This window comes from Adiantum capillus-veneris, chromosome 26 (assembly GCF_014529385.1).
Source record: "Adiantum capillus-veneris isolate H3 chromosome 26, ASM1452938v2, whole genome shotgun sequence".
NCBI lineage: Eukaryota > Viridiplantae > Streptophyta > Polypodiopsida > Polypodiales > Pteridaceae > Adiantum > Adiantum capillus-veneris.
Genome location: NC_140956.1, coordinates 3,791,586 through 3,935,000, shown reverse-complemented (window position 1 = coordinate 3,935,000; position 143,415 = coordinate 3,791,586). Strand labels below are relative to the sequence as shown.

Below are 143,415 nucleotides of genomic sequence, written 5' to 3'. Positions count from 1 at the left end.
TGCAAAGCTACTTTGCATTAAAAAATTTCATGACTAAGGTAACCATTTGGCAATGCATTCAGTCAGTTTTGGTTTAGTTTATACAAGAATTCTCACCATGTGGTCTTTCAATTTTGCAGAGTGCTTTAAAAAACTACACATATGATTATTTGCAAAGATACTGGGTAAGTTTAATACAACACCTGCTTACTATGTCGAGCCCCAGAGAACCTGAAGATAGCGGCTTGGACGACCACACAATTGATATGACAATACATGACATGCCACCACGACAAACCCCTGCATCCGATACAGTGGAATCAAAACGGGCCGAGGGGGTCATATCAGCTGAAGATGAAAGAGCCGAGGATGAGGAAAGGTCAAATGAGCATATGGAAGGTGCTAGTGTACAACCAGAGGGGCTTATGGAGGAGACAATGAAAGAGCCAAGTCAACCAGTGGAGGAGCCAAAAGAGCCTATGGATGAAACCCAAGATGAGGAAAGCAGGCCAATGGATGAGCAAAAGGATATGGATGAGGAAAGTAGGCCTAGGGATGAGCAAACTGATATGGATGAGGCAAGGATGGATGATGCAAGCCGGTCAACCAAGGCAGAGGAAAAGACCTTGGAGGAAACCTTGAATGAGGCAGAAAGAGCCATGGGGGAGACCCTTGATGAAGATGTGAATGATGACCATGAAGATGTGAATGATGAAGCTAAAGCAGAGGAGAGCAACAACGACAACAACACTACAGAGACCCAGTATGGACCCTTGCTACCTATAGATACGGTTGTTCCGGTAATGTCTATTCAAGTATGGCAAAATATGTTCATCTTCTAACTAGTTATATGTACTTGTCAACTTTTACAGAGGTTGATTATCTTGGACCTCAATGGATTGATGCTGATGCGCGTGCCTCTCGGTGACACAGAACCCTTTGAGGATTTGCAAACATTTCGGATGGGAACTTGGCGAGTCGTGGTTCGTCCAGGAACCAAGGAATTTATTCAGTTTCTTCTTCCGCGCTTCAGAGTTGCCATATGGTCTTCAATGCAAAGGCAAAACTTGTTGCCACTAGTTACAATAGTTTGCGGTCATGTATGCGGCGCTCACACGTTAGATTTTGCCTTTTTGTATGATCAAAGAAAATGTGTTACCGTCGAGGGCCACTACCACCCTAAAAAATCACATTTACCTCTTTTGTACAAACCATTTAGCCAAATCGATGTACCCTTTGATGCAACTAATACACTACTGATTGATGATACTCCTGAAAAGGGAGAACTAAATCCACCGGGAACAACTATCTCACCACCTTCTTTCGAGGGGCATTCCTTTGATTTTTACCTTGAAGACATTCTGATTCCATACTTACAGAAATTGTATCTCAGTCCATTGTTCACGGACGAGTTTGTACTTTCTAATGAATTAAGATGACTCTTCTATCATGTCTTTGTCTTGTCTAACATTGAGAGAGAGAGAGAGAGAGAGAGAGAGAGAGAGAGATTTGACATGCTAAAGGATGTATTTCAAGCACACTTATATTCACAGGGCACAATTGACAAATGAGCTCAAAAAACTTCATGTATTGAAAGTCATTCGTATACACTTGGGTTCACAAGAATCTCTGTTACATTGACCCTATTTCAAGCCGACCATCCAACTCTTTGCACAAAATATCTTTTTCCCTTCGCCGCATCACCTTACGGCCAGCTAAGAAAAAGGAAAAATTTGATAGGTCCCTGTCCATTGACTCTTCAATTATGTCATGCCGCAACTGCAGAAGATTGCATAGATCCCTTATTGTAACCACCAACATTAGGCCATGCTCTTTATCAATCACTTCCACATCCACAGCAGGATTATCTTCCAAACCTGCAGAAACCTGGTCCATAGGAATGTACTTACCATTGAGCATTTGTGATCGTATATACCAAAAGGAGAGTAACAGTGATTGGCTTGCAATCATGTACTTGACAACTAGAGTATCAAGCGCGACCTCGCACCGTATGCCAATCTCTTCCTTTACATACCATCCTCTGCCAAGAAGTTTGTCACAGGATGACTGCTGAAATGACTTGCACATGAACATAGTTTTCATAACACGGATATTGTAGCTATGAAACAACTGTATGAAGCATTAGAAAATTTCGGAGGTCATTTGGAGGGCCTTGTAAGAAATTGTATTTCTCTCTCTAGAAACGTTTTTTAAAATGCACTTGCACCTTGTGAGTACGTCCAAAAGGACAACCAGACACTTTAAAAAGTAGATTTATATTCCCAATCGTCCTTGAAAACGGTCACTTTTTAATTTAATGTGAGCGTCGTTTTCAAGAGGTAGGTGCGGCGCATTCAAGGCAGCTTACGTCATCACTGAAAGTTGAAAAGTCACAAACTGTCAAATAGTGATAGATTTTGAGGCTTTTGACACCACCAATGCGTCCGAAACGCCAAAATACCCTAAAACCGAATGTCTACTTGTCTCATTCCGACATCCAAAGAGGCAAAAAATGTCAAAAAACTCCAAAAAATGGGCTTTTTACTTAAGGCGCGCGAGGAGGCATTCTAAAATGCTAGAATGCCCCTCTGCACGACGTTAGTACAAAGCTCCTTTTAGTGATTTTTGGACAATTATCTTTCAAGAAAGCCTACCCATGTTTCTCTATTGCACTTTTGCACCATGCTCTCTCTCTCTCTCTCTCTCTCTCTCTCTCTCTCTCTCTCCTTTCTATAGCTTAGCATATTTAAAGAGAGAGAGAGAGAGTGAGAGACTCCCATTACTAACGGCGCGCGTGGAGCATGTTTTGACCTCAAAAAACACCTCCTCGTGCCGTTAGTATAAGGTAACAGAAAGACTCTCTCTCTCTCTCTTTCCCCCGACTTACTTCCTCTCTCTATAACACTCACACATACACACATAAACACATACATTGGTGGATGCACAGTACTAAAGGCGCGCATAGAGACATGCACACCGGTTGTGCCTCTCTACGCGCGCCTATAGTATAGAGAGAGAGAGAGAGAGAGAGAGAGAGAGAGAGAGAGAGAGAGGGGGGGGGGGGGCTCTTTGTGTTTGTGTGTTTGTGTGTGTGTGTGTGTGTGTGTATGTTATATTTGTGTGTGTGTGTTTGTGAGTGTGTGTGTCTCTGTGTGTGTGTGTGTATGTTATATTTGTGTCTCTGTGTGTTTGTGTGTATGTTATATTTGTGTGTGTGTGTGTGTGTGTGTGTGTGTGTGATCAAAATGCACTTTGTAGAATTGTAACAATGGGTGTGCGTGCTCACTCTTATAGACCCGAAATTATGATCTCTAAGGCTAAGATGATGAAGAAAAAACCTATGTGATAGATGGAGGCCTTTTTAGAGTTTTTTTGACATTTTTCTCTCAAAAAGCTCTCTAAAAGAGGAAAAAGGGGGCTTTTTACTAACGGCGCGCGATGAGGCATTCCAAAATTTTGGAATGCCTCCTCGCGCACCGTTAGTAAAATGTTCTTTTAGGGGTTTTTGACATTCTTTGCCTCTTTGGATGTCGGAGCTAGGCAATTGGACATTCATTTTTAGGATATTTGGGCATTCCGGACGCATTGACAGTATCAAAAGTTTCAAAATCTTCCACCACTTGATAGTTTTGTAACTTTTTGAATTCTAGTGATGACGTAAGCCGTATCAAATGCACCGCATCTACCTTCTGAAAAAGGTGCTCGCATTAAATGAAAGAGAGTGATCGTCTTCAAGGACCACTAGATTATTAAATGAGGAGAGGGACACCTTTTATATTTTTGTTAATATTAATCTATTTTTCTACGTAACGTAGGCTCTTCTCTCATTGGAGGAGCTTATTTTCCTCTCTCTTCCAAAAGGCCCTCCAAAAGACCTCAAAATCTCCTAATGAGTGCAGCAGGACCAAAGTTTGCAATTCTAACCAGTTTGGTGGGAATAGAGCTACGTAGAGACCTCTGTATATCCTTGTAGAGCTTACTTCGCATTGCCTCCACCATTGGTTCCTCGGGAACTGGCCAGTCCACAGTGTTCCAATCGGTTGGTAGAGACAGTTTCAGCAACATGCCATTCTTATTCCCTGAGCTGAGTTGGTAGAAGTGGTCATAAAAAAATATTCCTTCATCAGCCAGGCTTTTGTTGCTCCTCCCTGAATACTGTAGAGAACCAATGTGGGCATGAACAACAAGGAACAGGCCTATTATGCACTCCACAGGCTTCCATTGCTTATAAGAAGAGGGATAAACATCTGCAATATATATAAGAAGGGTTAAACTAAGAGTATCAATAAGTAAAAATGACAAATCTAATGTAGTTGAGCTGTGAAGAATGGAGACATTGCTCATAAGAAGAGGGATAAATGTTGCAAAATATATAAGAAAAGTTATAATGAGAGTATCAATAAGTGAAATGAAAAATCAAACGAAGTTCAGATGTCAAGAGTAGTTACGATTGCAACGTGGTTGATGTATATCTGATACATTTCCACCGTTTGCTATCACGTCTGGATGGGTAAACACATGCTGAACAAGAACTTCCTTTCCAGATCTTTTGCCGATTTCAACTTTGAAATCCAACACTCTGGCCTTCCATGCTGAGCGGTAAACATTGATACCACTAGACCTCTTGGGTCTTCTTGGTTGCATGAGGACCCATGAACCTTTGTTTATCCTTTGTCCAACCCATTGGTTCTCTGCACTTATTGAAGTTGATATTGTAATTGAGGATATGCTACTACTTGGCCTTCTAGGCAAAGTGCAGCTGTTGGTTGTTGGTGTGAGAGACAGTAAACACCTAGAGCTTCTTGGGCGAGAAAACGTGGAAGCCATAGCTCTCAGAGAAAAGCTTTAGTGGAGGGAGATTCACTTTGAAAGCATTCTAATGGAGGGAAAGTGTTTTAGAATTCCAATATCTTGTGCGGGCTTAATGGTCACCCTCCAGTACATTAATGACCATAAGAGAATATCAGCAGTGGGACCACTGGCAAGCACCTAACAGCTCGGTAAAAGCAAGGAAATTACGATGCCACAATCCAAGTTTTTAGGCTATTTTCCTATTTTTTGAGTCTTTCCCCGTACTTTTCTACGTAACGTAGCCCTCATGCTCATTGGACGCGCTCTATTTTTCTCTCTCTTCATATGGCCCTCCAAATGACCTCCGAAATTTTTTAATGATAAGCGAGAGTGATCTGAGAGAGAGCGAGAGATAGAGAGAGTGACTTCAGTTTTTGCATGTAACGTATCCGAGAGGTGTTTTGAGTGCAGAAGACATAGAGAGGAGATTTAGCGTGCGCATGTGTGTGTGTCTGTGTGTGTGTCAGAGAGAGAGAGAGAGAGAGAGAGAGAGAGAGAGAGAGAGAGAGAGAGAGAGAGAGAGAGAGATGTGGCAGAATGGAGCATGGTTGACTGTAGCAGCAGGCACACGAGCCGGAGCACTGGAAGCTGTGTAGTAGGGTCGTCATAGCGTCGATGAAGTTGGAATGCAGTTATTATCACGCCTTAGGTTGGGGGGCTACAAAAAAAAAAAGAATGGCGGATTCTGGAGTTAGCGCGCTTTATGGGGCGCCGTTTACCATTGGAGGGCCCTCCAAGGAAAAACAGGACGCTTGCCAATGGTGCCTCCACATTGGAGCTATGGGGGAGTGCTCTTAGCACTTTTCTTTTGTACTTCTGTTGGAAAAGTGTCTCCACACACAAAAAAAGACCTCAACACTCAAGAACACCAAGATTGGCCTCCTTAAGCACACACATCCTAATCATTTTCGACGTATGTTTAGTGTGTGATGTATGTCCCCATGCATGCACTAAACATACATGTTCACTAATTGCAAGCTAAGAACCCATGTGAATATGTATTTTCATGTACTAGTATGGCCCGCGGCCTCTCTCTCTCTCTCTCTCTCTCTCTCTCTCTCTCTCTCTCTCTACGCTATCCGCCTACGTCGTCGGGGTTGTAGGAAACATAACCGGATCAAGATGCTTGTGATGTGGTCGAGGGAGGGGCCAGAATTCCTCCCTGCCTCCACACACACACACACACACACACACACACACACATATATCACAAGAAGATCTAGAGATTTTCTCATGTAGGAAAACATAGTCTTTTTCAGTGTTTTTCATACAATGCATAACATCATGAGCTTCTGCTCGAGAGGCACCGCATATCTAGCTAGGTACGATTGGGGGCAGGGGACCGCTGGCCCCCCCATCGGGCCAGCGGTTCCCTGCCCCCAATCGTACCTAGCTAGGTATACGGTGCCTCCCTCATAGAAGCTCATGATGTTGAGATAAGTCACAATCTGGGAATTATTGTGAGAATTTATCCAAAACTTCTTGTGTGTGTATATATATATATATATATATATATATATATATATATATAGAGAGAGAGAGAGAGAGAGAGAGAGAGAGAGAGAGAGAACTCTACCTTTGCACAACTCAATCAAAGATGTCGTGAGGGTAAGATGCCAGTTGCAAGCCTCTGTCGTGGGAGGGAAAGAGACTCACACTACAAGAGGTTGTGTGCTCTTGTGACACTGTTAGCGACGGAAATACACTGGGTTTTTATAACCCACGGCATCGCTAAAACCGTCGCTAATAGCGTCGCTACGAGAGCGTCGCTATAGGCGTCGCTATATAGCGACGGTCATAGCGACGGTTATAGCGACGTTTACAAAGAAGTCTATAGCGACGCTCATAGCGACGCTACAGAGCCATAAATAGCGACGGTTATAGCGACGCCCGAGAGAAATTTTTTTTGGTGACAGGGCATTGAATGCCATGCCACCCATCAACCATATTGTACTTGATTCACTTTTTAAAAAAAGTGCAAGGGTAGATAATAGACCCAAAATAGTCACCCACAAGACGCATTGTTTGCAAAATTGACAAGCGTAAAATTGACAATTGTACACATCATAGGCAAAATGAATTGATTGGCAAATGTAATAATGACAATTGTACAACATCATAGACATAAAGAATTGATTGGCAAAATGAACTACGGTGACAAATGTAATAATATACATGGTTCAAAAAGACGTATAAAATCCGTCTCATGATACATAAGCTATGAGAAACCCTAAACTAATGCTATCTAGCTACGGCTAAACTGACGTCGTCTAGTCAGACGTCTCATCGCGTCCAAGCGGCATATCTGTCGGATTCTGCAAAAAAAAGACAATAAGACAGCTTTCAGTAAGTATAAACATATAACGACATTTATAAAACAATACAAAAAATAGAAAAGAGTAAACCCTAATACTAACCATGCCGCTGCGAGAACTGAGAATGTCCATCAGGGCGTTTAAGCCCTTCCTGCCTGCGTACTCGCGCTCGTACGGTGTGGGATCACGTCCTGTCATCGACCACTGTCAAAACATACAAAGATTTCATTATGTTAGAATTAAAAAACTCATAAACCCTAAACTATCGAACATAAAGAGCAATGCGAAAACACTTACAAAATCGGCCTCAAATGATGCCCATCCACCGCTCCCCAAGTGGTGCGAGCTCCCTGTCTCTACTCGCGCTCTGGCTGCATCCTTTTGTTGCTTCCACTTGTCGAGATTCTCGCGCACTGCTTTCTTCGCATTCTTCCAATCTTCTGGCCAATCTGGCCTGTTCCACCCATGCTTGATTGCTTTTTGCACTTCGGAACGCTTGTGTTTGCAGTATTCGCGCATTCGAATCTTCATCAGGTCTTCATTGAAGCGTTGATCCCGTGTTGGAACGGGAAACTCATCATGAAGTATGCTGATGACTCTGGCTTTTAAATCACTTGGTACTTCACTCCATTTGTTTAGTATGTAGTGTCTAAACAGCTGAGAGCAAAGACCACGCATGCGCGAGATCACCTTCTTGCCGTCATCATCCATGATGATGCCGCCGCTGAAGTCGACGGAGTAAGGCAAGCCCTCTGGCCGGTGACGCGTGAACCTGGGTGTCCCGGCAGGGGTCTCTAGCGGCGTGTCGATGGGGGTACGGACGTCAGGTGTCTCCACCGGCGTCTGGGCCCCGAAGCGAGGAGTGTCGAGTGGGGTGGCTCCTGGCGGAGTAGGTAGAGGTGTGTAGCTGCTAGGAACATTCAGCCGCGCAAAACCTGGCGTAGATGGCGATGCTGTGGCTGGTGTGGGGGCGGGCAAAGAAGGGGAGGGTAAAGAGCCTCGTCGAACACGAGGCGGTGTGGAGGCATCGGCGGCGGAATCCCCACAACAACCGCCACTGCCACCACTAGAGCGCCGGTGTTTAGACGAGTGTGAAGATCGTCTCGTCGACGCCGAAGCTTCGGAGCGCGCCGAATGCTCCGAAAGAGAGGGAGATGCGGATTGAGTAGGAACGCACGATGATGCGCCAGAGCGATGACGCTCCACGTACCACTGTCTCTGCTGCGGTGACAAAGAAGAAAGAAACTCCTCATCATCCATACCTGCATTAAACACACGAATATTTAAACTTAATATTGAATGAATAGAGTAGACAATGACGCAAAGACCATTAAATACAATGACGTAATGACGCATATAAATACAATGACGCAATGAATTGAGTGATAGAAGAGGCAAGTCAAAAACTCAGAATTTTCAATCAAAAGATGTGAGCGCGAGTAGAGAAGAGCGTTATACACCATGGAAGGTACTTAGAGAGCCAGAGTTTTTACAACACGGAGCAAAATTGTTCAAATACAATATTTGTGGCTTTAAGAGATCTCTCTCTCATCCTCGCATAACTCAGCATAAATTCCTATATCTATATAGAGCTCTCCGTTTAAACACATATCCTCTGTTTCATTTTGTAGCTCCTCTGCATGCACCCCATATAGAGTAGTAGCATCTTGATGCTCGTCTGGCACCACCGCAGCGGCTTCTGATTGAGCATCTTCTCTGATCTCCTCCACTATGAACGTACCTGACACATTTTATGCCAATCGTGTGACTTCAAACCGGTAAGCTTTCCTTCTTTAGTAAAACACGTTCGGAGCGAGTGCATTACGCCAGTGGGGGTCCGCAAAGATCGAATGGTCTCTTTTACTTTGCGTTCTTGGGCTCTTGTGAAAATCCATGGTGCTTTAGGGAGTTTTATCGATCCATCATACGCTGTTTGCGGCCAATATTGCTCCATACGATCCACATTTCTAAGGTCAACTCTGGCTCCCAAAGTATCTTTCTTGCTAGTCAGATGGTCCCATAGTAGATTACCCACATTCTTGAATATGTGCATTGGATCGAGCAAGTGATTGATCATGAGTCGGGGCCAGTATGGTAACTCGTACCATAGAGATAGTCTCTTCATCCCTGGAGGCAATCCATCATCGCACATCTCCTTCTGCTCTAACCATGCTTGTGCAGACATCCTTGGTGGCTCTCTTCTCAAAAAGCCGTCGCGTAACACATGATTCTCTGGAAGATACGCTTGATGACCTTCGTAGATTTGCTTCTTCAGTGAGGGCGCCCTATGTGCATTCAGTCTAGGTCTACATGTGACACATGCTCTGTATCCGCTTGTTTGAAGCCCTGCATGTATCCACATGATAATAGATCAACTATGGGAAAAAACAAGATTTACAGTGTCTGAGTGAGGAGTGTCAATAGATCACCTGAGCATTCTGTTAGCCCGGGATAGTCATGCATGGTCCACATTAGAATGCCTCTGATCAAAGCATTCCGTCGTCTTGTGTGTCGGCTCATATCCACCACCTCTATGCCAATCCACAATTGTTGTAGCTCTTCCAATAGTGGACGAAGATACACATCCATATTCTCCACTTTATATCGCCTTGGCACAATCAAGCTTAGCCATAGGTGCCCCTTCTTCGTACTCAACCACGGGGGAATGTTGTAGTTGACGATGACAACGGGCCATACACTGTAAGATGTTGATCTTTGACCAAATGGATTTACGCCATCCATAGCCAGGACTAAGCGCAAATTTCGAGCTTCCCTGGCAAAATCCGACCATGTTCCATCTATATGTTTCCAGGCTGCGCAATCTGTAGGAATTTGTAGCACACCATCCGAAGATTTATTCTCCTCATGCCATGATGCTAGGGCGGCCATGGACTTACATTCGAAGAAATGCTTGATGCGAGGAAGCAGAGGAAAATGTCGCAAAACCTTTTGTGGAATTTTTGTCCCGTGGAGATCTACTCGATATCTTTCGGAATCACATTTCGGACACTTCTCCATGTCTATGTATTCCCCTCTGAAAAGAATGCAGTCATTAGGACAAGCGTGGATAGAATTGTAATCTATCCCCAAGTTTCGCAAAATCTTTCTTGCTTCATCTCGGGAATCTGGCATCACATTGTCAGCTGGTAGTATGTTCTCTTTAAGCAATCTACACAACATAAAAATACGATACAGTCGTGTAAAAATCTATCAGATCATTATACATTTAGAGTTTTATTAAAGTAAACTAATTGTAATAGATCACCTGAAAAGTGCTGTGACGCTAGTGTCACTCCATCCAAACTTTGTCTGCATGTTGAAAAGAACCAGGAGTGCTTTCAATCTAGACATACGTGCTCCATTATACAATGGCGTATCGGCTTCACTTTTCATATCATCATAGATAAGCCTTTTTGAATCCATGATCGTTTCGATCATTGCATCAATCTCGGGCTCAAACATTGCCTCACAGTAGATCTTTTCACTGTTCGTCTAACTCTAAACCCTAAACCGTAAGTAATTCTTGCGTGGACTCGATCTAACGTAAATAAGCGTAAATCTAAATAAACGTAAATCTAACTAAAAATAAACCTAAATCTAATTTAACGTAAGTCTACATCTAACCTAATCTTTAACGTCTTTTGGGATAGTTTCCTACGACGTTAAAACTCTCTTCTTCTTGTGTGTGTGTGTGTGTGTGTGTGGGTAAACCTAAATAAACCTAAGTCTAATCTAATATAACATAAATCTAAATCTAACGTAAATTATGTTATATTAAAAACAAAGAACTAAACTAACAGGGACTATAAGAACCTTAAAACTGATTTAACACATAATTTTTCACATAACTCGGCAAGAGTTGGCATTCTCATCACTAAAGATGTGAGAGTTAACTTCCGGTGGTGACGCTGCCTCATCTCCATCCACATCTGACGACAGCAATTGGCCCTTTGAACCGTTCTTGCTCTTGTTACTAACTTTGAAGTTGCTGTTGAATGACTAGAGGTTGTTTAGATGGTCATTGTCGGGGATGTAGTGACTCTTGCCGCCCTGAAGATCCACCTTCTTCCCTATCTTCTGAAGACATTTCACCAGTACTTTTGGATCGACGGAGCCCACCATGAGTGAAGGCAGCAATACCCTATATTCCATTGAGGGCTTTCTTCACCCGCTTCATGCAGGCATCGCAGTCTATGGAGACCTAAATCTAATCTAATATAACGTAAATCTAAATCTAGCGTAAATAAACGTAAATCTAACTAAAAATAAACCTAAATCTAATCTAATTTAACTTAAATAAACTTAAATCTAATTTAACGTAAGTCTACATCTAACCTAATCTTTAACGTCTTTTAAGATAGTTTCCTACGACGTTATAACTCTCTTCTTCTTGTGTGTGTGCGCGTGTGTGGATGTGTGTGCCAATAAAAAGAGATAAATGGTATAACCTTTCTATCACCCATGCCAAGTATGATAGATTGGTTATGCCATTTCCCTCTTGAATAATAGGTCTTGAGTTCAACTCCTCGTCGGCTAGATCTTTAGGTCTTTTAATTTTAATTAGTTTCCTGCGACGTTAAATTAGTTTCTGTCTCTTTCTCTCTCAATGTGTGTGCGTTTTTTTGTTTATGCATATTTTCTCTCTCTTTTCCTCCCTCAATGTGTGCGGTTTTTGTTTATGCATGTTCTCTCTCTCTTTTCCTCTCTCAATGTGTGCGTTTTTTGTTTATGCATGTTCTATCTCTCTTTTCCTCTCTCAATGTATGTGCATTCTTTGTTTATGTATGTGTGTGTGCGTTTTTGTTTATGTTTGTACTCTTTCTCTCTCTCTCTCTCTCTCTCTCTCTCTCTCTCTCTCTCTCTCAAAAACACTATGTGTGTGTGTGTGTGTACTTTGGCACTTCAAGCCCTAGTTGCTACTCCTCTTTACCCCTTTAGAAAAAGCACTCAAGCTACTGTACCCGCGGCTCGAATACCATTAATTGCAAGGAATAGAAGAGAGGGTCTTTCGACACCAAAACAGCACCGGCTCCTGTCAAGCTTCTAATAGCTCAATAGTGGTTAAGCCGTAGGCAAGCCCCGTAGGACTCCACTATTAAGACCATAGCTCTCGACGGTGATGCCCCGTTAACTGCACAAAGGCAGGCGCACTGCAAGGCTGAAAAATCCCTATTCTACTTACTCACAGGCAATTAATAATACCAACCATTTGTAGCTAGCTTGAGGACCTCCCTTCTTGAGCAAGAAAAGAGAAACCTTGAGCTCTGATACCAATGTAACATTTAATGGCCTAAAATCTTATTTGTAGCGGAAATTAGCATGAACATAGTGGGCATTTCATTAGAATAGATTCCTAATGAGAATTACAAGAGTGCTTGGGTGGAGAGAGCAACAAAAAGCATAACACCTAGCTAGATAGCATCGACAATACTTTCAAAAGAGAGAGCAATTAAGCTATTGACAACAGTTGAGGACCGGATTTGCATGGAGCCGGTCCCCCCTCCAAAAGGCTTTGTATTATGGTTTCTCCCATCAAGAGAGACATTGTACAATACAATTCTTTGTGTTCCTTCAAGACTAGCTAGTGCAATGAAGATGGAAGCTTCATACACCAAGCAAAACACTTAATCAAACACAACTTGAATTATCCCCGTTCTCAGACCCAAGACCTCACACACCTTCGAAGATGGTGAGAGCTAGCAGGGTATGAGAGTAGATTGAGAGGAAAAAGAAGTATCTTACGAGAAAGAAGTACATCTCCTCACATAATCACTCATATTAGCATAGCTTAGCTTAGTAATTAGCTTGGTAGAGAAGATGAGCATGCATTGAAGCTTGGATCTTGGTTGGATTTGCATCCACATGCCAAGAGAGTGTTGATGTAGGCTTCTATCTCACAAGCTTGGAGTAGGTGATGAGCTCTCCATTAAAGCTTGGGAGGAGATAGAGTATTTTCCCTTCACACATTGTCAAGTGTGAGAGTGTGTGTGTCAATGCCAAGCAAAAATCAGCCCCCCCCCCCTCTCTTGGGCGAGCCCTAGCTGCTAAATTAGTCTGGCTTTTGCCTCATTGGACCTCCCCAGGTCAAGCCAATAGGGATTAAGCAGCATAAGTGATAGCCTTCTGACATGTGTCCCCCTTTCCCCTTTTGTGAGAGCTTTAGGTAATTAAATAATTAAACTAAACTCTCATTGGACCCCTTTGCCTCCTGGCCAATAGGAATCAGGCAAGCCATGGGGCTCCTGAATGCTCATTGGACCCCTTGGGAGACTGCCCAATAGTCTTCTAGGACACTTAATTCTCATTGGTTTCTTTTATTAAATGTTTTAAATTAATTAAACTAGATTTACTCTAGCCTAATTCTCATTGGTCCACTTCAAGGGTCTTCCAATAGGAATTGGGCACACCTTGTGGGCATCTGGCCTAGGGAGCTGACATGTGTCCCTCATTCCCTTTGTGTAAAGGGAGCCTGTGTGTGTGTGTGTGGCTTTCTCTCTCATCCCCTAGCTTTGGGGCTCGCCCCCTCCCATGTAGGGACGTGTAAGGACTTTTAGGGCACACACAAAGCATCCAATTTTCCCTAGGGTTGACCTTTGGACTCAACCTTTGAATTTTGGAACCTTAGCATTTTGGAAGTCTTAATGGGCTGAACCTTAGGGTCTTTTTGGCCCATTGTTTCACATGGCTCTTTTGCAGATGGCCCCCCCTTTGGATCCCTATTTTCCCTCCTTTGGATCCCTACTGTGGCCGGTCTGCTAGCTTAACCAATATTCTAGCTTTTTCTCCCTTGGCACTTCCCCACATTAAATGATCAGTTTAATATGAGAAAATCATTTAGGAGAATTAGATATTGATTATTATGACAGCTCCTCTGCATGCACCCCATATAGAGTAGTAGCATCTTGATGCTCGTCTGGCACCACCGCAGCGGCTTCTGATTGAGCATCTTCTCTGATCTCCTCCACTATGAACGTACCTGACACATTTTATGCCAATCGTGTGACTTCAAACCGGTAAGCTTTCCTTCTTTAGTAAAACACGTTCGGAGCGAGTGCATTACGCCAGTGGGGGTCCGCAAAGATCGAATGGTCTCTTTTACTTTGCGTTCTTGGGCTCTTGTGAAAATCCATGGTGCTTTAGGGAGTTTTATCGATCCATCATACGCTATTTGCGGCCAATATTGCTCCATACGATCCACATTTCTAAGGTCAACTCTGGCTCCCAAAGTATCTTTCTTGCTAGTCAGATGGTCCCATAGTAGATTACCCACATTCTTGAATATGTGCATTGGATCGAGCAAGTGATTGATCATGAGTCGGGGCCAGTATGGTAACTCGTACCATAGAGATAGTCTCTTCATCCCTGGAGGCAATCCATCATCGCACATCTCCTTCTGCTCTAACCATGCTTGTGCAGACATCCTTGGTGGCTCTCTTCTCAAAAAGCCGTCGCGTAACACATGATTCTCTGGAAGATACGCTTGATGACCTTCGTAGATTTGCTTCTTCAGTGAGGGCGCCCTATGTGCATTCAGTCTAGGTCTACATGTGACACATGCTCTGTATCCGCTTGTTTGAAGCCCTGCATGTATCCACATGATAATAGATCAACTATGGGAAAAAACAAGATTTACAGTGTCTGAGTGAGGAGTGTCAATAGATCACCTGAGCATTCTGTTAGCCCGGGATAGTCATGCATGGTCCACATTAGAATGCCTCTGATCAAAGCATTCCGTCGTCTTGTGTGTCGGCTCATATCCACCACCTCTATGCCAATCCACAATTGTTGTAGCTCTTCCAATAGTGGACAAAGATACACATCCATATTCTCCACTTTATATCGCCTTGGCACAATCAAGCTTAGCCATAGGTGCCCCTTCTTCGTAGTCAACCACGGGGGAATGTTGTAGTTGACGATGACAACGGGCCATACACTGTAAGATGTTGATCTTTGACCAAATGGATTTACGCCATCCATAGCCAGGACTAAGCGCAAATTTCGAGCTTCCCTGGCAAAATCCGACCATGTTCCATCTATATGTTTCCATGCTGCGCAATCTGTAGGAATTTGTAGCACACCATCCGAAGATTTATTCTCCTCATGCCATGATGCTAGGGCGGCCATGGACTTACATTCGAAGAAATGCTTGATGCGAGGAAGCAGAGGAAAATGTCGCAAAACCTTTTGTGGAATTTTTGTCCCGTGGAGATCTACTCGATATCTTTCGGAATCACATTTCGGACACTTCTCCATGTCTATGTATTCCCCTCTGAAAAGAATGCAGTCATTAGGACAAGCGTGGATAGAATTGTAATCTATCCCCAAGTTTCGCAAAATCTTTCTTGCTTCATCTCGGGAATCTGGCATCACATTGTCAGCTGGTAGTATGTTCTCTTTAAGCAATCTACACAACATAAAAATACGATACAGTCGTGTAAAAATCTATCAGATCATTATACATTTAGAGTTTTATTAAAGTAAACTAATTGTAATAGATCACCTGAAAAGTGCTGTGACGCTAGTGTCACTCCATCCAAACTTTGTCTGCATGTTGAGAAGAACCAGGAGTGCTTTCAATCTAGACATACGTGCTCCATTATACAATGGCGTATCGGCTTCACTTTTCATATCATCATAGATAAGCCTTTCTGAATCCATGATCGTTTCGATCATTGCATCAATCTCGGGCTCAAACATTGCCTCACAGTAGATCTTTTCACTGTTCGTTTAACTCTAAACCCTAAACCGTAAGTAATTCTTGCGTGGACTCGATCTAACGTAAATAAGCGTAAATCTAAATAAACGTAAATCTAACTAAAAATAAACCTAAATCTAATTTAACGTAAGTCTACATCTAACCTAATCTTTAACGTCTTTTGGGATAGTTTCCTACGACGTTAAAACTCTCTTCTTCTTGTGTGTGTGTGTGTGTGTGTGTGTGTGTGTGTGTGGGTAAACCTAAATAAACCTAAGTCTAATCTAATATAACATAAATGTAAATCTAACGTAAATTATGTTATATTAAAAACAAAGAACTAAACTAACAGGGATTATAAGAACCTTAAAACTGATTTAACACATAATTTTTCACATAACTCGGCAAGAGTTGGCATTCTCATCACTAAAGATGTGAGAGTTAACTTCCGGTGGTGACGCTGCCTCATCTCCATCCACATCTGACGACAGCAATTGGCCCTTTAAACCGTTCTTGCTCTTGTTACTAACTTTGAAGTTGCTGTTGAATGACTAGAGGTTGTTTAGATGGTCATTGTCGGGGATGTAGTGACTCTTGCCGCCCTGAAGATCCACCTTCTTCCCTATCTTCTGAAGACATTTCACCAGTACTTTTGGATCGACGGAGCCCACCATGAGTGAAGGCAGCAATACCCTATATTCCATTGAGGGCTTTCTTCACCCGCTTCATGCAGGCATCGCAGTCTATGGAGACCTAAATCTAATCTAATATAACGTAAATCTAAATCTAGCGTAAATAAACGTAAATCTAACTAAAAATAAACCTAAATCTAATCTAATTTAACTTAAATAAACCTAAATCTAATTTAACGTAAGTCTACATCTAACCTAATCTTTAACGTCTTTTAAGATAGTTTCCTACGACGTTATAACTCTCTTCTTCTTGTGTGTGTGCGCGTGTGTGGATGTGTGTGCCAATAAAAAGAGATAAATGGTATAACCTTTCTATCACCCATGCCAAATATGATAGATTGGTTATGCCATTTCCCTCTTGAATAATAGGTCTTGAGTTCAACTCCTCGTCGGCTAGATCTTTAGGTCTTTTAATTTTAATTAGTTTCCTTCGACGTTAAATTAGTTTCTGTCTCTTTCTCTCTCAATGTGTGTGCGTTTTTTTGTTTATGCATGTTTTCTCTCTCTTTTCCTCCTTCAATGTGTGCGTTTTTTGTTTATGCATGTTCTCTCTCTCTTTTCCTCTCTCAATGTGTGCGTTTTTTGTTTATGCATGTTCTATCTCTCTTTTCCTCTCTCAATGTGTGTGCATTCTTTGTTTATGTATGTGTGTGTGCGTTTTTGTTTATGTTTGTACTCTTTCTCTCTCTCTCTCTCTCTCTCTCTCTCTCTCTCTCTCTCAAAAACACTATGTGTGTGTGTGTGTGTGTGTGTGAGAGAGAGAGAGAGAGGGAGGGAGAGAGAAAGAGGGGAAGGGAACATGAGAGTGAGGAGAGGGAAGGAGCATACCTGGCTCTCCTTCCTCTCCTCGTGTGTGTGTGTGTGTGTGTGTGGAGAAGAAAGAGAGAGAGAGAGAGAGAGAGAGAGAGAGAGAGAGAGAGAAGGAGAGGGAGAGCGTTACCTGCTCCTTGCTTGAGGGTGTCGAAAAACTCAGATCTGAGATCTGAGTTTTTGGGCGCTCTTTGTTATTTTTTTTAGCCTAGCCGGCGTCGCTATGAGCATCGCAAATTTACTTTGCGACGCTCATAGCAACGCTCATAACGATGTCGAGAATTTTTTTTTTTTGAACGTCGGTTTGTGAACGTCGCTAATATGAATAGCTTCTTGTAGTGTCATTTGGATGTTGATCGGAACACATTAGAGATCTTGCGTGTGAATAAGTGTGTGGAAGGGGTGGAGCTCAGTAAGACCGTGGACATTCAATACGGCCCCATCAATATGGCCCCGAATGTCGGACTCAGGACTTCATAGATGCAACATATGGACCCCGGACATTAAAAAAAACTGTGTGCCTTCAATGTAAGGTTCAGAATGGCGAGCTTCATGCCATGGTGGCTGTGACCGCTGAGTGCAAGAGGTGTGAGGTGTTGTTTTAGTGCAGGTGGCCCAATGAGTGCTAAGTGGCAGAGGTTGGAGGTGCCGTTTTAGTGCAAATGGGCGAAAATAGCCAGCAAGGTGGTACTACCCCATGGCTGCATGTACTTAGGAGGCTACTGTGGTAGCTTGTGCAGCCCAAGTTGAGTCCGCGGCCATGGAGCAATTGTGTACTTCCATTGGGCTACAAAACCAGTACTTGGCTGCCATATGTACCAAGCAAGGTGACCTGCAGCACGCAAGTTGGCAGCTTGCAGCAAGGTAGCGACTCAAACGGACAGATGTAGCCATAGCCGCATTGAGAATGACATAGCACCCTGAAAGAATGCGTGCAACCAATATTGAAGCCATAAACTAAGGCCCCTGTTACACTGGGCCGCATGCCCTTCCTGAGCTGGACCTCCATGACCAGCTGCCTGCTCGTGCGTGAAAGCATGTAAGATTTCAGTGGCTGCTGCAAATGGCGTCACACTGGAGCATGCGGGGAAAAGTGAAAAAGCTGCTCGTTGTCCAATCAAACTGCAGGTTTTCCGCTTGGGCTGAGCTTGGGCGGGCATGTAAAGGTGGCCGCTGAGCTGGAGAGCCAGCTCGGCTATGGAAATATGGTCAGCGACCCAGTGTGACAGTGTGACAGGGAGTTCCCTCGGCGCGACATATGATTGGTGGATTCCAGGAAAAAGCGCATCCGCCTGCCCCAATGTGACACCAGCCTAACGACAACATTCTCGAGCCCAATCACCTAGCAACAACATTTGCTTCCTCTCTCGGATCCCCACACACACTCACTTTCTCTCGTAGGCACACAAACACAGACACGGGGATGATGAGATTTGCAGCTTCCTATGAGCATATTAGTGCAGGTGTTGGAGATTTTCCTCTCCATTAACCTTCGCCCTTGCAACAGCAACAACAGTAGCCAGCATGCCTCTTCATCTCCTCATCAGTCAGCCTCACCACCATCAACAGCAGCAACAACGCGAACAACATCAACAACCTTCCCATCACCTTCACCATCTTCATCCCTTTCACCAGAACCAACATGAACAACAGTTACAAGAAAACACAAACTCTTTCACCCTTTCTATGATCCACAATCCTGTTCCATTACAACAAATGAGTCCGCGAGCTCTGCAATCCTCCTCAGCCTGGTCCCAAGTCCCCTCAGTGCCTCCTGCAAGCAGGCCCTCCCTTTCCTTTGTAGAGGGCTACCTCCTCCTCAAAACACGTCTCTGCTCGACAGCTTCATCAACTGCCAGCGCTTCTTCTAGACTCTTCACTACGCAACGGCATGCTCTCTGTCGGGCAGTGTCGGCCCTTGCCAACGGCTGTGCTTTTCCTTCGCTTGTTCAGTCATGTCGGTTGAAGAGGCCTTGAATTCTGATCCGCGTTCATTTATGGGCTCTTCTCCTATGCCGCGACCCGCGAGAAAAGCAATGGCAAGTGGCCTGCAGTTACTTGCTGCATTGAAACGGAGGTTAAGGCTGGGTTCACATTGGGGGACGGAAGAAACACAAACAACATTATACTAACAATTTCAAGAGATAGAGATACATAACCTTTTGCTCATCCAAGATGGTAATAAACTATCCATTCCACCATACAACAATTCACTCACAAAATTACCCCATTGCAACATACAACAATATGCTCCATGAAGAAGAATCACCTCGTGCTGATGATTTAATAATAATGTGTTATTCCACCAGATAGTTCAAGATTCTTTGCACTATAAAATATAATGACTAATTAATTTGTTAACTGCCACCACAAAATTTGAATTTTAAAAGGTAATATGAGTACTAAAATGTTAGTTCAAGAACTAAATGCCAAAAAATATCACTTATAGTATTGAAAGCTAGATCTTGAGTGAGGATTGAGCCTTACCTCTAATGTAGAGGGGATATTGCTAATGAATATGTTGGAACAAGATGTTGCCTCTCATTCTGGCCGGAGCACCAAACTCTCCGTTTCCTGCAATGTCATAGACACAACAAAACTTCAACAATAATGTCCAATATCACACATAAGTCCACAAGAACTACCATAGGAACTAGCTACGCCTCTGTTTGATCTCTTTAGTTCCAAGCTCTAATCATAATAGCCATATTAGCTAGGATTCTAGGCTTGCAGCTCATGACCTATTGTAAACAAAAGTTAGCACATGACAAAAACACAAAGACACACACACACACACACACACACACACACCTACACACACACACACACCCACACACACGTGCGTGCGTGTGCGCACACACACACACACACACACACACACACACAGGGAGAAAGTACCTGCGACTCGTGAGAGAGGCAGGAGTCGGATTTGCCACAGATGGGTACCTATAGCATGCGCATGAGATTATCACCAGCGAAAGGGACACAAGGTTCGGGGCTCCTTCACAGCCCCACAGTGGTTGAGGTCGCCACCCAGCTGCGTTGACAGATTTTTTGCTTATTGTAGCATGCAAGTATGTTGGTGCCTTCAAGCCTTGGACCTGTCAGTGGTCACCTTAGCCTTGGATACTCAAGAAAATGACAATTGCATTGAGATAGATGGGCTTGATTGTGAGGTATTATACTTGTGGCAGGCTGGAAGCTATGCGTAGTCTTTTTGAGCGGAAGAGTAAGTGGCAGCAAGGGCTCGAGTCACGAGCATCAACCCGAGGAGATTCGCCAGAGGAGTAGGATTTGAACCCGCTTGCAAAGATGGGCTACAGCCTGCATGTCCTGCGCATTAGATAATGGCCAGCAAGGGGCTCGAGAGGCCAGCGTCGTCAATCATTGATCATCACCCTGAGCAAGATGAAGAAGACCTTAGACGACTCATTGCTCACTGCTCACACCTCATCAGAAATGACTCAACAAGTCCTTTCCGAATCCTCAGTCACGAGTCACGAGTCACGCTTGGCCAAAAGGGCAATACTGCTTCATGGATGCATGCAAAATTATGAGACGTTTCAAGCATTAATGCTCAGGGACCAATATTAAGCTGAGAGTTATTCATATACAATGTACAAACTCAGAGCCTGGCAGGAGTCGGGACTCAGGATTCTTGAGTCTCGAACTCTCAACTTTTAAGGAAACTTCACTTCCCCAAAAGAGAACTTTAAACTGCATGCAAAATTATGACGTTTATGCTCCATGTACTAATTTTATGGCGTTCTCAAATACTCATATAATTTGTAACACAACACATTATATATATATATATGAATGACACCCTATTCCTTATACCTGAGAGTCATATGACACCTTGCCCCTAGTATGAAAACTTCATGCTGAAGCCTTTAAGGACCATTCTAGGCTTCATTTAATGCCCAAGATGCCAATGACGCCCAAAATGGCCTCCAAATTCAAGGCCCGTCGGAGTGCGTACATTGTATATGAATAATTCTTAGCTTAATATTTGTCCTTGAGCATTAATGCATGCAACACCTCATAATTTTGCATGCATGCATGATGCAGTATTGCCCTTTTGGCCAAGCATTCAGAGTCGTGACTCGTGTGACTGAGGAGTCGGAGAGGAGTTGTTGAGTCGTTCCTGATCAGGTGTGAGCAATGAGTCATCTAGGGTCTTCTTCATCTTGCTCAGGGTGATGATCGATGATTGACGACGCTGGCCTCTCGAACCCCTTGCTGTCCATTATCTAATGCGCAGAACGTGCAGGCTACAACCCATCTTTGCAGGCGGGTTCGAATCCTACCCCTCTTGCGAATCTCCTCGGGTTGATGCTCGTGACTCGAGCCCTTGCTGCCACTTACTCTTTCGCTCAAAAAGATTGCGCATAGCTTCCAGCCTGCCACATGTATAATACCTCACAATCTAGCCCATCTATCTCAATGCAATCGTCATTTTCTTGAGTATCCAAGGCTAAGGTGACCACTGACAGGTCCAAGACTTGAAGGCACCAAGCATACTTGCCATGCTACTGTTGGGGTATAAAGCCCAATGTGGTCGCCCAGGTAAGTGGGCGGGCCGCCAGGTATGTACACATATTCTTTTGTAAAAACCTAATAAGAACTCACTATGCTCTACACATTACAGTAGAGCGAGTTCACCATATCGTTGTGCTCTTCTTCTCGCACTCTCTTTCGCGTCGCACTTCCGCTCGTACTCCTTCAACTGGTATCAGAGCTCAGATCGAGGCTCGGGGCAGCATTTGCAGGTAGCCAGAGTCACCTGCTCATATTGGAGTGAGATTCGACAGGCGAAGACACGGCCCCAATTCCTGTGAGCGAGCCCAAAGGGCTCGGTGTTCTCAGAATTTCATTCTGAGGTCATCTCGGCCACCGTTCGGCTTCAACAAAGTTTTGCGCATGCCATTTTCAACTACGTGGTCTCGGCGGGTGCAGATCCGACTCTGCAAATTTGGGGTTTCGGCCTACGACTACACGTGCTGAGGATATCGGCACTCCCAGAGTGCTGATTTGTGGCTGTCTACACATCGAAGGATGGCTCACAGTTCTTGGAGGCGTGTCACATACGACACAGGCGCATCTACACACAGATTGTAGGCGACATCCACTAGTTCATCAGGTAGCTTGTGTTTGCTGCTTGATATTCCAGATTTCATCCTGACATTGCAGGTACTTCCACATGGGATGTATTGTCAGAGATGATGTATGTCTGTTGAGGGTTTGCTGGCTGTGAGTCACGCAGCAAACAACCGCCACAGCGGTTACAGCATATAGTGGGAAATTTGTGGATGTATGACTTTGTGGGAAGTCTATGTACTGTCAGATTTACTGCATCCTTTGTTGAGGGTCGAGTGAGGTTTTATTGAGCTGGGGGATTCTCGAATGTTGAAATCCTTTCGGTGATACAGGTCTTGGAGCGATCCCTCGAGCACCCTTAGATAGGCAGCTAGGATGTATTGACTGTGAGTTAGACAGTTGGGATTGCATCTTTGCTTTACTGTCGTTGAGGCATTGTCGCAGTCTATGCTTACAGGACAGTGACATGACAGTGAGAGATAGTACAGGTGCAGGACAGGTTTACCCACAGCTTACAGTGTTAGAGAGACAATGGTTTTTTGAGTTGTTTTTTGGTCTGTTTTTGAGTACACCACAACCATTTTACAAAGAAGACTCTGCCAAAATTTCTGCAGAATCTGAAGCTGGCTTGGTTCATTTGACAGGTTGATATTGGTTCAGAGGTCAGTTTACAGGGGAAACTCTGCCGAATTTTTCCCAGGAAAGTAAACTACTGTGAAGCGTAGCTATGGCTGGATCACAGGACACTGCTCTTTACAATATCAAGAAGCTGGATGGAACCAATTTCCCATTGTGGAAGAAGCAGATTTGGCACGTGTTAGTACAAAAGAAGCATATAAAACCTATAAAGCTCAAGGGGATAAAACCAGAAGATATGGACGAACATGAATGGAGCGAAGTGGATGAATTGGCACTTTCTACCATTATGCTGACTTTGGCAGAAAGTGTTTACTTCAATGTAGCAGACGAGATGTCGGCTTATGAAGCATGGACAAAGCTGAGTGATCTTTATGAGAAGCAGAGTGCAGCTTCACCGGTATACTGGCTTAAGAAGCTTGTTGACTTGAAGATGAAAGAAGGGACACCTATGTCCAATCATCTGAATGAATTCAACACCATCTACAGTCAGTTGTTGTCAGCTCAAGGTGTCAAGTTTGATGAACTTGTTAGAGCTATGTTCCTATTGATCACATTGCCGGAAAGTTGGGACACTTTTCGCACAGCTTTGAGTAATTCTGCACCTCCAGATGGTTTGACCATAGAAGGTGTAGAAGGCAATCTTCTTACTGAAGAAACCAACAAAAAGACAATGGACAAAGGCAAAGGAACAGCCTTAGTTGTCAAGGGAAGGACCAAAGAAAAGTAAAAAGGTGGAAAGAGGAATCAGTCTCGTAGCAAGTCCCGCAGTGCTAAAGGCAAGAGTGACATAGAATGTTACCATTGTTGCAAGAAGGGTCGCATGAAAAGAGACTGCAGAGAATGGAAAGCAGACAAAGGCAAAGAGAAAGCTGAAGACCATGGTGAGAAGAACAAGTCTGCAGTGAAGATTCAAGAAATAAATGTGACAAACATTGTTGCAGAGGATGACAGTCTAGTGTCAGGAGACATCTACTTCTTGAAGAATACAATGGACTCAACGCTTCTTACAGCATCTGATGGAAATGCACTGAGTGACTGGATTATAGACTCAGGGGCATCACTTCATGTGTCTCCAAACAAGGAGTGGTTTACCTCTTATGTGACCACTAAAGATCATGTTCGGCTAGGAAATGGGCAGACATGTGAGATCTTAGGTGTTGGAGATGTTCAATTGAAGTTTTAGAATGGCTCTTCTTTCACGCTGAAAAATGTGAGACATGCTCCCGCAATTACAAAGAGCTTGATCAGCACAGGTTTACTTGATGATGCTGGCTACGTCACCACTTTTGGACAGAACATGTGGAAGATATCCAAGGGTTCTATGACAGTAGCACATGGAGTAAAGTCTGGAGGACTTTACATGATTTATGTATCAAATGTCTCTAAAAATGTAATCAATGTAACCGAGCAGCCGAACGTTTCTTTGTGGCATAGCCGGTTAGGACATATGTCCAAGCAGGGAATGGAAATCTTGTCTCGTTCTGGTTATTTGCCTGGATTTTCATTTAATGATTTTGAATTCTGTGAACATTGTCTGTATGGTAAGCAAATACAGCAACCACATAAGCATAGAAGCAGTAGAAGAGATACACAGTTGGCACTTGTTCATAGTGATTTGTGTGGACCTATGCCTAACCTATCTCTAGGGGGAGCTTCTTACTTTATGACATTTATAGATGATTACTCGAGGAAAGTATGGGTTTACTTTCTCAAGCACAAGGATGAAGCGTTTAGTGTTTTCAAAACGTTTGTGACACTTGTGGAGAATCAGAGTGGCAAGAATCTTAAATGCTTACGCACTGACAATGGTGGAGAGTATGTTTCAAAGGCCTTTCAGGACTTTTGTGAGTCAAAAGGTATAAAACATGAACTTACTGCTCCTTACAATCCTCCTCAAAATGGTGTTGCTGAGAGGATGAATAGGACCATACAAGAGAAGGTCAGAAGTATGTTGTCTAATGCACAGCTGCCAAATAGGTTTTGGGCTGAAGCTGTATCAACAGCTGTTCATCTTATAAATAGATCTCCTAGCAAGGTTTTGCAGAAGGATTCAGTGCCAGAGATGGTATGGTCATGCAAAATGCCCTCATACAAGCATCTCAGAGTCTTTGGCTATGAGGCATATACTCATGTTCCAAAGGAATTTAGGAACAAACTTGAGCCAAAGAGTAGAAAGTGCATCTTTCTAGGCTATGGTAATTATGGTGAGATGGGGTACAGACTTTGGGATCTCGAATCCAGAAAGGTTATCCGCAGCAATGATGTTCACTTTAATGAAGCCAAATATCATTCCAAACCAGAGAGGGTTGAAGAGATTAGAAGGTTTGTCTTCCAAGAAGATGGACTTGCACGTGCAAGACAAAATGTCAGGGCTCAAGAGGAGCAAGGACAGGATAGAGTGGAACCATAGGTTAGGGCTGAGCCTGAGCCACCTATTGTGCGTAGATCTGGACGTATCATGCGACCTCCTGATAGGTTTGTTCCATCTATGAACTATGTCATGTTGACTGATTGCAATGAGCCTTCATGTTACAAGGAAGTAGTGCAAATGAAGGACTCCGGGAATTGGCAATTGGCCATGCAGTCAGAGATGACAGCTCTGCACAAAAACCAGACATGGAAGCTAGTTAAATTACCACAGGGAAAAAAGGCTCTACCTTGTAAATGGGTTTACAGGTATAAGATCACCGCTCATGATAGTCAGCCAAAGTACAAAGCAAGGCTTGTTGCCAAGGGCTTTAAGCAAGAACAAGGCATTGACTTTGATGAAGTCTTCTCTCCGGTGGTCAAGATGACTACATTGAGATGCTTTCTTGCATTGGTTGCTATATTAGATTTGGTGTTGCACCAAATGGATGTCAAGACAACGTTCTTGCATGGTGATTTAGATGTGGAAATTTACATGCAGCAGCCAGAAGGGTTTGTTGAGAAAGGCAAGGAAGATTTGGTATGCCAGTTGTTAAAGAGTCTTTATGGCTTAAAACAATCACCGAGGGCATGGTACCATAAGCTCCACAAGTTTATGCTTTCTCAAGGCTACAAATGTAGTGAGTTCGATCACTGTTTATATACAAAGAAGGCTAAGGATGGAAGTTGGCTGATCCTTATTTTGTATGTGGATGACATGTTGATTGCTGGCAAGAACTTGGAAGAAATTTCAGCTTTGAAGTCAAAGATGGCAAAATTGTTTGACATGAAATACATGGGTGAGGCAAGTCATATACTTGGTATGCGCATTGAGAGAGACAGATCAAAGAAGTTGATTTGGTGATCTCAAACAGAGTATATTGACAAGGTTTTGCAATGTTTCAATATGGAGAAGGGAAAGGCATTGAGTGTTCCATTGCCACCATATGTGAAACTTAGCAAACAAGATTGTCCTGTGTCTGAGGAAGAACAGGCTGAAATGGATAAGATTCCATATGCGTTTGCAGTGGGTAGTTTGATGTATGCAATGATTGCTACTCGCCCAGACATTGCATTTGCAGTGGGAGTAGTAAGTCGATACATGTCAAACCCAGGCAAGAAACATTGGGAGGCAGTGAAAGGAATATTGAGATACCTGAAAGCTACAAAGAGTATGCGTATATGCTATGGGAGTCAGGAGCTAAGTGTAAAGGGTTTTACAGACTCAGATTATGCAGGTGACTTAGACAACCAAACTTCTACGTCAGGGTGTGTCTTTACATTGGCCGATGGAGCAGTATCATGGCATTCCAGATTACAAGATTGTGTTACTCAGTCTACTACAGAGGCTGAATATGTTGCAGCATCAGAGGCATGCAAAGAATCAATTTGGATTAATTGACTAGTAACAGATTTGGGAATCAAAGAAGAGATGCCTGTGTTATATTGTGATAGTCAAAGTGCTATACAATTGGCTCGCAATCCAGTTTATCACTCAAAGACAAAGCATGTGGATGTGAAGTATCATTTCATCAGGGAAATGCTCGAGGATAAGCAACTTCAGCTTGTCAAAGTTCACACCACAGAAAATCCTGCTGATCTACTTACAAAAGGACTTCCCTCAGAGAGCTTTGCGCATTTTCGCAAGCAGTTAGGTGTAGGGTAGTACATCACTTCTCTACATCTCTTGTATATTAGCTTGTATAGTAGCTTCTCTCACACTTAAAGTACCACATTGGACTTTAAGTGGGAGGTTGTTGGGGTATAAAGCCCAATGTGGTCGTCCAGGTAAGTGGGCGGGCCGCCAGGTATGTACACATATTCTTTTGTAAATACCTAATAAGAACTCACTATGCTCTACACATTACAGTAGAGCGAGTTCACCATATCGTCGTGCTCTTCTTCTCACACTCTCTCTCGCATCGCACTTCCGCTCGTACTCCTTCAACTACAATAGACAAAAAATATGTTAACACAGCTGGGTGGCGACTTTGACCATTGTGGGGTTGTGAAGGAGCCTCAAACCTTGTGTCCCTTTTGCTGGTGATAATCTCATGCGCATGCTGCAGGTGCCCATCTCTGGCGAATCCGACTCCTACCTCTCTCACGAGTTGCAAGTACTTTCTCCTTGTGTGCGTGTCTTTGTGCTTTTTCCATATTCTAATTTTTTTTTTACAGTAGCTCATGAGCTGTAAGCCTAGAATCCTAGCTTATATGGCTATTATGATTAGATCTTGGAAGTGAAGAGATCAAGCAGAGGCCTAGCTAGTTCCTATGGTAGTTCTTGTGGACTTGTGTGTGATATTGGACACAATCGCTAAAGTTTTGTTGTGTTTGTGACGTTGCAAGAAATGAAGAGTTTGGTGCTCCGGCCAAAATGAGAGGCAACAACTCACTCCAACATATTCATTAGCAATATCCCCTCTACATTAGAGGTGAGTCTCACTCCTCACTCAAGATTTGGCTTTCAATACTATAAGTAATATTTTTTGGCACTTAGTTCTTGAACTAAAATTTTAGTACTCAAATTATCTTTTAAAATTCAAATTTTGTGGTGGCAGTTAACAAATTTATTAGTCTTTATAATTTATATTGCAAAGAATCTTGAACTCAGGTGGAATAACACATTATTATTAAACCATGAACAGGTGATTCTTCTTCATGGAGCATATTGTTGTATGTTGCAATGGCACAATTTTGTGAGCAAATTGTTGTACGGTGGAATGAATAGTTTATTATCATCTTGGATGAGCAAAAGGTTATTATCTCAATCTCTTGAAATTGTTAGTATAATGTTGTTGATATTTTTGCCCAATCTATAATGACTCTTTGGGAGTTGTTCCATCATGGGTTTTCTGAGGTTGTGGGATGCACGAGGATTAGGAACTGAACCTTTGAATGCGTCATCAACAGGGGGATGAATGCCAGCAAGGGGAAGTTTGGTGCTTGCAAAAAAAGTAGCACTTATGTGCTTGATAATTTTGTCCTTTGCAAAGCATATGGGACCATGTGTATATTCCATAATAGCATAACTTAATACACGGAGCATTAATCTGTCTCATAATTTTACATGCATTTCTCTCTCGGCCAAGCATTGAGACTTGAGAGTCATGACTCGCTACTCTTTGTCATCTTGCTCAAGTTGATCAACGACGATGTTCGAGCCCCTTGCTGGCGATTATCTCATGCACACGCACTGCAAGCTGCAACCCACCATCTTTGGCGAATCTGACTTGTACGTCTCTGGAAAATCTTCTCAGGTTGATACTTGCGTCTCGAGCCCTCGCTACCTCTTACTCTTATGCTTAGAAAGAAAGTCCATAGAATAGCTACCACCATGGCCTTGGATACTAGACTGGCATTGTGGGATTGCTTGAAACCATGAAGTACGTGTTGTGGCTCTACATATCGTCACTTGGATTTGTCCGGTTTGGGATTCTTTGAGGGCTGGTCATTGGGTCAATGCTCGCAGCTGGGTGGCAACCTCGGACAGTGTGGGGCTGGGAAGGATTCCCAAACCTTGTGTCTCTTGATTTTGAAAGTTGTTGATCTCATGTGCATGTTGTAGCCCATCTCTGGAAAATACAACTCCTACCTCTCTCGTAGGTTAGCTTCTTCAGGTAGCTCTATTTGTTTGCCACAGTTTTAAATTTAAAGCTTCTTTTTGTAAGCACTCTCTCTCTCTCTCTCTCTCTCTCTCTCTCTCTCTCTCTCTCTCTCTCTCTCTCTCTCTCTCTCTCTCTCTCTCTCTCTCTCTCTCTCTCTCTCTCTCTCTCTCCATGTCTTCATGCTTTTGTCAAGTTCTAACTTCTTTGTGTAGCTCATGAGCTACAATCCTAGCTTATATGGATATTATGATTAGAGCCTAGAATTGAAGTGATCAAGCAGAGGCCTAGTTCCTATGGTAGCTCTTTTGGTGTGTGCAATATTGGACACAATCGTTGAGCTTTTGTTGTGTCTTTGTCATTACAAGAAATGAAGAGTTTGGTGCTCCGGCTAGAATGACAGGCAATAGTTTACTCCAACATATGCACTCAGGATTTGGCTTTCAACTCTTTTCACTCAGGCTTTGGCTTTCAACTCTATAAATGATAATTCTTGGCACTTAGTTCTTAACATTTTAGCACTCAATTTACCTTTTAAAATTCATTTTTGTGGTTCAAAAAATTTAGTCATTAAAATTTACACCGAAAAGCATAGGAAATGACACATTATTACTAAATAATCTAGTAATTGTTATTCATGGATAACTTTTTTGTTGTGAGCATATTGTTGTATGTTGCAATGGGACAGCTTATTAGCCATCTATTGTGACAGAATTGTTGTATGATGGAATGGATAATTTATTGACCAGCTTGGATGAGCAAAAGGTTTTGTCAAGTTCTAACTTCTTTGTGTTGCTCTTGATTGTAAGGTTGGGCATCACCATAGATCGTAAGGTTTGGAGAGAGAGAGAGAGAGAGAGAGAGAGAGAGAGAGAGAGAGAGAGAGAGAGAGAGAGAGAGAGAGAGAGAGAGAGCGAGCATGAGATGGGTCTTTGCATGCATTTTATATGTGTATCAAAGTAGAGGAGAGGCTTGAGAGTATCTCATAAGGATTTGATATATGGAAACTTATGTGCTTGAAAATTTTGGCTTGCAAAGCATACAAGTTCCATCGAAGATGAGTCAAAATAATTTGCTTCAATTCTTTGAAAGGGGACAAAAGACTCAACATCAGCTGACAAAGCTCATGCATCAGATAAACAGGGCTACAAAGCAATCTATGAATGAGTTTTTGAAAGATATCTTTGGCTCAAATAGTGAGATGGAAGACACTATGGAGATAGAGGATACCCTCGAAGTTGGCATGGAGAGTTTGAATGCCCAAGCTATAGAAGAGACTGAAGGTGTAAGTCAATCAGCTGATGGAGACAAAATGGCGTTTCTACAACTACATACGTGATTACACCAATGAAGGCTAAAAAGGTAACCATAAGGAAGTTTTGTCAAGAATGGGTAAATACACATCCCTTTGTTTTCCAGGTCATTCATAATGAGAAGGAGTGTATGAAATGTGCTTGGTGTACAAAGTATAAAGTGAAGGGACCTTGGGGCAAAGGAAATGGTTGTAAAACAATCATGAAGAGTGCCATCAAAAAACATCATAAGTCCAAGGAGCATGTTTGGGCTGCAGCAAAGCACTATAGTGAAGGTGGAAAATGGATGAAGGCTCTTGCAAAGGAAATCATAAGCAAAAATAGGCACATGGTCATTACCGTCATGAAGCTTGCATACTTCAATGCAAAAGAGGACTTGGCTATCCGTAAGTATGAGGGTTTGTGTGGTTTAGCATATTCTTTGAATGTAGAAGAAATGCCCATTCAACATGACTACTCCTCATACACTAATATGATGACTGCTAAGGATTTCATCTTTTGCATATCAGAGTATTTGGATGATTTGCAAAAGAAAAAATTGTTGCAGAGTCCCTATTATGCATTGATGGTAGATGAGACTACAGATAGGTCTTTAGAGAAGCATCTAATCATATATTTCTCCTTTCTAGCACCAAAAGGTACAAGCTGCTTCTTAGCTAAAATTGCATTTGCAAAGCTGCTCACAGTACCTGATGGGTGTGCTCAGACAAAGTTTGATGTAATCATGAAAATGATTAAAGATGTTGGACTTAACAAGCAGCAATTGGTTGGAATAGCAACAGATGGAGACAACTCAATGCTTGGTTGCCACGATGGATTGGTTGCAAAAATGAAGAGAGAGATGCCACATTTCATGAGTGATCATTGTATCGCTTATAGAGAGGCTCTTGTTGTACTTGATGCAGTTAAATGCTTTCCTTGTTTACCCTATATTGATAAAATTGCTAACAAAGTCTATTCATGGATTTCTGCATCTAGTGTAAGGCACACAGGTTTCCAAAGTTTGTTGAAAGAGATGCACTTGCAAGTCTTGGAAGTTCTAAGTATTCATGAAGTTTGATGGCTAGCATGAGGTAATGTGATGGAGAGGTTGACACAACTCATGTCTGCAATTCTCAACTTTTGGAAAGACAATGCAAAGAGCTGGTATGAGAAACTTTGCGTTTACAAAGTCCTCTTTTGTATGTACATGCTGGTAGATGTGTTGAGGGAACTTAATACATCGAATACTCATTTCCAGAAGGAAAATGTGAATGTTCCTTCAATAAGTGATGAAATAGAGGTAACCATTGCTTCTTTGAAACGAAAATTTATTGAGCAAGAGTTTGGAAAAGGCACTCACTTCTTGAAGGATTTTATGGATGCCACAAAGGACCGTGTTTTTGTGTATGTTACTGATGATCGCAAGGAGATTTCCCATTAGCTATTGTATGCTAAAATTCCATGCAATTATGCAAATGGGTTGTCATTGGATAAGGAAGGGGGTGAAGTTCAAAGCTACATAAATCTTACAAAGAGGTTTGTCTTGAAAGTGATAGAATCTGTAAATGATCGATTTCCAGATGTTAATTTCTTCAATGCTTCTAGACTTTTTAGCCTGCATTACTATCCTCGCAGAACAAAAATTGCGGAGGAGATAAAAGCAAGAGAGAAAAAGTTCTCAGAATGGCTTGAGAAATTGCTTGAGAAGTTTGGAAGTTTTGGTCACATTGACAATTGCAAGGCGGAGTTGCTATCGCTCACAGATACTTTGTATTATGGCTGGGAGGGGATATATATGTGAGATGCATGGCGTGTTTTTTGTTCTAATAAGAATTGGATGTAGATGTATGTGCACCTAACAAAGTTGTGGCAGGTTATGCTAGTTCTTCCTATGTCATCTATCATGTGAAAGAGGTTTCTCAAAGCAAAATCTCAGCAAGTTGCATGCTCGGGAGTTCTTGAATGTGGAAACGCTTGACGCATTAATGCATGTTTTATTGCTTGGACCTAGCATTGAGAATGTAGAATGGAACAAGGTTTATGATATTTGGAATCTTGCAAAACCAAGGAGGACATCGTCCGACTTATGAGTTTGTGAGGAGATGCATCTTTCAATATTTTGATGGAATTTGGCACTCGAATAGATTCCATTACTTAAATGGAGTCCATGTAATTTTGAAGGGACTTTGTTGATACGATCTGTTAGATTTTTGAACAATGCGCTAAGAGTTGCATTGAAAAATCCAAATGCCCATTCAATTTTTTTGTTGTTGATACAACATGCAGTGGTTGGTTGTAGTCTCTCTGGTCAATAACACGTTTTTACTCGTATATTTATTGAAGATGCAAAATGATGTAGTTTTGCCTATTTGTTAGCTGAGCTTGTACATCACGTTGTTTTGTTGGTTTTGCAAAAAGCACGTTCTTACTCTGTATATCTATTGAAGATGCAAAATGAGACTGTTTTAACTATATGATGGCTGAGCTTTTACATCAGACCTGTTTTGTTGATTTTGAATTTTGCATGAATCAGTTTAGATTGGCACATAAGCCAATCCTTGAAAGTTTTCCACAATTAGTGTACAAAATCTTCTATAGGCAGAAATACTTGAGCTTTTACATCACTCTGTTTTGTTGGTTTTGCATTTTGTAGGAATCTGGTTTTGCGTTTTGTAGGAATCTGGTGAGACTAGCATGCAAGCCACTCCTTGAAAGTTTTTCACAAGTGTTAAAAATCTTCTGTAGGTAGAAATAGCTGAGCTTTTACATCACCTTCTTTTGTTGCTTTTGCATTTTGCAGGAATCTGGTGAGATTGGCACAAGTGAACAAAATCTTTTATAGGCAGAAGTAGCTACTGATTGCTAATAAAAAAGAATTTAGCTACCTCATCATGTCCTAAGGAAAGGGCAGGAGTTACGTGCTCATGACAATTCTGTGACCACGTGCTCTCTGTTGGTGTATCCAATTTCTACAAAGGACTTGTATGTATGTAGACTCTAAAGCTCAAAATGTTTGTCCAAACAATCGTCTAGATGTTGTAATCATTTCAATACGCAGCCAATGGTCTGTTTTGAAGGTGGCATCCAAGAAAGACAAGCTTATCTCAAATGTAACCCTTCATTTAGGAGGTATTTTTATTGCTTTCCCTGTTTCGCTCTTTGTCCTTGGGGCTAAGACATCAATGCTCTCTTGCTGGGTTTTAAAGGGAATCCCCTCATATCAATATCTGAATCTTGTTCGTCTTTTGCTTTGCTGCTTTTTTTGTGATTTGTCCATTGATGCTGAGAAAGAACCTCTTGGTTGTTGTTGTCCAGATCTAAGGGCAATGCGGTGCCAACGTTTGTCGAAAGTTGAGGGTGAGGATATGCTGCTCTTGCAAGTTTTCATGTGCCTTGGGAAAAGACATTCACACTCTCTTGCTATTTGTGGAGGGGATCCTCTCAGATTAGGGCCTATACTTGCTCTTTTTTTTTGCTGGTTCTTTTGAAATTTCCTATGATTGATGTCGGGGATGCCCATTTGATTGTTGATTTTGCAGTGTAAGGGACATATGGTGTGTAGCACCGAATGCTCTCTCGAGTCTCAGTGCTTACTGGTTATTGAGGGATGCCAAGAATGGGGACTACCATGCAGTAGCCGCAGCATGTGTGGTGGCCGGTATGCTCTTGGGGAGAGACCAAGTGTCGAGCTCCAGTGCAAAGCGAAGCAGACACTAAGAATTGAAAAGTTTGAGGGTCGCTTTAGAGAGTACAATGTCATCTTGGGCACGTTCTCCCTCTCCATTGCATTGTAGCAGGGGATTTGTGCTTGGATGTGCTTGCATGATGTATTCGGCATATTTCAAGCTGCTAAATGTATAGTTATTCAAACTCTGGATTTTTGCAGGTGTCGTGATTCTAGTTGTGAAGTATCATGAAATGAAAGTCTCTTTTGGGGTTCTTTCTTTTGTACCTAATTGTGTAGTAGTGAATGATATTTGGTTGTTGACTGTTTGGAAAGCCCGTAGTCTACAGATTCTGTATTTGCAATAAGGAGTGGCTTTTGGTCTTTTGGAGAGGGATTTCCTCATCCAAGTTATGGCATCTCAACAGTTTTTGGTCAGGGTTGGCTGAGCCATGGAGCTTCCTTGCTGGATGATATCAAGGCTAAGACTTGGCCTTCTAAGTTGTTTCAAGTCGACCTTTAGTCGTCGGGGCTTGAATTTGAGAGTTAACTTCCTGCAACATTCCACGATGATAAAAGGGACACTTCATATTTTTGTGTCAAGCCTAGCAAGTTTCTCATGTGTTTTTGCTTATGCAAATCATTGAAGGGTATGCCTTGTGGTTTTATCACTTGTTGTATTTGTAGCATGTGAATTAAGGAACACGCTTTTCTTCATTTTATAAGCGATTGCCATATGCTTTATGCAATGGAAGCCAAATCTGAAATGAATTTTTGTTTGTTACAGATTATCAACAAAAGGTGGAGTAAGATGTCGTTAGAGAAACCAGAGATCTTTGCTTCCAGAGATGAAACATTTGAAGGAAAATTGTTGGCTTAAAGCAACATAGATGTAGGAGTAAATTGGAGCACTTACCAAGTCTTACAAGTTACAAGTTCCCTTAGTTCGCTTGCGTGGTACATTTTATTAGTGATTTTTTCCATATGTATTCATCCCATCTATGGTCTATGCAAGTAGTTTTTGTGTTGCATTCTTGTTGACATTGATTTTCTATGTGATTTCATGACAATATCTCAAGCTTGGGTATGCATGAGACTGCGGTCTGCAACACTTGAAGGGTTTCACTTACATGTTACAAACTACTCTTGTTATCTCCACGTTAGATACTTCAAAATACTATGAATTTTGATGTGAGCTTCTTCTCGTTTCAAATGTGGCGACGAAATTATGCACGTATAATGGTTTCACTTGTTATATTGTAATTTGTAGCAACATAGTAACGTACTTTACATGATGAAGCTTAGCTCTACGATGTTAAGCGCCATTTGAACTACACAACTTAAGAACCTATTGACGCTCATATTCTACATGTTGAGAGTCGTTTGAAGCTCAAAAAATATAAACAAAGAGTCACGATATTTAATCAAAATCTAAGGAAGGGAGTCAAATTTAAAGCCTAGAGCGCCGGGGATATAAAACATTGAATATGATTATACTTTGATGAACATGTGAGAGACCAACATTGATAGAACAATAAATGCAGCTACATGAGATGTCCATGTAAAGGAAAAAAAATGGTCCATGCCACAAAGGATGTGAATTTTTAAGTTGTCTAAAGTCAATGAGGGATATTAAAACTAACAATGGATATTGGAACATATAGTGGCTCCACTTCAAATTTATTAAGGCGAGCTCTTCCGTGCCCTTTCCAAATTAAAGGTCACTTTGCAAACTAAATGCTGCCTCCCCCCCGGCTCCATACCGTGCCCATTCGTGGCCCTTTCTCCTAGCTTGCACCATGTCAACGAAACCCTACGACAACTTGGTTAGCGGTGACCTCCTCTCTCTCTCTCTCTCTCTCTCTCTCTCTCTCTCTCTCTCTCTCTCTCTCTCTCTCTCTCTCTCTCTCTCACACACACACACACACACACACACACACACACACACACACACACACACACACACACACACACACACACACACACACACACACACACACACACACACACACACACGCACGCACACTAGGTTGTTGTATCGGACCAGGCTAGCTATTTCTAATTACACTATCTTTACCTATTGGTACTACTACACTAACTATGTATGTTGGTAACACTTTACCCAACACTCTTCTGACAGTTTGAGTAAGCCTTTGCTGCTCGATTACAAGCAGCATACTCTTAGCATAAGGACCTCCTCCTTGAGTATGAAATCAATCAATTGATACTTAATTCCTCGTTGCTGACCTACTAGGCTATCTTGATTAGCATGGCTGAATGAATTTCACACAAAAAACTAACTAGGTGGTGCAACCCCTTGTGGATCTAACCGTACCTACACTGCTTTCTTGGTTTGCTTGGGTAGTCTAAACCATTATTTTTGGAACATGGTCTCACTGGTTACCTTATGGGTATCACCCCCTAACTTAGCTCTTACCAAGTTCACTTAGTTTCCCTTTTTTTGGCCTCTTACCTTGGCGTGTGGGGAGGCTTCATATTTGATCGATTCACCTAATAAAGCACTTTGTCGCGGCGTTCATAGCGCCTCACGATCTCGCTCTATAAACTGCGCTTGATGATAGGGTTGCTTGGCATGGATTCTTTGCCTGCCTCACTTGGAATGGTGTGTAGCTGTTAAACCTCCTACTCGCATATTGAGACAAATCGATGCTTGGCTGCTGCGGCACCTCCACAATTGAGTACTTTTGGAGATCTTCCCTGCCTCCTCTACCATATAAGGTGAGGGGCTCTTCCCTTCACTTAGACTTGGTCTTGGTGTAGACTTTCTTGGTGTAGAGAAGAATATGCAAGAAAGGTTGATGCTTGGCTCTGCAAAAACACATTTTTGTTGCTACCGTGTTGATTGTTAGATGGCTTCTACTTCAAAGGTTTTCTATTCACCATCTTTAGTGTGTATTGTGCATTTTTACCACATTGGATTTTTACCACTAATCTAGGTTTGACAAGACCTTGATATTTTGATATAAGAGGATAAGGGGTAACTCACTCAAATGGTAAATTTTCAAGTTCTGGTTATAATACATACATGTCACAAATGATACCATAATTATTTTCTGGCTTATTACTTCTACTGAGGTGGGTTAGATGCTAAACACTGGTTTACATTTTGGAATGTCATGAGTTGATTCATATTCCTTCAAAGAATTACTTGGGGTTTTCTTGAGAAATGACTTTGGCTTACAAGGTTTGTTGTACAAAACCACATGAAGTGATTTACTACTGAAAGATGAGTTTGGAAATTACAGGTTCTAAATTTGGTGAAATACATACAAATAAAACCATGATGGATATCTGGCTTAATCTCTATATTGCGGTGGAGTTGATTGTTAAGCTTTGTTTTACCTACAACCTGTTGTTGATTACTCGTTGTCTTTTTTGAGTCTTGGGTATCTGGTTTTTTACTACAACCAGATCTTGGGGGTACTGCCATAAATTATACGTACATACTTATTCTAAATTTGATGCTCTACTGAAAATTGGCATAAAATCTGGCCCTATTTTGTGTAGAGAGGCTTTTTTAAGGGTTTACTAATCAAAGCTTGTACGTGGTTAAACTGACGCTTGGACACAATATAGGAAGCTTTTTGAAATGCTGCTGACTTGAAAATAAACTGGTTTTTTTGGGGCTTTAGTCCTGCTCACTTTACGTAAGAAATTACTCTATACAATCTCTGAAGTAGTGGCTTATCCTGGAAACTTATGAAACATTGATGTTTTTGCATTAACTCGATAATTATGGTGAGTATGGTATTGAAAACCTGTGGCATTGCTGGTTATGTTGCCGAAATCTGAGTTTGGAAGATTGCAGGTGTGTATCTGGTTACGATACATACTTTTGGTTGATAAATACCATGACTATCTATTGGTATTTGGATTAATCTCTCTACTGAGATGGAGGTGCTTGGCTGCTTTGATTCACCTACAGCCTGCTTAGTGATTACTAGCTGGCTTTTTGGGTCTTGGATTTCTGGCTTAGTCCTGATCCTTCTTCTACTACAGCTACCACAATTATGACCTAGTCTCTGGGTTAGATCTTACTCTCATGAACTAGCTAAATTTGGGTATGGTTGGAGTTGGCTGGATCTAGCTTTGGTCCGGACTAGTACATCCTTGGATCTGGCTTATACTGCTCTAGGTTGTTTTTAGCAAGATCTTTTTCTCTTTACTGACCTTGCTGGACTTTCTCATGCTGACCTTGATATGCAGCTTGCTGCTATTTACTAGGAGTATGGTTTGGTTTTTTTCTGGTTTGGCTTTATACATAATCTGGTTTTTATTCTTCAAAGAGAATTGGGTTAAATTCTTATCTGGCCTTATTACTGATCTGGTGAATACTGATCTTACCTTTTTTTGCTCTACTATTTGTGTATGGTACGGTATGGGGGAGGCTACTTGCATTAACAAAACACTGACCTCCAGCTTGATACTTAGATTGTTGGCTTAAATCTGGTCCTTTTTTTCACTACTTTTCTGGCCAACTATGGCTTAAATGTGGATAATTATACTTCGGGCCTTCTCACTAAAGCTTGAGTAAAAATCTATCTAAAATCTTTTGTTGTTATACCTTATTGATGGATCATTGTGGCACTAATTAAAGGATGACTTGAAAGCTTTTTTTTTTTGGAAATGAGCTCCATTTCTTATGACTCTGGCTGATACTTCCTGGGAATATTAATCGAGCTGATATTTTGATACCAAAGAAAATCTCTTTATGGTACTTAAATGGGTGCTGATAGGTAAGTAGGCCTATTGCAAAATTAAAAGATAACTCGTTTAACTAAGGTTCTTGCTGGCTGACCTAAACCTGGGTTCTTTTTTCATACAATGTTTAAACAAAAGAATTACATAGGATAATATGGAGTAGTCGACTTCCTCTTGCAGTAAAAGGTTATTATAAAAAAGAACTTTTATAACATATGAAGCAATTATGGTAGGATTACTTTGTATAGGACAATAGCTAGTCTAATAATTTTTAAGTTTGACATGGATAACAACTGATAGGTTGTTTGAAGCCTGCCATGCGTAGCCAATTCTAACGTATCTATTGTCTTGACTATATGGATGCAGGTGAGAATTCTATCTTGGCTTAAAAAGGTTTAGCTTGCTGCAGTTCAACTTTGAAAACACTTGATGATCAAACTGGGATAGTTTTGATACCTTTGTACAAACTCATTTGGAATGACACTTCGTTCTTATTATGCTGTACAATTATGAATCAAATACTGAGTTGTTCTGTACCTATCTTTGCCTAGACATCTTTAGCCAACCGTCTTTTTAAACTTCTTGCTCATCGGTGTGTATTTATTATAATTAAAACAGCTATGCATACCCCTAAACACGAGTCCCTCCCAGGCGACTGGGTGGACCAGGACGCTGGCTTTGGATACTTCTTGTCTTAGGCTTTGAGTGACCCACTGTCTGTAATTCCTTGATTGGTTGATAGGTGTTAGGTGGTCTCTCCTTGAGTATAGACTGGATTCCTACTCACAACTATTGTAGTCTTTTGGCTCAGTCGGTTTTAAGTAGTAGGTTAATCCAATTCTACTCACCCATGCGTAAGAAAATTGTATTTTGATGATTACAAGAACATGCTACCTATTACACATATGAAGACTTTTCTAGGATCTGGAGGAAAAATCTTGGCATTTATCATCTAAAGACTACTAAAAAACAACCATACTTTTTTCAAAACTAGCTGACAAAGCCTTAAAACTCCTACAAAAGTAATGTCTTCCTTGAAGACGCTATCTGATATTGTATTATTGCAAACATTTCTTCCCTCTTCAAGGACACTCCAACTTGGCACTTCTCGGCTAAAGACTTTGTTAAACTAATCTCTTTGATGAGGTAGTAGGCCCATACACAATGGGCCTACTGCCAAAACCCATTGTGTATGGCGCCTGGGATAGGGCGGGTACACACACACACACACACACACACTAGGTTGTTGCATCGGACCAGGCTAGCTATTTCTAGTTACACTATCTTTACCTATTGGTACTACTACCCTAACTATGTATGTTGATAACACTTTACCCAACACTCTTCTAGCGGTTTGACTAAGCCTTTGTTGCTCGATTACAAGCAGCGTACTCTTAGCATAAGGATCTCCTCCTTGAGTATGAAATCAATTAATTGATACTTAACTCCTCGTTGTTGACCTACTAGGCTATCTTGATTAGCATGGCTAAATGAATTTCACAAAACTGCTTTCTTGGTTTGCTTGGGTTAGTATAAACCATTATTTTTGGAACATGGGCTCAGTGGTTACCTTATGGGTATCACCCCCAAACTTAGCTCTTACCAAGTTCACTTAGTTTCCCTTTTTTGGCCTCTTACCTTGGCGAGTGTGGAGGCTTTAGATTTGATCGATTCACCTAATAAAGCACTCTGTCGTGGCGCTCATAGCGCGTCACAATCTCGCAGTGTTAACTGCGCTTGATGATAGGGTTTCTTGGCACGGATTCTTTGCCTGCCTCACTTGGAATGATGCGTAGCTGTTAAACCCCCTACATGCAGATTGAGAAAAATCGATGCTTGGCTGCTATGACACCTCCACAGTTGAGTACTTTTGGAGATCTTCCCTGCCTCCTCTACCATATAAGGTGATGGTCTTTTCCCTTCACTTAGACTTGGTCTTGGTGTAGACTTTCTTGGTGTCGATAAGAATATGCAAGAAAGGTTGATGCTTGGCTCTGCAGTAACACATTTCCGCTGCTACTATAGTGATTGTTAGATGGCTTCTACTTCAAAGGTTTTCTATTCACCATCTTTAGTGTGTACTGTGCATTTTTACCACATTGGATTTTTACCACTACTCTAGGTTTGACAGGACCTTTTACTGTTAATTTATAAAAGATGGTTGATTTTGAACGGTTGATATTTTGATATAAGAGGATAAGGGGTAACTCACTCAAATGGTACATTTGCAAGTTTTGGTTATAATTCATACATGTCACAAATGATACCATAATTATTTTCTGGCTTATCACTTCTACTGAGGTGGGTTAGATGCTGAACACTGGTTTATATTTTGGAATGTCATGAGTTGATTCATACTCCTTCAGAGAATTACTTGAGGTTTTCTTGAGAAATGACTTTGGCTTACAAGGTTTGTTCACATGAAGTGATTTTACTGCTAAAAGCTGAGTTTGGAAATTACAGGTTCTAAATTTGGTAATAATACATACAAATAAAACCATCATGGATATCTGGCTTAATCTCTATATGAGGTGGAGTTGATTGTTAAGCTTTGTTTTAGCTACAACCTGTTGTCGATTACTCGTTGTCTTTTTTGAGTCTTGGGTATCTGGTGTCTTACTACAGCCAGATCTTGGGGGTACTACCATCAATTATATGTACATACTTATTCTAAATTTGACGCTCTACGGCATAAAATTTGGCCCTATTTTGTGTTAAGAGGCTTTTTTAAGGAATGTTGTTTACTAATCTAAGCTTGTACAGCGGTTAAACTGACGCTTGGACACAATATAGGAAGCTTTTTGAAATGTTGCTGACTTAAAAATGAAATGATTTTTTTGGGGCTTCGGTCCTGCTCACTTTACTTAAGAAATTACTCTATGCAATCTCTGAAGTAGTGGCTTATCCTGGAAACTTATGAAACATTGATGTTTTTGCATTAACTCAATACTTATGGGTGGTGAGTATGGTGTTCAAAACCTGTGGCATTGCTGGTTATGTTGCCGAAATCTGAGTTGGAAGATTGCAGGTGTCTATCTGGTTATGATACATACTTTTGGCTTATAAATATCATGACTATCCATTGGTATTTGGCTTAATCTCTCTACTGAGATGGGGGTGCTTGGCTGCGTTGATTTACCTACAGCCTGCTTACTGATTACTAGCTGGCTTTTTGGGTCTTGGATTTCTGGCTTAGTCCTGATCCTTCTTGTACTATAGCTACCAAAATTATGACCTAGTCTTTGGGCTAGATCTTACTCTCATGAACTAGTTGTATTTGGGTATGGTTGGAGTTGACTGGTTCTGGCTTTGGTTCCAACTAGTACATCCTTGGCTCTGGCTTATACTGCTTTGGGATGTTTTTAGCAAGATCTTTTTCTCTTTATTGACCTTGCTAGACTTTGTCATGCTAGCCTTGACATGCAAAAAATCTGACATGCAGCTTGCTGCTATTTACTACGAGTATGGTTTGGCTTTATACATAATCTGGTTTTTATTCTTAAAATAGAATTGGCTTAAATTTTGATCTGGCCTTATTACTGATCTGGTGAATACTGATCTGGCCTTTTTTTGCTCTACTACCTGTGTATGGTATGGTATGGGGGAGGCTACTTGCATTAACAAAACACTGACCTTCAGCTTGATACTTAGATTATTGGCTTAAATCTGGTCCTTTTTTTCAATACATCTGGTTGGAATTTTTCTAGCCAACTATGGCTTAAATGTGGATAATTATACTTCGGGCCTGCTCACTAAAGCTTGAGTAAAAATTTATCTAAAAACTTTTGTTGCTATACCTTATTGATGGATCATTGTGGCACTGATTAAAGGATGACTTGAAAGCTTTTTTTTTGTGGAAATGAGCTCCATTTTTTATGACTCTGGATGATACTTCCTGGGCAGATTAATCCAGTTGATATTTTGATACCAAAGAAAATCTCTTTATGGTACTTAAATGGGTGTTGATAGGTAAGCAAGCCTATTGCAAAATTAAAAGATTACTCGTTTAACTAAGGTTCTTGCTTGCTGACCTAAACCTGGGCTTTTTTTCCATACAATGTTTAAACTAAAGAATTACATAGGATGATATGGAGTAGTTGACTTCCTCTCGCAGTAAAAGGTTATTATAAAGAAGAACTTTTATAACATATGAAGCAATTCTAGTAGGATTACTTTGTATAGGACAATAGCTACTCTAATAATTTTTAAGTTTGACATGGATAACAACTGATAGGTTCTTTGAAGCCTGCCATACGTAGCCAAGTCTAACATATCTGTTGTCTTGACTACATGGATGCAGGTGAGAATTCTATCTTGGCTTAAAAAGGTTTAGCTTGCTGCAGTTCGACTTTGAAAACACTTCATGATCCAATTAGGATAGTTCTGATATGTTTGTACAAACTCATTTGGAATGATACTTCATTCTTATTATGCTGTATAGTTATGAATCAAAGACTGAGTCGTTTATGTACTTATCTTTGCCTAGACATCTTTAGCCAGTCGTCTTTTTGAACTTCTTGTTCATTGGTGTGTATTTATTATAATTAAAACAGTTACACACACACACACACAGGCCGCTCTCTCATCTGCCCCCCCCCCCCCCCCAAAAAAAAAGGGTTGTGTCTGTGCCATTCAAATCCTTTCACCACCCTGTTGGTCTTTTGCCTTAAGGTAGGCCATCACGAGAGAGAGAGAGAGAGAGAGAGAGAGAGAGAGAGAGAGAGAGAGAGAGAGAGAGAGAGAGAGAGAGAGAGAGTCTATCCCGTGCGCATCCATCAACAACCCCTGTTGGCCTCAGACCTCACGGAAGGTCTTGACGATGCAAAAGCGTGCGCGCGCGCACACACACACACACACACACACACACACACACACACACACACACACAGAGAGAGAGAGAGAGAGAGAGAGAGAGGAGAAGAAGAAGAAGAGTATTTTAACGTCATAGGAGTGAGTAGAAATTTATGTACAAGTTCCCAATTGCACTCCGATATGAGACACTAGAAAGAGTTACTTAAGAATAAACTAGGCAAAATTTGGATTCGATTGTGTTAATTTGCGTCTTGGTCTTTAGGTACCAATGCTCTAAACATTTTCTTTACTGGATGAGGCCCAAAACAATGAACAATCAATGCCCAAAACAAAGCTTAAGCATTAAGAAGTAGATAAATGTTTAGATTGAGTAGGAATTAGAGTGGGTTCTCCCTTAACATGCGCAGGCATGTGTGCATGAGGACACACATAGGTGCTTCAGTAATCTTGTAAAGAACCATCCATTCCACTCCGAACATTGTTTAGAATGCATCCTAATTAAAGAAAAAAGCATAAGTATGAGAAAGAATATGACTAAGCTTATGAGTATCAATGAATTATGTAAAAACACAAATGTTTGCATGCATGTTTGCAAAGAGTAAAGAATGTGATAAGGGCCTTTGTTTTTTTTGCTTTTCATCGTGCTATTGGTGCAAGGATTTCAAGTGTAGGTGGAATATTGTCTTCATTAGCACTTGAGCTAACCAAAGTGGCCTATTTTTGTAGCCATAGGCTAAAGTTCATAAAAAACAGCTCTTTGATTGGTGGATTGGTAGTTTTACTCATGTCAAACTAGGGATCCATAGATAGAGACTCGTTTAAGTGTCAAAATTAGGTTCTAATTCCAAATTTGGACTGAGAGTGCTAGGGTCTTTCCTCATCTTTCGCATCGGATAGCAAATGCCATCACAAGACTTGTCAAGGTATCCATTCCTACATAGATTAATAGATTCACCTATGGATCAACAATTTGATCTTACAAATTGATGATCCCTAGAACTTTCAATTGATAGATTTGGTCATTTGAAGGGCAAACCAAACTCAAAACAAGTTAGAAAAGCATTGGGACATACCATAAGGCCCTTTAAAGATTCAACCGGAGGGCCCTTCGATACTATGTAGTCACCACTTCTAGTGGGGTTTATAAGGTGCCCGCTATGGGCCCTCCAATCCATGAAGGTCCCCCCAATTTTGAGGGCCTATGGGGGAGCCATCTAAGGCATCGACAATTACAAGCTAGGTTGGAATCTGCCTTTGACCAAGTTATAGCACATCAAAGTTTGACTCTAAAGATAGCTGCAAATGGGAAGTCAACAATTTCAATGCCTTCTCTACTTAAAATGTGTCCCTGAAGGAAGAACATGGACCTTTTGCAAATCTCCTTGACAATTCTCAAAGTTGCACTATGTTCTCACAACTCAGAACTTGGATTCTCCTGACACTCCGGATACTATGTCCAAATGCTTAATATTATAGGGCCAACTTCTTCCACCGCAAACAATGGCCACCACGAGAGATAAGGGAGACCACTTCTTGAGCTTGGAGGGTACCATATATTTTAAGAGAGTCTTCCACAATTATATAGACACTTGGGGAGTAATCACCACGAGGACAAAATTGAAGCACTGAGCAAACTTAGCTTTAAGGGTAGGCCTCTCAAACTTTTCAAGCATGAAGGCCTACAAGGAGCACAAACCCCTATATCACCAACAACTATTGTGTCTACCAAGAACGGCAAGAGACTCTAACCTTTCCTTATCAGAAGGTGATGCCTATGGAGCAACCCAACTTTCAAACCTCAGGGGATAATGATAAGTATGAATCTACCTCTCATTACAACACTAAGTTAATTGTGAAAATGATCCACATTCAGACGGATAAGCCGTTTTGTACGAGAGTTAATGTTGCACTATTGTTTATGAGGCTAGTATGCATAGAGTATCCCTAGGGTATCTATTAAGGGTTATCTGGTATGAGGTGAGTAAAGGACATAAACTAGCTCAATAGACATTGACTCTATGCACCCATTCACTAGACTGCACACATCTAGTACTTGCACAAAGATGACAATCATTGAACAATCACATCATATTTTCGTGAGTATAGAATTGTCCTATCAGATTCACATCCTTTTCCATAATTCTATCAGACATGCCAATGACCATCCCAAATGAGGCAGTACATTCACTAAGCATGCATTTCACAAACACATAGCTCACATTGAGCACTCTGGAACAAATAGTCAATCTAATCATCTCATCTAGTCGAGAACTATTGATGCACCTAGATCATTGTTTAGCCATCTCATCCTTCCAGAACTCTTTGATGCATTAACAATAGTATCCAGCCATCTCATCCAAATAGAAATCTTGATGCTCTAGAATCACAATCCCGACTCACTTAGCCATCACATCTAGATCTCACTAACCTCTAGCACATGTGTAGATGCACTAAATTCATCAGATCAATCATCAAACAAAATATTATAGACATTTCATCTTTCCAACATATACTCTAACAACACACACACACACACACACAAATCGTCATGAAAGAACACATTAAACAAGTTCAATCTAGGAAATTTCCAATTCAATGTGCATCTATTCATAAAGTCATTCCCCACACTATTGTCAGCCTATCAATACCCCTAAAATCTCATGGAGAAATTAGTAACTTTATTCAATCTAGGCAATCTGTGACAAAGGAGTGGAGTATCTTGCCTCTTGTGCAATACACACCGCACCATATTCAACCCGTTGATTCAACATGAACTTAAGAATAGATATTGCCAAAAATCCCGAAGCCTCAAGGTATAGCTCTAGTATTGAGGAGAATCTGTGAAGTCCTCCTCCTCCATCCACTTTGCATCAAGAGCCAGATATTTCCTGCCCTTGACCAAATTATTGGTGAACCTAGCTTACCTTTATGTTCTTTTTCTTGTGTCTTGGGACCTGTGTCACATAGGACCGCCGGACCTCTTTTGGTAAGCCGCATTAGCAAAGTCGCTCCATCTACTCCAAAAAAGGGATCCTTCAAAAAGAAGCAATTGCCAGAAAGATGTTCCAAAATGGTTGGCAATACATCACCCAAGTATTGTCTTTTGTCATCCATAGATGGTTCCAAATTGTGATGACGTACTCTTCATACTCCTCCATCAACCATGTCTAAGTGAAAAGTCTTTTGAGCTTTACCCATGTATTTGGTACATTCTTGTGCAAAAGTAGGGTCGACCACCATGTCTTTGCATTACCTTTAAGAAAAAGTGCTACCTTTAGTACCTTGGAGGCTTCTAAGAAATGACCCCCAAAAAAGCGATTATGAATACTAGATCTCGATGGGAAAGCCAAAAAAAGTGTCAAACTTTTCAACTTGAGCCCCATCGTGAAACTCTTTACTCTTCTTTTGCATCTTGTTGTTTGAACTATTGGAAGAAGACGAGGTCTCCTCCTTTGAACTGATAGATTGCTTTATGTGCTATGCTTTCTAGAATTTTTCTTAGATCTGCTTTTCTTGGCCTTTCTTCGCTTCTTTCGCTTTTTCTCATACTCACTGAAATTAAAGGAAGAGGAACTGTCTGAAGATGAAGAAGAAATGGAGTCATCCTCAAATTGAACACGCTTCTTGGATCCACTTGCCACCTTGAAAGTTGATTTCCAGCCTAGATAACCAGGATAATAGTATTGATCAAGAGTGCCTTTGAAAGCACCAACAAAAACAAATCTAGCTTTAGTAGAGATATTCATCTGAAGAGGAAGATGTAGCTTATCTCAAGGAAGAGGTAGAACACAAAGCCAAGGAAAGTGAACCACCACTAGTTCTAGATAAAGTCCTCCTAGGCGAGGAGACGTAGGAAAACTAAGAAACATAGAAGGAGATAAGAATCATCAAGACACGATACAACTAGAGATTCTGTGAAGGTGTCTTTGTATGGGAAAGAGCATGAGATAGCGACTCAATAGGATTAAGATGAAAAGACCAAGGAGACAAGAACAACCTCCATGCTTGAAAGTACATAATGACCAATTCTTTGATGGGAATGGCTATCGGGAGTCTCCGACTGGAACTAGCTTTAGTAGAGATATTCACCTGAAGAGGAAGATGTAGCTTATCTCAAGGAAGAGGTAGAACACAAAGCCAAAAAAAAGTGAACCACCACTAGTTCTAGATAAAGTCCTCCTAGGTGAGGAGACATAGGAAAACTAAGAAACATAGAAGGAGATAAGAATCATCAAGACACGATACAACTAGAGATTCTGTGAAGGAGTCTTTGTATGGGAAATAGCATGCGATAGAGACTCAATAGGATTAAGACAAAAAGATCAAGGAGACAAGAACAATTTCCATGCTTGAAAGTACGTAATGACTAATTTTTTGATTGGAGATGGCTATTGGGAGTCTCCAACTGGAACTAGCTAAAGACAATCAACAATTATAAATAAGAGTTACTAATCCTTTACAAGGTCAAAAAAGTCCTAAAAATATCCAAATATCATAAGAAAATGGACACAACCCCAATAGAGACCATGTCAAGGGTACTTAAACAAGTCCTAGTGTCTGACTCTGAAATCAAGCTATAGCAACTTATGAAATGGTCACTGCTCCACCATCAAATCAGCAAGAGAGGTTGATGAACGCCAACTAATAGAATGATGTGCGATAGAAATTGCATGAAGGAGAGGAGTTTGTTCCGCCACCTCTGTTGATTGTTGCTCCATCGCAAGAGAGCTAGATAGCGAGGATGAGTGTTTCGGGAATGTATACACGACAAACAGCCAAAGCAACACACCATGACAAAAATCAACTTTATTTGCTAGTTTCCTTCCCTTGATTTTTTGTTTTATTTTTGGGACCCTCTTTTTGGCTGGACATTGTATGGCCAGTGTGAAACAATTTATGGCCAAGAGTTTCACTCGCACCAATGAAGGTCTAGCAGTCACTAGTAGGTTGGGCTGATTTGACACTGAAATCTGAGTAGTAAAAGGGTGGCTAAGCTAAGTTAAAGTCATTTGGCCCAACGACAGGACTTTATAAGTTGGTGGGTACTAGGAATTAAACCAAAAGGAGCAAACTAGACACATGGTAGTAGGAGAGCAACCAGACCAACACACTTCAAAAACCTTACACATGAAATGCATTATGAATATTTCAAGTGTTAGGCAATTTCATCCTATATGCAACATCGTTGATCTTGTCAAGTACTTGAAAAGGCTCATAGTAACGCATGTTGATCTTGGGAAACAACTTTTCCTTTCCCTTCATCTTTTTGAACCTTGCCTTTTTAAACCACAAAATAACCCAACCATCAAGTGAAAACAAGAGTTCAGGACGGTGACGGTCAGCAGCCCTTTTCTGCTTTGCCTGTCTTCTCTAAGGCAAGTTTAATTTTCTTATGCATTTCATCCATATTTTCTACATATAGATCTGCTTCAAAAATCTTATCCCAATCTATATGTTGTTTAACTTTACTTATACTTTATGGCACAAAGGAATAAACATGGACCTAGAGTTCACTACTTCAAAGCAATTCACAACTTGGTAGCTAGAGCGCTCTTGAGAAGAAATAAAGACTAACGTCCCTTTCGATATTTCTTTATTCACTTGCTAATAAACAACCCAAATAGTTTCACCTAACCCTCACCAAGCTGTCTAAACATGTCAAGGGATGTAATTGCAAAATTTTGACCCAATTTTGGCAACATATCGGCGCCAAAATCCCTAAAGGTCCAATCACACATCTAGGATGGTTTCCCTTGCATTTTAAAAGCTTTTCGATGAGCTACAGGTCAATTTCAGCATTATGTAATTCCCTCTTTTGGTCACTGTCAAGTGCCCAAAGCCCTATATAAGCACCCCCAGGTTTTCTTGAGGCTCCCCTGGTGTTACTTTGCAGTTTAGGTGCGAAACCCTAAACCTGCAAATAAACACAACAGGTTGTAATTTTTTGTTTTGGATCATTTTGAGCGGAGCAAAGATGTCTACGCGTGTCTCTAGAGCTCCCACACGCAATGGGACAGTTTCCTTTCAAATCGGACGAGTTTTTATGCCAAAAACCTCTCAATTTTTGCAATCCTTTGTAATGGAACTGTGCATACCTGTAGAGGATTAGCAATTACCTAATATGGTTTTCTTCTAAGACCTTTTTATGCACGATGTACCAAAAGATATTCCAGACGAAGATCAACCTGACGTTGAGGAACTTCACGATATTTTGGCACATAAGGAAAGAAAAGTTAAGGGAAAAGTTGCAAGATGTTATTTGGTGAAGTTAAAAAACTATCCACGGATGCAAAGTGTATGGAAGAGAGTGAACTGTTAGAGTCACCAAATATATTGCATCTTATACTTTAAAGCCTTTGGTTTACAATGCACGTGTTCAAAAGAGGCGTGATACTTGAGCTAGCACATCATATGCAAATACAGATTTAGTGCAATAGAAGTGTACAATACTTGGCAGGTGTTAAAAGGTATAATGCTCACTTCTATGATAGACATAAATGAAAAAAGTATTAAGGTTTCATTAAGTCATTTGTATCTATGTTTGATGACATTTCTTGCAGATACATGTGATGATAAAAAGGTGCTAATTACATCTATGGCATGTATATCTAGAATGCAATCAAGGATGTTTGCAATTTCAAGAGGGGGTATGTCACGAGACTGTGACAAACACTAACTTTATTTGTTGGTTTCCTTCCCTTGATTTTTTATTCAAATTTTGGGACCCTCTTTTTGAAGTCAGAAATGACCAAACATTGTATGGACACTATGAAACAACCGATGGTCGAGAGTTTCATCGCAACAGTGAGGGTCTGGAATCCACAAGTTGGTTGGGCCGATCATCACTAAAATCTCAGTAGTTAAAAGGTGGCTAGGCTTAGTTAAAGTCATTTAGGCCCCGCGAGACAGGAGTTTATAAGTTGGTGGGTGCTAGGAATTAAACCAAAAGGAGCAAACTGGACACATGGTAGTAGGAGAGCAACCTCTTGTAGGCCAATACACACTCCAAAAACCTCATTCCAAGAGGGGGGTGTCCAAATTTGAGTGGGGGCTTATTTTGGAATTCATTGTGAATTACAGTGTGTGTGCGTGTGTGAGTAGTGGGTGCACGTGATTACAACTTTAATGGAAAGCTTGCCTTCTCCCTTGTCTCATGTAGCGTGATGATTTTCTCTCGTGCATCTCTCTCTTCCCTTTTCACATACGATAACGCCCCACTAGTTTGGGCTTCTCAGATGACCATGTACATTTCTAGGGGTTTTATGAATGTTTGCCAAGGAAAGAGCATTATGAACACAAACCAGATTAGCTAATTGCTAATCCCCCATAGGTACGCACAATTACATCGGGAAGGATTGCAAAACAAAAAGTTCTCTCGTATGAAAACTGGTTTGATTCAATGGGGAACTCTGCCATTGCGTGCAAGAGCTCCAAAGACATGCATAGACATGTTCGCTGGGCTCAAAACAATCCAAAAAAAAAAAAATTACTACCTGCTGTGTTTATTTGCAGGTTTAGGCTTTCGCACCTAAAGTACAAGGTACCACCAAGGGAGCCTCAAGAGAGCCGTAGGGTGCTTATATAGGGCTTTGGGCACCTGACAATGACCAAAACATGGCATTACAACATGCTGAAATTGACCTACGGCTCATCGCAAAGCTTTCAAAATGCAAGGGAAAGTGTCCTAGATATGTACTTTTGACCTACAGGGGTTTTAAGGCCTTTATGCTGTCGAAATTGGGTCAAAAACCTGCAATTACATCCCTTGACAAGTTTGGACAACTTGGTGAGAGTTTGATGAAAGTGTTCGGGTCTTGGGTATTTAGAGGGTGGATCTGTGTTTCAGAGCACGGCTTGTTATGCATCTAGAAATCATCAGTACATGCCAGGAACAATCTTTGGGGGTATGCAAGGCATGATACCAAAGCCCTTGTATATTAATATTGGCTTATAGCCAGGGTTTCGGTGTAATCAAGGCCAGTTTGTGGTGCCACACACTAATTTTAATATGGTTGGTTTTTCAAATGAGCAGACAAATATGGCACTAGGAAGCCAAGATCCTAATGGCCAAGGGGCACATATAATTCCTACCACTATACCCATGTTGCACATATTTCCTTATGATAATTTGGCAGTGCTGGGGACAACCCAAAACCATACAAAGAATGTGGTGCAGCTGTGAAGTTTGATAATTTTAGCGGATTTGAGGACAAGACGAAGGTTCTCACTTTCCTCCAACAATTTGATAAGCTAAGGACTCAACCAAGACGTCTAGAGGGCATGCTAAGAAAAAGAAGAAGAAGCCTTTTGTGTGCAAGTCTTTCAAAGAGAAGAAATCTTTAATGGCTGAGAATAATTTCTTTATTTGCAAGTAGTCTCATCACTTGGTGCAGATTGTCCATAGAAGAAGAGGCTAGCTAACTCAGAGAATAAAGAGGATAAGAAAGGAAAGAAGCACAACCCACGACCGGTTTAGTGCTAGATATGGGGGCGATAGGCCAAATTCTGATGCCAGTGAATTATGCAAAGCGTGGTGTAAAGTTAGGGTTCAAAAAACAGTTTCTTTTCTTTGATCTAGGTGCAAAGCAAACTTTATCTCACCTCAGAGTTGGCTATCAAGTTGGGCATCAAAGCTGAAGAGATGGGACACACAACAAAGGCAAGTTTGGCAAGTCATAACCATTCAATGTGAGTTACTCCCATCATTGGAAAGCTACGTCTGCATATTCAGTCGTATGTAGACACATAAGAATTTTACATCATGCCACTCGAAGGGTACGATGCATTGTTGGGAATCCCATGGAAGTTTCGTGTACATGGGAGTGTTGGATGTCTTCAACAAAAAGGTTACCCTAGAACATAGGGGAAAATTTCACATCTTGGATGTAAAGCTTAAAGGAGAGTCTGTCCCTATTGTATCAAATATCATTACTATATTTAAAAATCATTTTTTGCGTACTTGTTTTTTGTACGTGATGTTTTACATAGTTGCCAGTCAAATTTATCTGTGTTAGATAAAAAAATATGAGCATTTTTGCAAGAGTTTAGTGATTGTTTCTTCGATTCATTATCATCTCAATTGCCACCGGAGAGGCCTGAGGATCATCCGATAAATTTGGTGCCAGGTTGTAGCCCACCAAATAGACCTCTCTATAGGGTTATTGCGGCCCAACATAAAGATACTATCAGTTAAGTAGAGGAGCTGTTAGAAAAAGGGTTGATTTAACCTAGTTCTTCACCCTTTTTCTCCTCAGTGCTTCTACTGCTAAAGAAGGATGGCTCTTGGCACCTATAAAGATTACTCTACGTTGAATAAAAATACCATCAAGAAGAGGTTGCCTACTCCAAGGATTGATGATATTCTTGACCATTTAGAGAGTGCAATAATTTTCAGTAAGATAGATCTTAAGAGTGGATACCATCAAATTCGTATCAGACAAGAGGATGTGCACAAGAATGCATTTAGGACGACATTTGGTTTATATGAGTTCTTAATGATGCCATTTGGTCTTACAAATGTTCCTGCTACGTTCAATAGGATGATGGAATGGATTCTCCGTCCACATCAAAAGTTTGTTGCCACATTCCTTGATGACATGATATTCTATTCGAAGAATAAAGAGGAGCATAGGCGTCACTTGACCATTGTGTTCGAAGAGCTACGCAATCACATGTTGCTCATCAACACTAAGAAAAGTGAATTCTTCTTGAAGAGATCCACTTTCTAGGCCACATAGTGTCAAAGGATGGTGTCCGAATGGATCCTGCCAAGGTTGAAGCAATCAAGACATGGCCAAATTTGAAGACTGTGCACGATGTCCGTAGCTTCTTGGGATTGTGTTCCTATTACAAAAGATTACAAATATTTTTCAAGATTGCTTCACTCCTACATGCTTTACAAAAGAAAGAGTCCACTTTCAAATGGAGACAAAGAGAGATTTCAGCTTTAAATATCTTGAAGGAAAAGATGACATCGGATCTAGTAATTGTTTTTCCAAATTTCAGGAAGTTATTTGTGGTCCAGTGTGATGCGTGTGGCAATAGTATGGAAGCAGTGTTAATGCAAGATGCTCAGATAGTAGCCTATGAAAGCAAAATCTTGCAAGGGCAAGAAAAGACTATGCAAATTTATGAAAAAAAGTTAATGGTTGCGCTTTCAAGTTGAAAACAATACCTGCTAAGTGCTAATTTTCTTGTCCAAACAGATCACTAGACCTTGGAATTGAGCTTGATGACATGAAGGGAAAATATGCTACAGAAGATGAAGATCTTGTACGGATCTTTGAACAATTCTTCGAGGAACAATGCCATGAGCACTATCTCTTCATTATGGTTTTATGATGATGGATGAAAGACTATGTGTCACTAGGCCATTGCGACATAAAGTTATGATAGAAAGTCATCTCCCACCCAATGTAGGCATCGTAGTATAGATGCGACAATGGAAGCGATCAAGACATTCTTTTATTGGCCTACTTCGAGGAGAGATGTGGATGTCTTGTGCAAGCATGCGGAATTTGCCAAATGGTCAAGTTTGACATGCACAAAGCACCAGGGTTGTTACAACTACTGCCCATTCCAGATAAGCCATGGGAAAGTATTGCTATGGATTTTATCTTTGATCTTCCAAGAACGTCGACAAGGAATGATGGTAAATGGACCATTATTTGCATGGTCAACAAACATGCCCACTTTATTCTTGTCAGGAAGAAGATAAAACCTGATTAGATGGCACCATTGTGCATATACAATGTATAAGTACCATGGTATGGCAAAAACTATTGTCAATGATCGTGATTCTCGTATGACGAGCCTGTTTTAGAGAGGCTTGTTTGAAAAAATGGACACTATGCTCATGTCTTTGTCCTCATTTCATTCACAAACTGATGGACAATCAAGAGAGGCCAATTCTATTGTCCTAGGCTGCTTAAATGTTAGGTGTTAGACAATAAAGACAAGTGAGAACAATATTTACCCATGCTTAAGTATACATATAACAATACGATGCATTTGTCAACGAGAAAGGTGGCACCCTTTGAAATTGTTGAAGGTGGCAAAAAGGTTCTAATGTCCTAGATATGCTTAAATGCTAGGTGTTAAGACAATAAAGGCAAGTGAGAACAATATTTACTCATGCTAAGTATGCATATAACTATATGGTGCATTCGTCGATGAAAAAGGTAGGTACCCTTTGAAATTGTTGAAGAGGCTAATTCTACTATCCTAGATCTGCTTAAATGCTAGGTATCAGACAATAAAGGCAAGTGAGAACAATATTTACCCATGCTTAAGTATGCATACGACAATATGGTGAATTGTCAACGAAAAATATGTCACCCTTTGAAATTGTTAAAGGTGGCAAAAAGGTTCCTCCCATTTTGCAAACAAAGAATAAGATTTTTGAAGCATATTGATATGTAGAAAATATTGATAAGATGTATAAGAAGATTCGGCCAAAGCTGAAAAGCACCGTTGATCTTCACCATCGTGAACTCTTGTTTTCACTTGGTGATGGGGTTCTTTTGCAATTTGAAAAGCCAAGGTTAAAAAGAAGGGCAACACAAAATTGTTTCCCAAGCTTAGCAAGTGTTACTATGGGCCTTTTTAAAGTAATTGACAAGATCAGTGATGTTTCATATAGGCTGAAATTGCCACTTGAAAGATTCACAACACTTTTCAAGTGAATCTTCTAAGACCTTTTATGGGTGTTATACCAGAAGATATGCCAGATGAAGATCAACGTGATGTTGAGAAACTTGATGAGATTTTGGACATGACCATATTTTGGCACATAAGGTAAAATCAAGGGGAAAGTTACAAGACGTTATACGGTGAAGCTCAAAATCTATCCACCTATGGATGCAAAGTGGATGGAAGAGACTAAACTATTAGTCACCAAATGGATTGCAACTTTACATTGGAGTCTTTGGTTTACAACGCACGTATGTCCCAACTCAACATGTTCAAAAGAGGGGTGATACTGGAGCTAGTACATCATATGTAAATATAGATTTAGTGCAATAAAAGTGTACAATACTTGACAAGTGTCAAAAAGGTATAATGCTCACTTCTATGATAGAGAGACAAGACAAAAGTGTGAAGGTTCCTTAAGTCATTTATTTATGTCTCATGACCTTTCTTGCCAATACATGTGATGATAAAAGGGAGCTAATCACACTAAGCATATGTAGCATGCAATTGCGGACATTTGCAATTTCAAGACGGAGCTATGTCACGAGACTAGACAAACACTAACTTTCTTTGTTGGTCTCATTCACTTGATTTTTTTACTTAATTTTTGAGACCCTTTTTTGGAAGTCGCAAATAGGCACACATTGTATGGCCATTGTGAAATGATTCAATGAGAGTTGTACCCACAACAATGAAGACATGGCAACCACGAGTTGGTTGGGCCTATCGGCATTAGAATTTGAGTAGCAAAAGGGTGGCTAGGCTCAATTATAGTCATTTAGTCCCTGTGAGACACGACTTAATAAGTTGATGGGTACAAGGAATTAAACCAAAAGAAACAAACTAGACACGTGAGGAGAACAACCTGTAGGCCAACACACACTCCAAGAACTTCATCCCAAGAAGAGGCCACCCAGATTTGAGTGAGGGTTGATTTTGGAACATTCTAAACTACAGTGTGTGTGTGTGTGTGTGTGTGTGTGTGTGCGCGTGCAAGTGATTACTTTGGTGAAAAGCTTTCTTTCTCCCTTGTTTCATGTAGCGCAATGATTTGCTCTCATGCATCTCTCTCCCCCCCTTTGCACACATGATAATACCCCACTAGTTCAGCTTCTCACATGACCATATACAGTTCTGGGGTTTTTATGCACGCAAGAGCCTTATCAACAAGAATTGGATTACCTAATTGTTAATCCTCCATAAGTACACAGTTCCATCACGAAGGATTGCAAAAAAATAAGAGTTTTGTTGCGTGAAAACTCGTTTGATTCAAAGGGGAACTGTCCCATTGCATGCGGGAGCTCTAAAGACACGTGGACATGTTCGCTACGCTCAAAACGATACCCCAAAAAAAAAAAAAAAAACAACCTACTGTGTTCATTTGCAGGTTTCGGGCTAAATTGCAAGGTAACACAAGGGAAGCCTCAGGATAGCCTTGGGGTGGTGCTTATACAAGGCTTTGGGCACCTGATAGAGACCAAAATAGGGAATTACAGCATGCTAAAATTTGTAACCAAAACAAGGAAAGCGTCCTAGACGTGTATGTTCGACCGGGCCAAAAACTTGACTTAGAATATAGAAATACCGAAAGGGGCGCCAGTCTTTGGGGTCTGCAGGGTGTCGTTGTCTACTTGGGAATGCTCTAGCTACCAAGTTGTGAAGTGTTCTGAAGTGGTGAATTCCAATCACAAGTTTATTTGTGAAGTTGCTTAGTGCCATAAAGTGCCTTCCAACGAGGCTGTTGGCCGGTGTCTATGTATGAATTATAGTCTTGGAAATGTATAAATGACAAAGACAGCCAAAGTAAACAAGTACAATACACATGTTGCCCAACTATATCAGTAAAGATGAGGCCCAATATGAGATCCTGCCAATATCATCCATCAAACAAGGACTCTTAACAAGTTCTTCTCTCATCCCCGATGCCATGCGCGATAATCATTTGAATGTGGCACCTATTCTCTGAGTAGACATCAAGCACAATGTCCTGCCCCAAAAGACCAAGAAGCCTAAAGAGCAAAAAAGCTTGGTCAATTGAATGTGGTTTGTGAATAAGTAATCACCAAAAGAGTGCCAATGATAATGTCCCTCTGAACATTATTTATGACGTGACATCAAACATGCAAAAGATGAAATTATCCTAGAGATCCTAGAAAACACTCTGAGAAACGCTGGAAATGAAGCCAGAATCTTACCTCGAATTCTTACAATAAAATTACTAATCATGACAGTAAAATAACAACACTCACAACTTTAAGCAACAGAACTGCAAATTGGCAACCTTTGGTCTTGCATTCCTGATGCATGCATACCATAAAGAAATTCTTGATTCTTTTTTAGTACTTTCTGCCCTTCCCACCAAATGCAGTTACTTTTGAGCCTAAAATGCCAACTTTTTTCCACCCGTACATCCACTCATGCATGCAGGGTAAAGGCTTGACGCTTTGTGTGCGGCAAGCGCGCACACACACATGAAGTTCCACATTGGAGGATGATCCAACCCATCACATCTAAAAGCTGGCTAGATAAAAGGCATAATAGAAACGAGCAAGCTTTGCCTGCTCACTTGCATCGAACAATAGATTTCCATTACACTGCATCATGCTGCTTGATGTTTAGATGTTTTGGATGTACAGTGCGATTAGTCTATGCACATGCCCAAAATTGGCAAAGAATTACAAATTTGGAAATAACACCAGGACACAATGCATGCCCTCTTTTTGTAGCTTTTTAAACTAGATTCCTGTTAGTCAGTCAGCTTGAAGTGTCCATAAGCTTATAGCGTTTCTCCTGTACTCCTGTAACTCCCATTTGAATCTCTATGATGGTGTGAAGTGGCACCTGCATATGAGCCATCACACAGAAAATGAAAAGCAAGCCCATAGAAGGCCAATATTTTGCTACAACAACAATATAAAAAAAGGTACTGGACTTCCTCAAGTGCAACATCTCATGGAAGCCGTTTAGAAATTATGTTTAATACCCGCAGTGGATTATAATTACGGATGTATATGATCGGTCCTATAAGTCAGTTTGGTCTCCAAAGGACGTCAATAGAATCTTCTTCTTCTTCTTCTTCTTCTTCTGTTCTCTCTCTTCTCTCTCTCTCTCTCTCTCTCTCTCTCTCTCTCTCTCTCTCTGTGCGTCTGTCTGACACTTCAGATGAGATGCTTAGAGAGCTGGATGTGGGTAAGTTGGGGCTTGACAGATGTTCACATGACAGAGAGCAGACGGAGTATGGGAAATACCTCACGGAGATGACGACTACACATGGGTTAGCCATACTTAATGTCAACGATTTCCTGGAGCAACCGGTTTCACACGCTTTCCACACAGACATGGGGCCAGTATAGTAAACTGCGTTACGGCACAGCCGAGCTTTATTCCTTGTATTCAAGATTTCATAGTGGGAGCCAGACAGTGGGCATAGCAGTAGATCATGCACTTTTGACATTGTCTGTTTCACTTTAGTATAGTACAGCCCAGATATCAGGAGGCAGGTCACATACCCGTTATACATTTACACCAGAGACTGACTCGGTTTATACAGAGGAGATCTATAGCCGTCTATGCACAGCTGGTCCTGGCCTATAATTGGAGGAGTGCACCACTTTACTGACTGAAACACTACATGGTGCAACATCAAAGGCATACCCACACACTCAGCCGGGTCGGAGGCGATACTCTGGGAGCATGCCCGAGAATAGTTGGTATGATGAGGAGTGCAGAGAGATGAGAGCCCAGCTTCAGAGGGATCTTCTTTTAGGAGTCATCACTTACAGACAATCTCGGATTGCTTCCCGGGGCCTTGTGCGACGGAAAAAACGACCTTACTTGGCCCAGATGGAGCGAGACTTGTATCAATTGCTCGAGTAGAGACTCAAGAGAGCATGGCGATTCTTTCATGAGCACTCCCCTCCCCTAGTGATTATCCTGATGTGTGGGGCCAGTATGCCTCATCGTTATATACGGTTCTTGGATAGGATCCGCTTCCAGATCCTATAGAGTCATGCCCACCTACCAACACCTTCTTTACCATTGAGATGGTATAGAGAGCCATTGTCACAAATGGGAGCGCATAACAATATAAAATAAATTCGGATAAATAGAATTTATCACTTATTACTGAAGCCAAAGGATATAGAGAGAAATAGATAAAGAGAGAGATAGAGAGTGAGAAGATCGACACAATACTGGGACCAGAAGATGGGCTGGTCCCCCCCCCCCCCCCGTAATAGTATCTTTATTACTGAGGGGAAGTCTATACAAGCACTTGAACCGAACGTACTACCACATTTGTTCTAGAATAAGACTTGATGGTTCCTGAAAGCCTCGGCTTCCGATTCCTAGGGCAAAACCCTATTCCAAGGAACTTCCGTTCCTTATTCCAAATCCTGGAGAACCAAGGTTCTTGCCTCTGGATCTCACCTTCCAGACTCACGGCATGACATCCCTGCAACTCTCTTTTCCAACTTTATTATCAAAGTCCTCTTCCCGCAGAACAACTCTGCTTTCTCGGACACGAAATCCTTCCTTCGGAATCCCAACTTCCGGATTACAACTTGAGAGACTACCTCTCTCCGATCCGTGGATCTACTTCCCAAACTCGAGTACGAAATCCTTGGGCTGATCTGGCTCTGGTTCCTCATAGCACTTTTCTCCTGCATAGCTCATGCCTTCCTCTGCTCCTACTCCCTCACGAAGAGGAAGTACACCAGCAATCAAATACTCAGAGATCGTAACATGAAAATCGTTACCTTCAAAGTCTCGACGCTCGAAACGCAACTCGGTTCTCGAAAAGCAATTCCCCGGAAGAGAGCTCTGCATAGAAAATCCTCTCTTCCAATCCTACACACAAAAGAGGTGTGTTCTTGGGTTCCTTCTCGTAAATCAGCCCCGTCTACGACGTTTATGGGCTGAAAACAGAGAAAAACAGCAGCTTGTCGCGATGGAAACACGCTCCGTAGGCACTTCTTCGCGAGGGAACTCGCGCACTGGGTCTTGGTGACATCGGGTACACTTGGGGCAGCAATGGGCATCACCGGCAACGTCTTCTTTACAGCTGAAATCTGCAGCTGCATCTCCTCCTTGTGAAAACTGATCCCCCTCTCTGAGTGAGGGCATGTGATGCTTTTATAGCTCCTGGCCACGGGCGCGAAAACCTGCTCGCGTAGATATCGCGGCCGTTTTTTTTTTCACGCTGTTTTTCTAGAAAAAGAGAGAGAGAAAACGCTGGCTGATCTGTTGCCTTATTTATCAGATGGCTGGGGTATTTTAAAATAGTTTGAATCTGCCCAAAAACTCAATAAAACCTTATAAGTTAAAAACAATGCTTTCATAACACTTCCCAGGCGTCCCTGGATGCAATCACGTACACAGTTGCAATACAGACATAGACTTCCTCGCGGGAAAGCATCTGCTTTCCCGAAAAGCAATCCCGCTTTCTCAAAAAGCATCTGTTTTTCCTCAAAGTTTCCTCTGAACCCATCTTCATTCAAGTGCTTGCTTTTTCCTTGTGCACAATTCTAACACAGTTCAGAATTTCCTCCTGACTATGGATATTCCCTTTCCAATGCACCTGTCACCCATCTTGTGATGCACCAAGAATACCCATCACCTAGTCTTTTCTTACCAAACTTACCGTACAATCTCCTTCACGATGCTCTATGTCACCCATCCTATGACGCATCAGAGATGTCCGTTCCCGGATGGTCAGATACTTCTTTCCGATGCTCCCTGTCACCCATCCGATGTGACGCATCAGAAGTACCCACTCCTAGTGGCCTTACAGATATTCCCGTTCTCAATGCTCCCGTCATTACTTTGAATGACGCAGTAGGAATACTCTGTACTCGGATGTCTCCAGGGAGAACCCTCTCACTTAAAGTTTCAATAATTCATTTAGAATTATTTTTCCTGGTGCTCCAAGCGAGAAAACCCGCTCACTTATAAATCCAATAATTCATTTAGAATTATTTTCCTATCAAATAAAGCCAATTTAGCAACAGCCATTGATAGGATGACGACCAATAGGACATATGATCATGATGGTCTAGTAACAGAGCACTTTATACATGCTAGAGATATGCTAGTAGAGGTTCTTGCAGTGTTGTTCAATCGTGCCATGTGTGAGGGGTTACCCGAGACTTGGAGGTTGTCTACTATTGTGCCTATCTTCAGAGCAGGTGATCCTAAAGAGCCTAGGAATTACTGCACTATTGGTTGGGCACACATTGGTACAGTTGTATGCATCCATTCTTGAGTGGTAGTTGAATAATTGGGCAGAGAGTGAGGGTGTACAAGCAAAGGGCCAGGCTGTTTTGAGGAGGGGTTTCTCCCCTCTTGATCATATTTTGACACTCGTATGGAGCTTTTATGGAGGAGAGCCATCATTGTGGGAAGCTCACACGGGAGAAGGATTTATTGTAGCTTTCTGGATTTTCGCAAAGCATTTGACATGGTACCGAGAGCTCGATTGATACGTAGACTGCAGGAGATGGGGGTGTGCCCATAGTGTTGATTTGGGGGATTATGGCTCTATACAGATCAGTGATGGAACATGTACACACTCCGGAGGGGATATTTGATTTAGTTTACTCCACCATTGGGGTGAAACAGGGTTGCCCATTGTCTCCTACTCTATTTGGTATGTATGTTGATGAGGTGTCTGATTACATTGACAAAGAGGGTGATAGAGGTACCCAGTTGTCAGGGATGTGGATCCCATTGTTGTTATATGCTGAGGATATTGTGTTGATCTCTGACTCACTAGAGGGTATGCAACGACAGCTGGATGCATTACACAGTTTTGCAGAGGATAGTGGATTGTCTGTGACCTTGGTAAAACCAAGGTTATGGTGTTTACACCACACCACAGTGGATCAGGAGACAGCACCGACTTTCACATATGGTTAGAGTATATAGATGCATACACGCCAAGGTTTTCTTTGGGAGAGCAGCAGAGACTAGACTGACTGGAGCTTATGCGGCCTTGAGAGGCTTGGAGAGGATGTGTTTGCAGGTTCAAATCCAGGAACCTCGGACAAAGTTATGGCTCTTTGATACTTTAGTAGCCTCAGCTATGTTGTATGGGGTGCAGATATGGGGACCTTCTGTAGGCCAAGATGGTTGGAGACGTATGGAGAAGCCCTTGGTATCTATGATCTCTTGACTGATCAGAGCCAAGGCCTCCGTACCCCATGCTATCATTCGAGTAGAGCTAGTTGCCCCTCCTATGGAGATTGAGGCGCTTACCAGATTAGTCTCCTTTGTGCACAGCTTGTGGGATACTACTAGAGACAGATATGCTAGACTAGCCCTTGAGTCTTCCAGACAGTTAGCTCTCTAGGGGGACACTTCATGCTGGTATGCATAGATGACATCATGGTTACAGACGCATGGCTTCACCATGGACAGGCTGCCCCCTTTGCAGTACTCTCTTTAGGCACCCTCGATGTCTCTTACACGGGTGGAGATTACTACACTCATTCGTCGAGACATAATCTAGCTGGATACCAGGAGGACATGGATAGAGCCGCCACAGGAGTTGGGCACGAAGATGGCTTTCTATAGAGAGCATCTTCTCCACCTCACAGGACATGGGTTTGTGATTCGACCCAGCTACATGGACACACATGTCTCATGGTTTGCGGTGTGCCATTGGTCAGATACGTACATCCTCACATCAGCTAGAGATTGAGACTGGTAGATTCAGAGGGATACCAGCAGACAGCAGGATATGCCGCTTATGCCAGCTAGAGCCAGAGACAGAGCTACATCACATATGTCATTGCACAATGTACTATGAGATACGGGGCCGTTTCCATTGCTTATTCAGAGAGGGGTCATGAATTATGAGGATCAGAGATGTCTTGGGCTATATCTACTTGAGTTACACAGATATAGACACACTTTATTGGGGAGACATAGAGAGAGAGACAGTCCCAAAGACAGATTACAGATTTCTTTTCACTAGATGTGGGGCAGCCAGAGGAGCAGCCATCACTGCAGAGCTCGACCCACACTCATTTGACCACTACCGACACTCTCATCGACCGAGCACTAGAACTACAGAGATCTAGACGTCCACGATTGAGGAGAGGGGCTACACAGCATCGACGGAGACTACAGCAGAGGATTCGAGCCATACTCTCTCGATATCAAGAGTGCAGATGAGGATGGATTCTAGTAGTAGTATCTTTGTTCTAGTTCTTTTGTACCCAGACATGGTATTAGATTCACCATTTTGTAACAGATTGGTCTCATAGGTCATTTGGCCTTTTGAAGACGTTAATATAACATTTCATCTCTCTCTCTCTCTCTCTCTCTCTCTCTCTCTCTCTCTCTCTCTCTCTCTCTCTCTCTCTCTCTCTCTCTCTCGCCCGCCCCCTTCAGCCCATCGCTCCCTTCAGCCCTCCCTCCTCAGCCCAACGCTCCCCCTCCCCCCCTGCGCCCATCGCCCAACTCCCCCCCCCCCCCCCCCCCCTAGCACAACATTCAAACGTCACTCTTTTGCGTAGAGATTCCATACGTTCGAGTCAGCAGTTGTCGATTAGAAGCAGAACCTTAGGACAGAAAATCCATAGTTACCCGGAACGCGGAACGGGAACGGCAACGGGATCCCAACGTAACGGGGGAACGGCTAGGGGTCCGGAACGGGAACGTCGCCGAACGGGAGGTATAAAAAACACCGAAATAGTGCAATTTTTAGCTCCTTGTGTTTAAATACAAGGAGTATTAGAGTGCTTTGACTCTAATACTCACAAAAAAATCGTTTTGAAGACCATTCAACCTTGCTATGACTAGATGATGAGAGAGAGAGAGAGAGAGAGAGAGAGTGAGATGGAGAGGGAGAGATTTGAGAGAGTGGGAGGGAGAGGAAGAGAGCTTGAAGGCTTGAAGCCTTGAGCCTTGAGAGAGTGAGTCTTGAGAGGGAGAGGGAGAGAGCTTGAGCCTTGAGGATTAGCTTGTGAAGAGAAAGGGGGAGGGGGGTGCATTTTATGAGTCCTTGAGGCCTTGCACACTTTCAAAAGAAGCCCAAACATTTACTTCAATTTTTTCAATTTTTGCCAAATTTGTTTGTAGCCGTTGGCCGTTTCAGGGGCATTCCGGAACGGTCCGGGGGCGTTTCGGAACGTTCCGGAACTGCCGTTCCGGTTTGCATTGGCCACCCGGAACGTCAGACATTCCGGGACGTTCCGGAACGTTCGGGAAGGGAACTGCCCCCCGGAACGCCGGAACGGGGGCTAGGGGGGGTTCCCCTGTAACTATGAGAAAATCAACCGGTAGATAAGCCTTTTATCAAGCATGGGGGCTGCTTAAACACAGGGGTTGCTTAAGCAAGGAGGAATGTAGGCTTGATGTGGAGAATACTTATGTACGCATAATGTGGGGACTATATGTTTGCATACTGTGGGCTTAGTGTCGTTCTCTCTTGACCACAAGAACCCCTCCCTCCCTCTCGCTTTTGGCGCCTATCAAGCATGAAGAAGTACAATGACAAAGCAAACCCTTTAGAGGATGCCATTCAAGAGTACAAAGAAGAAATGACAGAGACCATTAACAAGATCAACCGCAACCTCTTGGGCACAATAAAGAGGCTCGAAGAACGCATGCTGGTCCAAGAAGGTAAAATAACCACACTGGAAGACCGTGTGATGGCCCAAGATGAAGAGATTGCACTACTCAAGGAGCTTGCCGAGGTGTGATCCCGAAACACATTTGAAGAAGGAGAATTGCAACCCTCGGTAATAGAAGAACTCGACACGATTAAAGAATTCCAGGCCATTAAAGAGGGGGAAGAGCAGCACGAAAAAAGATGTTATTACAAAGACTCATCATTAGAAAGCGGATGAGGCTGAGAAATGGATTGAGGTTGCCAAGAAAGGAAAAGGCAAGGAAAATACGTCCACACCCACCATTATTAACCTGACACTAGAAGAGGAGCAAAGAAGACGTGTGCGTGCTTTACATGTGAGAATTTGTGGCCTTAAAGACAAAGATAGCGTGGACAAAGAGGTAAAAGAACTCATGACTATGATGGGGGTTAATGAGTCGATGCACACAAGCTTGGAGCAGTGGTGATGATGGTACGAGACCTCTATGGAAGCGAAGGAGGACTTTTTGAAGAAGAGACCAACTCTTAAGAAGACGGGCATCTTTCTCGGGAATGACCTTACCCTCTCGCAGATCGCTCATATGTAGGAGGTGATGCCGGAGATTAGAGTAGCAAGGGAAAAAGGTAAGATTGCCTTTAACCGAGATGGAGCAGTGGTGATGATGGTGCGAGACCTATGGAACCACACTCAGAGTTGCTACCTGGAATTGCAATGAATCTATGCGCCTTGATGTGGGTGCAGAGACATCATTTTCTACTCTGAGACACATCAGGCCCTTGGTCAGTCTGCCTCACGTCAGTGACAAAGGGGCGGGCTCAAGGGGAGTGACAGTGGGAGTTGCAACCATTGATAGATAAAGCCCATAGGGATGAGCAGGCTAGGTACATGTGGGTGAGATTGAGAGCAGAGACAGGCAGATATCTCTACATTGCTATTTGCTACTTCCCCCCAAGTATGTTAGTATATGCACCACCCAGAGGACAATCCCCCTTTTCTATTTTGGATGATGACATATGGGAGTTCTCTAGAGATGGTAATATTATCATACTAGGGGATTTCAATGCTAGGACTACCCACCACCAGACAATATTTTATGATACTTCAGAGGAGATGCTGAGGGAGCTGAATGTTGCAGAGATGGGGCTGTTTAGACTATCACAGAATATGGAGCATACTCAGTATGAACGACACCTTGATAGACATGAGGACTGCACATGGACTGGCCATCTTGAATGGTCTACAAAGATTTCCCACTACGGGAGGTTTTATATGCTTTCCACACAGACAGGGAGCCAGCACATAGGATTACGTCATGGCACAGCCGAGCTTCATCTCTAGTATCCAGGATCTCACGGTTGGACCCATACCTGTTGGTGTGACAATAGATCATGCCCTTGTGTCGATGACCATCTCTTTCCACTTTAGTCCAGCACACGCCACGGGTAGCAGCCCCTACTCGCTACACCTTCACGCGGGAGAAGAACTTTGTATACATAGATGGGATCTACAAACGCCTGTGCACTGAGGAGCTAGAGCGACCTTTGGAGGAGCTTACTACTATACTGAGACACACATTGCATGATGCAGCAACAGAGGCATACCCACACACCCAACCTAAGCAAAGACGGCGTTCTGGGAGCATGCCCCATAATAGTTGGTATGATGATGAATGCCGGGAGACAAGAGCCAGACTTCCGAGGGAGGTACTTTTGGAGGACATGATTCACAAACAGTCGACGCCTAGTGCGAAGGAAGAAGAGGGTATTTTTGGCTCGACTAGAGCAGGGTCTATACCAACTATTCTTGAGTCACGACTCACGTGAGGCATGGCGACTCTTTCATGAACACTCCCCACCCCCTGCCATTACCTCTATAGAGGCATGGGGCCAGTATGCATCATCTTTGTACACAGTTCCTCGACAGCCGCCCCTTCCCGACCCCACCAATCCATGCCCACACGTGTGCTTTTTTCACCGCCGCTGAGATGGTGAAGAAAGCCATTGATAGGATGAGGACTAGAAGAGCATATGATCATGATGACTTAGTAGCTGAGCATTTTATACATGCCAGGGATTTGCTCGCAGAGCTTCTAGCAGTTATGTTCAACCGTGCCCAGTGTGAGGGCTTGCCTGATACTTGGAGCTTATCTACTATTGTACCTATCTTCAAGTCAAGAGACCCTATGGAGCTTGGGAATTATCGCACTATCATGATTGGACACACATTGGCACAGTTGTACGCATCCATTCTTGAGCAAGAGCTGAGTAGATGGGTAGAGAGGGAGGGTATATGCGCAGCCGGGTAGGCCGGGTTCAGGAGAGGTTTTTCTACTCTTGACCACATCTTGACACTCAGAGTCATAATTGAGCCACAATAGATCACACGGATCTATTGTAGCTTTGTGGACTTCCGCAAAGCATTTGACACACTACCCAGAGCTAGATTGATGCGCATACTACAAGAGATGGGAGTACCCACAGAGCTGATTGGGGGGATCATGGCATTATACACGTCAGTAGTGGGGAATGTATGCACTTCAGAGGGGCTATCTACATTATATACCTAGATGAATCCAGGATAAGCCCAGATTCACCCTTGAAGGAAAGTGCAAGGTATAGACCCATGGTAGTCACCCACAAGACAAAATAACCATCAACTCCATCATGCATAGTAATGACTAAATACCACGACATCCCCACTAACGTCGTCAGTGCCCAATAGTGGGTGTAGAACTAGGTACTAACATATGCTCTCCAACACAACACGCACCACACGCAAACACACACACATGAGCATACATCAGCACAAAAGTTCAGCGTACTGAGTTTCTGTCATGACTCTGGCAGACTCGGCCATAATGAAGCCTAGCACTAAAAGAAGCATGAAATCGAAAAAATTAGCACAAAAATGAGGTAGTTGATAGGGCATAGCACCACAAAAGATAGAAAGAAATCATTAGCACAATATCAACTGGTCGTAACTCGGACGAAAACGTCACAATGTGAAGTCTGCATGTCCGCTATACGACTAAAAAATATACCTAGATGAATCCAGGATAAGCCCAGATTCACCCTTGAAGGAAAGTGCAAGGTGTAGACCCATGGTAGTTACCAACAAGACAATATAACCATCAGCTCCATCATGCATAGTAATGACTGAATACCACGACATCCCCACTAACGTTGTCAGTGCCCAATAGTGGGCTATCTACATTAGTTCACTCCACTATCAGAGTGAAGCAGAACTGCCCGCTCTCTTCTGCTCTATTTGATATGTATGTGGATGAGGTTTCTAACTATATTGAGAGAGATGGTGATAGAGGTGCACAACTCGCAGGGACATGGATTCCACTATTGTTATATGCTGACGATATTGTGCTGATCTCTTCGAGAGGCCCCCTCATCCGTGGGCGACGGGACCGCCCCAACTCTATCGCCCAATCAAGCAGTATGCCTCTGGTGTTGTTGTGTTGTGGAGGCTGCTCGAACTCCTCTGTTTGTGACTGAAAGAAATCTATAATCTTCCATTGTCGCTGGGTCTCTCATTGTGCCCCTCTTCAAGAGGTCCTCTCTGGGTTTGCGAATCTCCAGTAAGTATAATCCAAGGCATCTCTGATCCTGGTATCTCATGACTCTAGAAAGTGGCCCAAAACCCTCTCTCAATAGACCTCTGAGATCAATTTGTTACAAAATAGAGAATCTAATACAAGGTATGTGCACAAAAGAAAGAACTAGAACAAAGATACTACTACTAGGATCCATCCTCATTTGCACTCTGGATGTGGAGAGAGTAGCTCGACTCCTTTGTTGTAGTCTCCGTCAATGTTGTGTAGCCCCTCTCCTTAATCGTGGTCTGGATCTCCATAGCTCCAGTGCTCGGTCAATGAGAGTGAGTATTCTGACACCAAAAAATTACATAATTAAAGGTATGTTGCATTTCTCACCCACGTATGGCTCTGCAATCATTACAAAAATGAGTGCACCTCTAAACCGTCATATATATAAGTGTTAGTCCTTATAGAAATGGAGTGCCTCTTTGAACCATCATATACAAAAGTGTTACATAAGTGTAGTTAAAAGCACATAATAATCGTAATAAGAGTTAACATTTTCAAGAACTTGAGATTCCGTGTAACTTGAAATATCTTGAGATACTGTTGAACTGGGATCAATTCCATTAAAATAGTAAGTGACGATTTGACCATTAGATGATAAATAGATCATGGTTTATAATTATACTTCGTTTTTCTCTAATAAAAAAGTGAATATTGAAAGGTTGCACGCTGATATCTCAGCTACATGGCAGTCTGTAAAGCACAATCCTAGCAAGCGAAGGGATTTCCAAGGGGAAAGCCCAAGCGATAAAGCATTAGCCATATCAAGAATTACTTTACTTTACTTTACTTAAATGTATCTACATTTTGAAACGTAATGGTAGGATTGACGAGCCTGCCTTCAAGAGTCTAAAGATCCCTTACTGTGGCAGCAACGGGTAAAGGCAAGCGAAGGGATTTCCGGGGGAAAGCCCAAGCGATTAAGCGCTATATCTTTTATTAGTACAATGCATCTACATTCAACGTAATGGTAGGATTAACGAGAATTCCTTTAAGAGTCTAAAGAGCCACGGTCATTCTCTGCCACGACATAAACTTGTTCATATATTATCTGTAGCGTCAATCACACGCACCATATCATCCAATTCCTTCACATCATCCGGTTCCTTTACATCTGAACACTCTGGATCCACATCTTCCCAATTCCACTCAATTTCATCATAAGAGTGGGATTTACCTGCAATTGCTTTGTGGGTTTGGAAACATCCGGCGCTTTGCTCAATAGCTTCTGTGGCTATCCTTGCAGGCTTGTGCATTAATCGCATATTGCAAAAGACGTACACTAAGTCTACAACTCGTTTTGGACTCAATCGATTTCTTTCCTTTGGGTGCACAAGAGCAAAAGACGACCAATTTCGCTCACAGCTTCCATCGGAGGCGGCCACTGATAAGACCTTGACAACCACATACTATAGCTCCATTTTCTCCCCTCCATATTCCTTCCACCAAACAAGTGCACTCAATGTCTTAATTGCATCTAAGTGCCATGGATCCCCGAGCATTCCTTCTATGTTGGTGTAGGCCATCTTCTGCGTGTAAGCTACCTTGCCATCCACATCACCAAATAGCTGTGCACACACTTTCTTAAAATTATCGATGACCTCATTATTAGCAGATTGATTGTGCATTTGAAACTTTGGAACCAACACAAAGCTAAACGCCCCATGTAAAGGGGTCTGTAATTGATCCCAATGTTTCTCAGCAAAGGACGCCATCATGGTTTTCTCTCGCGCTGCAAAGGACGTACTCTCCTTTAGCTTGCGAACAAAATCATGCATCCTCCAATAGACCCACCCAAATATGAAAGCATATGTATCATACAAGCATACTAGATGCACAAAAGACTCTGTAACAATGACAATTTTCTCCAGATTTCTCCGTAACATTGGAAAGTTTATAAGTCGATAGCACTTGGTTGTTGCAACCTCATAGCGAGGATACTTGTCAAGCCAAATATCCCATCGTCTATCTGCAACTGTTTCACAAAAAGCTGCCTTGCTACAATGTTGCGAGAACGTAGTATGCGGTCGCAAACCGCGTCTTACAAAATCTCTGTAGATTCTTGTCGGATGACTTAGTTCTAAATAGAGCATAAGTAAAAGCATGCTCTCTATTGAACTTGACGATATGATTAGCGTCTATAAGAGTCTGCCTCACTGAAGGCACTCTTAGCCGTGACAATTTTGGACCCACTAGCTTTTCCAATTGTACACTCATTTATGCCTTTTGGAAAACCACTTGTTTTTTCTTTCGAAGATGTATGCTTCAATAAAAATTGATCCTCTTAAGGCCTTTTTTTGACAATTTTTCCATCCATTAAGAGCAATTGTACATCCATACTGTGGTACGTACTCAAGAACTGTGCGCTTCAGAATACACTCTGATGAAGCTTTCACTTTATTTAGATATTGTATATATGCATCTTGTTGTAATCAAGTGCCACAAATCCTTTCTTTGCTATGCTCATCAAAGCATCCTTGAAGATAGGATCACGGATGACATTAAAGGAAATTCTGCGTGCAACAAAAGCTTCGGTCCACTTGAGATGTAGCTCAAGCAACCATTGTTTGTCAAATGCTTGGTGCAAAGTAGAACAATTATACGTTTGTTGACCACCAACTAATGCTACTCTGCATCTTTTTAAATAAGAAGTGGAAGGTGTGAGGTTCGAGTTACCAGACCCTTGATTGTATGCAGTAGTAGCAGGGAAGCATTGCTCACCCCCCTGTGCACACGCAGGCTAGCTTACTTCATCTTCAAAAGCCATCTCCACATGATACATCCCTCTCAATCGGTAAATTCATCACTTTCCGATCGGGTTTTCTTCTCCCTTCAACAAGTAATCTCTTTGCCTTGAGCGCCCATTCAAGGAAATTTCCTTGGAAACCTTTAGGAGGGTTTTTGTAAGCTAACAAATTTCCAAGAATTTTGAACACATGTTCTTTTACCCTATGTGCATTCCCGCAAATTTATGGCCACAAAACTTGTACCTCAACCTCAACGAGGTCTTTCTTGCTATCAATTCATCTACGTAGCTCCACTCATATCCTTTCATGATATTGTAAAGGGATCTACGAGCGCCACCAAAACTATCCATCAACTTTATAGCCCAAATTAGTCTCAATCTATATATACCTAGAGGAATCCAAGATAAGCCCAACCTAGTTTCAATCTATACCAATCTATTCTACCTACCTAAATCACCTTCAGTGTGAGCATTGCTCTACACTTGGCTGGCAACCGCGAAATAAATTTACCTAAGTTACTTCCATGTGTGAGCATGGCTATCTAGCAATCACTAAATTTACTCTTGCTAGTTTACTTCCAAGTGTGAGTGAAACTCTACACAAGGCTCTATTAAGCATATTTTCTAAAACTACAGTTTAGCTACCCTTTCAAATTAAAAACTTCTAATTTTAATTTTTCATCTTATACTTCAATCTAATTCTTGTATTTCTATTTTTTGGCATAATGACTAAAAGAATTTTTTTTACTTTTTTTTTGAATTTAGAGTTCACCTTTGTAGTGAAAAGGTTAGCTTTTCAGGAAGATGCCAACCATAGTAAAGGCCCCGCCGGTGCCTCCTATATAAAATAATGTATTTCAATTGAAGATTAGTTCGATTGAACTAATATTTCGATCGAAATATATATCTTGATCGAACTATATTTCGATAGAATTGTTAGAAAACTATACAAGACTGTGTTTTTCCTCATGTGCCATCGTATAGTACGTCCGTTTAATATGAGATGTTGTATAATACGCATTTACGTACTATAATGCATATTATGCGTAAACCGCAATGTACTATGCAACTTAGAGAATACACTGGTCCAAATGGCCAATGAATGAACACTATCTTCTGAGAATAGAACCACCGAGTCCACCTCAAGTCAAGACACTCTCCACTGCGAGCAGTCAAAGACAGAACTCTGACACCCACATCTCAAAGACAACGAGACTGGAGTCCAAGATGATCAACGAGCGAGTGAAAAAGGAATCTGACAGCAGCCATTCAAATAGCCTGTAGCTTTTTTCATTGGTACTGCCCTTAGGTTGAAGACGCCCTTGGAGGCTCTTAAGCCTTTGTATCTTTAGATCCTAGCTAAACTATTTATAACAATTGCAAAATTTGTAACCAAATATCAACCATATTAGAAAACAGGGCACAGCCATGCATCTTTGAACATAATTCCCAAACCTCCCCCTGATCAAGGCATAATGCATGTGCACCAGGCTACTCTCGCCCCACCCTAGTACCTATGGTCCCATTCGAACATCCAAAAAGAAATATTCTAATGAGGCCATCGAGATATCATCAATAAAAACATCTTGAAATCCATTTAGAAAAGTAGACAAGTCTAATTCTTCTTGATTCCTACCATTTTCATTTGATAAATCATTAGCGTCATTAGTGGATTCTTTGGCAATTAAAACCCTTAGTAGCTACTCCTCTTAGCCTTTGAAAATCAACACTTAAATATCTACACCCACAGCTCTAATTCGTTAATTATAGACAATAGTGGAGTGGATCTAACATAGCAGGATTGCCGAGGGATAGCTCCTTTTGGACTTCTTATGGCTGAATAATGGTAAAGTTGTAGGCAAGTCTAAAAAGACCCCATTATTAATACCAAAGCTCTTGAGCTGTGCACCATATCCCACATAGTGGGCTCAACAAAACCGATAATAGATCCCAATCAAACAAAATCACACTAAACAATATAAACACTCTATATACGACGCACACACACATTTTTCGATTCAAACAAAATATATATATATATATATAATTTTTGTTATTTTATAAATAACATCAATTAAAAATCATCATTTACGAAGACATAACGACATTTGATCATTAAAAAAAGATTTATTTTGAAATTATATTGTTATTTTTTTAATTGTGACTTGTCTTAGGTGTTTTAAATATATATTCGAAACTTTATAGTGTTAGGTTTTAAGTACCTTTAGTTTGATCAGGTTTATTCGTAAATTTGCAAATCGTCGATCGGCTTCAAGCTTATTGACATGTTCAATGATGGCTACATAACATAGTTGGGACTCAAAAAAGGGAAGTGATATGCCTTGTGGACAGTACTCACGACCAAATAAAGCTTTAAAACAAGACTTTTGAGCTTTGCAAATCAGCATGATGATGTCAAAAAATAGGTAAAACTTCAAAGTGATTGATTAGATCAACCCATTGATGACCATGGAGTATCAAATACAGCAGGAGGATCGACAAGTGAGATACCCATATCAGTTACGGACTTTTTGAACCTTGAAGCAAGTATGAGCTACGCTTCTATACCCACTTGTCATGTAACTAAGCTATTTATTTTGAAATAAGTTTGATATCTTTTTTTTAAATATGTAATGATAGTTTCATCATGTATATTGTCAAGGATATTAATCATTGATTTAAGATCTTTGACTTCATTTTTGCTCAAAAGTATCATGCACTGAACCTTTTCTTAATAGTATAAAATTGTAGGAAAGATAAATCATTACTTATTACCTCAATAATTTTAGTTGACGAGTATCACTGGCCACACAAAACGTGTCTAGAGCCTCCCTCAGGTATTTAAAACTGGCACCAAGTACTCTGCAAAGATCATAGTGTCATCTGCATCAAACAAGAGAACACCCTCCCCCCTCTCGACAAGGGCACACCGAGTCCTTTGACCAAGGCCAAATCTACAAAATAACATCTCAATATACTTTGTCTGCTGAGACAAAGCAGCACCTCCATCACACTATTTTGAACTGTATGCCCAAATAATGATGCAAAAGATGCAACTCAGAAATCCCAAAAGAAGCATTCAAATCACCCTTAAAATCAGCGATATGCTTCTCATTTCGCCTAGTGAGCATCATGTAATCAACATGGAGAAACATGCTCAAAAGTACATCCTCCGTACACTAGACATACAAAGTGTTCTCAGTTGCACTATTCTGAAGACCCTGTCGCACTCATTTTTTTTCCAGGAGAGACTTTACAAAAGAAACTCTTTCATGAAGGTCTTCTCTTACTAGTTTCCATGGTGACATTGTAAAATTTTGTTCAGTAGGAATGAGCAAGAGAGACCCATTCAGCTTTGAGAGGAGACTATTATATCTAAAACATCTATAAAAGCTTGGCTTAGCCTTTCAAAAACTAGAAATCAAAGAATTATCAATGTAGAATGTTGGCTACCTCAATGTGGGGAATCTCCTTGAGAGGCTTGTCCGCAAAGTAAGCATACAAAGCTCGCAAAACAGCCTGTCCAAATAATTTCTTCATAAGTAAATCACTGATTCTTAAATAATCTAGTATCAGCTGGGTTTGCTAACACAAACTAGGCACAGAAAGTACCGTAACCTGATGAGCGATTACAACTACAGGTGCTCGTTGCCTTTCAAGCTCGATAATGACAGGTTCCAACCTGCTAAACTCAGGTGAGTTCAATGAAGATGCTGCTTTCTTATTTCTATGCATGCCTCCTACCTTTGTATGACATCAAGATACTGCTAAATACAAAGATACTGATTTCTTATATCCATGCATGCCTCCTACCTTTGTATGACATCGAGATAGGACTCTCCACGTGGATAGCGGTACCTTAATTTGTCAAGTTTTCGTGCCCTGCGGTACAAATCAAGAGCATTGTTGTTTGCAAACAAACTACTCAAAGCAAGGTGCAAAAGAAATTGATCTCCACATGCACGAGCCAACAGCAACACTAAAGCCCCTGCACTGATGACAACAGTTCCCCTTTCCTACAATTTGAGGTCACAGGTGAGACAAAAAAAGATTACATACTTGTATTCTTCCGGCATATTGATTTTAATTTCTTCATATGTCATTCCTTCACAAACACCAGCATTGATTTCATCAAGAGCCCTCCATTGCACCTGGAGTCCATCATACACATTCTAAAACAGTTGATAATCTGCACATTCTGACATAAAATTCAGACGTCCCAAAAGTAGCCATGACAGCTCTCTCTCTCTCTTGCGAAAGTTTGTACGGCGTGTGTGTGTGTGTGTGTGTGTGTGTGTGTGTGTGTGTGTGTGTGTGTCCTCTCTATAAATCTCAGTACAAAAGAACCTTGGAGATGCTAGAAATAGCTGAACTCGCAGGATGTACAAGGCTGAGAAATACCAAAGGTGGATATGGAACAATCCACCAAATGCAACTCTTCAAGGTGGGGTATGGGAGGAGTGCAAGATAGACCACAGTGATGCCACTAAATGTGTGTGTGTGTGTGTGTATAAATCTCAGTACAAAAGAACCTTGGAGATGCTAGAAATAGCTGAACTCGCAGGATGTACAAGGCTGAGAAATACCAAAGGTGGATATGGAACAATCCACCAAATGCAACTCTTCAAGTATGGGAGGAGTGCAAGATAGACCACAGTGATGCCACTAAATGTGTGTGTGTTTGTGTGTGTGTGTGTGTGTGTGTGTGTGTGTGTGTGTGTGTGTGTGTGAGAGAGAGAGAGAGAGAGAGAGAGAGAGAGAGGGTGTGTGAGCCTGCCCCCTCGCGACCTACCTGCTCTGCTCCGCGCGAACAGCCTGCCCTGCACGCCTACGCCCTTCAGCCCTCAGGTGTCAGTACAGCAGCGCGCAGTTGACTGCACTGCTTGAGCGCGCGCGCGTGTGTGTGTGTGTGTGGTGTGTGTGTGGTGACGAAGCCCTTGCGCGCAACCTCACATCTTAGCCCTGTGCACTTGCAACGGCAGCCCTGCTGCGCAGCTTGAAACCCTAGCGTGCAGACTTCCTGTGCAGCTTAAGCGCATGTTCACGTTGCAGGTTCAGCCTGTTCGCGCGCGCGCGCGTGTGTGTGTGTGTGTGTGTGTGTGTGTGTGTGTGTGTGTGTGTGTGTGATTGGTCTATGTCAAGTGCGTGGGTGTGTATGCTTGCGGGGGAATTGGGTGTGTGGTGAATCCTTCGGCCTTGTCTGTCGTGCGACCTTGTTCTGCACAACATCTACCCTGTGCAGGCCCTTCGCAGTGCATCGGGGGTGGAAGTTTGATTTCGCTTGCACGCGGTCCATCCGTCGTCTTGTGTGCGAGAGAGGGGTGTGTGTTTTTGTACAACTAGCCGGTGTGTGTGTCTGCCTGTGTATATAGCAGTCATATATCAAAAACTCCCAAAAAAAAAAAGTGTGTGTGTGAGAGCTTCACATGGATTCCACGGATTAGTGTCTATATAAGTGTCGGAAAGCCATGGAAACTTCGGAGATGGATGCTTTGAGTCTTATCAAAGAATGTTTGCATGAGGACTTCGAGGATGCACGTCAAGCCTGGGAAAGATCCGCTCCTGTTATGGAAGTGCGCATCCCTATACAGGAGCTCATGGATCATGTTGCTCAATATGCACTTAACGCGGTGATTCTTTTTTTCCCGGGTAGAATGCCAACTGCTCAGGATGTAGGCCAATGGGTTGATTTCCTACTCAAACGGCAGGCAGTCCGAGGCAGTTACTTTGGTGCGCGAGGGTTCTACGAGGTCTTGCTGGCTGACATGGATGCTCCGGATGCTCTGCTTGAAATGTCTCCTCTTTTCTTCAATACGCAGATGACTCATGTGCTGCCCTGGGCTCTTACCAAGGACTATCAGAGTCTCATTCGTCACAAGTGTCCCTTCTGGGTTGAGGTGGTCGACTTTCCTCGCACTTGGCGTCATTTTCTTCCTTTGTTGGCTGCTCAGTTAGGCAAAGTCATTTGTCCTCCTAAGCTGGAGGCAAACACAAACCGCTTTTGTATTTTGTGGGACACGGATATCCCCACACCAGCAGGTATTTCGATCGATTCTGGGGATACAGTGGTTGGAAAGCGCCCATTTAAGCTTAAATGGGGCAAGTTTGCAAATTCTTGCTTCCGATGTGGTAAATTTGGTCATATGCGTTCTGAATGTCCGGAACCAAATTTGCAACCACCTCCTTCAACTGTCCCTGCTCCTCAACCTCGCTCGCCTCCGAAACCTTCTACTGAGGTTCAAACTAAAGGAGTTTCAACCTCCTCCCCCTTAGCTGGGGTGATTAAAGGCAAGGGAAAACAAGTACAATTGTCTGCACTTTCTGCTTCTCCAAACATTAAAGACAAAGGAAAAGAACAGGTTTTGACCTCTCAAACTTGGATGGTGCCTAAGAAACCTGTTAAAGCTGCTACACCTTGTGTTCCGGCATCTTCTCGTAATTATGTACCTCCTTTGAAGAATGTTGCTCAAAAAAAACTCCCTTGTAATGACAACACTTCTTTGGCTGAAGCTTGGGACAAGGTTGTTCGTTCTTACAAGGAGGTTGTTACTAGAGAAGCTTCTTCATCACAAGGTGCATTTCCTTTCAATTATCCAGGTCCAGGTATTGACCCACTTTCTCAGGCACCTTCAGCTGGGGAGGATGTGTCGATGGGCACTGGTACTTGAGTTTTGTTCCCCCCCCTTTTTTCCCTGTTTCCTCGTCCACTGTATATACCATATACAATGCATAGTTCTTTGAATTGCATCTCCTATAATGTGCGTGGGTAATGCAATCACGACAAGTGGCGGCTTACCTGGCACTATGTACATACATGTAAAGCAGACATTGTGGTTCTTCAAGAGAATAACCAGCACCAATTTGCAGGACAGACTTCTTACTTTGCGGGCTACTGGATAGCTTATGCAGGATCAGCTGGCTATTCTGGAGTGCTTATGCTTGTTCGACATGAACTCTTCCCGACCTTGGTCTTTAATGACCCAGCTAGGAGATGGATGGTCATCCAATGTATTGTTAATGGAGAAGTTTTCGAATTTGGAGGATTATATGCCTACACAGCTTCTGCAGATAGAGCACGGTTTTGGAGTGCTATCTCTTCTTACTGTTGGCGTTCCAATGCCTTTCTCTGCGGAGATTTTAATAATGCACCAAACCTTGCGGAAAATACTACTGGCCATTCTCACATGCTTCATATGGAACGACAATCTTGGGACCAATTTATGTCGACCTGTAATGGGCTTGATTTGTGGCCCTTTTTGCATGCGACTGATTCAGGCTTTACTTTTTAGCATAATGCTCAATCCATGTATCGCGCTCGGCTAGATCGCTAGTATCTTTTTCACATGCAACAATATGATGACTTTGTATGCGAGATGAGGATTGATTATGCTATGTGTCTCTCGGATCATTTTCCCGTATGCTTGAAACTTCTATTTGGTTCTTTTGATGCCAATGATTGCCTACCCAAGACAAGATTTCTGCATGTCAATAATGCTCATCTCAAGCATGAGCCTTTTCGCACAATGATTGTGAATATCATCCCACCTTTGCTCTCCGATGTATGTTGATATGGACATAGCATGGTTTCATTTTGTTATGCGTGTTCAATCAATTATACAGGATTATGGCAGGGATTATTTGTCACAATTAAGGGAACAGGTTAACCAAGCAAAGGATGCTTGTAGCCGATTAATGCACTTGGCTAATCATTCTTCTCCTACTGATGCTCAAATGACTAATTTGTTTTCTGCTCGTGCAATATTAAGGCACAATGATGAGAGGAAATTGGCCAAATGGCAGACTCGAGCTCGTCATCGAGGCAGTCTCAAGCTATATGGAGAGTTAAATTACCGTCAGGGGAGTGGACCTCCACTTTTCGAGAGCTAGCACTAGCCCTACGCTCTCATTATGGCAAGATTTTTGCGGCCCCTTCTTCTCCCACGAGAGAAGCTCGCCAAGCGCGTCACATGTTTTTATCGCATGTCACTTCCATTCTCTCGTTGCGGCAGGCTCAAGATTTGGAAGCTGTTTTCACTGGGTCGGAATTGTATGCGAGTTTGCTTGATTTAGGTCGATGGAGAGCTCCTGGTTGGGATGGTCTCTCTGTGGAATTCTTCTTGTCTTTCAGGGATTATTTGAAGTTGCCTCTATTATTCATGATGAATACAGCTTGGGAACAACAGGAATTACCCTCCTCTTGGAAAGAAGGTTTGCTCAAGCTGATCCCTAAGCATGCATTGTGTGAAGAATTTTCATATTGGCGGCCTATTACACTTATGCCTGTCGTATATAAATTAATGGCAAAAATGCTTGTAACCGACTCAAATGCTTTCTACATGAAGGCTTGCATCAATCTCAATATGGCTTCATTCCGCGACGTCAAATTACTGATAACCTCGCAAATGTCATTATTGGTATGGAATATGCAAAATATACGCGACAGGATGTATTGGTCATGGAGGTTGACATTGAAAAGGCATTTGATACTGTTCTTTGGGATTACATTGCGGATACCATGCGACATTTGGGCTTTGGGCCTAAGCTATCTCGTGTCGTGCTTTTCTTGTATGCAAACAGTACTTCTACAGGCTTGCTGAATGGTTCTCTCACGGAATCTTGGCCTTTGGGATGGTCAATACAGCAGGGCTGCCCTCTGAGTGCTTTGCTTTATGCGATCGCTACTCATCCCTTGTTTATGTATTTGGATTCATTGACCTTCACTGGTAGGCTACATGGCCTTACTTTACCTTCCGGCCGGCAGTTTGCTGGTCAGGCTTATGCGGATGACTCTTTGTTCATGCCTCGTAATAACTATGATGATGTACAACAGATTATGCATACTCTTCACTTGTTTGGATTGGCAGCAGGTCTCAAAGTTAACTTTTGCAAATCCAAGCTATTGCCTCTGAAAGAGTGTGACTGGCATAAGATATTGTGGCCTGGGGAGATTGTTCCTCCCCATGTTCTAGTTCGCCATTTGGGTTATCCGCTGGGTTGGAATGTATCGGCTATGAAGAAAACGGATTGGGTGCTCCAACGTCTACATTCCAAGCTGAATTATTGGAAATTGTCCACGTGGCCACTTCATGTGCGTCTCAGGATTGTCCAATGCATCCTTGTGGCTTATGTGCAGTTTTACTTGCCTTTGTTATCCTGGCCTCGATTGCGCTTGCAGTCTCTCATGTCCAATATTTTAGAACATTTTTGGCGGACCTCGTCTACCAAGAAGGGAATTCGGCTTCTATCTATGGATAAGCTGTATTCTCCCGAGCGGCTTGGAGGGTTGAATATTTTGGACCTGGGACGTCATCTTCTGGCTCAGAAAGCTATGTTGTTGCAAGTTTTGGTGGAGCAGCAGCAACCCTGGGCTCTCATGGTCACACATTTATGTGCGCACATTGTCACCCCTTCTTTTGGTCATTGGCAACCGACTTATTGGGATGTTGATTTCGGGAAGCTTGAAGGACACATTCCTGGATGTCCCTTTACTTCTTCTCTGATTGTTGATTGGAAGGTTGTCACTTCACACTTGGCTTGGGATGGTCTACAATCCTCTGGGGGTAACTCTTTTCGCTTGGAGAGTCTGCATTGGAGCAGGGTTTTTGCTTCAACTTTGGTTCAACGGTCTCCTCGTCAAGCGTATTTCCTTTCCCAAAAGGAATCTATCAAATGCATCAGGTGGTTGATGACTTGGGTTATGTTCTTTCTTTCGTTGATGCCGTCTCCTGCTTTCGGTTGGGCCTTCACTATTCTCCTCTCTGGCGGGAGATTCAAAACATGCTTGCTGCTCATTCGCCCATTTCTCCTCTGGATGAAGACTCTCGCTTCTCTGACTGGAATTTGGCTACTACTAGATTGGACTACATCTCAATTGCTAGTGTCTATGCTATTCTTCAGTCTGATGTATGGATTGTGCATCGGGGTACTCAGCTGTGGTCGCTTTCCGAGTCATCCTTGTGGTGGCAACACGCATTGTCTCGCATTTGGCAGAGTCATCTGCCTTTGAAGGAACGTGTTTTCTTGTGGCGGTGCTTGGTGGGAGCTCTACCTGTTGGCAGTGTGTTGCATGCTCGACATATTGCGCCTTCCCGCTGCCTCAGATGCCTTGAAGCTGAGGAGACCGTGCCACACTTGTTGTGGTCTTGTCGTCACTCCAGAGCCTTTATTCGGCAAGTGTCGATTGCCCTTCGACTACGTTTTCCTTCCGGCTCTTTTCACATACGATTTTGGCTTTTTGGGGTGCTTCGGTCACCACAATCTAAGTTTGCGGTCTTCTTCACCTGGGTCAGATTTTGGACTATGTGGGCCATCTGGCATCATAGGAACTCCTTAATGTTCCAGGGCACTTTTGTTGACCCCTTTCCCTATTTCAAATTATCTCTTGGTCAAGCGCTGCATTTTGCCTATGAAGATGGAGACATCACTCTTGATGCCTACAGGATTTACTTTGACTGTATCTAGCCTTCGGAGCCTCATAGTGCTCTGTCTTTTGTATCCATTTCTTTTCGTGGGTTTTCCTCGCTTTGAGGTTTCCCACTTGTAAATTAATCAAAGCAGATTTACAAAAAAAAAGAGTGTGTGTGTGTGTGTGTGTGTGTGTGTGTGTGTGTGTGTGTGTGTGTGTGTGTGTGTGTGTGTGTGTGTGTGTGTGTGTGTGTGTGTGTGTGTGTGTGTGTGTGTGTGTCCTCTCTATAAATCTCAGTACAAAAGAACCTTGGAGATGCTAGAAATAGCTGAACTCGCAGGATGTACAAGGCTGAGAAATACCAAAGGTGGATATGGAACAATCCACCAAATGCAACTCTTCAAGGTGGGGTATGGGAGGAGTGCAAGATAGACCACAGTGATGCCTCTAAATGTGACCTCTGACAAAATTGAAAAACATTTGGGAGTGAGCCAATCGTTTGAGAAAACGAAGCCTGCGCTCCTCAACTGCCCTCAAGGAATCCGATGTTAAATCCCATTGGCTACGTAGAGAGTGGATAGTATGTCTGCAAGGATGTCCACAGTAGAGGGCGGTGCAGCATTGAGAACTTGATGGAAACATGCTCGCGAAATGTTCCACAATGTGAAGACAACAGGTATTTAGAACATCACATCTCCGACCAGTGGAGCATCATGCTACGCATCCCCTTTGGGTATCATATTTAAAGTTACCGATGAGATACCCTCAGGCTGTCAGCATAAAAGCCGGATCCACCGCAACACCCTCAAAAAAAAAATGATTGCCAAGACAATTCATCGACCACTAGACTGCTCCCCATGATGTGAAGCATTCCCAAAGGCAATGGCCAAGAGTCTCCACAATCTTACATGTACAGCGTATGCATAGAGGATCAAAGCTCATCTGACACTCCAAGAGCCAACTGGAAGACCCACCATGACTAGGCAGCCAATGGAAATAAGGAACAAAGACCAAAACAAATGTATAAAGCATGTGATAAACCTACATGTAACCACTCTCTCTGTCGTTTGGGCATCCGAGACTTCTTACACACAAGCAATGCGCACCCTATCCTGACATAATACTCAAAAAACGTGACTTGAGCTTGTCCGTGTACATCTGACACGCCGCACGGCCACTCAGTAGGATCCCAATATAGCTAAAATAAAGAACCACCCTCCCAAATCCAAAGCCTCCAAGAGACAACATCCTCTACGACGAGATGAGGATCCACGTAGCGCTTTCTGCCACAGGAATCCACGACTCTAATCGATTGCTGGGCAATGCTAGAAAGAATTGGCCCTGTCTCATCGTAGTAAAAATGGATCCATCTGAGTGCAGAGAGGTCCTACTCCATAGTAATAATAAACAAAAGGAGTTGATGCTTGACAAGAAGGGCTGTGCCAAACTAATCAAAGTAACCCCACCAACTCTGATGCTATGGAAGCGAAGTATCATCTCTCATGACCTAGTCCCTCAAATCTCAAATGGCAGACTCTATCTCAAGAATCTTGGGATGAATCCCTCTCTGGATAGCATACCTCTCTGCCAGCACGTGTGCCAGCAACAATCTCTCTCTCTCTCTCTCTCTCTCTATCTGTATCTTTTCAGTTTAGTACAGCCCAGAAATCAGGAGGCAGGTCACACACCCGTTATACATTTACACCAGAGACTGACTCGGTTTATACAGAGGCGATCTGGGATCGTCTATGCACAGTTGCTCCAGGCCTCTCAGTAGAGGAGTGCACTACTTTATTGACTGAGACACTACATGATGCAGCATCAGAGGCATACCCACACACTCAACCGGATCGGAGGCGACATTCTGGGAGCATGCCCCAGAATAGTTGGTATGATGAGGAGTGCAGAGAGATGAGAGCCCAGCTTCAGAGGGATCTTCATTTAGGAGTCATCACCTACAGACAGTCGCGGATTGCTTTCCGACGCCTTGTGCGAAAGAAGAAACGAGCTTACCTGGCCCAGATGGAGCGAGACTTGTATCAGTTGTTCTTGAGTAGAGACTCAGGCGAGGCATGGCGACTCTTCCATGAGCACTCCCCTCCCCCAGTGATTACTTCTCCTGATGTGTGGGGCCAGTATGCGGCATCGTTATATACGGTTCCTGGGCAGGATCCCCTTCCAGATCCTACAGAGCCATGTCCACCTACGAGCACCTTCTTTACCACTGAGATGGTAAAGAGAGCCATTGACAGGATGAGGACCCGGAGGGCTTACGATCATGACGGTCTAGTAGCGGAGCACTTTATACATGCTAGGGATATGCTGATGGAGGTTCTTGCAGTGTTGTTCAATCGTGCCATGTGTGAGGGATTACCTGAGACTTGGAGGTTGTCTACTATTGTGCCTATATTCAAGGCAGGTGATCCTACAGAGCCTGGAAATTACCGCACTATTATGGTTGGACACACACTGGCACGATTGTATGCATCCATTATTGAGCAGCAGTTGAGTAACTGGGCAGAGGGTGAGGGTGTACGGGCAAAGGGACAGGCAGGTTTCAGGAGGGGTTTCTCCACTCTTGACCATATTCTGACACTCAGAGCTATCATTGAGGAGGGCAGGTCACATGGGAGACGGATTTATTGTAGTTTTGTGGATTTCCGCAAAGCATTTGACATGGTACCGAGAGCTCGACTGATGCGCAGACTGCAGGAGATGGGGGTGCCCACAGTGTTGATTTGGGGGATTATGGCTTTATACAGATCAGTGATGGGACATGTACGCACCCCAGAGGGGATATCTGACTTAGTTCACTCCACTATCGGGGTGAAACAGGGTTGCCCATTGTCTCCTACTCTATTTGGTATGTATGTTGATGAGGTGTCTGATTACATTGACAGAGAGGGTGATAGAGGTGCCCAGCTGGCAGGGACATGGATCCCATTGTTGTTATATGCTGATGATATTGTCTTGATCTCTGACTCACCAGAGGGTATGCAGCGACAGTTGGATGCATTACACAGTTTTGCAGAGGATAGTGGATTGTCTGTAAACCTTGGTAAAAGGTCATGGTGTTTAACACCACACCGCAGTGGATCAGGAGATCGGCACCGACCTTCACGTATGGTCAAGAGATTGTGGAGTATACAGATGCATACACTTACCTTGGGATAGTCTTCACTGGGCCGAGGTTTTCTTTGGGGAGAGCAGCAAAGACTAGACTGACCAGAGCTTATGCGGCCTTGGGAGGCTTGGAGAGGATGTGTTCGCAGGTTCAGTTCCAGGAACCTCGGACAAAGTTATGGCTCTTTGATACTTTAGTAGCCTCAGCTATGATGTATGGGGTACAGGTATGGGGACCTTCTGTAGGCCAGGATGGTTGGAGACGTATGGAGAGGCCCTTGGTATCTATGATCTCCCGATTGATTAGAGCCAAGGCCTCCGTACCTCACGCGATCATTCGAGCAGAGCTAGCTGCCCCCCCCATGGAGATTGAGGCGCTTACCAGATCAGTGTCCTTTGTGCACAGCCTATGGGATACTACTAGAGACAGATATGCTAGATTGGCCCTTGAGTCTTCCAGACAGTTAGCTCTACAGGGGGACACTTCATGCTGGTATGCACAGATGACTTCATGGTTTCAGACGCATGGCTTCACCATGGGCAGGTTGCCCCCTTTCCAGTATTCTCTTCAGGCACCCTCGCTGTCTCTTACACGGGTGGAGATCACTAGACTCATTCGTCAGGACTTGATCCAGCTCGACACCAGGAGGACATGGATAGAGCCGCCTCAGGAGTTGAGCACGAAGATGGCTTTCTATAGAGAGCATCTTCTCCACCTCACAGGAGATGGGTTTGTGATTCGACCCAGCTACATGGACACACATATGTCTCATGGTTTGCGTTGTGCCATTGGTCGAATACGCACATCCTCACATCAGCTCGAGATTGAGACCGGTAGATTCAGAGGGATACCAGCAGACAGTAGGATATGCCGATTATGCCAGAGAGAGCCAGAGACAGAGTTGCACTACATATGTCATTGCACAGTGTTCTATGAGATACGGGGGCGTTTCCACTGCTTATTCAGAGAGGGTTTTGGTCCTCTATCTAGGGTCATGAGTTATGAGGATCAGAGATGTCTTGGACTATATCTACTTGAGTTACACAGGTATAGAGACACTTTACTGGGGAGAGCTAGAGAGAGGCAGTCCCAGAGACACATTACAGATTTCTTTTCACTAGATATGGGACAGCCAGAGGAGCAGCCACCACTGCAGAGCTCGTCCCACACTCATTCGACCACTACTGGCACTCTCATCGACCGAGCATTGGAGCTACAGAGATACAGACGACCGCGACTGAGGAGAGGAGCTACACAGCATCGACGGAGACTACAACAGAAGATTCGAGCCATACTCTCTCGACATCCAGAGTGCAGATGAGGATGGATCCTCACCATTTCTTCCATCTTTGTTTCACACACTGTTACATCCAGTTTACCGGGTACCTATTGTATCAGCTGCTACACCCACGTAGTTTTAGATTGTAGTAGTAGTAGTAGTATTTTGTTCCACTTCTAGTTCTTTTCTAGTTCTTTTGTACCCAGACATGGTATTAGATTCACTATTTTGTAACTGATTGGTCTCATAGGTCATTTTGGCCTTTTGAAGACGTTAATATAACATTTCATTTCATTTCATTTCTCTCTCTCTCTCTCTCTCTCTCTCTCTCTCTCTCTCTCTCTCTCTCTCTCTCCCCCATGGGTTTGTGACTCTCTCTCACACTGGTTTTTAGGGTTTTGTCATCTCTTTTTTCTTGTTTTTAGGGTTTCCAAACTGTTTTTTGCTGTTTTTTAGGGTTTTGACATGAAGTTCTCAATCGACAACAAGCGCAAATTACCACTTGAAGTTGAAGTGGCAGCACTCTACATGACGGTGTGAGACCTATGGGACCACACTGAAGATGGCTACTTGGAATTGTAAAGGACCTATGAGGTTGGACATTGGTGCCTCTAAGGACAGTTTCAGAGGCAGGGACATTGTTTTCTTCCCAGAGACTCGTCAGGCCCCTAGATAGCTTATGCCACATGTGGTGGGATATAGATGGGAGACAGCCCACAGCACAGTCGCAAGATCTGAGCATGGGAGTAGAGACTCAAGAGGAGTAGCAGTGCTATTTTGGAAAGAGTTACACCCACTACTACATATTGTACAGAGAGATGATCAAGCTAGATACATGTGGGTGAGGCTGAGAGCTGACACAGTCCGATTTTTATACATTGACATATGTTACTTCCCCCCAAGTACGTCAGTATATGCTACACCGAGAGGACAATCGCCTTTCTATATACTAGATGATGATATATAGAAATTTTATAGGGATGGTAATATCATCTTCCTAGGGGACTTCAATGCCCGAACAGGAAACTCTCAAACAGTCTTCTACGACACTTCGCAAGAGATGCTTAGAGAGCTGGATGTGGGTGACTTGGGGCTTGACAAATGCTCACAGGACAGAGAGCAGACGGACTACAGAAGATACCTCACGGAGATGCCTCATGTTGCTAAATTGGCTTTATTTGACAAAACAATAATTCTAAATGAATTATTGGGAGAGGGTTTTCTCGCTTGGAACACCAAGAAAAATAATTCTAAATGAATTATTGGATTTATAAGTGAGAGGGTTTTCTCACTTATAAATTATTGGATGAATGAATTATTGGATTTATAGGTGAGAGGGTTTCCTCTTTTCTCACTGGAGACATCTGAGTACAGAGAATTCCTAGTGCGTCATTCAGAGTAATGACGGGAGCACTGTGAAAGGGAATATCTGTAAGGCCACAACGAACGGGTACTTCCGATGCACCACACCGAATGGGTGACAAGGAGCATCGGGAAGAAGTATCCGACCATCCGGGAACGGACATCTCTCATGCGTCATAGGATGGGTGACATAGAGCATCGCGAAGGAGATTGTACCATAAGTTCGGTGGGAAAGGACTAGGTGATGGGTATTCCTGATGCGTCATAAGGTGGGTGACAGGTGCATCGGAAAGGGAATATCCATAGTCAGGAGGGAATTTCAAACTGTGTTGGAATTGTGCACAAGGAAAAGCAAGCACTTGAATGAAGATGGATTCAAAGGAAACTTTGAGGGAAAACAGATGCTTTTTGAGAAAGCGGGATTGCCTTTCGGGAAAGCAGATGCTTTCCCGCGAGGAAGCTTATGTCTACATTACAACTGTGCATGTGATTGCATCCACGAACGCCTGGGAAGTGTTGTGAAAGCATTGTTTTTAACTTATAAGGTTTTATTGAGTTTTTGGGCAGATTCAAACTATTTTTAAACTACGCCGGCCGCCCACTTGATAAGTGGGCAGCCATCTCATAAATAAGGCAACAAATCAGCCAGCGTTTTCTCTCTTTTTTTAGCAAAACAACGCAAAAAAAAAACCAAAAAAAACCGGTCGCGATCTCTACGCGAGCAGCTATTCGTGCCCGTGGCCAGGAGCTATAAAAGCATCACATGCCCTCACTCAGAGGAGAGGATCAGTTTTTGCAAGAAGGAGATGTTGCTGCAAAGTTCACCCGCAAAGAAGACGTTTGCCGGTGATACCCATGGCTGCCCCAAGTGTATCCGATGTCGCCAAGACCCAATGCACGAGTTCTCTCGCGAAGAAGTGGCTACGGAGCGTGTTTCCATCGCGACAAGCTGCTGTTTTTCTATGTTTTCAGCCCATAAACGTCGTAGACGGGGCTGATTTACAAGAAGGAACCCGAAAACACACCTCTTTTTTGTGAAGGATTGGAAGAGAGGATTTTCTATGGAGAGATCTCTTCCGAGGAATTGCTTTTTGCGAACCGAGTTGCGTTTAGAGCGTCGAGACTTTGAAGGTAACGATTTTCATGTTATGATCTCTGAGTATTTGATTGCAGGTGTACTTCCTCTTCGTGAGGGAGTAGGAGCAGAGGAAGGCATGAGCCTCTTCATGAGAAAAGCGCTCTGAGGAACTAGAGCCAGATCAGCCCAAGGGTTTCGTACCCGAGTTTGGGAAGTAGATCCACGGATCGGAGAGAGGTAGTCTCTCAAGTTGTGATCCGGAAGTTGGGATTCCCAAGTAAGGACTTCGTGTCCGGGAAACCAGAGTTGTTCTGCGGGAAGAGGACTCCGGAAACAAAGTTGGAAAAGAGAGTGACATTCCCAAAGTCTGGAAGGTGAGATCCAGAAACAAGAACCTTGGTTCTCAAGGATTTGGAATAAGGAACGGAAGTTCCTTGGAATAGGGTTTTGCCTTAGGAATAGGAAGCTGAGGCTTCCGGGAACCATCAAGTCTTATTCTAGAACAAACGTGGTAATACGTTCGGTTCAAGTGCTTGTATAGACTTCTCCTCAGTAATTAAGATACTATTACGAGGGGGGACCACCCATCTTCTAGTCCCCAGTACCGTGTCGATCTTCTCTCTCTCTCTCTCTCTCTCTCTCTCTCTCTCTCTCTCTCTCTATATATATATATATATATATATATATATATATATATCTCTCTCTCTCTCTCTATATATATATGTATATATATATATATATATATATATATATATATATATATATATATATATATATATATATATATATATATATATATATATATATATATATATATATATATTTCTCTCTATATCCTCTGGCTTCAGTAATAAGTGATAAATCCTATTTATCCGAATGTATTTTATATTGCTATGCGCTCCCGTTTGTGACACCTCACAAGATAGAGAGCATACGGACTATGGGAGATACCTCATGGAGATGACGACCACACGTGGATTAGCCATAATTAATGGCTTACAACGATTTCTTGGATCAGCCGGTTTCACATGCTTTCCACACAGACACGAGGCCAGTACAATGGACTATGTTATGGCACAGCCGAGCTTTATTCCTTGTATTCAGGATTTCATAGTGGGAGCCAGAACAATGGGCGTAGCAGTGGATCATGCTCTTTTGACATTGTCCGATTTCAGTATCGTACAGCCTAGACATCAGGAGGCAAGTCACATATTCATTATACATTTACACCAGAGACTGACTCGGTTTATACAGAGGAGATCTATAGCAGGCTATGCACAGCTGGTCCTAACCTCTCAGTGGAGGAGTGTACCACTTTACTAAGTGAGACACTACATAATGCAACATCAGAGGCATATTCACACACTCAGCCAGGTCGGAGGCGACATTCTGGGAGCATGCCCTAGAATAGATGGTATGATGAGTGCAGAGAGATGAGAGCCCATCTCCAGAGAGATCTTCTGTCACATGATACATCCAACCCTATGTGTCCGTGGACAAGCTACAACATGACCAGGGTTCAGTTCGCTCAAGTCAGTCTAGAATAGGAAGTGATTTGGCACTTTTGTGAGTCTGTTCGCAGACCATGCATGTCCAGATACTTAGATTAGATGCATATCCTCTGGTTGCACACAGCATGATCATTAGATTCCAGTCAGAACCCATCAGTAGCATTTTTATAGTGCATAGACCTATTTTCCCTATTTTTGACATTTTTTACTTATTATTTTTAAGTGACTTTTGTTGGGAACTAGGTAGGGCAATTTTAGAAAGCAAGTACATAAAGAAACCTAGCGCTAGCACTTTCTGGCAGAAGAGGCAGCAGGAGCACCTTGCTCAACAGGCAACTTCTCAGCAGAACCTCACAGATGCCTAGCGTTTTGTAAGAGACTGCAACACCTAGCGTTTTTGGACCAGAGCAGCCAGTGTTTTTGCTTATGCATCATACTGGCGACAGAACCCCATCAGATCAGCCTAGTGTTTTTGCATTGCAAACCACCGGCAGCAACAGAAGACAAAGATCAGCCCTAGCGTTTTTGCATCTCCATCACACTTCAGCGTTTTGCAGATTCATCGCGACGGAACCTCATTAAGCACCAGCGTTTTCAGTTTTCAACAGTCAGACATCGCAATAGAACCCCCGAACCTCACAGATCTCACCTTCCCCCAGCAGATCCTCGCCGCACGGTCAGATCCTGTGAAGTTTGCAGATTCAGCCAGGAAAACGCAGATTTCAGCATCTGCGTTTTCAGCGCGTCGTCGTCGCATCGTCGTCATCGACATCGTCACCGACATAGAGTCACAATTCAACAGATAAAGATTTGCAGATTTTAGCCCTTAGCATTCTCAGATTTCAGCTGTCTCGTTGTCGTCCTCATCGTCGTCGACATCATCGGCAAGTCCAAGCATTGTAGAGATTTGTGCAATCATAAGTAGACCGCTCTCGCCATAGAGAGTGGGGCCTTCGGAGGAGGGTTTGACAACATTCTGGAGTCGTATTCTTCTCTCTCTATCTCTCAGTCTCATGTACCTTCATTCACAGTGTTCATCCACTTTGTGTCCATTGCACTCTCTCACTAAAGGAACGGAAGGCTCTCCCTTCCATAAGCAAAAGGAACCCTTGAGCACAGTTCGGAGCACTCATCTTGAGCAAAGTTCAACATTCACTTCCGCAGCACCTTACATTGGTATCAGAGCTTTGGCAGAGTTCTGTATCACTCAAGGAAAGAACCACAGAGCCACAAAAAAAAAAAAAAAAAAATCTTGTTGAAGTCGCACGTAACCCAAGTCCTCTTGGGCATGTCGATTCCTAATCGTGTTTTTGAAGAGTGACAGGGAACCCAAGAAAGAAGGGCTTGTCCACCCTCCCCATGTCTCTCTTTTCACTCATTGAGAGCGGACCGAGCACTTAGCGGCCGGCCAATCGACGTGAGGTGGGAAAAAGCAACCGTGGTGTGAGCGCAAGGCCGCCAAGGGGTGCGCCCGCGGAAAAGAGTAGAACTCGGGTGAAGAGAAGATCCTTCTCTAACACAGATTGCAAGCGAAAGAAGAACTGCAAGAACCTCCAGACCCCCAAGAACCCAAGTTCCTCGTGAACTTAAGAACCCAAGACCACAAGAACCCACGACTTCAATGGATGGTCATCAATCGAAGCGGAATGGATACTTTGCTTGGAGGTGGTGAGCATGAGAGAGGCGAAGAAGAATTTTCCCGACTAGGAGGTTTTTCCGACCCTCGTCCTTCCCCATCTACGCCAAGGATTGCACTAAATCCTATGGAGGAGTTGAAGCAATTGTTTATGAAAAAGATGTTAGAACGCGAAGCAAGAAAAGCAGAAAAAATGGCAGAATTTGATCGTGAATGCAAAGAAAGAAAAGCAGAAATGGATCGCAGACACGCAGAAAGAAAGGCAGCCATAGAGCGTGAGCATGAACAAGCGCGACACATGCAAGAGTTGTTGCGATTCTTTTCTCAAGTGCAAGCACACTTTGCACAAAATTAGGAAAAGGAGACTCTCTCAGTCTCTACTTCTCCAAAGCAAGACACACATGATTTGCATGATAATGATGAGCATGATGACTTGAATGATGATGATAAGCATGATGATTTGAATGACAATGACAAGCATGATGATTTGAATGATAATGACAAGCATGATGAATTGCATGATAATGATAAGCATGATGATTTGCATGATCAAGATGTGATTTCTCACGAGCATGATGATTTGCATGAAGATGATGTGATTGTTCACAAGAATGATGGGTTAGTTGATACTTTTTCTAGTGAAGCTAATCTCATTGCAGATTCGATCAATCACATAGAACCGATCTTGGCTTTCGAGTCGAGGTCCACAGAATCCCCACAAGAAGATTCGATCAATCATGAAGAACCGATCTTGGCTATCGAGCCTAGGTCCAAAGAACCCTCACAAGAAGTACTATGTGTTCATATGATTAGTCAGCACGCATTGTTCGAGTGTTTCATTCGTGATCGTTTCCTGTATTTTAGTCAGCGTCTTTATGTGATCCCTTTTCCTAGGCATGACATCTTGTATGTTGAGCACGATTCACTCGTGGATGAGCACGGATGTATGCGGATTATTCATGAACAGCTGAAAAGTATGCATTCAAGGGTGTCACATTCCATAGAGAGGGGAGACGACACAGGAGCACAGGTAGCAGGGACATGGATTTCATTACTATTGTATGCAGATGATTTTGTGTTGATCTCAGATTCATTCGAGGGGATGCAACGACACTTGGATGCATTGCACACATTTGATAGTGATATCGGCTTGTCGGTGAACCTTGGCAAGACCAAAAGTTATGGTGTTCAACACCACAACACAGTGGTTCAGATCTGCACCGACCTTCACATATGATCAGCAAACGGTTGAGTATATAGACGCATACATCTACTTGGGAGTGGTCTTCAATGGTCCAGTTTTGCCCCTGAGAAGAGCAACAGACACTAGACTAACGAGAGCAAATGCAGCTTTGGAGAGGATGTGTTCGCAGATTCAATTTCAGGAACCTCGAACGAAGCTCTAGCTATTTGACACATTGGTTACTTCAGCTATGCTTTATGGGTGTATATATCGGGACATCAAGCAAATATCATGGCGAACTTGTAGTACTGATGGATGAAGATGTATGGAGAAGCCTCTCGTCTCTATGATTTCCTGAATGAATAGGGCCAAGCTCTCTATACCACATGAGATTATTTGTGCAGAGCTTGTTGGTCCCCCGCTCGTCATAGAGGCATTTACCAAATCTGTCTCTTTTATAAACGGATTTGGGATCTCCCCAAAGATAGATATGCTTGCCTAGCTTTGGAGTCTTCTTGACAGCTTGCCTCACAGGGAGACACATCTTGTTGGTATGCACATATGACATCCTGGTTTCAACTACATGGTTTAGTATGGATAGACTACCCCCCCTTCCTAAATGCACCCTCCTTGTCCCTCACAAGGACCGAGATTACCTGCCGTATCAAACAAAATTTAATTCAACTAGACATCAACAGGACATGGATAGAGCCGACACGAGAGCTTGCCACAAAGATGGATTTCTACAGAGAGCATCTTCTCCAGCTCACACAGGATGAATATATGGTCAAACCTGACTATATGGAAACTCATTTATCCCATGGAATACGATGTGCTATTGGTCAAATGAGCACATCATCACACCAGCTAGAGATTGAGATTGGTAGATTTAGGAGAGTACCAATAGAGGCCAGGATTTGCCAATTGTGTCATATAGAGCCAGAGACAGAGTTACATAACATATGTCATTGTCCAGTGTACTATGAGATACGAGGCCGCTTTCACTCTCTATTCAAAGAGGCCTTTGGACCACTGGATAGAGTCGTGAGATATCACAATTAGAGATGCCTTGGGTTGTTTTTGCTGGAGCTGCGCAGACACGGGGAGAGTCTTCTAAGGAGATTAGACATTGGGAAGACATTCATAGAGGGAAATTTCTTTAGAGCATAGACTCAGCAGTTAGATCATAGATGAGCAAGCTTCACAATAAACTTCCAAGTCCACCTAGACAAGAGGTATACTGACTAACAAGGCCATTGAGCTTGGGAGAGCTAGACGCCCACGTCTACAAGGGCCACCACGACATCGACGGAGGGTACATCAGAGGATGAGGACTATTCTAGCACGGCATGGGAGACATCTAGTAGTACGACTATTTACCAATGCGGACATTGATGATATTCTTCAGCGACCGATGCAATACATCCTCGGACAGCATCCGATGCCGGACATTGATGTTCATTTTAGCCTTTATTTTATTTTACTTCATTTTATTTTGTACCAAGACATTCATCCCAAGGTCCCAGACATTGTATTAGATCCACCAGGATTATATAAGTTTGGTCTTATATGTCATTTTGGCCTTTTGAAGACGTTTAATATAACATTTCATTTCTCTGTCTCTCATGAGATTAGAGGATGCTTCCACTTCCTGTTCAAAGAAGGCTTTGGACCCTTGGCTAGGGTCATGGATGACTGTGACCAGAGATGTCTGGGGCTGTACCTCTTCGAGATACGTTAATCCAGAGAGACTCTCCTCAAAGGTGGATAACCCACTGAGAGAGGGTCTACACAGACAGATCGCAGATTTCTTTAGAGCCCTCGCTCAACAACAACACGATAGAGAGGAGATATTACCTGCTGGACAAGGGACATCACTTGATAGAGCTCCAGCTAGAACAAGCCAGACTCCACAGGCTACGAGGATCCTCACATCACCAAAGACGCATACATAGGCGGATCAAGACCATCATCAACGTCCAACACAACCTATCAGGCTTCTTAGCATGGAGGACATTGACACCCTACAAGAGAGACCAATGCTTAATTTCTTCAGATAAGCTATTGTACACCTTAAGCCTCTACCCCTATTCCCCCACTCCTCCTGTGTATTGATGTACTCATGGACATGATAGTTTTTAGCACTTATCTTCCCTACCCTGTTCACCATTGTTTACTCTGTTACCCCTCCCACGTATCTATCAACGTATGACATACCTAGATTTTAGGTTCTCTATTCATTTTCTATTTTGATAGCTTTCCAAACAGAGTATCAGAATCTATTGGAATGTAACTTTTGGTGATCCTTACACCCTATCTGGCTCAGTCTATATGAGTCCTCGCTGCAAACCAATACCAGCCTGACCCTTGACATAAGAATGTGCAAATCAAGGGCTGTCTCTCTAGCTCCTCCATATGTCTCCCTCTCTGACCAATCAAATATATCCACATAATGAACCAAACTTGTACAAGAGATTGCATGAATGAAGATAGTATATGAACGAGCATCACTAAAGAATAAATCGGAACATCCTCTCCATGAGCCCTCACTATCCAAAGACCCAGCTCTCAGCTGTATGGCTGACAATGTTTGCATCATATTTCTTCCAAGGCTCTGCCCCAAGGAAAAGTCTTTGGACAATGAGCTTGCAAAGCACTGCAGGTCTCCGTATCTCAGGATCAGTGATACCCAGTCCTCCATCCTCCCTCGGCATATTGATAGTACACCAAGCAACTCAAAGACAAGTGTCGCTAGTGCCATCACAACCACCCCAGAGAAAGTTGTGCACCAAACGGTGGAGCTAAGAAAAAACCCCTGGATGCAACATCCAACAAGATGTAGTAAACCAAGCTGTCGCCAGTACCTGACTCACGACGATCGCTCTAGCCACAAGTAATGAGTGCATAGAAGACCAACAGCAGAGCTTCTCTAAATGGATTGCAGTCTGGATGTGCCAACTTATGTTTCATGTACAAGTCGGATACCACATCACCAAGAAGGACTTGGTTTTTAAAGAAGTCCCAGCCAGTTAACGAAGGCCTAACTATTCTTGGACATTCACTTCCACTCCCTCTCAGCAGAGCCTGTAGACACAAGCTCCCCCCCTGTGATTAAGAAATGGCAGAGTAAACAGCACAAGTGAAGTATTACATTTGTGGGCACGAAACATTTCTGAGAAGAAAATATAGATCCACCACTCTGAAGAACAGTCGCATCATGAGACAACAATCTCAAAAAAAAGAAGCCTCGACCTTCTCTGGGCATGGTTCTTGTCTTGATAGGCGTGCATGTTCATAACCCTCCTGAGAGACTTGCAGAGCATGGGAACACGTAGGCAATGCAGTACCCAAGTGACTTCGAGGGTGCAAAAAAAACACCTCTTGAAGACCAGAAAATAAAGGCTGAGTGTAATGCTGCAGCAGACAATACTAAAGTAGCCACAGACAGAACTGCACAGCACAGTGTTTCAATAGCAGAGCACAGGGCAGCAGCGGACAGAAAGCCCAAACAGCTACCATGTGTATACTTTTAAACGCTCATCTATGGTGGCCAAGGACAATAAAATTATACTGGTTCTCAAGCATTGGCATTTTAACCTTACAGATCTTCAGATCACCATTGGATTCAACACTTCCTGCAAGCATTTAACACCCTGCTTCTGGAAAAGAAATGACGTTATGGAACATGATATACAGATATAGAGTCACTGTTGCCTATGTATGATACCTTTGGAAATCCAAGAATGTGGCGAGCAGTTAAAATGGTTCTTTGCAGTGTACTCGTCCAGATCTGCAAGAAAATTTATTGAGATATAATTAAATATTCCTTTACATGGTTGTACCATATAGCAGCACTGACATCTTGCAAAAGCAAGCTCTGGAGGAAATTAACAAAAAGGTCTACTACTGACATTTGTTCGCTCACCAGATCATCACTTTAATTTAACTTCTTCAGAAATTGAATCTTCCAAGGTTTAATAGTGGTTTAATCACTCTTTCATCTATTGTTGTAAAAAGTTGTTGCACCTTTCAAAGAATTATTATTGAATATTTGATAAAGCAGTGATTTACATATGTTTCTCTCAATTACTAGCCATTACTAATCATTGTGCTGTCTAAGTATTTGTCTTTCTGAAGCATCAGAAAGACAAATACTTAAGACAGCAATCTGCTGCCTTCAAACTTCCTATTGAATCAAAAAAGCATATGCATTGCCAGCGGGCAATAAACTTTCAATAAAATTCAGAAAAAAAGGGAACAGCATGAAGCCAGCCAGAGCCATAACAAGTTTCGGTAACGCCTACTACCGAGAATAGTAAGGCAATGGTTCAGATATGTACAGAAGCTGTTCGTTCACTTTTGAGGCGTTTGTTAACAAATTCTCCCAGCTTCTTGGCATACCTATCTCCAGCTTCACTATAAACATATAAGATAACTTGCAGTAAAAACCAGAAGGTTGATCAAGCACTTTAACAGCAAATAACAGAAAAGCGGTAATCAAAAGAGGACAAGTCATATACATCTTTAAACAGCTCAAAAATCTAGTCTGAACTCACTCTCCCCTTTCTTCCCAATACTATGACTAATCAAATAAGAACCCCCCACACAGAACACCAGATAGAAACCATTCATCAACCTTTCTCATGGGAATCCTCGTAGGAAATATCCGCAAACTATAGAGCTTACCCTAGTATAAACAATGCAAAACTGGGAATAAAGAACAAGACGCAAGGACTAAATCAATTCACCTGTTAGTGACATCAACTACTAACAGTAGTGTATATCTGTTTGGGAAACCTAACAAAACAAGAACTGCATGGACCCAGGAATCTCAATAGAATACCTGGTCTATGCCAACCTAAGATTCCAGCAGGAACGATATCTTAGGTGCATGAACGATACTGTCTGAGAGCAGGAGCAAGAATGCCAGACATCCAGAAATGTTTTGTTAAAGGCAGAGAAGGGAAACGAACTTGAAGAAGCCCTGCTATATGATCCAGAAAATTGTGAGAGGCACTACAATTACATAACAGATAAGGAACCATTTCAGCAGAAGCACCACAAACGTAATAGAGAGAGGATGTCATGTGGCACCTTGCCAGAAAAGCCCAACTCGAAGAACTGCAAGCAAGCAGCACCATAGAAAAAGCCACCATTTTAAGGGCACCTTGCTACTCCATATCATCATAGAGTGTGCAAGTGCATGTGAGTTGAAAATTGTTTTGCAGATCGTGCAATTCATTCTCTCAGCAACTTCATGTAGGGCTAGTGTATGAGGAGCAGTAAGCTCTCTCCTAATGCCATGTGTATCACGAAAAATCAAGAAATATCCATTCACGGTGTGTGCAAGGAGGGTGTGTGCGTGTGCCTGTGTGTGTGGGGGGGTGTGAGTGTGTGTGAATACACATGGGTAAGTAAATTTAGATTAACCTGCAACCTAAAACCGGAAGAGCCAAAAGACTATAGTAGCCCTGAGCAAGAACCCAATCTATAGTCAGAGAAAGACCACCTAACACCTATCAACCTATCAAGGAATTATAGACAATGGGTAAATCAAAGCCTACAGACAAAAAATAATCTAAAGTCAACATCCCGGTCCACCCAGTTACTTGGGAGGGCCTTGTGTTTAGGACATGTGTGTTGTTGAATTAAACTTAATACATATACATAAAAGAACATAACGACAATTGGCTTTAGATAATTAAGCTGAGAAATGACTCAATCTTAGATTCATTTTTGTACAACATAATAAGAATAATAAGAATGAAGCATCATTCCAGTGATCCTACACAAAAGAATAAGAGTTGTGGAGGTCATTTAGGTTGAATCAGCAGGGATCTTCGTAATCGGACAACAACTAAGCCTTAAGTAAAGAAAGAATTCTCACCTCCATCAATATGAACAAGACAACAGATTTATTAGCTTTGAATACGTATTACAAGTGTCCACGAACCTATCAGTTGTTTTTTTGTCCTACTTAAAACTTTTTTAACTTAAACTACTATCTAAGATATATATTTTTTAATGTTATGTAGAAGGCCATCACGCCTTTCTGATTCAAGTGGCATAACCAGAGTTATCGATAATTTTTCTTTCAAATTTAGTCAAATTGAGTTATCTGTTTAAGGTTTTTTTGGAGTATCCAAGTAAGCATGAAAAGTATTTTTTAATTGTTATACGAATCAAAAGGCCACTACCCCCTTCTGATTCAAGTGGCAAAATCAAAGTTATCAACGGTTTAAATCAAGTTGGCTTACCTATCCTCAACCAGGCTCATCAATTCTTGAAGTCAAATACATGAAAGTATAAAGTTTCCCTTTATTGTAGGAGGGGATATGCCAATCCACAATCAATATGATGCAATCTTGTGCAATCGATAATAGCCAATAAACAATAACATGTTAAAGGCCAAAAGATGTTTAGCAAGTCCGTCACACCAAAATCACTCAAGCAATGAGAGAACTCTAAGATTTGAGCCCCTAAACACCAAACAACACGCTGAGTAGTCTACTCTTGCTTTACCCCACATAATGGAAGTAAACCAATGGCTTAGTCCATAGCCTCGTCTCTTCTTGGCTAGTACTAAGAAGAGATGGAGTTTGATACAAGCTATTGGGGCATCTACATGTCTCCAAGGCATAGTCACATGAAAACGAGTTCCGTCCCTTCAAAACGAAATGAGACACGAAACGCTCGAAACGTTTCAAAACAAACTCGAAACAAAGGGACGAAATGTGTTTCTCAGGTTTTTAATAGAAGGGTCTAAAATTCTAAATTAGCCATATATTGTATAATGGGCAACATATTTTACCGCTTACATGACCATGTATATAGGATGTATCCCCTTTTAGAGTTCAATGCTGTGGCAACTGCCAACCAACTACAGGCCCATGGTGCGAACCCATAGACCTATTGCCACCCCGGTCATCCATCCAAAAATTGCATCCTCCTGTGTGACCGAAGCGGATGCCTCTGGAGCAGTTAAAGAGCTTGCCTGCAGGCTGCCGTAACGTCTGATGACTGTGGTTGAACCTGGGACCACTGTACTGGACAAGAACTCCGGTCGGGACAAGACTTTGCCAAGTGTCCTACCTGACAGAAAATGTCCCATTTGATGACAAATAAAACATCGTCTCTGCAACCGCAAGTATTCAACTCACTACCTAGCCCACCCATCACTCACTATAAGAGGAGAATTGCCTTTTGAGAGAGCGTGAGGGTCGCATACAAGAACCTGAACGTCGCGATTGCTGTCATCTTTACGGCCATCGTAGCAACTATCCAGAGGGACTCAATGTAGTTACCAATGAGATCTCCAAGCCAAGGTAGGAAATGAAGGTACTCCCAACGTAGGAAAGAAAACAAACCAAAAATGGGTAGTCTGCCTCTTCAGTCACATCAAAGGCAGAATCAAAAGCACGGTGCCATTGCCAAATATTTTCCTGCAAGGCACCCAAAGCCATAGGGCTCATCTGTAGCACCTTGGCCACCATGTCTAGGCTCTCAAAGTCTATCCGTTGATGTCCTTGGCTCGGAATCTGCACATCGATGATCTTGCCACACCCACGAGGAGGCAAGCCTGCACAAAGTCTTGAATTTCCCCTCTGTTAGGGTGTGTGCCGACAATCTTGCACATGACAAAGGTCATCTGGAGACGGTCAACCTCCGCAGCCAAGATCACTTTCTCCTTCAAAGAGAAAGTAGAATGAAAGACTTGGAGGGGTCGATCAAAGGGCATTCATTAGAGTCCCTGTATGAAACAGATCCTCCATCTATGTGCATACCGCTACGGGGCAAATGCCGGGCAAGGGGTGAGTGGGGGAGATGGTACGCTGTACTAAAACATGGATGTATTCCAATAACTTGAAAAAGAGAAGTTCAAAATTTGAACGTGATTTCGCATCTCTGTTGCTTACAACCCTTTTTGGATTACAGTGAAGTCTAAAGACCTCTTTGAACAAGCCACTGATATCAAAAGCAGTGAAGGTTGTCTCGACTGAAATTAAATGGGCTACGGCAGAGGAAGCATGCGAGCAGGAGCTGGGCAGGGTGGGTTTCAGCAGCAGCAGCCAGCCACTCCAAAATATTAATGCCTTTTCCTGATTTAAGCGATCATTTAAACAAATGAATAATGGTTGTGAAAGCTGAGTCATCAGGGTGAGTTTTTGACATTAGCAAAAATCCAAAAAGGAGGGAGAGAAACATTTTAACAGAAAAAAAATACCTCAAAGCAGGATCTCCTCCAATTCTACCTCTGACATTATCCTGGCTCTCTCCGTGTCGTGTCAGCAGTATTGGCCGAGGAGTGATGTGTGTATTTACCTGGGAGAAAAGTCAGAATAGATAGCTTGAGAGACTATTTACATCCACCAACTAAGCACCTAGTGGACCCAACGACAATAGCAATGATCGTTCTCATACACAAAGCGAATGCATAAGCGTCTGAGCTTGTCAAACAGAATTTTTGAAAAACTGGTGCATTCTTTTCCTGATATTGCCAAATATGCAGGCTCACACGAAACTAGACCACAAAAAACATTCAATCCAATGTGCGTCACATACGTTTATCTTTCTGCTGCATGACATTGACGCGTACCAGAAAAAACACAATGCGTCCCGGTAAATATCCGCTGATGTTATTTACCTGCAAAAAATATAGCAGAAGCAAACAATTGGGAGAATTTTTCAGACAAACATATAATCAAATAGTTGGCTAATCCCTTACTGACCTGTAATTGACCACCTTGGCCACTAACCATGTCTATCATCTTAATGTATGAGCCTTCTTCAACAGGTTCATAAACCTGCCTCAAGCATTTTGTAGCAGCTAAGCATAGCGAAAGGGCGTAGAAATGGCCGAAATATATGAACTCTTCATAATTCTCAAATATCAATATGAAATGGCCGAAGTGTCAACTAAACAAAATTGAGGAGGCAGTTCAAAACAAGTCAAAAACAGACCGAAACTCCAGAGCTTTAAACAGGCAGATGTACCTTCTCGTAGTTGGACAAGCGGTCTTTGAAATCTTTGTGAGCTGCATCATAATCTGACCTGGGGATCAAATCAAACTGGATGGACTGAAACACTTGGATCTTAACTAAAAATGATACAGAAAATTGGAGAGAAAAAGATGGAAAAGGGCACCACAAGCAAATCACAAAACTCGAGATAATATAAAGATAAGAGAAAGAGAGCTTTACTCATCCGCATAATCTGGGCTTTGCTGAATCTTTAGGGCAACATTCTTGTTGATGACAGCTTGATCATTGCAAATTGTTTCCAGAAATATGACCTGGCACAAGCATCACCTTATGGTGGTTCTAGACTGGACTGTAAAAGGTATAAGGATCATATAACAAAATAGATGAAAGCAAACTTGTCACATAGTCCTAAAAGCTCTTTCAAACAACTTCATTTATTCTATTGATCTTACTTCAACTCCTGCAAGCATTGCCCATCTTGTTCAATTGGACAAAACCCATTCTGCACTGGAGCTAAAAACTATGTTTTAGAATCAGCAAAGAATTTGTCCTCCCTCGACTAGAGTCAAACCTTCTAGTCACATGTGTGGCATGTCCATTGGGTTAGAGAGCCCTAAAATTGGTGACTGAAGAGAGATTAACACTAATCAAAAAAACATTTACAAGAGACTAAGACAAGTAGAGCATCAGAAGAGGAGTGCTATCAAATTTCATAATTATATGGGAGGGCTGGTCTCACCTTAGTCTTTTGCTTTTCCCTTTCATTAATTAAAAACCACAGTCTTACCTTCAATTTAACTAGCTCATGTGCAACACCTTTGCACTATCCTTTGGAGGCTCTATGAAGCTCATCTAGGCTAGAGTCTACCTGCCAATTTAGAATCGGCTAAATTAGGACGAACTCTCGTAAAGATTTAACTTACCCTTGGGCTTTGGAGATTCACCTCTTGTGCAAAACCTTAGCACATTCCTTTGGAGGTACTACGAAGTTGGTCCCATAACCTGCTAAATTTAGACTATCTCTAGTAAGTTTAAATTTATGTCACAAACTGCTGACGTGTCAAGCCACTAAAGAACGGAGCCAACCTACAGATCCTGGTAGGGGCCTAAACCCTAAGAGAAGAAACAACCGAAGAAGTTTTACCAACTTGCAAAGTCTTGCCGAGTGGCCTATTCTTTAATTAGGAGTTCCCACCAACTTATGGGACCCCGTCGGATGGGGCCCAAGTGACCTAAAGACAATAAAATAAAGCAGGACACACACTCTCCAACTCTCTTTTGAATTCAAGTGATGATGTGGCAATGTTCTACGGATCCCACGCAGAACGCACTGACATGCTGACGTGGCAGACTGTACGGATATTCCTCGCAATTTGCGTTGACAGTGCCACATGGCAACTGTACGGATTTCCTGCTTTTGCGCAGCTTGCTTTTAGGCCAGATGCTTTTAGGATGTGGAGCTTTTCATGTAACTACTTTTCATGGCCAAGGGCTCATTCTCTGGCACGCTCCCACCTGGAGATTAGAGGATAGAGTATCAACACAACTTTCTTTCGAGAGCTATTCGAAGCCTTCATGACTTTGTTGGCCTGCTGCTCTACCGCATCGCCAAACTCATCTTCGAGTACATTTTTCGCTTATCTGCACTCGGCTTGGCTTCCTGTTTCATTGCCGACTTGAAGGTTGGCCACTTTCCATCCCGAATGGATATCGTCACGTGTGTGATTCTTCAAAAAATTTGCATACTACGGATCCTTCGCGTATTGAGCATCTGGCTGGCACAAATATCAACCTACAATTGACATTGGGCTCCCATCATGTCAAGGTCACTTGACGGTAGAGGGCCATACTTGACTCCCAATTCCTTGAAAATAGGCTAACACCCGCTAGACCCTCCGGTGGTCTCTTCACTCGTGTGAGGGGATGGAACAGTTCCCTACCTGCCAGATTCACTGCCAGAATCCATGTGTGTTAAGGGGATGGAAGGGTTCCCTCTCTTCACTCATGTGAGGGGATGGAATAGTTCCCTCTGTCAAATTTACTGCCAAAATCCATTTGTGTTGTGGAAAAAGGGATCCGATCCTTCGTAGAAAAAAAATCGTCAAAACTTTGATACCACTGTAATCGACTTGGACACCCCAAGCCAAAAATCTACTGCAACACACGTGAGCAACTGCAAATAACTGTGCAAAATCTGAATAGAGAGAGAAATGAAATGAAATGAAATGTTATATTAACGTCTTCAAAAGGCCAAAATGACCTATGAGACCCAAAAGTTACAATTGGTGAATCTGATACCATGTCTGAGTACGGAAATTACAAAGTTACAAAGAACTAACACTAAGACGCTAAGGAGAAAGGAAATAAAGGGGCGGGGGGGGGGGGGGGGGGGGGGGGGGGGTTGTGGGTTCAGATGAAAGCTCTCATCGGACGCTGTCGGATCTCATCGACCTCCTCCATGGTCAGTACTCTGGTTGGGCATCTTGCATGTCGAGCTAGAGTGATCTGTATCTTCTGTTGCAGCCTTCGTTGGTGGTGGGAGACCCCCCGAGGTCGTGGACGTCTGAATCTGTCAAGCTCCGTGGCTCGATCAAGCAGTGTACCTCTAGTATGAGTAGGCTCTGAGATCTGCTGTAATGACTGCTCCGTTGGCTCTCCTCTGGCTGGTGTAAAGAAATCTGTGATTCGTCTATGAGACTGTCTTTCCTCTGATGTCCTCAGCAAGCTCTCCCTAAGTCTGCACAGCTCTAGCAGGAACAATCCGAGACACCTCTGGTCATTGTATCTCATGACTCTAGAAAAAGGTCTGAACCCTTCTCTGAACAGGAAGTTGAAGCGTTCGTGTATCTCATAGTATGTCGGGCAGTAACATGTGTAGTGCAGCTCTGTCTCTGGCTCTAAGTTGCATAGGAGAGAGAGAGAGAGAGAGAGAGAGAGAGAGAGAGAGAGAGAGAGAGAGAGATGACCTATGAGACCAAACTGATTACAATGGTGAGTCTAGTACCATGTCTCGGTACAAACAAAGAAAACTAGAAACTAGAAACTGAGATAGGAGTGCTACCAACTCCTATGGCTGGCTGGTAAGCTAAGCAATGGTATAATGCCACAAAGGTACAAAATGGGGATAAGTGTCACCATGATACAATATAGCAGTAGCATGAAGTCTATCCTGACCGACACTCTGGGTGTCGTGCTAGAATTTTGTGGATCCTCTGCCGCAATCTCCGTCGGTGCTGTGTGGCTCCCCTCCTCAGTTGTGGTCGTCTCGATCTCCCCAACTCTATAGCTCGGTCAATGAGAGTACCACTGGTGTGTGTATGGGTGGGAACCGAGCTCTGTGGTGGTAGTGGTCCCTCTACCTCTGTGGTACTCCAACTGAAGAAATCAGAGATGCGTCTCTGGGAATGTCTCTGTCTATGCCCTCTCAATAGAGAGTCTCTATGTCTTTGTATCTCAAGTAGAAATAATCCGAGACATCTCTGATCCTGATATCTCATGACTCTATCTAGCGAGTCAAAACCATCTCTGAATAAGCAATGAAAGCGTCCCCGTATCTCATAGTAGACTGAGCAGTGACATATGTAGTGAAACTCTGTCTCTGGCTCTGGCATGATTGACATATCCTACTGTTTGCTGGTATGCCTTTGAATCTACCTGTCTCAATCCAAAGCTGGTGTCAAGATGTGCGTATCTGGCCTATGGCACATCGTAACCCATGAGATAGATGTGTGTCCATGTAGTCGGGCCGTGTGACAAATTCGACTGTAGTGAGTTGGAGAAGATGCTCTCTATAGAAATCCCTCTTCGTACCCAACTCCCGTGATGGCTCTATCCATGTCCTCCTGGTATCAAGCTGGATAAGATCCTACCGAATCAGTCTAGTAATCTCCATCCGTGTAAGAGCCAAAGATGGTGCATCAAGAGAATACTGGAAAGGGGGCAGCCTGTCCATGCTGAAACCATGCCTCTGAAACCATGAGCTCATCTGTGCATACCAACATGATGTATCTCCTTGTAATGCCAGCTGTCTGGACGACTCAAGAGCAAGCCTAGCATATCTGTCCCTGGTGGTGTCCCATAAGCTATGTACAAATGAGAGAGAGAGAGAGAGAGAGAGAGAGAGAGAGAGAGAAATGAAATGAAATGAAATGTTATATTAACGTCTTCAAAAGGCCAAAATGACCTATGAGACCAGATTGTTACAATGTGGTGGATCTGATACAAAGTCATAGTCACAAAATGAAATGACAAAATGAAAATGAAAATGAAATACTATGAAATCCTAAACTGGTAATGTAAACTAAGCAGCTAGCCGGGACAGCTAAATCACAGGTCACAAGAAATCCAGCATTGGTCGCTGGCGGATCTCATCAATCTCCTCCATGGTCAGCAGTCTGACCGGGCGTCGTGCATGTTGGGCCAAAGTGATCCGAATCCTCTGATGTAGTCTCCATTGACGTTGTGTAGTCCTCCGCAGTCGTGGGCGTCTCTGGATCTCCCCAAGTCAGTCGATCAGTGTGCCTCTGGTTTGAGGCGACAAGGTCTACTGTGGTAGTAGCTCCTCCGAGTGTCCAGTGTCTACTCTAAAGAAGTCTGTGATGTGTCTCTGAAATCGGCTAGCCTCTCCTCTCAGCAAGCTCTCTCTGTGTCTACACAGCTCGAGCAGAAACAAACCCAGGCATCTCTGATCCTCGTACCTCATGACTTTGGAGAGTGGTCCAAAGCCCTCTCTGAACAAGCAGTGGAAGCGGCCTCGTATCTCGTAGTAGACGGGGCAGTGGCATGTGTAGTGTAACTCTGTCTCAGGCTCCATGTCACACAAGGGGCATGTCCTGGCCTCTGCTGGTACTCCGTTGTATCTCCGAGTCTCGATCCGCAGTTGATCCGGAGAGAGAGAGAGAGAGAGAGAGAGAGAGAGAGAGAGAGAGAGAGAGAGAGAGAGAGAGAGAGAGAGAGAGAGAGAGAGAGAGAAAGAAATGAAATGAAATGTTATAGTAACGTCTTCAAAAGGCCAAAATGACCTATGAGACCAGAGCATTACAATGTGGTGGATCTGATATAAAGTCAGAGTAGCAAAATGAAATGAAATGAAATGACAAAAGGATGAGATATAAATACTATGAAATCCTAAGCTGGTAGGTGTAAAATAAGCAGCTAGCCGGGATAGCTAAACCATAAGTCACAAGAGATCCAACATTGGTTGCTGGCGAATCTCATCAATCTCTTCCATGGTCAGCAGTCTGACCGGGCGTCGTGCATGTCGAGCCAAAGTGATCCGGATCCTCTGATGTAGCCTACGTCGATGCTGTGTAGTCTTCTGCATTCGTGGGCGTCTAGATCTCCCCAATTCAATCGCTCAGTCGATCGGTGTGCCTTTGGTGTAAGGCAACAAGACCTACTGTGGTAGTAGCTCCTCCACGTGTCCAATGCTTGCTCTAAAGAAGTATGTAATGTGTCTTTGGGACTCGCTGACCTCTCCTCTCAACAGGCTCTCTCTGTGTCTATGCAGTTCAAGTAGAAACAAACCCAGGCATCTCTGATCCTCGTACCTCATGACTTTGGAGAGTGGTCCAAAGCCCTTTGAACAAGCAGTGGAAGCGGCCTCGTATCTCGTAGTAGACGGGGCAGTGGCATGTGTAGTGTAACTCTGTCTCAGGCTCCATGTCACAGAAGGCATGTCCTGGCCTCTGTTGGACACCGTTGTATCTCCCAATCTCGATCCAGAGCTAATGTGAAGATGTGCGTATTTGGCCAATAGCGCAGCGTATCCCATGAGACAAGTGGGTGTCCATGTATCTGGGCCTCGTTACAAAACCATCCGCCGTAAGCACGAGAAGATGTTCTCTGTAGAAAGCCATATTCGTGCCCAGCTCCTGTGTTGGCTGTATCCATGTCCTCCTGGTGTCTAGCTGAATCAAGTCCTGGCGGATGAGCCTGGTGCTCTCGGACTGTGTAAGAGTCATGGAGGGTGCGTCCAGTGCGTACTGGAAGGGGGGCAATCTGTCTATACTGAACCCATGCGCTTGGAACCATGATGTCATCTCCCCATACCAACATGTCGTATCTCTCTGCATGGCTAATTGTCGAGAGGACTCAACTGCAAGGCGGGCGTATCTGTCTCTAAGAAGTTCCCACCGGCGGTGTATGAAGGAGACAAATCTAGTGAGCGCCTCAACTACTAGAGGGGGGGCAGCTAGCTCTGCTCGGATAATGGCACGTGGTACTGAGGCCTTGGCTCTAATGAGCCGCGAGATCATAGAGACCAGGGGCTTCTCCATGTCCCCCCATCCATCAGTGCGGCCTGTCCTCCCGTGACGATCCAATGAAGGCCCCCATATCTCAGCTCCATAGAGCAATGCAGAGGCCACTAGCGTGTCAAAGAGCCAGAGCTTCGTCCGAGGCTCCTCCTGAAACTGAGCCTATGAACACATCCTCTCCAATCTACCCAATGCTGAATGGGTTCTGGTCAATCTAGTCTTTGCTGCTCTCCTTAACGAGAATGCTGGTCCACTAAAAACCACTCCAAGGTAAGTGTAAGCATATGTATACTCCACCTTCTCCTGGCCGTATGTGAATGCGGGCGCTGACCTCCTGATCCATTGTGGGGTGGTATTAAATATCATGACCTTGGTTTTTCCAAGGTTGAGAGACAAACCACTTTCATGGGCAAACCTATGCAAAGAATCCAATGACATTGCATCCCCTTCCACAGAGTCGGAGATCAACACAATATCATCAGCGTATAACAATAGCAGGATCCATGTCCCCGCCAACGGTGCACCTCTATCAATGTAGTCAGAAACCTCATCCACATACATACCAAATAGAGTAGGAGAGAGCGGGCAGCCCTGCTTCACCCCAATAATGGAGTGAATCGGTGTAGAAAGACCCTCTGAAGTGCATACATGCCCTACTACTGGTCTGTACAATGCCATGATCCCCCAAATTAGCTCTGTGGATACTCCCATCTCCTGTAATCTGCGCATCAGTCTAGCTCTGGGTACTGTGTCAAATGCTTTGCGGAAATCCACAAAGCTACAATACATCCGTCTCCCATGGGATCTGCCCTCCTTGATGATGGCCCTGAGTGTCAAGATATGGTCAAGAGTAGAAAAACCTCTTCTAAACCCTGCCTACCCAACTGCACGCATTCCCTCTCTCTCTGCCCATCTACTCAGCTGCTGCTCAAGAATGGATGCGTACAACCATGCCAATGTGTGTCCAATATGATAGTGCGATAGTTCCCAGGCTCCATAGGGTCTCCTGATTTGAAAATAGGTACGATCGTAGATAGGCTCCAGGTATCAGGCCAGCCCTCGCACATGGCACGGTTAAACATGACTGCTAGAAGCTCTGCTAGAAGATATTTGGCATGCATGAAATGCTCCACCACCAAGCCATCATGATCATATCCTCTCCCAGTCCTCATCCTGTCAATAGCCTTCTTCATCATCTCGGCGGTGAAAAAAGCACGTGTGTGTGGGCATGGATCGGGAAGGGGTGGCTGTTCAAAAACTGTGTACAAAGCTGATGCATACTGACCCCCAAGTCTCTGTGGAGGTAATGGCGGGGGGGGGGGGGGGGGAGGACAACTCATGAGAGAGAGAGAGAAATGAAATGAAATGAAATGTTATATTAACGTCTTCAAAAGGCCATAGTGACCTATGAGACCAGAAAGTTACAAGGTGGTGGATCTGATACAAAGTCAGAGTAACAAAATAACAACAGTACAAAACAAAGATATATACTATGGGATCCTAGATTGGTCGATGTGAACTAAGCAAAAATGGGCGGCTTGCTAGGATAGCTGAATCACAAGAGATCTAGCATCGGTCGTTGGCGGATCTCATCAATCTCCTCCATGGTTAGTAGTCTGATCGGGCGTCGCGCATGCCTGGCCAGCGTGCTCCGAATCTTTTGACGTAGCCTCCGTCGATGCTGTGTAGTCCTCCGCAATCGTGGGCGCCTGGATTTCCCCAGTTCAATCGCTCGGTCGATCAGTGTGCCTCTGGTGTGAGACGAGGGGAGCTCTGTTGTGGGAGTGGCGCTTGCGGCTGTCCCGTGTCTGCTCTGAAGAAGTCTGTGGTCCGTCTTTGAGACTGGCTAGCCTCGCCATTCATCAGGCTATCTCTGTGTCTGCGCAGCTCGAGCAAGAACAAACCTAGGCATCTCTGATCTTCGTATCCCATGACTCTTGAGAGTGGTCCAAAACCCTCTCTGAACAGGCAATGGAAGCGGCCTCGTGTCTCGTAGTAAACGGGGCAGCGGCGTGTATAATGCAGCTCTGTCTAAGGCTCCATGTCACACAAGGGGCATGTCCTGGCCTCTGTTGGTACTCCGTTGTATCTCCCAGTTTCAATCCGCAGCTGGTGAGAAGATGTGCGTAATTGGCCAATAGCACATCGTATCCCATGAGACAAGTGGGTATCCATGTATCTGGGTCTCGTCACAAAACCATCTTCCGTAAGCTGGAGAAGGTGGTCTCTGTAGAAAGCCATCTTCGTGCCCAATTCCTGTGCTGGTTGTATCCATGTCCTCCTGGTGTCTAGCTGGGTCAGGTCTTGGCGGATGAGCTTGGTGATCTCTGACTGTGTAAGAGTGAGAGATGGTGCATCCAATGAGTACTGGAATGGTGGCAGCCTGTCTATGCTGAACCCATGCGCCTGAAACCATGATGCCATCTCCCCATACCAGCATGTTGTATCTCCTTGTATGGCTAACTGTCGAGAGGACTCAAGTGCTATGCGAGCATATCAGTCTCTAGGAAGTTCCCATGTGCGGTTTATGAAGGAGACTGATCTGGTGAGCGCCTCCACCACTAGTGGGGGGGCTGCTAGCTCTGCTCGGATAATGGCTCGTGGTACTGATGCCTTGGCTCTAATGAGCCGCGAGATCATAGAGACGAGAGGTTTCTCCATGTTCCCCCATCCATCTGTGCGACCCAGCCTCCCGCGGTGATCCAATGAAGGTCCCCATATCTCAACTCCATAGAGCAATGTTGAAGCCACCAAAGTGTCAAAGAGCCAGAGCTTCGTCCGGGGCTCCTGAAACTGAACCTGCGAACACATCTTCTCTAATCTACCCATTGTTGCGTGGGCTCTAGTCAGTCTGGTCTCTGCTGCTCTTCTGAGTGAGAATGCAGGTCCGCTAAAAACCACTCCAAGGTAAGTGTAAGCACCGGTGTACTCCACAGTCTCCTGCCCATATGTGAATGTAGGTGCTGACCTCCTAATCCACTGTGAGGTGGTATTAAACACCATAACCTTGGTTTTACCAAGGTTGACAGACAAACCACTTTCGTGGGCAAACCTATGCAAAGCATTCAGTTGACGTTGCATTCCCTCTGGAGATTCGGAGATCAACACTACATCATCAGCATATAACAAAAGTGGAATCCATGTCCCTGCCAACTGTGCACCTCTATCCCCATCGCTCTCAATGTAGTCAGAAACCTCATCCACATACATACCGAAAAGAGTAGGAGAGAGCGGGCAACCCTGCTTCACCCCAATAGTGGAGTGAACAGAGAGAGAGAGAGAGAGAGAGAGAGAGAGAGAGAGAGAGAGAGAGAAATGAAATGAAATAAAATGTTATATTAACGTCTTCAAAAGGCCAAAATGACCTATGAGACCCAAAAGTTACAATTGGTGAATCTAATACCATGTCTAAGTACGGAAATTACAAAGTTACAAAGAACTAACACTAAGACGCTAAGGAGAAAGGAAATAGGAGGGGGGGGGTGTTTGTGGGTTCAGATGAAATCTCTCATCGGTCGCTGTCGGATCTCATCGACCTCCTCCATGGTCAATACTCTGGTTGGGCGTCTTGCATGTCGAGCTAGAGTGATCTGTATCGTCTGTTGCAGCCTTCGTCGGTAGTGGGAGAACCCCGAGGTCGTGGACGTCTGGATCTGCCAAGTTCCGTGGCTTGATCAAGCAATGTACCTCTAGTATGAGTAGGCTCTGAGATCTGCTGTAATGACTGCTCCGTTGGCTCTCCTCTGGCTGGTGTAAAGAAATCTGTGATTCGTCTCTAAGACTGTCTTTCCTCTGATGTTATCAACAAGCTCTCCTTGAGTTTGCGCAGCTCTAGCAGGAACAATCCGAGACACCTCTGATCCTTGTATCTCGTGACTCTAGAGGACGGCTTTGTGACTAGGCCTGCGTCAGGAGGTCGGCACCCACATTTATGTATGGCCAGGAGACTGTGGAGTACACAGATGCATATACTTATCTTGGTGTAGTCTTCGGTGGACCGGTGTTTTCATTAAGGAGAGCATCAGAGACTAGACTGACGAGAGCATGCAGCTTTGGGAGAACTGGAGAGGATGTGTTTGCAGGTTCAGTTTAAGGAACCGCAAACAAAGCTTTGGCTTTTTGACACTCTAGTGACTCCAGCTATGCTCTCTGGAGTTCAGGTATGGGGACCCTCAGTAGATCACCATGGGTGATCTGGCAACACAGATGGATGGAGATGTATGGAGAGGCCTCTGGTCTCTATGATCGCTCGGATGATTCGGGCTAAGGCCTCAGTACCACATGAGATTATCCGAGCCGAGCTAGCCACCCCCCCCCCCCCCTCCCTCGTGGTGGAGGCATTAACGAGATCAGTTTCCTCTATGCACGGTCTATGGGATCTCCCCAAGGACAGATACGCTCGGCTTGCCTTAGAGTCATCTCGACAACTAGCTCTACAAGGCGATACAGCATGTTGGTATGGACAGATGACAGCATGGTTTCAGTCGCATGGTCTCAAGATGGATAGATTACCTCCGCTTCAATACTCCCAGGATGCACCCTCCCTGTCTCTCACATGGACAGAGATCACCAGACTTAGGCACGAAGATGGCCTTCTACAGAGAGAGAGAGAGAGAGAGAGAGAGAGAGAGAGAGACTGTCGCCCCTTCTCGGTATTTTTTTGTTATTATTATGTGTAAAACGTCCAAGGGTCCTACTTCTCTCCGTGCTCCTGGGCTAATCTGAGAAGAAGTGAGGCCCTCGGCACACTTATAAAGGCCATTGGTCAAACTCAAAAGCAGTTACAATGAAAAGCAATGCTTCTAAAAGCTTCTGGTTCCAAAAACAAGCGCCCATAGTGTTGTCCGTATACGCTGGCACGTCAGAATGACTTCCGAAATTTCTGCCACAAATAGAAGGTCAGTTCGTAGAGTCTGTCACGTCATCATCTTTATGCAGTTTGGACCTTGTGCTTTATTTTTAAAGGTTTTAGGCCCCTCGACCAAGTCCAGCAAGTTGGAAGGGTTAGGTTTTTAAGCCTAACCCTCTTTGGGCCACACGGCAGAAACCTGTAAGTTGGTACGTCTTCTGCTTCTTTCACTAGGGTTTCGACCAGTTTGCCGGGTTCTTTCCTTTAGGCCATGCCACGTCATCACTTTGAGACAATGTCCTACTAGAGGCTCACATAGTGCCAAGCTAGATTCTAAGCTATACTTACCAAGACTGATGCTGGCCTGTAGCAGGAGCTTGTCCACGTGGCTCAAGTGCAATGCGTTCATGACAGTCAGAATCCACTCTAACATGTCTCGACGTTGTACACCAAAAAAGGATGCACTTCCACGGCAGAACCATATTGTAAAAGAGGCAGAAAGGGACCCACTTGTTGTTAGCTGACCACCCAAAAGGGACAAGCCTCTAAAGGGTTTTCCCGTTCAAAGGTTCTTAGAGCATCAGAAATCTACCATGCACCCACAAAGACATTGACCAGGACGCCTAGATAACACCTCCAGAACAAAAAAGATGGTGCCTATGGTAAAAGACAAATGCTACTACCCATACCCGTCAGCATTTTATACTGGATCGCCAAACTGAAAAAGTAAGGTTGACTATTGTAAGAACAACAATGAAGAGCTGCGCTCAGCTGAGAAGATACAGGGGGAATAGTACTCAAAAATTGAGGAAAACAGCATAAATCACATTATAGACTTATGGTCGGACAAAGCAAAATGGACTCCCGCCTTATCAAGCGACCTTATCACAGTCAATTAGACCCTTAAACTAAGAGTCCCAGAGCACAAAATCCCACTCTAGGACACCAAACAAAAACATTAAATCAAACTCCAGGAAAAATTGCAGCAAAAAAGCTGGAAACTGATTGACATCTATTACAACCTGTTCTACAGCCTGCAAACACCTCAGTTTGTCCTGAAACTCCAAACAGGTTTCATCCATCCCATAGCAAACAGCCCTGATTGATTTTAAGCAACGTTTCCTAAACAGAGATAGAAAGTGACACTATCAAATGAGCAAGCTCTTAATAGTAAGGAGAAGTAGACATACAAAGCCTTTGATAAAAGAAAATACAAATGGTTACTTTGTTAACCCCTTCCCCCTGCCTTCGAAACAAACAACCGCATGCCACCTAGAGAGTGGCCATTGAACGAAGCACAATGTCTTGAAAAAGCAGAACAAGGTTTCCAGCAATTAAACAGACCCACTTGAACCCATAAGAGCATTCTACTTTTAAAGTGTAACCATCAAAATAATCCATTTTTGCTCATGATTATGGTTGGAAATGACTAGCTTGCCATTCATGGAGCTGAGAGCACCAACCTTGCATTTGCCTTCTGCCATTTTTAGGAGCATGTTACGACGCTGTCGTGTGGTATTGGTTGCATCAAATATGCCAACCTAAAGAGCACAATATCATGTTAAATTGCTCCAAAAGGAGACACTGCAATAAGATAATGAAATTACCTGTCCACCTTCTGCCATCCAGGCCAGCATATCCTCCATTGCCAAGATCGCTACCTGATAAGCTTCAAGTAACATAAGTGTGACTGATTCTAAAACAGTTATGATTGCAGTCTGAAAAACCATCGTGCACAGAAGCAAGGTTCTCACTGTCACTACAATAAGATAGCGAGGCATCCGCAGAAATGGCCCCTCACTTCTTCCCTATGGAGTACATAAACAAAGAGGACGTTTCCGCTATTTAAGAGTCATAAACTACCCGAATCTGATGTCTTAGCTTACACTTGCTAGAGGTTCACCGACAAACACGGATATCTTTCTTAGAGATAGTAAACATATGCACTTAAGGCCTGACAGAGACAAATGAAAGACATTTTCACCTCCCATGTAGACAGGAAGGATACAGCCAAGGCTCCCACACAGGTTACCTCCCAATGTACATAAAGCTGAAAAATTTGTCCATATAAGATCCGAGAGGCTCAAAACCAAGGTCTGCGATGTCATCTTGGGGAATGCTGTGTGTTTTCAAGATTACATCTATACTGGAATCAGCCATTTGCTGTAGTTTATCATGGTGTCTGTGCCCTAAGAGATGTTTGATTGATTTTTCTTGCAATATAAACATGTGCACATGCAAACACATGAGCATACATCAATACAAACATCTGTGCACTAATCCAATATAATAATTACTTTTAACAAGGTCAAAGCAAACAATGAGATAAAAGATCACAAGGGTACAAAAGAAGAAAGAAGAGCAAAATTTACTAAGACAAGCAAACTGAAAAGAAGGTAAGGTAGCTCACCTCATTTCGAGCTTCAACACCTTCTTGGTTGTCTGCTCGAAAAAAATCTGCAGTCTATCATACGTCAAAAAGTTAAGCCAGCAAATCTTGTATAGCTCACAAGAAACCGTTATTAATGGCCAAGGCAGGTTTCCAGACCCTAATGCCTGTTTCAGAGGATCCGTAACCTGTAAATTTACCTGAGTGGACCCATGCTTGATTCGTCGGTACTTTGACCATGCAAAATCAATCACAATCAGCATTACATAGTTATTTAAACCCTTTTATTGATTCACAAAACCTAACAAACTTTCAATACCTTCCCAACATTGAAATGCTTAGTGTCATGACCAAGCCAGCGCAAATATCTTGTCAACTTAGCTGCTGTGAAAGTTTTTCCTCGTGCAGGCAGGCCCACCTTTCATAAAAGATATTATATCAGCCAACCACCGCCTAAGATTTCTATTAGAACAGATGGAAAAACGGCCAATACTTCAACATCTAGCAGCATAAGCTTTTTTACCGGGTAAGACACTAGACAGTCGAGCAGACCATGGGACTGACCACGTCACAGAGCACACAGCCCCAAGGCAGTTTAGACAGTGCTCAAGGGACAAACTCTGAAGGAAATGGAGAGCAATGTCATTATTTTAAATAGAACAATGTCATTAAAACCTTCAGGTAGTGTAGCCAGTTGATAGCCTTAAGAACTCATCTTCAACACAAGGCTGATGCTGCAGGTATTGCCGTTCAGAGTCAGCGTTGTGAGTCTTGTGCGCTAGAGGATGTTAGTAGTATGACTCTAGCAGTGGCCAACGACCAGGACCGGGCATATCTAGCACATTTGCTAGTATCAATTGCAGATGCATATGATGTGCCACCCATACTCAGAAGGACAATCCTGGTGTCAATTGGCAGTTAATCATTGCCATTTGTAATACCTACAAGGAGTGTCCTGGTGTGAATTGGCAATTGATCATTTACACTCGTTGGATACAGGGACTGTTTTCTTCATCAGCAGAAAAACAGGGGGAAAATTTTTTCACAATGATGTGATTCAATACATCATATATGTCCACAAGTGGAAGAGAGGTAAATCTAGGCCTGTACTTTAGCATAGCATATGCTGTTTACTTTAAATAAAAGAGTGAGATACTGTTTTAAAAAGAATGGACAGAGGAAATTTTCATAGACAAGCACTGAAGCACCGAACCACAGTTTCTGAACTCAGATGGCATGGCACTATCATAGTATCACTCCTATCTGGAAGAGAAACATGAAACTGAGACTTTTGCTTGGGATCACTCACATGTCCACTTCCAGGATACCACCAAGGTAACTTATCTCTCCCAAAATCATGACTAGTGAGGAGTTTAAAGACATTAATATGTATAGTCTAGAATTATTTGAGAACTTTGTTAGCAACCTACCTCCAGTGTAAAACGAAAGAGAAGGTTTATGGAAGGATTACTTCGAATCCATCATAATAGCACAAAATTGCATCCTAAGGATACTCTACCCCAGCTAATAGCTTTACTTCTTGCCACACCCTTTAAAACTGGAGATCTTGCAACTTGGTTAAGGCATAACCTCTGCACAAGTCAAAAAGAAGGCTTGTCATAACCTTCCAAATGTTGGGACACCCAACAAACAAGGAACACAAGAAGCTCACGCAAATCCATAACTTATAAGCTCACTCCTGAGAAGAAAAAGGACATCTGTCATGATTCCTGATTGATAGGATCTTGTATAGAATCAGCATCTAATCTCGTTATTTTATCTTGAAAGGTCACCTTGACGAGTTATACCTGTTTGAATTGGATTGTTAACAGATGTGTCCTTTCAAAAAGTTACCATTATTGAGCACGCAGACTTATTCATAAAGGACACAGTTAATGATCAATATCTACACGGGTGTGACTCTTTGTTTGTACCTCGTCGACTCATCACTGCAGGCAACTATAGGAGCATTTTGTGCTTTACCCTGGCGTACAATGAACTGCCTCAAGTGATAGACCTCAATACCCAGCCTTATTGTACATGTCGATCCGTAGTGCACTCCACCATACATATTTTGACATAGTTGTACTTTCATGTCCAAAGAACACAAACACCTTAGATAGCTTTGTCTCATAGACCACTTTTTTCTTTTGGCCTGTTGTAAACATCAATATAATCTTTGTTTTCTCTTTCTTCTCGTGCAATGGGTGTTCAAGGTCTTGAGCTACAAGATTCATTAGATAGATCAATTTCACCACTTGGCATTGTTTCCCAAGATGTTAAATAAGTATCTTCTTCTCTCAAAATATTAACAGCAATAGGAAGCAACAACAATCAAGAAGAAGAAAACATGATCAAAAGGTGACAATTTCTCACATAATTAAAGAATTTTTCTGATCATGCAAGAGCAAGAACAAGATGAAATCTTAGAGCCATCTGTTAGAACTGGGGGGTGACAGAAAGCCAACCTGAAATAAAGCGACGAGTATTTTCACCCTACACAGTATTTGGCATGTGAGAGGGAGAATGTATGGGATGGCCATACAGATCACTAGACATCATGAGAATGCAGTTTCATCAAACATGTGTTAGGAGAATTCCAGGCTGACTCTCACACAGCAAAGGTGCGATCGATAGCACAGAAGATCCTAGGTATAATGTGCCGAACTGCTTGAAATGACATGGCTGGAGAAGCAGATTGGTCTACATTTCTTATTCACAGTACAATGAAAAAATTGATCCTTTCTTCCCATTGAAAATCTTCTGAAAGCCTTGTCTAACCTCCTGCAAATAGATCCATAAACAAACTGCAGCATACACAGAATGCTACCATGTTCCTCCCTTGACAAAAAGTTGTGAGACGTGTAATTGGAGTGCCGTGATTAAGCATTCCAAATACGATATAAATGTGAAAGACAAATCTACAAAAGTATGCAAACCAAGAAAAAGTAGAGAGAGAGCACAAAATGCATACAAGAATTACTGCTAGCTGCCTGTGTTCTTTGGGTCCAAGCATTCGATCTGCAACAGCTGCTGCCGCTACTGCCCCAGCTGCTTTAGGCATGTCCTAATGATCAGATAAACACATCAATATATGCATTAAACTGGGCAATAGACACTCCTTAGAGATAAATAATGCATAAGATCCCAAGTTATTGATGATTTTTGAATGCACGCACTCTGAAGAGTACATCTGGTTAGAAGCCTTCACCAACCTCATGTGCTTTATCCAGCTTCAATTCTCTCTCTAGCAAATCCTTTCCACTTTCTAGACGAAAAGGGCGAGGAGAATTGCCAACACCTCTATCAACATACTGCCCTTGAAAACTCTCACAACGGAGAAAGGACTGTTCTGTTCTGACAAGCTTCTCCTCTCCAGTGATTACTGGTGCAATCAAACGGTGACTGTCGAGAACGCCAACTAGTACATCCTGATAGCGCAATGAAAGGTATTGGTAGAAAACAGGAAATGGGGTAAGTAATCCAGCACTTGAATTGCTCAATATTTGTCAAACATTTCCAACAAGAACCATAAAAGTAGCATAAACTTGTTCTCTCATTGACAGCCTACCAAGTTCCATCACAAACTATCACAGCAGCTTGACCCCTTCAGTAGAAAGGTCTAAATACCCATTATCAAATTGAAAGCATGCAATTTGCAAAGAGATGCTGCTTGGTATTTTGTACAGTGTCTCGTAGGTATCACACCCTGGCAGTTTCCCTATTGATAATAAATGATAGTTAGTTGTCACTCAGCAGTGTCTTAAACTAATGGTGTAATTCAGCACACCCTATAACTCTTTAAGCCTTGAAGCTCCTCAAGGCCTACATCAACATGTGTCCTTAAGGAGTTGCACTCATTCACAATCCCTTGAGCGTGAGTTTAACATGTGGACCATGCTAGATATCCTTGATGAACCCTTACTCTTAACCACACCAGAAGTAAAAGCATGTGAATTTTCTTTTGTGCAGAATGCACCATCAAGCATTTATGATTCATAGCTGTGAAATCAAAATCAAATAAAGATACGAGGACTAAGCTGAATTTGAGCAGAAACCAAAACCCACAGGATAACATGGATACCGTACACACATCCTTAATTAGAATGGTGCTGGGCGTTCCAGTCATGCAAAGCCTCATCTAAGATTTAAAAGCCACCAACAAAATAGAGGATGGAGGCCCACTAGAATCACGTTCCATTCAAACATGAAAAATGAATTAGCCCAACAAATCCTTGGCTTGTTGCCAGTCTTCATGACCAGAATCCTAGACCTAATTTTCTGTGCTGAAGTGGCATACAGAGGTTTGAAAAACTATTTCGAACAGAGATTATTCAGAATACCTTAGACGTTAATGGCAGATAACATCCTGGAGTCTGTTTTGTGATTGAATTTTCAAAGCCTCCATCTTGAAAGGAGGAATTCACTATCAAGGATGGAAGACGGTGTATTGACCTGGGATCTTCTGCCTTATCAGCTTCATACTCACTCTGAGGATTTAATTCTATGGCAGGAGTTGGCACTTCATAATGTTCCAAATCTAATTCAAGTGCATGTGGCCCACTTCCCTGCATGTCGAAGAAACTCTGTTGAGTTCGTTTACATCTCAAAGTGATAGAAAACTTTCAAAATTTAAGATGAGTCACAAATAATCACAACCAAAGAAAAAAAACAAGTAAATGAAAAAAAGAAAAAAAAAACAGAACAAAAATGAATAGATCTTAGTTATATAAAGTTCTTGTACAAAACCTCAAGTTCAAGGTATTAACACCAAGAACTGGGTAGCTAAATAAAAACAAAGGAGAGCACATATCAATAATCAAATAAGTTCAGAAGCAGAGAGGAGGCTGTGTTTTAATACTTACCTCCAGCGAAGGTGTCAAAGGCATAGAATCAATGCTGACATCTGGAATTCCTCGAACCATAGAGCCATGAGACTGCAAGTTTTCCTTGTATGCTCTCCAGCTACCTGCCAAGGCGAAGGGAGAGACCCTATCGGCTTTCACATGAACGGGAAATTCGACAACCTCAGGACCATTTTCTGGCAGCCTAAACATAGCTGTAGATCCGGCATCTCTATCCATAATGTTTCCTCCACTCAGTAAGCGTTTTGAACCTTCTTCAATGATACATGGTAAAGTACCATGTCTTGGCTTTAGAAGAAACTTGAAATCCAAAGTTTCTGCAAAAAAAGTTGTCAGAGCTACAAGATTCACAGGTGAATACCATCAAATTAAATCATTACTTACAGCTGTCATACCATGATCAGAGGGGGCCACAAAACTGATTTCCCATGTGGATGTTGTCTCACGCTCCATCGCAAGCTGCTCCATGAAATATGATAAGCTGAGGTATTATCTCCTTTTTTAGAAAGACAGATAAAGAAAGCTTTCCCAATGAAGGATAAAACAGGAAATTGGACTTTCGATTATGATCTAACATCAAAGAACTTTTGCATGTTGGACTGCCTTTATCTTGACCTTAAGGCAAAAATAATATTTCTGCTATGATGTAAAAATACACCCCAAAAAAAATCTTTTGTAAAGAAACTTTTGATGTTATCATTATTACCACTTTTGGACATTTTACTAAATTTGCTTATGTTTGATTCTCAAAAATCATTCAAAAGAAGCAATATAAATAGAACTCTCCTTTACCTATTAATCTTATAGTTTAAGTGAAAATCAATCACTTCTATTTTGGGTGCATGCATGAAGAGAGAGAGAGAATCCCGAAATCGTGTCTTCGCGCGCACTGCACTTTTTCAACAAGAATCATCTTCTTGACTCTTCATGAGAAAGATGAGTGCTCCAAAAGCATCCTGACCAGGCAGGTGGTCTCGTACGGTCACGTACGTTTTGTCCACGTACGAAGACATACGGTACTCATCGAACTAGAAAATTTTATGTCGTACGACATGGTTACGTACGTTCAAAAATAAAAACACGCAATTCTTAACCCTAGATTTTACACTTAGGACAAATAGACAATTGATTATCACATTGGACAAGAATGCAATTTGCAAGTGCCACGTGCCGACACTCAAGAGTTGAGAATCAAGACAATGAGACACAATGGGCATGAACTGCGATTCGCATTACATATGTCATAAATCAAAAAGCTAAGTTGAGATTTGATAATCGAGATGATACAAAAAAGTAGGCCTTTTAAGCCTCAATCGTGCAAAAAGTGGAAGTAAGGTGAAAAAAGATATGAGAGACACTAAAGTCTAAGAGCTTCCTCCGCTCTCATCATCATCATCGTCTTCCTCTTGTGAGCTATGCTCATCGATGTCATCTTCATCCTCACATGAATCGGATTGTGGTGTGTCATAATCTCCCTCACTAAGGAGATTTCCCTCCTCGTCATACTCCGGCTCTCTAGGGTCCATAGTGTTGGATCTACGAATAGGCACATCCTCCAAAACAGAGGCCGCCGCAATGGGGCCGCTTCCCGAGCCTTGACGCACATAGGTTGTAGGAGTATTAGTCTCCATCTCACGCCCACGGCCACGAGCATGGGAAGCTCTTGCACCTCTACCTCTTGTAGCCGAAGGGACTCCACGCACAATGACCCTCTTGCGTGATCGTGTGCGAGAAACCCGTCGGTCAATCTCCTCTAGCTCCAAGTAGAGCTCGCGGAAAATTTGCTCCTCCGTTATATCACGCTCTTTGTTGACACTTTTGAGAGTATCAATTGAAAGCTTGCAATCATCAACATTGACCTATTTGACAAGTTATACAAAAGTTCAAAAGAGTCAAGACTCAAGATAAAGTTAGCACATGTGAATTGGAATGCAAAGCCATAGCCCATATGAGTCAAGAAGCAAGTGTGTAGAAAGAGGGTTTACTTGTCTAGCCATAGGCATCTCATGCATGGAGCGCAACATTGAGAGATTGGAGCGACAATAGATGAGCCGCTCCAATTGCTTTGTTGACAGTTTGTTGCGAATTTTGGTGTGGATAAGCGAGTATGCGGACCAATTTCGCTCGCATGCACCGGATGAGCAATCCTATATTATATTCAAAAGATAGTATCATGTATGTAATATAATTCATGAGAGAGAGAGAGAGAGAGAGAGAGAGAGAGAGCCAAGGCCCGAGGCTTAAGAGGGTTTACTTGTCCAAGAATCCTTAATGCAACTCTTTGAAGGTGAGGTAATTGGTACCCGAAGCTCTCCCACCAAAAAAGAGGCTTCACCAACGACTCCCTCTTCCAACATACGGTGGAAGTAAAAGCCGTGCCTCTTTGGTCTCCATAGTTGATTAGTTCTTGAAGGAATGCGCCGTGATGATCTTCCGAGAGGGCCTTGGGAAGGAAGTTGCGGCTCTCTTCTTGTAGCATTTGGTTTGTGAAAAGATCCGGCTTCTTGTAGGCCGGATGCAAGAGAGCCGCAAAGTGGTGAATGGGCCTCTTCATAAAATCCCATCTCTTTTGGAAAAGAAAGAGGATATCATCTTTCTTGGGGGAATCTTCAAAGACATCACTACAAAGAGAGAGAGAGAGAGAGAGAGAGAGAGAGAGAGAGAGGTGAGGCATAGTGCAAATTAGCAAAAAACATATTGTCGGCTTGAGAATGGAGAGCAAAGGAGATACATCATACCGTGTCCCATCGGGTGGACCATCAAGAATGGTTGATGCCTCTATTTCCTTGTATGCCTCATCCATGAAGTGGTAAAGAAGGCCTATGGTAGATCCCTCCATGTCGGTCATTCGGAGCACTCTGTAGATGGGCAAGATGGCTACCACAAGACCCTTCACCTCTTCCCAAAATTCTTCTTTGAGAGAAAGCCGTTGGATGGCCTTTGCCTCTTGTGAGGTTGCCGAGTTCTCTCCTTCACACCATTGCTTGAACTCATCGGACACCATGGTTTTTTGCACTTTGTTTTGGACATCGTAGAGGCGCTCAAGAAGAAGCCACATAGAGGCAAATCGTGTTGCCGAGGGTTTCTTCAACTCCTTGTCGGAGTACGTGCGAAAAATTGCAAGTACTCTCACCTTAGCATTGATGAAGTTGACGATAGTGAGGACTTGGGTGAGAATGGCCTTCACCCATTCTAGTTCTCCTATGTCTTCCATGAGAAGATCGAGGCAATGGGAGGCACAAGGGGTCCATACAATGTTCTTGTATTGGGCCTCAAGTAGTCGGCTCATGCTAGTGCAATTGGATGCATTATCGGTGATCACTTGCACCACATTTTCGGGCCCGACCTACATTAAAGAGAGAAAAATTTAGAACACTTATCAAGAGGACAAAAAGTAGTAAGTACATACTACACATTGCACAATGCACATTGCACAAGAAGAGAGGACAACTTAAACTCTCACCTCTTCTATTGCCGCCTTGATGAATTTTCCCGTGACCTTCTTGCCTCTTGCTCCCGCATCAACCGCTCTCAAGAAGTAGGTGCCAAGAGGGCATGACACGAGTATGTTAATGATGCCCCTCTTCTTACGATCACTCCACCCATCGGAGAGAATGGAGCACCCATATTTTGCCCATCCGGCTCGCATGGGCTCAAGGGATTTGTCGATTCTTGTCCGCTCTTCGTCGAGCTTCTTGGTGCGCATGTCCGCATAGGATGGACCCGTCCACCCCTCACATGGACCGACCATGGACCGACGGCCGCAATAGCTTTCACCATCCTCTTCCACCGCTCTAGTCGAAGGATGTTGAAAGCAAGATTACACTCAATGATGGTGCGTGCAATCTCAATGTCCGCAAACCTTTGTCTCTCTTTGAGGAAAGACAATGGACCGGAGCTCAAACCCACCGATTGCAAGAGAGAGGCTTGCCTTGCTTGCTTTGGAGGACGGCCACTAGCACTTGCCGATGCCTTCTTCTTATTGGTAGCCATTGAGCTTGCCGTCGCGTCACCGCTTGCAATGGAGGTAGAGGGAGAAGGGCCGCTTGTAGTTGTATCCTCCTCCGAGTCGGTAACATCAATGTCGGACGCCACTATCTCCTCTTGGGCTCTCTTCATCCCCACCTTGCGCGTTTTCAAAGGGAGATACTTCTTCTTGCACTCTTCCAAAATGTCGTCGGGTATATTGGGACATGGACCGGCTTCACCTCCCATCTTCGTCGATGGAGGAGGAGGTCATGATCTTGGGACAATACTTGCATGTCCACCTACAAACGTTTCGTTTGTCCCTCACTCTCTCATAGGAACGGCAATGCTTTTCAAAACCTTCATGAAGAGGGGGAGGCATGATAGAACACTTGAAAGTTGAGAGATTTAGAGCTTGAAAGTTGAAACTTGAGAGGGTTACGCAATGGAGAGCTAGAGATTTTTTGATAATGGAGAGAGGAGGTGTGAGAGAGGAAGACTCAAGAGGAAAGCTTCATAGAGGAATGGAGAGCTATGAGGGAGGAATGGAGAGCTTGAGAGCTATGGAGGAATGCTTCATGGAGGAATGGAGAGCTTGAGAGCTTGAGAATGACTCATGAGCTTGAGCCTTGAGTTAGAACATAATGGAGAAGAAGAGAAAGAGGGCATCTTTATATAGATTTAGAGTGTAGACACTTGCCCTTGAACACAAGAGAGTTAGATAAGAGAGAGAGAGAGAGAGAGAGAGAGAGAGAGAGAGAGAGAGGAGCCTAGGCCCTAATGGAATCCAAGGTAAAGGACCAAAGCAATGAGAGAGGGGGAGAGGGAGAGAGAGGAGCTAATGGAATCCAAAGCAATGTGAGAGGGAGAGAGAGAGAGAGAGAGGAAGCTCAAGGCATGTGGGAGGTGAGGGGGGGGATCCTAGGAGGGATCCTATGCCAAAAAGTAACGTAAAATCCTCACAAACAAAAGCGCAGTCAACAGTTTTAAAACCGGTCAAACGGACTAAAAAGGGGCCGGACGGAACGTACGCCACTACCAGACGGGATGAAACCGGACGTGACCGGACGGGACGTTACGTCCGACGGACGAGAACAACCGTGTGACCAGGTGACCTAGAGTTTTACTTCCGTTCGAAGCCAGCGGAGCCATCAAAATCTCTATCAGAGAAAATCTGCAAAAGATACACTTTTGTCCTCTTTTATGCTAATTTTCTCTCTTAATCACGGCATGCATTCTCTTGATTGCGTAGCTCATGCTCTCTTATCTTTCATCTATTATCTTATTGAAATTCATGCTCCATGAGATGAATAAAATGGCGGAAGCCAAATTCTTAATCATATTCATTGAGAAAGATGGTCGATACCCAATATGGCATTTTGTGTTTTGTGTGATGATTATTATTCAATCAAGTTTTTTGCTGAATTTATTTTGATTTAATGAATCACAGTTGTGTTGAAAGTGTTGGAAAGATATCAGGAAGCCAAGAGTGGTATCATTGCTTTAAAAACACTCCAGACAGTGTGTAGAAGCAAAGAAGAGTGCTTCTTGTGGGCAAATCAAATAAATTTTAGTATAAAGACTTTCGCTTTTGGAAGGCTCTCTCTTTGCTAAAGATTTAAGAATAATAAGCTTTCTTATCTCAATGGTTTCAATCACAACTATGAGCAATCTACTTCGAAGAAAACGATGCAAGAAATTGAAGAAAAGTAACAAAGGCAATTCACGGATTGCTTACACTCTCAAGGGACAATCACAAAGTTGAAAATCAGCCTTAAAATCAATCAAAGTACCTACAATCATCGACGAAACAAGAAGACACTCTATCAACTACTTCTATCCACCAACAATTTGGATTGTTCAAAGATCTTCTTGGAATTTTTCTTACTCGTTCAATATACAAAGATATCATCTTATTTGTTTTCTTACTTTCTTTTTTTTTGCAATTTAGCTCTTGCATATATTTTGGATTTACATCTATATTTTATTTTATTTTTTACTAGAGTTAACCAACTATAACCACCCAAGATTCTTTTATTATAGATCAAAAGATTGTTCTTTTTTAAGAGCTTGAAAAGGAACGCGCTCACATAATCAAATAATCTCCTTCACCAAAAAGCTTGAGAAGTTACAAAAGTAAAGTTCCCATAAGCGCAATCATGAAGATGACAACGAAGACAAACAACTTATCAAAAGTGATTAAGCATACTTTGAATGCTCAAACCAAAACAAAACAAAACAAAACAAGATCTCTAAAAAAACATATACTTTTATTAAATACGATGGAAGAAAAGATGCACGTGAGCTTCTCTCTTGGTTATCATCCTTGGATGCCCTTCTTTTTTGTAAAATGTGACTCGTAAACGACACAAACGACCACAAACTTGGAAGAAATTCCAAAGAATGGTAATGAAATACTTTCTCTCTTCTCAATACAAAGAGAAAATTAGACATGCATAGAATACTCTTCAATTTAAGATATGGAAAATTGTCACGGAGTACTCGATAAATTTTGGCAAATTCTGCTTGCTCTTCAAAATGTTTAAAAAGTTTCTCGCTTTACTTTCAAACGAAAATATATTCCCGACTTAGAGTGTACTTTGCATACTTAAGTCAACAAATTTCGTCCACATACATTGAAAAGAGCTATTTTATTAACTCATGATGATGAAGCTGCGAAGGTAAAGACCAAACTCCAAAAGGGCCACAAATCAGAAAGAGTTATCCTTCTCATCCACCACCACGTGAGACCAGGAACTTGGAACACATACATCCAGTCCCTTCAATTTGCATACAATGTTCACTCCTCATTCATTCACGCGAAAATCACCATTTCAAATTGTATATGGGTACTCATTGCCTACTCTTGTGTCTCACATTTCTCATGAAGTAGCACAAACTGATGAAATTGCTCAACAACACGCCCAAATCTTAGAGCGAGCAAAACAAGAAATTCACAAAACACAACATGCATATATGAAACGAGCAAGTAAAAGAGAACCCATGAAATTCAAAGAGGGAGATTTGGTCATGCTTCGAAAGCAGACGTTTTAAGAGTGTAGAGACCAGTCATGTTGTCAAGCTAGCACCGCGGTAATTGTGGTCCATTTAAAATCACTGATTGTATTAATGCTAATTTCTTTCAATTAGCTCTTCATAACCTTTGAAAAATTCACAATACATTTCACATAAAACTTCTTCATCCTTTCAAAGGCTCTCTACCATCACTCCCTATCATTGATGATCCACCCTTTTTAGAGGAAGATTTTGAAATCCTTATACTTGAGACCCTCATAGACCATCGAAACACTTTGACACACAATGGTATGTTGCATTGCAAGTATTTGCTTAAGTTTCAGAATCACGGCCTTGAAGGCGTCAAGTGGATGCCAAAGAGGTCTGTGGTATTTAATGCTTGATGTTTGCCCTTTGACAGCCATTCAGTGCATCATTCACAGCAATACTTGATTGAGGTTTTGCCCTTTGAAAAGTGTAAAAGGTGATTGCTTCTCACTTTATCATGCTCTTTTTGTCTTTGTTAGAGGGCTCGCTAATAAACATCTCTTTCAAATTCTTAGATACTTTCATATGTGGATTGCACTTGCCTTTTTAATTTATTCTTTTCAGAATATTATGATAAGCAGTGGGAAGTTTCCTTTCAGTACTTTACTTGAATCAACATATCTCATATGGAGATTTACCTAGTCTCTACACAAATTTTGAAGATTTCTAGTTTTCTCTCTTTTCTGCAACCGAGAACAGTTGCTTCCCTATCAGAGAGGACTATTATCACTATCACTACTTTTGAGCATTTTATCAATTTTGCTTATGTTTTATTCTCAAAAATCATTCAAAAGAAGCAATGTACATAGAACTCTCATTTACTTACTATTCTTAGAGTTTAAGTGAAAAGCAACCAATTCTATTTTGGATGCATGCATGAAGAGAGAAAGAGAATCCTGAAATCACGTCTTCGTACGCACCACACTTTTTCAGCCAGAATCTTCTTGACTCTTAAACGAGAGCTCTAAAAGCATCCTGATCAGGCAACCGGGTGTTTTACCTCCCTTTCAAAGACAACAAAGCCATCAGAATCTCCATCTTATTGTAATTCATGCTCCACGAGATGAATAACGAGGCAGAAGGCAAGTACTCAATCATATTGATTGGAGGAGATGGTTGGTACGTAGTATGGTATCTTGTGTTTTGATTCTTGTTTCTGTTGTTCTCTTTGTGTGTTTTGATTATTCGATCGATTTTTTTGTTGAACTTATATTGATTTAATGAATCAAAATTATGTTGAAAGTGTTGGAAAGATATCAAGAAGCCAACATTTGAGAACATGAAAAATGTCTTCATCTTTTTGCAATCCCGAAAAACTGTTTACAAGGTAATTACTACTGGAAATGTTCAGTATGACGGCATTACCCTAATTCATAGGAAAATGTAAGAGGCTCTAATGAGCGAAAATGCCTCTTGAAGCTATTCTAGAGGTTGTGTTTGTAACTCTAGCATGTTGAGCACATAACAATGCTAAATTCACGACAACAATGTGGCCATGATATTCTCGGTGGCTTGTTTATGATTCGAGAATGATGGCACACAACAATCCTACTCTCATTGAATTTCAGAGTGTATTTTTGACATCTTGGCTGCCACAATTTCATTGGCCTCCGAGTAGTGGCTGCTTAGTCTCTCTACGGTATTGAGGGATCAAATACATAGAAATATGGTTCTATGATTGAAATTCCAGGAATTGATCGTATTGGTGAGGTTGTCACAAGACGAGAACCACGTTCCAATGGAAAAGAGCAGACTGAACAGACTTTTAGCACTTCAATAACAACTGAAATTGAAAGAGAGAGAGCACACCCAACATGGAGTGGCGGAATTCTGTCCCAGAGAGTATTGGCCCCAAAACGTTGGCGCCCCTTTCGGTATTTCTTTATATTGCTTCAACTGAGTATAATGCCGGTACTCCAATCCCTGCACCTTCACACTTAAGCATGCCAGAGTTGAGCCCTCTGCACTTATTTAAATGCCCTTGGCCTTGAAAAGCAGTTTACATGAAAAGCTTGAAACTCAAAAGCAACTGGCTCAAAAGCAGATGCCCAAAAGTTGCCAACACAAAAGCTGAAATCCGTACAGCTCTGCTAGGTAAGCCGTCAGTGTAAAACGGGGAAATCCGTACAGCTCTGCCACGTCAACAGGCTAGCGTAAAGATTTTGTCCCGGCAACGGAACCATGAAACTGGCCCGTAGAGTGGTAGATGTAGGCTTTTATCGGAAACTTTACTCTAGACTTTAGGACACAGAAACTTTGCAAATAAAAACCTGTAACGGGAATTGATACTTCAAACACACACGGCTTGGAAGCTAGAGCGCTACCAAGCAGACGTCAACACCTGTTGGCCCCAAAGACTGGCGCCCCTTTCGGTATTTCTTTATTGTATTCAAAGAGGGAATAAAACCTATGATTTCCTACAAGCAGCCCTGCATAATCTGGGCTGAAAATGACCTGTTCTAGCCCGATTTCGGAAGCATATCCGTACTAGGACGCTTCACAGACAGTATCCCCACTCAAAAAGTGACTTTCCTGGTTGGCTCCGTTCTTTAGCGGCTTGATACGCCAGCAGTTTGTGACATCCCTCCTTCTTGAAAGAAAGTAGTCGTCCGCGATTTCAACATATCTGCAAAACAACTCAAGTTAGCTCAAAAAATTTCCGAGTCATTCCGAGGGAAATTCCGAGGTCATTCCAAATCGGAGCTCTTGATTTCTTGGGTCGGCTAGAATCTCATCCAATAAGAAGTCTTATTCCAGATCGGAACTCGTGATATCCTAGGTCGTTGACTTCCCAAAAGTATCTCGTCCAATAAGGAATATTTAGTGGTTGGCAAATCACAATGCAACACAAATGCTCACATATGCATGTTACAAGACATAGAAACATTAAGTTGCCGATGAACACTCCTCCCGCATAACCTAACAAGGTCCGGGCCAAGAGATATTCAACGACTCCCTCATCACTCCTCCCACATAACCTAAAAAGGTCCGGGCCAGGAGATATAGAGGCCTCTTACAACCAAACACTCCCCAGACCGTAGCACGCGTTGTTTGGAGGTGCTGAGAGTAACCACTGCTCACACTTCTTAATACTCCTCCCGCAAATAACCACAAGGGTCCGGGCCATGAGTATGTGCAAGCATTCTCAAACATCATTTCTCAGTACTCCATCTGGGAGTAAAATAACCAATCATTGCAACCAATATTTAAAACCAGAGTCAAACAATTCAAATCGGCACCAAGACAAGTTCAAAACAGATACCAAAGGAACTCGTTTCCTACATTGGCTTTTTTAAGAATGGGAACATTCCATGTTTGCATTCCCACAAAGGAAAATGTTTCGGAAATAGCATTTTCAATGAGTGGAAGATCCTTGAAGGGAGGTTTGCCTTGCTTCGGCAACTACACTAGCATACTTGTCTAAAGCATTCCCAAAGCACACCATAATTTCCCAAAAGCCCTCCGCAAAGCATTTCCAAAGCACAATATCCTTTCCCAACAGCCCATGACTAACAATCTCAATGTTAATTTCATGTGAAATGACACATGTATGGTTACATTTACGATGGCACCACCATAGGGACAAGTGTATGTGCCTTTTGCTTGTCCATGAAAGCCTTTTGGATGACGAACAACCTCTGTTTGTAACATGTAAAGGGAGAGACAACACATAACAATCTCTTAGTGCCATTACATTGCAGGACTGACAGTACATGCTCAAATAAATCGTTCCCTTAGTTGAAATACCAGTCGCTTTCAATTTCTAGTCACAATTCCTGGCTTCTTTCTGATGGGTGCATCCTGTATAAGTGTCAAAATCCCAATCAGACAGCTTGTGGCCCACCTTAAAGTACATGCTGAAATATCAAGCTCTTGGTCTAGCTTTGATGCAGAACTCCTAAAACCCACAAGAATACTAATATCATCCACTCTCACTCGCCACTACTTATTGTATCCAACTAGGCCAACTCTTGAAAGCACTAATTGAAGCACAATTTTACTCTTTCAACATGTATTAGCCGAAACCATACACCTGTGAAGTGTCCTTAGGCAAGATTACATACAAAACCAAATAAAAACAGTAGTTCAACCTGATTTTGATAATAGCATTGGTCAAAATAAGGAAAAAAAGGCATGACAGCCTGAGCAGGCAGCCAGCGCAGTGATTTTCACACTACAAAAGCTAGCGCAACTTGGGCTGTTTAGTTCTAGAAGTGAAGCGACGAGGGCAAAGAGCACGACTACTTACAGCTTTAGAGGGATCCCAGGAGCCCACCAAGTGAGCGGAGCCGTAGACATGTGGGACGACGTCGCCCAGGCGCTTGCAGCTGCTTGGGTCTACCTCCATCTTGAGCGAAACGTAAAGCTGACTGCCCTGCACCTCCGCCGCCACCCCCGCCATTCTCCTCGGCGTCCTCGCTCTTGGCCCCTCCCGCCTTTGAACCCACCGACCCCATCGCCACCGCCACCGCCACCACGACCACAAGTCAACTTCTGCGTTCAAATTTTCGATATGATGATCGTGTGGTTCAACTAGACATCGGGCTTTGAGCAAGCTCCGAGCATGCCCTGTCGAGGCTCGAGCAGTACCAGTTTGTATTTCTTTTAGAAAGGAGAATTTCCGTCAGTTGCAGGATAATAGATTGGGATACTTTACCTAAAGATCGCTACTCGTGACTCGTGAGTCGATTTCTATTCTAACTCTTTCTATTCCAATCTATACTATATATTAACGAGAGTGGTTTTTCAGTGCCACTTGTCGCAATTTCCTTTATCCGGCTACAGTGAGGACAGTGCGCACGCGGGGAGAGAGAAAGAGAGAGAGGCGGCCGAAGGCCGTCGGCCACACTAGTTCTTTATGGAGCTTGAATAAAGCTCGAGCAGAGAGACATGCCACGTGTCATTAACTTTGCCCCTCTTTTGAACGTGCGGATTCCTTTGGCAGCAAGGTAGCAGGCGACAACATGAATCTGTTGTGATTTTCTCTTGGCAGGTGTGTGTGTGTGTGTGTGTGTGTGTGTGTGAGAGAGAGAGAGAGAGAAGATCTATATACAATGTACACACGTCGTTTTCTCGGAACGTGGACCTCAAAAAAATCATGCGCTCAAAGAGAGTTACGGAGGCAACCACATGCAACTTCTACCCTTCGGCTTCTCGCAAGTCTGGCGCCGCAATGGCTCCTCAGGTAAGCGAGTGGCTACGACAGAGGCAATCACAACAACTTGGGGAGTTTGAGTCTCAGGGCTGCAAAGCAATAGCTTTCGAGGGCCAATGCGGCACAAACTGGTAGCTGCAAATTAGATTGTGGGAGCGGGACTAGCTGGGGTTGTGGCTAAACGTTGATAATAAGCCCATGCGCTCAGGTCCTGCCTCCAGAAATGGATCAGAGTGATTGTCCATTTGGGTTGGATAGTGCTACAATGCCACCTCTAGTGCGCAATCGTGGCAACTCCTCATGTGATCTTCCGACATGTGTGTACGCGCATACACACTTGGCATCACAGAGGTCATGTGTCATCCTCTTGAAAGAGAGAAAGATACAAAGAGCCCATCTTGCAAGCAAAACCAAGCACTACTACCATAAACTAGAGAGACTATTATTAGTGCTCTGTGTGTGCGCGTGTGTGCGTGTGTGTGTGTGTGTGTGTGTGTGTGTGTGAGAGAGAGAGAGAGAGAGATCATGGAGAGTGGAGTGTGTTTGGCTTAGAGTGCATCCTCACGGTGTGTTTCGGAAGGAACTTGAAACTTCGAAAATCAAGCTACTGTGGTAACCAGGTTTGCATGTGATCAAGCGTATTTCAGGGCTATCGACCATCGCTTGCAGGTGATCGAGCAATACAAATAGGATAGTTTCATAAACTTTCATTGTTTTGGCAAAAGTTTACAAAATGGAACTCACCTCTTAAAATCTAGCAAACAGTTCCTAGAAGTCTCAAAAATTCAGCGAGTGAATGAAGAGTTTGCTTCAGTGTTCGAAAAAAAGCCCAAACATACAAAATTCCTTTTCTTGAATTTGCCAAGAGGAAATTTAAAAAATAGTTTTTTTTATTTTTAACACTATTTTTCTCTATTTTGGGGCAAATTTTCTCCTTTTGTTTGCACTTGCCCTCAACCGGCTAGCTGGGATACATTTTTTCCGAACATTGGAGGAAAATCCTCTTGACAGTCTGCCAATGCTTAGACCTTGGGCTATGCATAAATCTGCTGACATGTGAGACTGCAAACTGAATATCCAGCCTCGTGTTGCGTACATAAATGAGGCATCCAACAATAGTTTGGTAAAAAGTGACATCTGTAGGATCACCAGCATCATGAAGACTCAATTTTAAGCCTGTTTCCGTGGGAGTGGCAATAGGTTTGCAATCCTCAAGTCCAAACTTACATAGCAATGTCTCTATGTAACTTTTCTGACACAAGGAAATACCACCATCGCATTGTTTAAACTGTATGCCCAAGTATGATGCAACAGCCCCAAATCTTTCATCTTGAAAGTAGCATTCAAATCAGCCTTAAATTCAACAATATGTCTCTCATTTGGTCTAGTGATCAGCAAATCATCTACATAAAGAACCACAATGAGAAGTACATCACCCTCACGCTTTACATACAATGTGCTTTCTGTTGGACTGTTTACGAAAGCCTCGTTTGACCAAATGAGTGTCAGCTTTCTCATACCAAGCACGAGGAGATTGCTTCAACCCATATAAAGTCTTCTCACATCTGCACACTTTGTCCTCTTGTCCTTTCTTGACAAAACCACGAGACTGCGTTACGTTACATAAACTTCCTCAAATATGTCACCATTCAAGAAAGCAGTAACAATGTCTGAGTGATGTACATCCCAACCAAAATGAGCTGCCAATGCACATAGAAAATGTACAATAGTCATACGACAAGTGGGAGAAAAAGTCTCTTCATAATCTATGCCTTTTTGCTGTGCATAACCCTTTGCAACAAGTCGAGCCTTATGGCGATCGATCTCACCATCCGGCTTGCGTTTCAACTTGTAAACCCACTTCGTACCAATGGCCTTTTTGCCAGGAGGCAAATCACATAAAGTCCATGTGTCATTTTCTATAAGTGCATCATATTCTAATTGCTTTGCAGCCATCCAATTTTTGGAATTTTGTGCTTCATCAAAAGACAGAGGTTCCTCAACATCATGTAAGCTAGACACAGCCAAAGCATAACAATCTGATGCATAAGATGCATGGCCAGAGCGTGAACCAGTACGACTAGACAAAGGTGCATCCAATTTACTCTCACGCAATGTATGCACCAGCCATTTTGGCATACCTCTAGCCTGCTCATTTTCAGCCCTTTCCTCATCAAGTACATCATGAACATCTGCATTAGTAAATAGGCTGATCTGTGACATTTTCAAAAACCCCCATAAGCTATACATTTGCCTCATTGGAATTTATATTCAAACTTCCACCACTGAAAAGAGGCAACAAAGTGTCATAAACATCTTGTGAGCTTACATTATTGTCTCTAGTACGTGACAGCAAGGGCTGAACAGAATCTTCTACAAACACTTTATCCCGTGAAACCAAAATACGCTTTGTTTGTGGATGACACAACCTGTAACCTTTGCTTTCAGCACTATAACCAAAAAAAAAACATTTGACAGCCTTATCATCCAATTTTTTGCGCTGTGTTTGTGGCACCAAAGCATACAAACAACCAAAAACACGCATGTGTTCAATAGAAGGCTTTCTATCATGTCATGCTTTGTATGGAGTAATAGATTGCAAAGCTTTCGTAGGACACATGTTAAGTACATAAGTAACACACATGATGGCCTCAAGCCAAAAAGAATGCAGCAAAGCTTGACTTTTGACCATACATTGTGCCATTTCCGTAAGTGACCCGTTTTTCCTCTCAGCAACACTATTTTGCTAAGGTGTATAAGGCACTGTACATTGGTGTTTCATCCCACGACTAGCCAGAAATACATTAAATGCATGAGACATATACTCCCCCCTTCGATCGGAATGGAGGGTGCCCATAGTACATTTCGATACATTTTCAGCCATAGCCAGAAATTGTTTGAAGCACATAAAAACTTTGGACTTTGTTTTAAGCGGAAATACCCGTGCATGCTTGGAGTAATCATCAATAAAAGTCACGAAGTAAAGGTAACTACCCAAGGACGGAGTTTGTATGGGCCCACAAACATCACTATGGGCCCACAAACATCACTATGCACAAGTTGCAACCTGCATGTGGCCCTAACTGAACCATCCTTTGAAAACTTCAAACACTGCATCTTACCCAAAATACAACCTTCACAAACATGTTTGACAGGTGCTTCAAGAGGCGGCAAAGAAGAAACCATACCAGATTTTTGCAAACGCGGTAAATTGGCAAAATTCAAATGCCCAAAACGTGCATGCCATAGTTTCGCATCTGAAACAACCCTTGAATCTGCAACTGCATTTGCAAAATTTTGTCCATACTTGTCATACAAAGTGAGCTTATACAGCCCACGGCACAAAAGGCCAGATGCAACAATTTCATCACCAAAATTGAGATCATGAACTGTACATCTGTCATCCACAAATTTGACTACAAGTCCAAGTCTAGCAAGTGCAGATACAGACAAAAGATTCTCCTTGACCCCAAGTACATAAAGTGCATCAACAAGCGTGAAAGAATTACCATTTGCAACAGTAAGCACAATCTTTCCCCCCGAACCGGATAAGAGACATTGTTGGCACAAGTGACTGAATTCCCATGAGGGATAGACTTAAGAGAGGTGAACAATTCACGATGTGAGGTAATGTGCTTTGTAGCACCACTCTCGAAATACCACACATGTGAATCTGTAGAACTGACATGCATGCATCATGGACATCAGGATTGTAAGTGCACTCTGCACTAAAATCCCATTCGGTATCAACATCAGCATCACAATCTCCTTTCATAGAAGACTCAACAATGGCTGCATTTGTAGTGGAACCAGCATTTGCAGTGGAACCACCCTCTTTCTTCTTAGCCTATTTGGCCTTCAACTTAGGACACTGCTTGATCAAGTGATCATTAGCTTTACAATAATGGCAATGCATCTTCTTTTTGCCCTTATCACCAGAATTGTTAGACGAAGTGCTGCCAGCAGAAGCATTGGGAACATAAGTTTTGCCACTCACTGCAGAACCATACGAAGTGGTTGCATTGTTGTTACCACCCTTTTTTTGGGAAGCAATAAAAGCCTATTCAACTGCACGTTGTCTAGTCCTTGTTTTTTTTTTGGAAAGTGACCCTTGCAATAGCAATGTGCATAATGCATCAAACTTGACAACTTCAGGATTTCCTTGGGTCATAAGTCTCCAAGTAATAGCAAAAGTCTAGTAAGAATCTGGTAAGGCATCAAGAAAAATCTGCACAAGGGAACTGTCTAAAATGACTTCATCTGCAGAAATAAGCTGCTCATTGATATCCTTGACACCAGCAAGGAAAGTGTCCATATCATCTTCCTCATGCATAATCTTCGACTCCAGTTCTTTATGCAACAATGCATTTTAGCCTCATTGCGACTTGCATAAAGACCAACCAGAATATCCCAAGCCTGTTTTGCAGATTTCGTTGGACGAATGTGAGGAGTAATGGTGCGCTTCACAGACAACGCAATCAATGCATGAGCTTGCGCATCCTTTACATCCCAACGAGCTTGTTGTGCCGTAGGCAAAACAACTCTTACAGAAGCAATCTGTGCAACAAGACCTGCAACATCCTCAACATCGCCTACATTTTCAGAACCAAGACATGCATCAATGCCCTGCACAATATTCCAAACGCCCTTTGATACAAGAACATGTTGCACCATGTAAGCCCACATAGGGTAATTGTCCCCATCCAATCTACCCTCAGCAACAAACATCTTGAACACATTTGTGTTGTTGTCAGCCATGGTAAATGATGCACCTGATGTGAAAACTACCTGAAAAGAGGAGAAACGAAGCGGGAACAACACGTGCTATATAGCACAAACCGTAGAAGACTGTAAGGCACCTGTTATGCAAAAAACGACATTGATAAAAATTCTGCACAAATTGACGAAATAGCCTGCCCAGTACTACCTGTAGTGGAAACGGAGACCGAAATGAGCCCAAATCAGAAATCTGCGCAGACTAAGCTCTACGAGCTTACCCAAAATTTTTGTCGACCTACGAACGCTCGCTAAAGCTCACTGAAATCAGAGAAAATGAGCAGGCGTGTGCTGGAGCTACTGGTGGTGACTAAGCCCGGGAGGATGCAACCTGCTCTGATACCAATTGTTGGAATTAGGGTTGCAGGAAAACCCACACAGCTTGGAGAACACGAAGGAAGCTCAAGGCACACAATAGAGAGTGTATTACTTAGTGTGCAATGGAAAGATAGATAGCCCTAGAGTGATGGGTGTATATACAATGCACGGGGGAAAAACCTCCTAAAGAGGGAAAAAATGCCCCGACGGTCCTAGTGTGTTCACACACATCACTATCACATGTATATGGTAAGAACAAAGAATTATATATTCATTGGTAATCGTGTCCCTATGGTACACGTGCATCGAAAGGTTGTAGATCCACTTTTTTGGGCATTAGTAGGTAGATTGAGAAACTTATATTTAAGTATAGGGTAATTAAACATTCATTGTACAATTAATATTACATGTTGCAAACACAAAGAAAGCATTGAAAAATCTTCGAGTGAATGATGTTGCAGGAATGAAGCATTTAATTTTTTGGCCGCAGCAACACGCGGGTCACATACTAGTTTGCCACTATGTTATAATCTGAGTCTCTCAAGTCGCCAGCTTGGGGACTGTAATGAATTAATCGAGAGATTCCTTTCTTAATGGATGGATTCATGCTCAATTAAGGTTTTTGGCTTTCTAGACGAAGCCTTTGAGGAGAGGAGAGTGAGACATACTTTCAATGTTTTCAGTGATGATTGAGACTTACCTTAAATGTTATTTCAATTTTAAAACATTTAAATGGATCTTTTTATTTCACCTTTCATTTCACATCCAACATGTGTTGACGATTTTTGCATTCTATTGTTGTAGAATGCTAAAGTGAAGCTCCACCGCATAATTCTAGTAAATTCTATACATACATGTAGACACACATATATATTTATATTAATGAGTTCTTTTTATTTCACCTTTCATTTCATAGCCTCACATGGCTAGACTTTTCTTGCAATCTATAGCTTAATTCTAGTCGTTGTTTGGGAAAGTCTCTTTTATTAAGTGGTCACCAACTGAAGTTCCTTCTTGTAAGAAGCAAACCAGAATACTAGTAGAAATTATGAAATTTGCACGATTTTTGAACTATTTTTTCACATATTTCATTGATTTTCTTCCCTTTACCATGGTTTGCAACCGGTTTGTCTCGATTTTCACCGGCTAAAAGGTTGAGACAATTCTTTTCCGAACATTGAAATTTTCAATTAAACTCAATCAAATGATTTTTATCACTTTCTTATTGTTTTAGAAAGCCACCATGACCCTTTCACTTTTCTTAATACTTAACTTATGTTCTGCATGCATGCCTTCTTTCTTGTTCGCGCATAGTCATTGATTTGTGAATGCTAGTACTACTAGTACTGCTATTATTGTTGAAGAATTTTCAAGCTAGACCATCTCCCTCTCTCTCTCTCTCTCTCTCTCTCTCTCTCTCTCTCTCTCTCTCTCTCTCTCTCTCTCTCTCTCTCTCTCTCTCTCTCTCTCTCTCTCTCTCTCCCCCAAGCAACAAATTCTTGATCGTTCCCTCTCATACATCATTAGGCACGCACATCATTTGTCGGGTGCCTTGAGGAGTTCATGTGTCGTGTCAAGAGAAACTTTACAGACACGTCAAATGGCATACTATGGGTCTAGCATGGGGATTGATATCAGCATAAAATGAACGTTGTCACATCATGACATTGAATCAAAGAGATCAATTGAATGCTGACACATCATGACAATGAATCAAAGTAAAATGTCTCAATTATCCAAATGGATTTTACAAGGTACAATTACAGAACATGGAGTGACTATTTGTGGGATCCAACAGTTAAAGGTTGCACATAATACTCGACTACATTGTATGATGATAGTTAAACACTCGAAGCAAATCCTTATTGGTGAGATTGATTTAATGAATAAACATGTTATGATTCACATGCAGTCCAAAGTAGTGAAGGAAGATAAAGTAGTGTGATTGCAAGCCATGTATATTTTGTTAGGTTCTATGCGATCTGCAAAGTCTCAACATGTACAAATCGGACTCTTTGCGATGTGAACTTTAAAGACTCACCTTGGACCTGTGAGGTAGATGTTTTCACCAGTATTTTTCATAAAAATTAGGCTTCACAATAGTGTGCCCCATTGTTTGAGCCTCCATTGCAACTGCCGAGATGATTCGTTTCGATGATGCAATTAACACTCCTCGTCGATAACGCACTTGTACTGAATTTGTAGTTGCACACTTCTTGATTGTGTATCTTGCAGCCTCCAAATTCATATTAATTCATTGGTGGTCAAGTTTGTTCATTTCTCCATGGGCCATGTCAAAGGCACTCTTGCAGGACTGTGTGATTTTATTGCAAATGTGCCAAGTGTGATCCACACTATCATTGCAAAACCACATAAATTGAGCCTTTGATCCTCTTCCATAGACACTATCTCCTCCGTTATATCGGGTTCTAATCCCCCAAAATGAAAGAGCTATCGTACCTTCATCAATGTTTTTTATGCTCTTTTTTCACTTTTCACCGTGTGTGCCCAACCATCCCTCTCATTGCACCCTACTGCCCTTCGGGATTTGAAAAATCACCCACATTGTCTTATGTATTTCAAACTCCTCTGCCACCATTCCATCTTCATATTCATTGCATAGTTGAATTCCCATTCTGCTTGTTGTATATCTCTACTAATCCTCTCTCCCATTCTATCTCTTACTGTATCTAAAAAACATGATCTCAAACCTCCATGATCTCCCTAAAATTAAAAAAGTTAAATTAAAACATTCCCTATATCCCTCTCTCCCTCCCTCCATTTACCTCTTTTGGTTTCTCTAGTGCAAAAGAGAGCGAGAGGGTCGAGGAGCGTGAGGCAGATAAGGTGAGAGCAAAAGGCGAAAGAGTTAGTGAGAGAGAGAGAGAGAGAGAGGACATGAGGAAGATAAGATAATATAGAGCTAGAAGGTGAGATTATATTTTTAAAAATATGCCTCTCACTATAAATTGAAATCATCTTTTCCACATTGTTTATCCCTCACTCTCACTATCTCTCCAATTAATATGGTGCTTAGCATCCACCCCAGTGGCTCAAGAGAGAAAGAGATAGGGGGGATTGAAAAGGTGAGAGAAAGAGAAGAGAAAGAGGGCTTAAAGCTCTAAAAATCATTAAATTTGACATAACCCAGAGAGGATTTTAAAATCCTTTACAAATGAATTTAAGCTCCTTGTTTTTCAAGACTCGTGTCTAAAGCATTGATTTATGTCTCAATAAAGAGATGAATACTTCATAGAAGATTCAATGCTTATTTTTTTCTTATATGTAAGAATTTTGAGATTTTTTGAGGTATTAAAGCGTATCTCTAAGTTTCTATGTCTTAATTTCAGATTGCTTTATTGAAGCCTTTAGAAGCATATTTCTAAGCTCCTCTATTTATCTTTCACTCACTCTTCCTGTCCTTCTCTCCTTGCGCTCCTTAAGCAATAGCGTATGCAGACATGCCACAATGGAAGAAGGATGCATTTGGTAAGGCCCCCACATATGTCTAATGGTCAAAGCTATCAATATAGGATCAAAGAGAAACATTGAGGTGGTAAGAGTAGTCCATGAGAATATTTTAAATGGTTGAGTTTTATCCTATATCTAAGCCCCCCCCCCCCCCCCCCCCCCCCTCTCTCTCTCTCTCTCTCTCTCTCTCTCTCTCTCTCTCTCTCTCTCTCTCTCTCTCTCTCTCTCTCTCTCTCTCTCTCTCTCTCTCTCTCTCTCTCTCTCCTTGCGCTCAATAAATGTGGAACTGAATACTTTCATATCAAAATGATGATTAATTTCTTGCTTTTCAAGATGCTAATTTGATGTTATTTAGCTTACAAGCACTTTGCTACTGTGCAGCTCGAGCAACCCATAGAGATCGGAGGCTCGCAGGGCAGCATGCCCGCACAAAAGAAAGCAATAGGTTTCAATGCATTTTCCCTTGTGAACTAACTTTTATAGAGATAACGTAGCTTGAGACGAGAAATTGTATTTTGGTCTATTTTTGCTATTAGGGAGAAACGTGATCGGCATGACCTCTAAAGACATCATTGATTTTATGACAAGTCTAGAAACAAAGATACTAGAAGTATCAGATATTCAAATAGTGACATACTCATCATTTGGTAGGCCTATTAATATTTATGAGATATTTTATATAGTTATATATTAGGTGTTTTTTGAGTTAATCTTGAATTGTAGACGTGCATTTTTTGTAATGTTTTAATTACTAATGGTGCACAGTTCAAATTGCACATTATAGTCCCGACAAAACAGAGGAAGAGACAAAGAACGCTTTACTAAGCCTCAACAAACCACATGTGATCATGAAAGGCCTCAGTGCAATTCGTGAGGAGCTGTCTATGGATTTTTCAGTTAATGCTTTGACTTTGTTCCTTCCCACCAACAATCATGTGCATGGGCTATCAGATACAACAATTTTGCAGTGGAACAATATGGATGTGTGCCAAATTGGTCGTCTAGCTCGGCTTGGTGTGAATGTGATGAAAAAGGGGCTACAATCATTATCAACAGCCATCAAGTTACCATGGCAGGACATTTGGTTTGATCTTCTCGAGGAGGAAGACTTTACAAAACAAGAAGATGGCACACCATTGAGAGGTAAATTGAAACATTAGTCACAAGTGCAGATGTGTTTTGTTATTGTTTATCCTACTGAAGATTGTTTTTTATAGGAGGCATGGAAAGCGGACATGGACTAATGTGGCACTTGCTCACTCAGTACACAAGCAAACATGACGTAGTGGTGCAGTACGATGGAGATTGCACGTGACATTGGCATTGCTAGGGAGTGAAATGGGTTGAATGGTTACCATTTTTGAAGACAATGAAGAGTATGCCAACAAACTTCAGCTGATATTGTTGGAAGGGGAGATGGGGAGAACGGTTGCTTCAAATTCTCAAGCTTGCTTGCACACTTCTTTGTCAACCTTTCACCATCCCTTTCAATTACCAACTACTCACACACACCTAGACTATGACAACACACACACACACACACACACACACACACACACACACACACACACACACACACACAAGAGAAAAAATTGACAAGGGAAGAGTGTAAGAGAGTGTAAAAGGGGTGTAAGAGATATTGACACAATCATGGAGTACACAGAGTAACACAATATAGCAGAAGAGAGAGGAAAAGGAAAATTAAGAGAATCTACACAAGAAAGGCCTAAAGATTGTAGCCCCAAACTCCACGACACCTCTTGTGGAGTTTGGTATTTGATATTTGATATTATTGTTGGTGCCAACAATTGGAGGCTCCTCTTTTACACTTTAGTTATGAGTGGAACACCTTACTTTTTGCATGACCCTCTTAGGGTGAGTTCTCACACTGCCCTATTTCCAAAGCAGCCATAGTGGCTTATTGATAAAAGATCTAAAATATTGTACTAGAATAAAATGACTGAGAGGATTATTATTTTCTGACACCTCCTCGTCAACTCCCAGAATTCCAATCTACAAATCATCATGCACTCACTGTTAGTAAAATCAAATAAACATCACATAATTAACCATTAAGCCAACTATCCCAATTGCAGTTAACCACATGCAACAGGAGGGTGCCCAATCTCGTAACATCCCTCCCACCAGGGATAGCAACTATCCTTAGTTACTCACTAAAGAATCAACTAGACCGTGAGTGATGGAAAGTGTGGAGAAGGTATGGAGAGTTGCGGAAGTTTTTTTCAGGCATCCACTTGGCATCTTCTCTAGGGTGGCCTTTGAAGGTCAAAAGATAGCGGTGTTATAAACCATGCCAGTGCTTGTGGTGGTGGCCTCGTGATCAATTATTTGTGCAGGGATGAGTTGTCGTTTTTGGTCCACAAGTGGAAGGTGGATCCTCATAAATGTGATGTGTAGGTAGGGGTCCTATAAAAGGTTTTAAAAGACTAATGTGGAAAGCATTGTGAATGTGCCAATGTGAAGGTAAAACGAA

The 143,415-nt window shown here is 42.5% G+C and overlaps 2 protein-coding genes and 2 pseudogenes across 2 annotated transcripts; 1 reads left to right on the top strand and 3 right to left on the bottom strand.

Moving 5' to 3' along the window:
* Positions 1-4,178: 4,178 nt before the first annotated feature.
* Positions 4,179-18,868, bottom strand: LOC147422908 (uncharacterized). The gene is made up of 5 exons (XM_086500880.1): positions 18,833-18,868; positions 18,316-18,655; positions 7,443-8,407; positions 7,248-7,349; positions 4,179-4,226 (listed from the first exon to the last, which is right to left on the bottom strand). The coding sequence occupies exons 1-5, from the start codon at positions 18,866-18,868 to the stop codon at positions 4,179-4,181; spliced, it is 1,491 nt and encodes a 496-aa protein (XP_086357006.1).
* An 11,224-nt stretch (positions 18,869-30,092) lies between these two features.
* On the top strand, positions 30,093-32,477 carry LOC147422907 (uncharacterized; annotated as a pseudogene).
* Positions 32,478-57,780: 25,303 nt separating this feature from the next.
* Positions 57,781-131,805, bottom strand: LOC147422905 (6-phosphofructo-2-kinase/fructose-2,6-bisphosphatase-like). The gene is given in 24 exon segments (XM_086501911.1): positions 57,781-58,117; positions 74,706-74,771; positions 74,871-74,934; positions 75,066-75,134; positions 75,312-75,403; positions 96,558-96,620; positions 97,171-97,246; positions 101,055-101,152; positions 101,427-101,474; positions 101,560-101,634; positions 101,825-101,882; positions 102,032-102,123; positions 114,382-114,459; positions 114,526-114,579; positions 115,329-115,382; positions 115,508-115,537; positions 115,627-115,725; positions 118,282-118,374; positions 118,523-118,738; positions 119,651-119,875; positions 120,173-120,489; positions 120,568-120,631; positions 131,451-131,591; positions 131,593-131,805. Coding segments are annotated over 24 exon segments (2,325 nt in total). The 5' UTR covers positions 131,659-131,805; the 3' UTR covers positions 57,781-58,030.
* Positions 122,331-124,387, bottom strand: LOC147422906 (uncharacterized; annotated as a pseudogene).
* Positions 131,806-143,415: the final 11,610 nt, after the last annotated feature.

Bases quoted from the DNA above. Each gene is read 5' to 3' on its own strand.
- LOC147422908 (XM_086500880.1), bottom strand. From the start codon at position 18,868: ATGCTGGCTACTGTTGTTGCTGTTGCAAGGGCGAAG. The intron at 18,656-18,832 runs GTTAATGGAGAG...TGTTGTCGTTAG, and splicing joins TTGCTGTTGCAAGGGCGAAG to GCTGGTGTCACATTGGGGCA. The intron at 4,227-7,247 runs GTTAGTATTAGG...TATATATTGCAG, and splicing joins TCAGTTCTCGCAGCGGCATG to ATGTTTATCCCTCTTCTTAT.